The 144,179-nt window shown below is 47.4% G+C and overlaps 2 protein-coding genes and 1 long non-coding RNA gene across 3 annotated transcripts in view; 2 read left to right on the plus strand and 1 right to left on the minus strand.

Moving 5' to 3' along the window:
• Positions 1 to 27,612: 27,612 nt before the first annotated feature.
• On the minus strand, positions 27,613 to 71,991 carry LOC134944169 (uncharacterized). Its single transcript, XR_010181855.1, has 4 exons — positions 71,866 to 71,991; positions 51,618 to 51,781; positions 50,357 to 50,653; positions 27,613 to 27,745 (listed from the first exon to the last, which is right to left on the minus strand). It is a non-coding gene; the product is annotated as an uncharacterized LOC134944169 (long non-coding RNA).
• MSTN (myostatin) lies at positions 71,432 to 93,598 on the plus strand. Its single transcript, XM_063932744.1, has 3 exons — positions 71,432 to 72,196; positions 86,812 to 87,179; positions 92,853 to 93,598. The coding sequence occupies exons 1-3, from the start codon at positions 71,833 to 71,835 to the stop codon at positions 93,231 to 93,233; spliced, it is 1,113 nt and encodes a 370-aa protein (XP_063788814.1). The 5' UTR covers positions 71,432 to 71,832; the 3' UTR covers positions 93,234 to 93,598.
• A 21,971-nt stretch (positions 93,599 to 115,569) lies between these two features.
• LOC134944170 (growth/differentiation factor 8-like) overlaps positions 115,570 to 144,179 on the plus strand; it is a 36,153-nt gene continuing 7,543 nt past the window's right edge. The window contains exons 1-2 of the mRNA XM_063932745.1: positions 115,570 to 116,069; positions 129,081 to 129,445. Coding sequence (XP_063788815.1) covers positions 115,706 to 116,069; positions 129,081 to 129,445 — 729 coding nt within the window. The 5' untranslated portion in view covers positions 115,570 to 115,705. The remainder of the gene's footprint in view (positions 116,070 to 129,080; positions 129,446 to 144,179) is intronic.

The raw sequence follows: 144,179 nt of genomic DNA on the forward strand, positions 1-144,179 counted from the left end.
CGGGCACTGTGGTAAGGTGAGACTGGGAGTGACTGGTTAGCCCCCAGGAGATGCTGCGGCTGGAGGGAGGAGGGGGTCATAGCATGCACGTGGCGCGGACCTCACGGCTGCTGGGCACTATGGTAAGGGGAGACTGGGAGTGACTGGTTAGCTCCCAGGAGATGCTGATGCTGGAGGGAGGAGGGGGTCAGAGCCTGCAAGCAGCGCGGACTTCTGCAGCGCTACCCGCCGGCTAAAGTGTGTGAAGGAGCTGGGCGCAACTCACTGCGGGTGGCAGCGCTGCAGCTAGCGGTGGGGTCGCAGGGGCTGGAGATAACAGAGGCAGTACGGAAAGTGCACAGCGGCTGGTGACCCACAAAACTACAGCTAAGAAGCGTGGAGTGTGCCAGAATGTGACGCTCCTCCCCGCCAGAGAGACCCTGCTGAGTGTGCTGATGTGGGGTCAAGTATGACATACCCCCTCACACACCCCCATACCTCCCAAATGTCCCAATTTTCGCGGGACAGTCCCATTTTTTGGGGTCTGTCCCGCTGTCCCACCCGCGGGTCGCAGTGTCCTGCTGTGGGGGGGGGGGGAGCAGTTGGAAAGCTCCTGTACTCGCTGTTCTGCTTAGCAGAGCAGCGGTGAATAGTGGAGACAGAGGGAGAGGGGGCATCAGGGGGTACGGATTAAGGGGGGGTTCCAGCAGCAGAGCCGGATTAAGGGGGGGGGGCAGGCGGTACGTACCATTGGCCCCACAGTTTTAGGAGCCCCCCCGGCTGGAGTAGCTCTGTCCCAGCTCAGAAGCTCCCCCTTCCTGCCAGCAACAGCGGCAGCATTGTGCTACAGTCAGCACACGCTGCTGCATATTGGCAGGTCTGTGGTGTTACAGGGAGGCAGCAGTCTCCATGCTTTCTTCTGCCTGTGCGGGTGTGTAGGAGGGAGCGACCACCTCCTCTGGATTTACCTCTAGCTGAGGGGCCAAAATTCCATTAAAAAAAAACCAAAAACAAAAAAACGGAATTTGCATAATGGGGCGTGGCCTCGCGGGCCACGATTAGGCCACGCCCCCAACACACAGCATGCACAGCAATGAGATAGGGCTCCCCTGTCTCAAGTACCCTGTGCCCCCCGGACTCATAATCAGCCCCTGGGGGCATGCCAGCAACTCACAGAGCGCTGGGCATGCCCCCTCACTGACGAAAACGGGGGCCCTCCCGTGAAGCCACGCCCCCTTTTCGCCGTGTGTGTGTGTGTGTGTGTGTGTGTGTGTGTGTGTGTGTGTGTGTGTGTGTGAAAGCTGGGAGGTATGCACCCTGCCTGTGCCATGTCCATACTATCTGCTTCTGCAGCTGCTCCTAGTGTCCTATAGATTTGGCCAGATCTGTGACTCATTTGACTAACTCCGCCCACTGTTGTGACTCCGCCCAGCGTTAGCAAATGAATCACAAGATCACAGATCTGGGCTATTATATAGGAGATTCTTATTAAATACTTTGTTCTTTACATAGTTGAATGTGCTGACAACAAAATCACACAAAAAATTATCAATGGAAATCAAATTTATTAACCCATGGAGGTCTGGATTTGGAGTCACCCTCAAAATTAAAGTGGAAAAACACACTACAGGCTGATCCAACTTTGATGTAATGTCCTTAAAACAAGTCAAAATGAGGCTCAGTAGTGTGTGTGGCCTCCTCGTGCCTGTATGACCTCCCTACAACGCCTGGGCATGCTCCTGATGAGGTGGCGGATGGTCTCCTGAGGGATCTCCTCCCAGATCTGATTTCTCATTCCTCTTCTTCCGTCTCTGTCCAAACTCCCTCTTAGAATCATTACGGTAATATATCAGTCCTTATATGGCAAGCTAGTAGCCATACCTAGATTTAATCTATACTCTGTATTTAGGAATAATAATCAAAACTCATGAGCCAATTAGTCATTCTAAATTACACTACTGTCACGGTTACCGGAATTACTATGGGCTGCTGGATTTTTATCCTGGCATAATACCAACAATCCACGGAATACTAGTAAGCCCTTTATCTGACTAATTAGAGATAATGCTATGCATAATTGCTAAACTAACACTTAAATTGGCTTTTTAAATTATCATTGAAGTGCGATGTTTGGCTCTTTAATTAAACTCAATCCACGGAATACCAATAATGCACTTTATCTGATTATATAGAGACAATGTTATGCACAATTGCTAAACTAACACTTAAATTGGCTCCTCAATATTACCATTGAAATGCGATGCTTGGCTCTTTAATTTATCATACAGATATTCTAGCCCTCAATGGAGGGTATATCCGATATGAGACATCAGTTACATTCAGACCTATACCTCACATACAGGATAATCGATTGGATTTTTGGACCAATTACTTTAATTGGCCATTAGGTCTAGTTATCATGATATACAGTAGGAGTGTTATTCAGTTTACTGTTTACTGTCATGTACCAGAATTTACTACTTGCAGATAGCACCTATCCATTATTATAACATCAAAATTCAAAATGCATTAATCTCTGCTCACTGATTAATGTCTAAGAATTTACGAAGTCTGCATAATTGAAAGCCTCGCCCACATTAAGATTGCTACTTAAACAGCTCTGGCAGACCTGTCAGATACCGATGTGAACAAGCCTGTAGTGAAACGTACGTCATCGGCATACCAGACGTACACAGTCTCCGGGAGCGTGGAATTGTCAAACCCGACCCGGCGTCTGGTCACGTGAGCGGTTCTCGGCACCCAGCGTGCACACATTCATGCAAACACACCCGCTCTGTATACTATTCAGAGCGGCTCTCTCATCCACAAAAGGTCTCCTGCTGCCTCTGCACTGTGGCGACACAACAGAGGAGGGGGAGTCCAACTTGGGGACAGCAGAAGCAACTCGCACTTCTTCCTTCTGTCCCAGCAACAGGTATTACCCAAACTCTCATCGTTCCCATTCACTGCAAAACTGCACATGGGACGACAGCAGAAAGGGTAACTGACCTTTAATTGCTGGGACGTCTTTACCCTCTCAAAGTGACATTTTTATATTTTCCTTCCATATCTATGGTAAATATGATTTGCATACACTTACGGATATATGACAAATGTCCAGATTTTAGTTCATGCCACCAGGATACATGCCTTTTGGATTATTGATCTGTATGTCTATCGGTCTCCTGTATTTTACTCATTTAGCCTGATTAATTAGGTATTGGGTACTTATCGGCTGAGACATTGAGAGGAAAGGGCACAGTGCTTATGTTGACAAAAGTTTGAATATCCTCAGGGTGATGATTATGGTGTATTCACATCTATGACTCGCAATTAGGGTGCTACATTTTGGCCAGTAATTTGACTGGCATTCACCACCATTTTTTGTCAGCCCTATACCTCTATGATCAACCATATGTTTACATATTATTGCTTAATAGTACATGAAGGTTAAGTTAATTTGAGAAGGACACAGTATCCATACTGACAAATGTTTACACATCTTGGGGATGTCATTATGGTGTTTCTACATCCGCGACTTGTATCCGAGATGTTACAATGTAATCTAATGATCTAATCAATACTCTAAGGCTCTACGGTGTGTTGGTAATTAAACACGTACTGTGATTTAATTAATACCCACGACTCCTGCCTTCTTAGAGGACATTTTTGCTACATTTGTTTAAATAAGGGAGAAGTGCTTCAGCTGAGGCAAACGAGTACCGCAATCGGGTATTTAGGTAGAGACCCAATTATTAATTTTGAAGGGTTTCTTTAAATATATAACAACCCGATAAAAAGTGTTCGATATCTCATTTTCACTTTTTGTTCTACATTTTTTTCTTTATATAGTATAAGTGGGGTCATATACCGAAGGAACTTTAATTTGACACCAAAGTGTTTATATTTGTTAACCCTTAACCGCTTATACATACTATATTATATTATATATACACTTTCTGTATATAAAAAATTCCCCCCCCCCCCCCCCCCATTTTTTTGGGATCACTATAGGTCAATATTGACCGATTTATGTTTTCTACGTTTGACTTTGATCACAATATTATAAAAAGATTTATTAAATGTTAAGTTTTAATTAATTAACCATTACATATTCAATTAATGAAAAAAGAGTGCACCACAAAGTAAGCTTTCTTTGGCAGATGACCGTCTTGTGGTCATCTTCCTCCCTCTTTCCTCTGGATCTCCTCCCAGACCTGGACTAAAGCATCTGCCAACTCCTGGACAGTCTGTGGTGCAACGTGGCGTTGGTGGATGGAGCGAGACATGATGTCCCAGATGTGCTCAAATGGATTCAGGTCTGGGGAACGGGCGGGCCAGTCCATAGCATCAATGCCTTCGTCTTGCAGGAATTGCTGACACACTCCAGCCACATGAGGTCTAGCATTGGCTTGCATTAGGAGGAACCCAGGGCCAACCACACCAGCATATGGTCTCACAAGGGGTCTGAGGATCTCATCTCGGTACCTAATGGCAGTCAGGCTACCTCTGGCGAGCACATGGAGGGCTGTGCGGCCCCTCAAAGAAATGCCACCCCACCCCATTACTGACCCACTGCCAAACCGGTCATGCTGGAGGATGTTGCAGGCAGAACGTTCTCCTTAGCGTCTCCAGACTCTGTTACGGCTGTCACATGTGCTCAGTGAGAACCTGCTTTCATCTGTGAAGAACACAGGGCGCCAGTGGCGAATTTGTCTATCTTGGTGTTCTCTGGCAAATGCCATACGTCCTGCACGGTGTTGGGCTGTAAGCAAAACCCCCACCTGTGGACGTCGGGCCCTCATACCACCCTCTTGGAGTCTGTTTCTGATAGTTTGAGTAGACACATGCACATTTGTGGCTTGTTGGAGGTCATTTTGCAGGGCTCTGGCAGTGCTCCTCCTGTTCTTCCTTGCACAAAGGCGGAGGTAGCGGTCCTGCTGCTGGGTTGTTGCCCTCCTACGGCCTCCTCCACGTCTCCTGATGTACTGGCCTGTCTCCTGGTAGCGCCTCTATGCTCTGGACACTACGCTGACAGACACAGCAAACCTTCTTGCCACAGCTCGCATTGATGTGCCATCCTGGATGAGCTGCACTATCTGAGACACTTGTGTGGGTTGTAGACTCCGTCTCATGCTACCACTAGAGTGAACGCACCGCCAGCTTTCAAAAGTGACCAAAGCATCAGCCAGAAAGCATAGGATCTGAGAAGGGTTCTGTGGTCATCACCTGCAGAACAACTCCTTTATTGGGGGTGTCTTGCTAATTGCCTATAATTTCCACCTGTTGTCTATTCCATTTGCACAACAGCATGTGAAATTGATTGTCAATCAGTGTTGCTTCCTAAGTGGACAGTTTGATTTCACAGAAGTGTGATTGACTTGGAGTTACATTGTGTTGTTTAAGTGTTCCCTTTATTTTTTTGAGCAGTGTATAATATATATATATATATATATATATATATATATATATATATATATATAACTAAAACTGGTGGCACTGGGCGCTACACCCTATAACAAGACAAACTGATTCGTCAGCAATTCCCCGTCAATACTTTTAGATCAGGACCAGCCTAGGTGGTGATGTCCATATATAGTCAATTCACGCTGTCCCGTATAAGGCGGCCTCTTCTCTCCAAAGTGATCGTTGTTCAATAAGGCCTGTAAATAAATCTGAGAACAGCGCCTCCTAGTGAGTACATAGTAGCTCTAGTGAATTCACATCATAACATCAATGCACCCTCTAGATAAAGGAGCACCGAAGATAGCTTATCTGAGTGTCCTCAATACCCCATCTGGAGATAAGTGGAGGGTCAGTCAGCTTTTCCCCAATGCATTTCATCCATTTTGTTGATAGGCTGGTCTTCATCAGGATTACTGACCTGTTACCCTTGGATTATATTTATACCCTAGGTAATTAATTACTCATGTGGGCGTGTGTACAGTCCGATTCGACATTAATCACGGTCACTTCCTGTTCCTCTTTAGAGAATCGAAGTGTGTGGCTTGTTTTAGGTGTAGTGGGGGAGACGGGCTTCCTACGGCCCTGAGGAAGAGTCATCAGACTCGAAACGCGTTAAAGACACTGTTTGGCACTTACCTGTTACTGGGGATAAAGGAAACCTGCCTGTTTTAGGCGCTGGCGATTTGCTTGGAGGAAGGAGGGGAAGGTGTCTTGGACCTCCTAATTCTACTCACGTCATTCTTCCTTGCTAGGAGCCAAACATGGCATGGTTCCATTTTCACTGCTTATTATTCGTTTTTAAGTTCTAGGGAAAGATTCCATCTTATATGAAGATTTGTGTTGTTAAATACACTGTTATTTTATACCATCTGCCCTATATATATTTTTTGTTATTTTCTTTCGTATCGATAACTGCAAGGGATAATCACATGGATTACATATGGATATTTGGAAAAATCAAGATATCCATTTAGAGTTACAGAACAAGCTTTCACTGGAGGCAAATAGATGGATTCTAAGCCATCACTGTCCTGATTGGACACATTACGTACATTGACTTGAGTTGTCATAAAAGGGATGTTTATCTTTAATATTAATATTATTCTGTTTTTGTTTCCTCCTTATTTGGTAGCACCCAAGGTGTTTTTATCATGTTCTTCACATCATTTATATACAGTGGTTGGGTTCCACCAGAATACATTTTCTATATTTTATATATATGTTAATACTGGGTGTGGTTCATTAGATCGAGAGTGAAAAGGTCGAGAATAACTAGGTCAACAGTAAGTAGGTCGACATGATCAAAAGGTCGATACACAAAATGTAGACAGGTACAAAAGATCGACATTGGAATGGTTTACACCAAAAAATGGTTGGCACTTTTTTTTCCGAACCCTAATCCTCTCCTTGGTGCCTAACACTAACTGTACCTCCTAGTGCCTAACTGTAACCATCGGGGTAAGTGCCTAACCCTAACTGTCCCTGCTAGTGCCTAACTGTAACCATCGGGGTAAGTGCCTAACCCTAACTGTCCCTGCTAGTGCCTAATTGTAACCATCGGGGTAAGTGCCCAACCCTAACTACCTCCTAGTGCCTAACTGTAACCATTGGGGTAAGTGCCTAACCCTAACTGTACCTCCTAGTGCCTAACTGTAACCATCGGGTAAGTGCCTAACCCTAACTGTCCCTGCTAGTGCCAAACTGTAACCATCGGGGTAAGTGCCTAACCCTAACTGTCCCTCCTAGTGCCTAACTGTAACCATCGGGGTAAGTGCCTAACCCTAACTGTACCTCCTAGTGCCTAACTGTAACCATCGGGGTAAGTGCCTAACCCTAACTGTACCTCCTAGTGCCTAACTGTAACCATCAGGGTAAGTGCCTAACCCTAACTGTCCCTCCTAGTGTAAACTGTAACCATTGGGGTAAGTGCCTAACCCTAACTGTCCCTCCTAGTGCCTAACCCTAACTGTCTGGGTAAGTGCTTAACCCTAACTGTCCCTCCTAGTGTAAACTGTAACCATCGGGGTAAGTGCCCAACCCTAACTGTCCCTCCTAGTGCCAAACTGTAACCGTCGGGGTAAGTACCTAACCCTAACTGTCCCTCCTAGTGCCTAACTGTAACTGTCCTTCCTAGTGCCTAACTGTAACCGTCAGGGTAAGTACCTAACCCTAACTGTCCCTCCTAGTGCCTAACTGTTACCATCGGGGTAAGTGCCCAACCCTTACTGTCCCTCCTAGTGCCAAACTGTAACCGTCGGGGTAAGTACCTAACCCTAACTGTCCCTCCTAGTGCCTAACTGTAACTGTCCTTCCTAGTGCCTAACTATAACCGTCGGGGTAAGTACCTAACCCTAACTGTCCCTCCTAGTGCCTAACTGTTACCATCGGGGTAAGTGCCCAACCCTTACTGTCCCTCCTAGTGTAAACTGTAACCATTGGGGTAAGTGCCTAACCCTTACTGTCTCTCCTAGTGCCAAACTGTAACCGTTGGTGTAAGTGCCTAACCCTAACTGTCCCTCCTAGTGCCAAACTGTGACTGTTGGGGTAAGTGCCTAACCCTATTTGTCCCTCCTAGCGCCTAACTGTAACCGTCAGGGTAAGTTCCTAACCCTTACTTTCCTACCTTGTCAATATACAAAAGAGTGGTCTATAAGCGCTGTTAGACTCAGACAAGGAGGTATTCTATCATTCTAGTTGTATCCACAGAGGTGTTCTATAATTCTCAGAGAGTTATGCTGGCCATACATTAGTACGACTCACATTAGATGCGAGAGGTACTAATGATCAGCCCCCGCCCCTCCCCGCCAGCCGCGGGGCATGCGATAGATTGTACGATGCTTTTGCGCCATACAATCTATCGTACCTCTGCAATTGCCGGGGGCCGGGATCGGCTGATCATATGTGCAGCACATATGATCAGCTGATGCGACGTGCGACCCGCGGGGCTGTGTATGGCATCACATTCACACCCATTAACATGCACTATGTGCATTTAATGGGTGGAATGATAGGTTGATATCGTATATTCGTACACGATATCGACCTAGTGTATGGCCAGCATTAAAGAGATGACCTGAAAAGCTCTGTTATTCATTCATATCCAATACTTCCTCGTAACAGTTAAGGGAAACTCCGGACTCACCAGAACTTACTGAGGTGTGTTTCCATAAAGGAATCTTTTACACTTCCCCAATTCCTCCTTATGGGAGCAGCACTCACCTAGTATTTGGCAGCTATGTTCCCCAAAAGGTGTCTTTATCTTGAGTCACCCAGATGGATGATTACCAGGGCAGTCTGCATAGTTCCGGTATGAATGGTCGACCATGTTATGGTCGACAGTCATTAGGTCGACCACTATTGGTCGACATTGACATGGTCGACATGGACACATGGTCGACACATGAAAGGTCGACACTTGAAAAGGTCAACATGAGGGTTTTTTTTTTGGTGTCGTTTTTTGCGTAAAGTGACCGGGAACCCCAATTAGTGCACCGCGTCCCCTCGCATGGCTCGCTTCAATCGCCATTCTTCGGGCATGGTGCCTTCGCTCCGCTACCGGCGCTCGGCACAGATTACCGTTCCAATCGTAGTGCCCATGGATCGTTAAGTATAGAAAAGTTCCCCAAAAGAAAAAAAAGTAAAAAAACTCACGTCGACCTTTCATGTGTCGACCATTTTCATGTGTCGACCATGTCAATGTCGACCATGTCAATGTCGTCCAATAGTGGTCGACCTAATGACTGGCGACCATAACATGGTCGACCATCTGAACGGATACCAGTCTGCATGTGTGGTACACCGTTTTATCAGCAGTGGATGAAGGTAGATTCTGAGGTCTCCATAAAGTATCTCAAAAAGGTACCATAAAAATGGATTCCATATAAAACAAGCATCATCATAAAACATAAAAATGTTCCGTACATTCTGTTAGCAGCTGCCTGATTACCTATGGAAAATTAGTGGGCAGTCATAACGCCTCATTTACAGAAGCACCTCACTATTGGTCCAAAAGTCAAAGTAATTGAAAGGGTTAAAGCTCGTCTCTGCTTCAATGTCATAGAATTGCTTGTGTTATAGAACTTAATGTTCCAGCACATTCCTTGCTACTGTCCTTGTCTCTTATCTTTTTCTTATACCGTGTGAACAACCTCCCTATTTGAAATACAAACTTGCCCATATATGCATATCCTTCCACTGCGGCAGTTCCTAGCCAATCATGTTATGTTAGCCCCTTTTTGTGTTCTGTCCAATTAGTTATTGACTTGGGATATACACGCCCTAAATCCTTTCTTTTATATACTTTTGTTAAACGAACAATAAACAGTGTGAATCTTTACTGCTTGTGTTGTGCATGTAACTCATAGCATGAAGGTTTACACTCACAGACGTCTAAGAGGCCATCACATCGAGGGTTAAAGAATATAGGGGCAATCCTTTCAAGTGGGGGCTACGTCCGCGATTCAGTGATCGTCCCTGGATGGTAAAGATAGAGAATTTATTGTCTGTCTTTGCCATACGGGATTGCGGTCATACACTGAAGCTGAATCCGTGTCAGTGTTCTGGGAACACGTGACCAAACATCTTTAATGTCTGGGACTTAAAGATACGTCTGAGAAGGGACCAGGGGTCCAAGCGCAATTCTCCAAAGACGTTAGTATCTGGGATACTTAAAATAGACCTGGGAGTCTATACATAACGTGACGTTAGTATCTGGGATACTTAAAAATAGACCTGGGGTCTATACGTAACGTAGAGAATACCTCGATTTGATCGTCTATATATTCTTGTATGTTTGTAGTGAGATAAGTTCTTATATTTGGTCCAGACGGCTGGTAAGTTTTCGTCTGCCAGATATCTTTACTCAAACACTTTTCCTGCTTCCTGTTTAAAACGCTGTATTTTTCTGACATCTTGTACGAATGGTAAGTATCGTACACGTCAAAAGATTTCATGTTCTCACTATACAGATAATATTGTGATATTGTCAATGACTAATTAACTGGTTAGCTGATGCATATAGTAAGTAGAGTGTTGTAAATTTTAGATATTTTCTTTTAAAGTTGTACTGTTGATTTATATTACTGTCTGACAATGGGCTCTAGTCAGAGTAAAAAAAAAAAACTACATATCCCCCGCCCCTCCCTGGTGAGACATGCAAGATGTATGTCGCCCGCAACTCTACCTCAGAGTATTACTTAGTTAACCCCTGGGTGGATAATTTAGCGGGATGGACAGAGAAAGCAGGACAGGACCCATTCCTACGGGAAGGCAGTAATTACCCTTTCTATATGGAGGATTAAAAAAAATGTCAGTTCCCAACAGCACAGAAGCGAAGCAGTGAGAAACTGTAAGTCTTTGAAATCCCTCTCGCCTCCCCCTTGCATTCCAATGTATCCTGCGCTCGGAGACACAGATCTCTTGGCAGCAGTAACCCTTTCACACCAGATGGGATCGCCTCCAACTCCACTGCTGGAGGGTGCGTCCACTAGCTCTATCCCTAACGCACCAGTAGCCCAGAGTTTAGATAATAGTAAAACACTGTCCCAAGCCCACTATTACCCTCGATGGCTGTATATCTTATTTGCGCAAAGCTTGCAAAGGACGCAGCTATACACGTATGAAGGAAGTCTTTAAAACCCGTGCTCCTTTGACTGTGCTTTTTTGCCTGTCGCTGTAGCTTGTAAACAGAAACCTTCGGAGTCTGTTACTGAGTTTTGGAAAAGGTTTAAGGACTGCTGGACAGATGACGCTGGCTTACCTTTGCTTAACTCAGAAAGCTTACTCATTTCCACCTTCATTAACAACCTACCCACCAATGCCTGACTTAGCTCAAGTAAACCCCGCTCTTTGGTCAGAAGGTCCATATGACACTGGCCTAATCTCATGCACACCACATAAGGCCAATCTCAAACCCGACTCACAACCTGTTTATAGAAGGTCTCATACAGCAATTCTTACAACAGGGTATTCTCAGACATATTGTATCACCATACTGTACTCCTGTGAACCCTGTTGCCAAAGCTGATGGCAGTATAAGATTTGTACAGGATCTCAGAGCGATCAATCAGTTAATTGTCCCAATTGCACCAATTGTTCCAGATGTAAACTCACTCATTTCTGCAATCCCTGCAGATGCTGCGTTCTTCTCTGTAATTGATTTGAAGAATGCCTTTTTTCAGCATACCTGTAGATTCACAGACACAATTACTTTTTGCCTTTTCTTTTAAGGGTAAACAACTTACCTGGTGCAGATTATTGACGCACCTGTTGTCTCCAGGCCACATTGGGGCCCTGGCAACCTCACCATGGTTCAGTCCTGCTACAGTATGCAGATGATCTGCTGCTCTGTAGTCAAACTGAGGAGGCCTGCCGAGAGGATGGTGTTTCATTACTAAACTGGCTTTGTGAATGTGGACACAAGGTGTCCAAAACAAAAATGCAATGATGTAAAAAGCATGTTGATTACTTAGGTTTTGTGCTCACTCAGGGAGAGAGGAAAATCAGTCCACAACGCATACAGTCTGTATTGGGCCTGGTCACCCCAACTACCCAGAAGGAACTACTGTCCTTCCTGGGTATGGTAAATTACTGCAGACAGTGGATATCTGATTGCTCTTATTATGATAACATTTTGAGACAAGCCACACTGAAGGACAAACCTAAAACTGTACAATGGTCACAAGAAATGTTAACTGCATATGAAAGTTTAAAATGTATGTTGATGAAAAGTCCGGCACTTGGCCTCCCCAATTATGTACTACCTTTCCATCTATATGCAAGGGACAATTGTAAAACCATGGCGGGGGTGCTCACACAGTTTCATGGAGGGAAGTTGCGCCCCGTGGCATTTTTTTTCCAAAGTCATGCCAGTGTCTGTGCAAGGTATGCCTGCCTGCCTCAGGGCTTTGGCAGCCTGTGCAATGGTTGCAGAAATGGCCACTACCCTCACTTTAGGCCACATCACAGTACTCCACACCACACATGATGTCCTGGCAATACTTAAAGGCTTGCACACACAGCACATGTCAGCACAACGCCTTAGTGGATATGAAGTACTCCTTTTGAGTAACCCTACCCTTACCATCAAGTACACTGCTAGTTCTTCTGGCCCTGCACCCATTCTCAATGCCCTTTTAGGCTTGAAAGGTCCCGAGGATGAACCACCCGACCTACATGGCTGTGCTGCTTCCATTGAAGCTGAAACTTCTCCCAGACTTGACATGTCTCCCGTTCCCATACCAGGCGCAGACATAGTTTTTGTTGACGGCTCCTGTAGTAGGCCCAATGACAATACATACCAGGCTGGCTATGCCATTGTCACCCTCCCTGACACTGTGTTGGAAACCCTACCAATACCTTATCAGTCCGCGCAAGCTGCAGAACTCATTGCACTCACTAGAGCATGTCCCTCCCTTGACAACGTCCATCTGCTCACTCAACTTCAAGCTGCTGCGACTAATACTGATCTCTCCGACTGAACTTACCCAATTCTGCAGAAAAAATCCTAAATCAGGATTAATCTGCAAAGAGGGGAAACCCTGTATACCCCAGTCCAGTGCCCCTTTGCTCGTTGCCCATTGCCGTGGTGTTGGTCACCGTGGTGAAGCCACAACACTCCTCCTACTAACCAATGATTTTTATGTTACTAATGCCAAATCACTTGTGGACCAGTATGTTAGCAGATGCATCACTTGCCTCAGGAACAACCCTAATAAAGCTAAACACCAGCATCTTGAATACCCCACAGAAAACTCTAGGATACTCACCCTTTGAAATACTAATGGGTAGACCCTTTTCCTACACCCTGGGCTAAGAAACCACTAGTAATACAGGAAGGAGATCTAGAACTCATCAGAGAAGAGTATGTCAGGTCCCTGATAACAAAACTGAATGAAATTGAACAGGAGGTTGTTTGTAAAAACCCTTTGAATCCACAGGAACCTACACACCCCTTTAAAGTCGGAGACAGAGTCGTGGTGAAGGTGCTCCCCAGGAACAAGAGCCCAGGAGACTTCACCTATGGTCCAGAGACAGAGGTCGTAGCAGTTACCCGAACAGCAGTCCTGACAGAGGAAAGTCCTACCTGGATCCATGCATCCCGAGTAAAAAAGGTTCCTAGACCAGACCTAGAGAGGGAAGCAAGTGATTCCAGTGAGGTACGAACCTGGGCAGACAGCCCTGACCTCCCACCTAGCGAAGACAGAAGAACAGAAAACGATGAAGAACCTGCCCCCTATCTTTACCCTGGGGACTATCTTGATAGCCCTACTGGCCCATTTTCCCCTCTCAATGACTGAGGTTGATATAACTCAGAATAAGGGAAACTGACACTATGGTATAACTCTTCCACCACATACACCGCAACCTACATACTAGATTATTTCCAATTCCCCCAACTAGCTGCTGTCCAAAAGTCTGTTGACTACCAGATCCGCGCTGACACCACAGACAACCTAAGCCCCGAGGTACCCTATATTTGCGTTACAGGCCATAACTGGGGAAATGATTGCAGCTCATGGTCCGCGGCTGCCTGGAACACAGGTACCCCATGGGGCTATAAGCCCGCTGAAGCCTTAGATGAAAAGGATAAACACGGAACATCATTAACCCAACGATTAACCCTTCTTAAAATGCCCAACAATTACTGCAACTCCCGCTCAGGCTAAAAATTGCGCCATTGGTGTGCAGAAAGACGTAAGCTTTGCAAGAATCATATAGTATAACAATAATGATTCTAAGAGGGGATTGAAAGGGTTAAAGCTCGTCTCTGCTTCAATGTCATAGAATTGCTTGTGTTATAGAACTTAATGTTCCAGCACATTCCTTGCTACTGTCCTTGTCTCTTATCTTTTTCTTATACCGTGTGAACAACCTCCCTATTTGAAATACAAACTTGCCCATATATGCATATCCTTCCACTGCGGCAGTTCCTAGCCAATCATGTTATGTTAGCCCCTTTTTGTGTTCTGTCCAATTAGTTATTGACTTGGGATATACACGCCCTAAATCCTTTCTTTTATATACTTTTGTTAAACGAACAATAAACAGTGTGAATCTTTACTGCTTGTGTTGTGCATGTAACTCATAGCATGAAGGTTTACACTCACAGACGTCTAAGAGGCCATCACATCGAGGGTTAAAGAATATAGGGGCAATCCTTTCAGTAATTATACCCAGTCCCACAACACAAAGCCTTATTCTCTGTATGTGCACATGATCAGACATATCATTGGGGTGTACCGCTTAATCAAACGCTCATACATGGCTTGCACAGTCAGCACATCACCACCTAGAAGGCCACTCATTTTCCAAGGTCTGCAGATACTTGCGTTCCAGACACTGGATAGACAGTGTCCATCTAGACAGTCAGTTGGTCAAACCTGTACGGTTGACACGTTCAAAAGGTTGACTGTGTCTAAGGTTGCCAAGTTCAAAAGGTCGACATGAGTTTTTTGGTTTTTTTTTCCATCTTTTGCTTCATTGACCATTCACGTGGACTACGATTGGGAATAGTAACCTGTGCCGAGCGCAGCGGTATTGGAGCTAGGCACCTTGCCCGAGATGTGGTGGGCAGACACGGTACACTAATTGGGGTTACATATGATGAAACATACAAAATGACACCCCAAAAATGTAAATAACCTTGTGTCGACCATTTGTACACGTTGACCTTAGAAACAGTCGACCTTTTGACCTGACAGCCTTTTGCATGTCAACCATGTGGTGTCAACCTATTGACTGTCTAGCCATTTACTGACTATCCAAAAATCTATACCCCAGATACTTGGCGAGTGACACCTGACTGCAGAAAAGTACGGAGGTAACCATCATATTCTGCAAAAAGCATCTATGTGAAAATTTTGGATTACCCATAAAACGAAAAGCAACAGTAGCCTAAACTACTACCTTAAACCTGGGTAAAAGGCAAAAGGGATTTGGGGGGAGGGTGTGGCAGGTGGTAGACAATAAAGGAGTGGTCATAGGTGGGGGGACGTTGGCAGTGTTAGTTGAAGGGGGTGCCATCTCAGAATGGTGTTAGCTGATCCAGCAGTGATTAAAGAATAACAAACTTGTGCCTCATATTTCATCACGACCTTGTAGTTGTATTGCATGAAGGGAGTGAGTATTTTTCTTTGTGGACTTTCACAAAACAGACACAACAGACCTACACAATAGTCTACTTTGTACATACCACGCCCATTCCTTGCTGTTGGTTAGATGAACTTTCTAGCAGAGGGTATCTAACAATACCTGTATCTGAAAGTGACTAGTACCTCAGAGGGTATCTAACAATACCTGTATCTGAAAGTGACTAGTACCTCAGAGGGTATCTAACAATACCTGTATCTGAAAGTGACTAGTACCTCAGAGGGTATCTAACAATACCTGTATCTGAAAGTGACTAGTACCTTAGAGGGTAACTAACAATACCTGTATCTGAAAGTGACTAGTACCTCAGAGAGTATCTAACAATACCTGTATCTGAAAGTGACTAGTACCTCAGAGAGTATCTAACAATACTTGTATCTGAAAGTGACTAGTACCTCAGAGAGTATCTAACAATACCTGTATCTGAAAGTGACTAGTACCTCAGAGTGTATCTAACAATACCTGTATCTGAAAGTGACTAGTACCTCAGAGGGTATATAACAATACCTGTATCTGAAAGTGACTAGTAGCTCAGAGAGTATCTAACAATACCTGTATCTGAAAGGGACTAGTACCTCAGAGGGTTTATAACAATACCTATATAACAATACCTGTGTCACAACTGAGGGTTTAGGCTGACGGGAGGAAGCCTCGGTTGTAGGGGCTGGAATGAAGTTAAACTTAGATGGTTTAATCAGACCCCTGGACATGTAAGTGTGGAAGGAAACCCGAAGGTGTGACCATGACAACCAGGTTAAAAGTCAAATGAAAGTTTATTAAACAGACTCCGTATAATCACAACAGCGTTCACAGTCAGTATTAGCAGTGGCAGATAATACAGTTCCTGGATCACTAAACCATAAAAGGTATAACAGGGCACTGGTAGGTTGCAGAACGGATGTTATAGTCCTTGGGTAGAATAACCTTACCAGGCCAGACTGTAGTAGTGGAGACACGGAGTTAAAACTGAAAGATGCTAGGGTGCGTGGAAACAGATGAAATGAAGAGTGGTTACCGGTGGTAGTGGATACTGCTGGTAAGTAGAAATCCGCTGGGAGAACACCGGCTCTTTAAGGAGGCTGAATTCTGTTGGAAGCAGGTTGCTGGAAACAGATGGGTTAATAGCTGAAAGCTTGGAAGCTGGAAGCAAACGAAGTAATAGCTGAAAGCTGGATCAGTCACAGAGGATTGCAGAGTCAGGCTGCACCGCAGGATGGAAAGCAGGTGCGGGTCTCTTTGTGGATGCTGGAGACAGGAGCTGGAACCTGGAGAAACAAACCACAGGAGAGAGAGACTGGAACAAGGTATGACATTCAAAGCACTGACATCTATCTGGCCTAGACACAGGATACTTATACCTGCTGCTATGCAGGCATTGGCTGGGCAATTATGCAGATTCCAGAGATGGTGGATTGGAGGAATTGGAGCATGTGATCAAATCCAACATGGCTGCGCCCATGCTGGAACCTGGAGGGAAAACCTGGTTTGGAATGAAATGTGCAAACATAGTGATAATGGCGGCGCCGGCCGCGGAGGACAGGAGACGCCAGATGACAGCCATATGCTGAGACACTTGGAGGGCAGCAGAGGCCGCGGCAGGCATGACACATGACTCTGAGAACCCGCAGCAACAACACAGCAACGGCGGCGGAGGACGGGAGACGCCACGCTGGATTCAAACATGGCGCTGCTGTGGTAGTGTCTCAGAATGACAGGAGGGATGTGCAGAGTGTTGACACAGATGAGATCCGGATTTGGAACGCTGGGCCAGTCTCAGAAGACACCTAAACGGCAGGTAATGGCATCCAGATACCCGGATCGTGACAGCACCCCCCCCTTTAGGAGTGGCCCCAGGACACTTCTTAGGCTTTAAAGGAAACTTTGAGTGGAAATTTCGGACCAAGGCAGGAGCATGGACGTCTGAGGCATTGGTCCAAGCGCGTTCTTCAGGACCATAGCCCTTCCAGTCAATGAGATACTGTAGCTGACCGTAACGGAAACGTGAGTCCAAAATCTTGGCCACCTCGTACTCGACTCCCCGTTGAGTCTGAACTTTGGGAGCTGGAGGAAGTGCGGAATGAAACCGATTTAGGATCAGCGGTTTCAACAAGGAAACATGAAATGTCCTGGGTATTTTCAAGAAGGGTGGTAACTGTAATCTGTAGGCAACAGGATTGATGACTTGTTCAATCTTGAAGGGACCGATGTAGCGAGGTGCAAATTTCATGCTGGGAACTCTCAACCTCAAATTCTTCGTGGACAACCACACACGATCACCCACCTTGAGAGCAGGAACCGCTCTACGCTTCCTATCGGCAAACTTCTTATACCTGGATGAGGCTTTAAGCAGGGCTGCGCGGACGTTCCTCCAGTTATTTGAAAACTGACGCAAGGTGACATCCACTGCTGGAACAGAAGTTGCGGGAAGCGGTTGGAATTCTGGGACTTTAGGGTGGAATCCATAATTAATGAAGAATGGTGTAGAAGAAGATGAGGAATGGTATTGATTGTTGTGGCTGAACTCGGCCCAAGGAAGGAGTTGAACCCAGTCATCTTGAGAGGAAGACACATATATACGGAGGAAGGCCTCCAAGTCCTGATTCACCCTCTCGGTTTGAGCATTGGTCTGAGGATGGTAAGCCGTGGAAAACTTTAACTTGACTTGGAGGGCTTGACACAAACTTCGCCAAAATTTGGCTACAAATTGTACTCCACGATCCGAGATGATCTCTTCAGGAAGACCGTGAAGTCGGAAGATCTCTTGTATAAATACTTGAGCCAACTTGGAAGCTGACGGAAGACCGGTGAGAGGGATGAAATGTGCCATCTTGGTGAACCGGTCAACTACCACCCAGATGGTATTAAATTTGTTGCAGATAGGTAGATCGGAAACAAAGTCCATCGACAAATGGGTCCATGGTCGACGGGGAACAGATAATGGAACCAGTTGCCCCGCAGGCGACTGGCGGGAGACTTTGTGTTGGGCACACTTTGGGCAGGAGGCAATAAATTCCATAACGTCCTTCTTCAGAGTTGGCCACCAGTAGGACCTAGAAATAAATTCAAGGGTTTTCTGAATGCCTGTATGTCCAGCAAAACGGGAAGCATGGGCCCAATGCATGAGCTTCTTCCTTAGAACTGGCTTAACAAAACTTTTCCCTGGTGGAGGCGTAGAGTCCATCCCTACCGTGGAAAATGCCAACGGATTAATAATAGGATGCTTGTCTGCAGACTCGGACTCATTTTCTTGCTCCCATGAGCGGGAAAGGGCATCGGCCTTACGATTCTGAGAACCCGGACAGAACTGGAGTTTAAAGTCAAACCTAGAGAAGAAAAGTGCCCATCTGGCCTGACGAGGATTCAGACATTGTGCGCCTTTGAGATATAAAAGATTTTTGTGGTCGGTAAGTATGGTGATTGAGTGGGAAGCTCCCTCCAACAGGTATCTCCACTCCTCCAGAGTGAGCTTGATGGCCAGCAACTCCTGATCGCCAATGGCATAGTTGCGCTCAGCTGGGGAGAACTTCCGGGAGAAGAAACTGCAAGGATGTAGATGTCCATCTTTGGCCCTCTGGGATAATACTGCTCCTACTCCAACGGAGGAGGCATCTACCTCTAAGATAAAAGGAGAGTCGGTGTCGGGCTGTTTTAGAACTGGTGCAGAGATGAACCTTTGCTTCAGAAGGTGAAAGGCCTGCGTAGCTTCCTCGGACCACTTGGACGGATTAGCACCTTTCTTGGTTAATGCAGTGATAGGCGCCACAATGGTGGAAAAGTCTTGTATAAATTTTCTATAATAATTGGCGAACCCTAAGAACCTCTGGACCCCTTTGAGGGTTAAGGGTATAGGCCAATTCTGGATTGCTTGGAGTTTCTCAGGATCCATCTCTAGTCCAGAACCGGACACAATGTAACCTAGAAACGGAATGGTTTTAACTTCAAACACACACTTCTCCAATTTACAATAGAGGTGATTGACACGGAGACGGGAAAGAACCTCTTTTACCCAGAAACGATGATCTTCGAGATTATTAGCAAAGATGAGGATGTCATCTAGATAAACCACGACATGGCGGTACAAGATGTCCCTGAAGATCTCATTCACGAAGTGCTGGAAGACTGCTGGAGCGTTGCTCAATCCGAAGGGCATGACGAGGTACTCATAATGTCCGTCACGGGTGTTAAAGGCGGTCTTCCACTCGTCACCCTCACGGATTCGGATGAGATTGTAGGCACCCCTCAAGTCCAGCTTTGTGAAAATGGTTGCACCACTAACTCTATCAAAGAGCTCTGTAATCAGGGGTAAAGGGTATCGGTTCTTGACAGTAATGTCGTTCAGACCTCTGTAGTCGATGCACGGACGCAGACCACCATCTTTCTTCTTAACGAAGAAGAAGCTTGCGCCGGCTGGAGAAGAAGATGGTCGGATGAAACCCTTCGCCAGGTTCTCTTTGATGTACTCTTCCATGGAGTGTGTCTCAGGCAGAGACAACGGATAAGTTCGGCCTCGCGGTGGAACCTTCCCTGGAATGAGGTCGATTGGGCAGTCCCATTCTCTATGAGGAGGAAGGATATCAGCAGAGGCTTTACTGAACACGTCCGTGAAGTCTTGATATGGAGGAGGCGGAACATCAGATGACCTGGGGAAGGAAGAACAAACAGGAAGAACTTTGGCTAAACAAGTCTCAGCACAGGAGGGACCCCATGCCAGTATTTGCGTAGTCGTCCAGTCAATCGATGGGTTGTGGAGACGGAGCCATGGAAGGCCTAAAACCATTGGATGTGTGGCTCTTGGAATCACTAGAAAAGAAATATACTCAGAATGAAGAACTCCCACTCTTAGACGAACTGGAAGAGTCCTTAAGGAAATGACTGCGTCAAAAATCTTGCTGCCATCCACGGCAGTCAAAGAGATGGACGAGGACAGTCTCTCGGTGGGTAGGGACCACCGTTTAACATAAGCTTCGGTTATGAAATTCCCAGCTGCTCCGGAATCAAGGAGGGCAATGACGTTCCTGTAACGTTGAGCAATTTGGAGCGACACTGGGAGGTTACAATCATGAGGAGATGGAGAGGAGATCATTACTCCTAGCCGGCCCTCTCCTTGGCGAGCTAGGATCTGGAGTTTCCCGAACGTTTGGGACAGGCGTTGATAGTGTGCGACGGAGCTGCACAGTAGAGACATAGAGACTCGGAGAGACGTCTTCGGCGCTCAGCGGGAGATAGACGGGAACGACCAATTTGCATAGGCTCATCCTTGGATGGAGATGGTTGACGAGGAGGAGAAGCAGAAGATTTAGGAACGGATGATCTTTCTCGCTCGGTTGCTCTCTCTCTGAACCGTAGATCAACCTTTGTGCATAGTGAAATTAGCTCATCCAACTTAGAAGGCAAGTCTCTGGTAGCTAACTCATCTTTAATGCGTTCTGACAAGCCATGCCAGAATGCAGCATACAGGGCCTCGTCGTTCCAGGCCAGTTCAGATGCCAGGATTTTGAACTGTATAAGATACTGTCCCACAGTACGTGTTCCCTGGCGTAGACGGAGAATCTCAGATGAAGCAGAGGAAACCCGGCCCGGCTCGTCGAAGATGCGCCTGAATGATGCTACAAAGTCAGTATAGGAGGACAGCAGGGGATCAGACTTCTCCCATAACGGTGATGCCCAATCAAGGGCTGAGCCACTGAGGAGAGAAATAATATAAGCAACTTTGGTACGGTCACTGGGGAAGTTGCCAGATTGAAGCTCAAAATGGATTTCGCATTGGTTAAGAAATCCCCTGCAGAACCTTGGAGATCCGTCAAATTTTGCTGGCGTTGGAAGATGAAGACGTGGTATGGAAATGGGCAAGGTGGGTGGGGTTACAGCTGGAGTCACTGTGGTGGACGCACCAGACGTGCCAGGTCCACGGAGGGTCGTCTGAATCCCATCCAGCCGAGTAGAGAGATCCTGGAGACAGCGGATGATGTGACCTTGTGCAGCCTCCTGATGTTCGAGTCTGGCTGCCAGTTCTTGCATAGGTCTAGCCGCTTGATCCTGGTCTCCGGCTGGATTCATATGGTCAGTGCTTACTGTCACAACTGAGGGTTTAGGCTGACGGGAGGAAGCCTCAGTTGTAGGGGCTGGAATGAAGTTAAACTTAGATGGTTTAATCAGACCCCTGGACATGTAAGTGTGGAAGGAAACCCGAAGGTGTGACCATGACAAGCAGGTTAAAAGTCAAATGAAAGTTTATTAAACAGACTCCGTATAATCACAACAGCGTTCACAGTCAGTATTAGCAGTGGCAGATAATACAGTTCCTGGATCACTAAACCATAAAAGGTATAACAGGGCACTGGTAGGTTGCAGAACGGATGTTATAGTCCTTGGGTAGAATAACCTTACCAGGCCAGACTGTAGTAGTGGAGACACGGAGTTAAAACTGAAAGATGCTAGGGTGCGTGGAAACAGATGAAATGAAGAGTGGTTACCGGTGGTAGTGGATACTGCTGGTAAGTAGAAATCCGCTGGGAGAACACAGGCTCTTTAAGGAGGCTGAATTCTGTTGGAAGCAGGTTGCTGGAAACAGATGGGTTAATAGCTGAAAGCTTGGAAGCTGGAAGCAAACGAAGTAATAGCTGAAAGCTGGATCAGTCACAGAGGATTGCAAAGTCAGGCTGCACCGCAGGATGGAAAGCAGGTGCGGGTCTCTTTGTGGATGCTGGAGACAGGAGCTGGAACCTGGAGAAACAAGCCACAGGAGAGAGAGACTGGAACAAGGTATGACATTCAAAGCACTGACATCTATCTGACCCAGACACAGGATACTTATACCTGCTGCTATGCAGGCATTGGCTGGGCAATTATGCAGATTCCAGAGATGGTGGATTGGAGGAATTGGAGCATGTGATCAAATCCAACATGGCTGCGCCCATGCTGGAACCTGGAGGGAAAACCTGGTTTGGAATGAAATGTGCAAACATAGTGATAATGGCGGCGCCGGCCGCGGAGGACAGGAGACGCCAGATGACAGCCATATGCTGAGACACTTGGAGGGCAGCAGAGGCCGCGGCAGGCATGACACATGACTCTGAGAACCCGCAGCAACAACACAGCAACGGCGGCGGAGGACGGGAGACGCCACGCTGGATTCAAACATGGCGCTGCTGTGGTAGTGTCTCAGAATGACAGGAGGGATGTGCAGAGTGTTGACACAGATGAGATCCGGATTTGGAACGCTGGGCCAGTCTCAGAAGACACCTAAACGGCAGGTAATGGCGTCCAGATACCCGGATCGTGACAACCTGTATGTGAAAGTGACTAGTACCTCAGAGGGTATATAGCAATACCTGTATGTGAAAGTGACTAGTACCTCAGAGGGTATATAACAATACCTGTATGTGAAAGTGACTAGTACCTCAGAGGGTAACTAACAATACCTGTATCTGAAAGTGACTAGTACCTCAGAGGGTATCTAACAATACTTGTATCTGAAAGTCAGGGCCGGTTCTTGCCCTTGTGGCACCCCGGGCAAAAATATAGGGGTGTGGCTTCATATGGGGGCGTGGTCAGTTACGCCCCCATTTTTCCCCCTTGAAGCGCCGCTGAAAGAAAAAAAAAAAGAAAAATTTATACTTACGATCCCCGCTCCTGATTCCAGACCGATGCAGACCTCCGCCGGCGCCGTTCTTCTCTCCTCGGATCTATGGGAGAGACGTCAGTCATGACGTCTCTCCAATAGCACAGCATAGACACTAGAGGTCAATTATGACCCCTAGCGTCTGTGCCACAATGCTGTGCGGTGCGCAATGACGTCATCTCGCACCGCACAGCAAAGGTCCTCCCCACGAAGGGAAACGACGCGTAGCGTCTGGTTCCCTTCACAGTGGGGGGCACTGCAGGGGGCACAGTGGCGGATCTTGCCGTGGTGCGGCGCCCTCCGGAAGGCGGCGCCCCAGGCAAAAGTCCTGCTTGCCCGTGGCAAGATCCGCTACTGCTGAAAGTGACTAGTACCTCAGAGGGTATCTAACAATACCTGAATCTGAAAGTGACTAGTACCTCAGAGGGTAACTAACAATACCTGTATCTGAAAGTGACTAGTACCTCAGAGGGTAACTAACAATACCTGTATCTGAAAGTGACTAGTACCTCAGAGGGTAACTAACAATGCCTGTATCTGAAAGTGACGAGTACCTCAGAGGGTATCTAACAATACCTGTATCTGAAAGTGACGAGTACCTCAGAGAGTATCTAACAATACCTGTATCTGAAAGTGACTAGTACCTCAGAGAGTATCTAACAATACCTGTACCTGAAAGTGACTAGTACCTCAGAGGGTAACTAACAATACCTGTATCTGAAAGTGACGAGTACCTCAGAGAGTATCTAACAATACCTGTATCTGAAAGTGACTAGTACCTCAGAGAGTATCTAACAATACCTGTATCTGAAAGTGACTAGTACCTCAGAGAGTATCTAACAATACCTGTATCTGAAAGTGACGAGTACCTCAGAGGGTAACTAACAATACCTGTATCTGAAAGTGACGAGTACCTCAGAGAGTATCTAACAATACCTGTATCTGAAAGTGACTAGTACCTCAGAGAGTATCTAACAATACCTGTATCTGAAAGTGACGAGTACCTCAGAGGGTAACTAACAATACCTGTATCTGAAAGTGACAAGTACCTCAGAGAGTATCTAACAATACCTGTATCTGAAAGTGACTAGTACCTCAGAGAGTATCTAACAATACCTGTATCTGAAAGTGACTAGTACCTCATTCAGCATGGATCGCTACTGAGGCAGAAATTGTGATTTTCTCACTTCTGCTAATAATCACATGTGACAGCCGCTCAGAAAGCTAAAAGACGCCCACTGCAGAAATCGAGTACCATCGGCAATTGTGGTTGACTCGGGGCTACTCTGATTAACGAGAATGCAGTTGCACCGGCTCCATGTTTTTAGTCCAATCCATTGCAAATGACGTCAAACAGCCATGATTCGCTCTCACCAAGCGCCATAGTAACACCCACGAACAGTCTCTTCCTGTCCATCAAATTGCGATCGAATTTCGCCAAATTGCAATCACAATGTAGCCGCCACACACGCAATGCGTTTGCAGCACATGCGCAGTCTGCTGATAATCGGCCAATTTGCGATTTTGCAACTGAATCTGCAACTACTTCTATAGCATGCTGGGAGCTGCCCAGCGCAGGTGAACGCCGACCATCATGCTATAATTGGTGGCCAGCGATGCGATCGTGTAACAATTGTGATCGCATCGCTGAGTCCAGAATGAGTGATGAGCCCCGGTAAACGCAGCTCGGCTCCACATGCAGGCGGTCCACCACCATTACCTTCATCGGAGTGGCTGCGCGTGATGTCACTAAGTCCCCCAGAAAATGGTTTGGCCATGCCCCCATCGACGCCCCAATGCCCGCCGCTGTCACTCAAAGTGTGATCGCATCCCTCTGCGGTGCAATCGCACTTTGCTAGTCGCACATGCACTGTGTGAACGCCGGGCCTGCACAGAAGGACAAACATCACTCGGTTTGTAGTTTTGCAATCCAGCCTGAAAAGGTCACTGTGACGGGTGAGGTAAGCAGGCCTCTCCTCGGTTTAAAACATAGATCAAACAATTGCTTGTTCTTCTTTCAGACTTTGTTGTCACTGGTAACAAGACGGAGGGGGTTAGACATGAGTAGAGGGCCGCATGAAATCCTACCCCTGGAAGGGGGTAATTTGAACCAACAGCAAAACATAGGAAGGGACATGGACTTACAAAATTGCATATTCTTGTTGTTTTTATGTGTTTTACCCCAATTTTTTTTTATTTGCTGATTTTGTGAAACACTGAGCACCTCCTGTGGTAAATGGGGACACTGGTTGGAACACAAAAGATGAGATTCTCTTTCAGCAGAATTAAACTGCGCATTCAGCCACATTACCCAAATAAGGCCTCATTGGTTATTCAGTGGCGTGGTCCTGGCGGGAGGGTAGAGTTCATTATCTGTAGGTAGAAGTGTACCTACAGTAGGTACAGACAGGTGTAGTATGTTATGCCGGCGGTCGGGATCCCGACCGCCGGCAGCTGGACGAGCGCAAATGAGCCCCTTGCGGGCTCGCTGCACTCCACACACGCTGCGGGCACGGTGGCGCGCTACGGGCGCCATGCTATTTATTCTCCCTCCAGGGGGGTCGTGGACCCACAAGAGGGAGAATAGTTGTCGGTATGCCGGGATTCCGGCGCCGGTATACTGAGCGGCAGGATACCAACAACCGGCATACTGAATACCATCCAGTACAGACACATACAGATGCTAGCAATGTCATTTTGTCGCTCCCACTTCTTTTATTGATGCGAATAAGACGCACACTTTGAGTGAGAAAGATGCTCAGCTGGGTCCCCCGGAACCCGGCGGGCTGAAAGGGGCTAATTGGCGCAACTGAAGCCAAAGTGTAAAACACATCTACACACTACAGAAGATTTTGTGATTGCGACAGAAAGTATTTCCAGCTAAGTTTTACGTTAGGGGGACAAACCGACACCCTAATCTCCATGTTTCTGAGCGGCAAAGTTGATGTGGTCAGTATTTAATGTAAGTAATGAGGTGAGGGTCTCTTGTTTTATTTTAAAAGCAGGCAGAAGCATTTTGTATTAATTGTTGTAGCGACTATAAGAATGTTCCAGTAGACATCAGGCCACCCCGTCACACGGAGCACTTACTGCGCTCGTTACAAGCTGTGCCGCGTAAAACGTCTGCTCTTCCCAGATGCTATAGAAATGCTTTAAAAATTGGGCACAAAGGCTTCTGCAGCAGGAAAATGATCGCCATGTAACGCGGCCTGTGGCGCTGTGCGCGTTTTCTGCAGATCTTCTATGGTTTATATAAAATCATGTTTATTACTTGTCAACTATAGATTTCCTGCAGGAAAAGAGGTATGGTACTTACCATCATAGTAATACCCCCAATTTTCCATAGTGTCAACATCGTGGTTTTTAAAAATAAATTTTCACCCCTATGAACCCATTGAATATTGCAACAAAGTAAAAGCAATCTTTTAATATTGTAAAATTGCCTCTAAGAAAACCAATGATAGGTAATGCCGTTACTGATAGACCTCCCATGTTGTGGTCTTTCAGTTTCAAACGCTCCCTAGGATTACAAATAAAGTGTGTCCTTATTCCTAAATGTATCTCACAGTCCTGTTTTCTGTCCCTGTCTCCTTTCTCTGTCGCGTCAAACATAAACAAAAGGTTTAATGTCATCATTTGAAATGGTGAAACGCGTCAGAAAGTTCCAAACTTTCAGTGTTGTATTTTGACTTAACTGTAGATTGAAGATAAAGAGAAGATGTTATTTTTGGGCATTTAATGTCCGGCACATGTAATCAAAGAAACAGATGTTTATTTTACATTTCTTATTTTTTTACTTCTAAATAATTATTTTCTGGCACATTCCTTACTTGGTAGTTTTCCCTGTTATGTCGGCTGGAGTAGGAACAGCGCCACCTATTGGCAGTGATAAAACTGGGAACATCCCGGCTCATACAAACAGAAGTGAAGGAAACCTCTTTGGACGCTGTTTCTGAAAGCTAATATCCATTGGCGCAGATCACATTCCCATACATATCCCTAGCTGTTACGTATTATAGCACCTTTCCTAACAGGGGACAACAAGCAACACTATGTGAGATTGCTGCAGCGGCTGTGGGTGACAAAGCACCAGACTGGGAGGTGTCTCTTGGGCGATGTCAGGGAACGTCACTCTCAATATAGGGGATATCACTGTACTTGCTGTCCACCTCTGCCCACTGTTTTACCGCTTTGGTTACAATTTCCTCTGACAGTCGGTGAGCATAGTCCAAGAGGACAGGGTTAGCGGGTATATAACCCGAGTCTTTACCGTTCCATTGGTTGGCCTGAATCAAAGCCGTATTTTCCTCTGCCCGGTTATCACCGTTGCCATGATTGCTCTTCAGGTGAACGGTGTTGTTTAGGGTGTAAGCGGACTTTGACTTTATGCATCCCATAATAGTGTCACACAAAAAGCGCCAAGTTCAACGGCGGCCGTAGGAAATGGAGCTATGCGGCGTCACGGCTTGCCGTAAGCGTTGTGGTCATCATAGAATCTCACGCTCGTTCTTCCGTCCATCTGGATCAGCCCTAGAAGACAACAGAAGACCACCTTATAAAGTGGAGTGTGCACAATTACATCTCTACGTCTCTACGTACTATGGGGGTCATTCCGAGTTGATTGCTCGCTAGCAGTTTTTAACAGCCGTGCAAACGCTATGCCGCCGCACACTGGGAGTGTATTTTAGCTTAGCAGAAGTGCGAACGAAAGGAGCGCAGAGCGGCTACAAAAGTATTTTGTGCAGTTTCAGAGTAGCTCAAAACCTACTCAGCGCTTGCGATCACTTCAGACTGTTCAGTTCCTGTTTTGACGTCACGAACACGCCCTGCGTTCGCCCAGCCACGCCTGCGTTTTTCCGAACACTCCCTGAAAACGGTCAGTTGACACCCAGAAATGCCCACTTCCTGTCAATCACTCTGCGGCCAGCAGTGCGACTGAAATGCTTCGCTAGACCTTGTGTAAAACTACATCGTTCGTTGTAATAGTACGACGCGCGTGCGCATTGCTCCGCATATGCATGCACAGAAGTGCCGTTTTTTGGCCTGATCGCTGCGCAGCGAACGAAAGCAGCCAGCGATCAACTCAGAATGACCCCCTATAAGTTCTTCACAGCAAAAACACAATATCCCAGCCAAAACTACAGGTAAGACCTTCCTACGCTATGGTGGGCATTTAGGGACTGCAATCTGAATCTAGCTCGGTATCGGGTCAGAATGCCAACATGTTTTGAAAACCGAATGTCGACACATGCGTTATGTCGACGTGTGACATGTTGGCATACCGTAATATTGACATGATCATAATGCCAACATTTTAATGCTAAATGTAGGATAGGCTAAGATAGTGAAAAATACACCGTCAACATGCACGTCGTTGACATTTGCATGTGTTCCCGTGTTACATAGCGGCACTCTGTCGGCATTCAGAACATGTTGACATTCTAAGAGTTGACATTTCACACCACACAGATCTAACCCTTTTGTGCGGATCAAAGCTCTCTTTCATGACATAAACTTGTGACATCACTTAAGAGATAGTGGGGGACATTTACTAAGCAGTGATAAGAGCGGAGAAGTGAGCCAGTGGAGAAGTTGCCCATGGCAACCAATCAGCACTGAAGTAACATCTATAATTTGCATACTATAAAATTACACAGAGCTGCTGATTGGTTGATGGGACAACTTCTCCACTGGCTCACTTCTCCGCTCTTATCACTGCTTAGTAAATGTCCCCCATAGGGATCTATTTACTAAGCCTTGAAAGGAGATAAAGTGGATCGAGATAAAGTACCAGCCAATCAGCTCCTTACTGCCATTTTTCAAACACAGCCTGTAACATGACACTTGGTAGCTGATTGGCTGTGACTTTACCTCCATCCACTTTATCTCTGTCTAAGGCTTAGTAAATAGAACCCACAGGGGTCTAAGCTTTGAATGGAGATAAAGAGGACGAAGATAAATCAGCTCCCAACTGCCATGTCACAGGCTGGGTTTGAAAAATGACAGTTAGGAGCTGGTTGGCTGCTACTAATGTCCGTACAAGGCTTTTAGTAAATAGACCCCACATTTACTAATAGGGGGAAGTGACCAAATTTAACCCTTTGTGATACAGAGATTACATTTGTTAATGTTTCCTTTCGGAGATTTATTTATTTTTTTACAGTTCCCAGTCACCTGGACAGTTTTGCAAGCCGTGTGAGTGTGTTTCCGTGGGGGTTTGCAGACCCCACATACTGCACAGGTTGCAGAACCCCCCTGCATTATAAGTACTGTGGCAGAATAGCCAGAAGCGGCTACTACTGGAATAATCCCATGCCCAGTGAGTATTGGGGGTAATTCAGAGTTGATGGCAGCAGCAAATTTGTTAGCAGTTGGGCAAAACCATGTGCACTGCAGGTGGGGCAGATGTAACATGTGCAGAGAGAGTTAGATTTGGGTGGGTTATATTGTTTCTGTGCAGGGTAAATACTGGCTGCTTTATTTTTACACTGCAATTTAGATTTCAGTTTGAACACACCCCACCCAAATCTAACTCTCTCTGCACATGTTACATCTGCCCCACCTGCAGTGCACATGGTTTTGCCCAACTGCTAACAAATTTGCTGCTGGGATCAATAATAACGAGCATATTACAGCGTGGTCAGAGGGCGTGAAGCAGATTTATTTCCTTGATGTAGACGCTGAGCCGGCTCTGATGCGGAGTGGACCGTACAACTGATTGCGGAGCGTATCTGTTTTTTTGCTCTGCGCATGCTTTAAAATCAAGCGTACAAAACTACGGGCGTTATAGAACCGTACACGTTACATACGCAACCTGTATTCCAGACCAGAATCATCAGCACAGACCCGAGACACTGATACAATTATTGTCAGCAGAACAAGCAGATGTGCTGCAGAAAGGAACCCGCTCACCTACAGTCCAGCTGCCAAGTCTGGAAACCTATAATGAATTATCTGGAGATGCAGAATAATCAGCAGACGTGCTCTAAACAGAGGATGACACTTCCTTTCACTCAGCCTGATGCGTCACCGGAATGTGACTGGGATATTTACTCTGGAGTCATGCGTCATTTAGCTAATGCTGAAGCTTATTCTCCCGCCCTCCTGGAAGTGTTGCTGTAACTCTCCTCAGTAGGAACAAGGAAAGTGACAAATGCACTGCACGTGTGGGCTACATGCACAAGCAGCCAGTATTTACCCTGCACAGAAAATATACAAATTCAGTGTATTCGGAAAGTATTCACAGAGCTTTACTTTTTCCACATTTTGTTATGTTACTGCCCAGTGTCAGACTGGGGCATCATGGGCCCACCAGGGAAATGCAATCACAGGGGCCCACTAAGGGGCGTTGCCATATGCTGGAGTGGCCAGCCATTATAGGTGCCACCTAGCATAGTATATAATGAAAAAAAAATGTCCAGGCGTTTGGAGGGCGGATGTCTGACGTCAATTTCGGGACCTGCAACGCTGGATTCATCGCACAGGGTAAGTAGGTCTGACCCTGGTCTTGTTTTGCAGGAAACTTTTTTAGCATAGCAGGGCTGCACAAGCAATCGCAACCCTGCTATGCTAAATTACACTCCCCCATAGGCGGCGTCTAGTTGATCGCACAGGCTGAAAAAAGTTGCTACGTGCGATCAACTCGGAATGACCCCATTGCTTGTTATACCTGCACTTGTGTGTTATCTGTACCTGTGTTTAATACTTTTTATTGCTAATTAAATCGTATTGTGCCGTGCGATGGACCATAATACCAGAACATATATATTATCGTACTCTGTTTATTAAGGTATTACCATGCGCATACCCGCACCGAAGGTGTGCTACGCAAATGAACGCCGTAAACTAACATGTTCTGTTCAGAAAAATTTCAACCTTGACAGGATGATGGAGGCCACTGTGCTCATTGGGAACTTCAAAGCAGCAGATATTTTTCTGTACCCTTCCCCAGATTTGTGCCTTGAGACAATCCTGTCTCGGAGGTCTACAGACAATTCCTTTGACTTCATGCTTGGTTTGTGCTCAGACATGCACTGTCAAGTGTGGGACCTTATATAGACAGGTGTGTGCCTTTCCAAATCATGTCCAATCAGCTGAATTTACCACAGGTGGACTCCAAATAAGCTGAAGGAACATCTCAAGGATGATCAGTGGAAACAGGATGCACCTGAGCTCAATTTTGAGCTTCATGGCAAAGGCTGTGAATACTTATGTACATGTGAGTTCTTAGTTTTTTATTATTAATAAATTTGCAAAAATCTCAAAAAGAAATCCTTTTTATGTTGTCATTATGGGGTGTTGTGTGTAGAATTTTGAGGGGAAAAAATATTTATACCATTTTGGAATAAGGCTGTAACATAACAAAATGTGGAAAAAGTGAAGAGCTGTGAATACTTTCCGGATGCACCGTATTTGCTCCCCTTACATATCAGCATGGTTTGTTGCAGACAGTTACTTGCTTTTTTGTTTGCTTTACTTACACACATGAATCAGGTCTATAGTTATGAAAGCAGCCTCTTGTCAGTGAAGAAACTTACAAAGCAAGGCAGTGTTGTAACATTCACGTATGACGGCTTCATCACCGCAGGTCACATCAGCGCGGTTTCTAGCGACGGGCTAGCCGTGCGATTGTACAGGGTGCCTGCTGTGGCACTTGAAAGCAGCTATTACCAGCTCCCCCTCCTCCCAGCCATAGTACCCCGCTCGCTGGGTGGAGTTTTGAGAAATGACGTGGTTGCGTAGTGATGTCATGGCACAACTGCGTCATTTCACGAAACTCCGCCCCGCAAGTGGTTTACTATGGCTGGGAGGAGAGGGAAAATAGGATTTTAATACCTACCGGTAAATTCTTTTCTCTTAGTCCGTAGAGGATGCTGGGGATGCTTCAAGAACCATGGGGTATAGACGGGATCCACAGGATACATGGGCACTTTAAGACTTTAAATGGGTGTGAACTGGCTCCTCCCTCTATGCCCCTCCTCCAGACTCCAGTTATAGGAACTGAGCCTAGGGAGACGGACATTTCGAGGAAAAGGATTTATTGTTAAACTAAGGTGAGATACATACCAGCTCACACCACAAACAGGCCGTTACACATGGCATTAAACAGAATTCCAGTCAACGGCATGAACAAAATCAGCAACAGGCTGACCATAACTGAAACACAACCTTTGTGTAACACAAGCAATAACTATGAAACAAGTACTGCAGATAGTGTTCGCACAGGGACGGGCGCCCAGCATCCTCTACGGACTAAGAGAAAAGGATTTACCGGTAGGTATTAAAATCCTATTTTCTCATACGTCCTAGAGGATGCTGGGGATGCTTCAAAAACCATGGGGTTTATACCAAAGCTCTAGAACGGGCGGGAGAGTGCGGATGACTCTGCAGCACCGACTGAGCAAACAAGAGGTCCTCCTCAGCCAGGGTATCAAACTTGTAAAACTTCGCAAAAGTGTTTGATCCCGACCAAGTAGCAGCTCAGCAAAGCTGTAATGCCGAGACCCCTCGGGCAGCCGCCCAGGATGAGCCCACCTTTCTGGTAGAATGGACCTTCACCGATTTTGGTAACGGCAATCCTGCCGTAGAATGAGCCTGCTGAATTGTATTACAGATCCAGCGTGCCATAGTCTGCTTGGAAGCAGGAGCCCCAATCTTGTTGGGAGCCCATAGGACAAACAGAGCCTCTGTTTTCCTAATCTGAGCCGTTCTGGCGACATAGATTTTCAAAGCTCTGACCACATCGAGAGACTTCGATTCCGCCAAGGCGTCAGTAGCCACTGGTACCACAATAGGCTGGTTTACGTGAAACGATGAAACCACTTTTGGCAGAAATTGCTGACGAGTCCTCAACTCCGCTCTATCAGCATAGAAGATTAAATAGGGGCTTTTGTGAGACAAAGTCGCCAATTCAGATACCCGCCTTGCGGATGTCAAGGCCAACAACATGACTACTTTCCAAGTAAGGAATTTTAACTTAACCTTACGTAAAGGTTCAAACCAATGAGATTGCAGGAACTGCAACACCACATTAAGATCCCATGGTGCCACTGGGGACACAAAGGGAGGTTGGATGTGCAGCACGCCTTTCACGAAGGTCTGAACTTCTGGAAGGGAGGCCAATTTTTTCTGAAAGAATATTGATAAGGCCGAAATTTGTACTTTAATGGAGCCTAACTTTAGGCCCGCATCCACACCTGCTTGCAAAAAATGGAGCAAACGCCCCAGCTGAAAATCCTCCGTAGGAGCCTTCTTGGATTCACACCAAGATACATATTTTCTCCAAATATGGTGGTAATGCTTTGCCTTTACTTCTTTTCGTGTGGGAATGACTTCACTGGGAATACCCTTTTGGGCTAGGATTTGGCGTTCAACCGCCATGCCGTCAAACGCAGCCGCGGTAAGTCTTGATACACGCACGGTCCTTGTTGTAACAGGTCCTCTCGTAGAGGAAGAGGCCAGGGATCTTCTATGAGCAACTCCTGAAGATCTGGATACCAGGCCCTCCTTGGTCAGTCTGGAACAATGAGTATCGCCTGAACCCTTGTTCTTCTTACGATCCTTATCACCTTTGGAATGAATGGAAGTGGAGGGAACACATAGACCGACGGAGGGTCCCTCGACCTGGAACAATATCTCTGAAGTTTCTTGCCATCATGTGTATTTGAGGAATTCCCCAACGACTTGTCACTTCTGCAAAGACCTCTTGATGAAGACCCCACTCTCCTGGATGGAGATCGTGTCTGCTGAGGAAGTCTGCTTCCCAGTTGTCCACTCCTGGAATGAAGACTGCTGACCGGGTGCTTGCATGTCTCTCCGTCCAGCAAAGAACTTTCGTGGCCTCCGCCATCGCCGCTCTGCTCTTTGTTCCGCCCTGGCGGTTTATGTACGCCACTGCTGTTATGTTGTCTGACTGAATCAAGACGGGCAGCCCGCGAAGAAGATGTTCCGCTAGCAGAAGGCCGTTGTAAATGGCCCTTAATTCCAGAATGTTTATGTGCAGACAAGCTTCCTGGCTTGACCATTTTCCCTGGAAATTTCTCCCCTGTGTGACAGCTCCCCAGCCTCGGAGACTTGCATCCGTGGTCACCAGGATACAATCCTGAATCCCGAACCTGCGTCCCTTCAGAAGGTGAGAACTGTGCAGCCACCAGAGAAGGGAGATCCTGGTCCTGGAAGATAGGATTATTTTCCGGTGCATGTCCAGATGAGACCCGGACCACTTGTCCAACAGGTCCCACTGAAACACCCTGGCATGGAACCTGCCAAACTGAATGGCCTCGTAGGCCGCCACCATCTTCCCCAGCAACCGAGTGCATTGAAGAATCGACACTCTTGCCGGTTTCAGAATCTGTTTTACCATGTTCTGTATTTCCAGAGCCTTTTCCACTGGAAGAAAAACTCTCTGTAATTCTGTATCCAGAATCATACCCAGGAACGACAGCCGTGTCGTCGGAACCAACTGTGATTTTGGCAAGTTTAGGAGCCAACCATGTTGTTGCAGAATTGTCAGTGAGAGCGTAACGTTTTTCAGCAGTTGCTCCTTGGATCTCGCCTTTATGAGGAGATCGTCCAAGTACGGGATATTTGTGATTCCCTGCTTGCACAGGAGAACCATCATTTCTGCCATAACCTTGGTGAAAATTCTCGGAGCCGTGGACAGACCAAACGGCAACGTCTGAAATTGGTAATGACAATCCTGAACCGCAAACCTCAGGTTAGCCTGATGTGGAGGATATATGGGAACGTGTAAGTAGGCATCCTTTATGTCGACCGACACCATAAAATCCCCCTCCTCCAGACTGGAGATCACTGCTCGGAGAGATTCCATCTTGAATTTGAACTTTTTAAATAGAAATTGAGGGATTTTAGGTTCAGAATCGGTCTGACTGAGCCATCCGGCTTTGGTACCACAAACAGACTCTAATAAAAACCCTCCCCCCGTTGCGACGGGGGTACCGTGACAATGACTTGATTTTGACACAACTTTAGTATCGCAGCGCATACTACCTCCCTTTCTGGAAGAGAAGCTGGCAAGGCCGATTTGAAAAATCGGTGAGGGGGCACGTCTTGAAACTCTAATTTGTACCCTTGGGTCACTATTTCTAATATCCAAGGATCCAGGGCCGAGTGAGCCCAGACCTGACTGAAGAGTTGGAGACGTGCCCCCACTGGTCTGGACTCCTGCAGAGGAGCCCCAGCGTCATGCGGTGGATTTGGTAGAAGCCGGAGAGGACTTCTGTTCTTGGGAACTTGCCACAGACTGTGACCTTTTTCCCTTTCCTCTTCCTCTCGCAGCAAGGAAGGAGGAGCCTCGTCCTTTTTTGTATTTATTGGGCCGAAAGGACTGCATCTGATAGAGGGGCGTTTTCTTTTGTTGCGCAGGAACATAAGGTAAAAATGACGACTTACCCGCAGTAGCCATAGATACCAGGTCAGCGAGGCCGTCACCAAACAAGACACTACCATTACAGAACAAAAGAGTATACTGGCGCCGGCTGGATTTCAAATAATGAACGGATGCAAGTTTAACAATAAAAAATTATTCATACATTTATTAAAGATTAAGCTAAAAATGATTACAACAAATCTAGTTGTCAAAAGGGTAATAAAATTAATAAAAGAATTGAGAGTCTCTCAAATTATCATGTGACCACTTCTATCTCCACTTAGGCAGTATGCACTTATTATCTGGCTAGGACTCAGTCCTCCAAAGTGTCCTCAATAAGTTTTAGATATGGATATTACCATGGTCTCAGGAAGAAGTCCCCTTGGTTCTCAATTGCAGGTCGAGGTCCAATGGCAACAGGGGAATGTCCAGAGATTCCAAATGGACAGTACTAATGAGGATCCTATGGGAGTTTGTAAGTTTAGTAATTGCAATGAGACCATGGTAATATCCATATCTAAAACTTATTGAGGACACTTTGGAGAACTGAGTCCTAGCCAGAAAATAAGTGCATACTGCCTAAGTGGAGATAGAAGTGGTCACATGATACAGTAGAGCTCCCCTTGTTTGTGACCAGTCTCCCTGGGCACAGAATCTAACTGGAGTCTGGAGGAGGGGCATAGAGGGAGGAGCCAGTTCACACCCATTTAAAGTCTTAAAGTGCCCATGTCTCCTGTGGATCCCGTCTATACCCCATGGTTTTTGAAGCATCCCCAGCATCCTCTAGGACGTATGAGAAATGGTAATAGCAGGGAGTCGCTGGTGCTGGTCTTTGGCACCAGAGAGCATCACCCCTGGCAACGAGCATTACACACCCTTGGCAACGACCATGACAGCCAGAACATGAAACCGCTGGCAACGAGCATTACAGACCCCTGGCAACGAGCATGAAAGCCCTGGCAACAAGCAGGTAATTTAAAAGTAATTAGAAGCCTTACTGTGGGGCATAATGTATCACGGGCATTGTGGTATATGGCATAATATAGTGCAAGAGACATTACTGTGTGGGACTTAATATGGTGGAAATGTTTTCTTTCCTGTGGTGGCTGAGCTCTGTTGGTGCAGGGTCAAAAACTGGGGTGGAAGGTAATCTTTTCCTGCAAGGCTACGACCATTTTATCAAGACCACGCCCATTTTATTGAGGCCATGTCCCACGCGCACAAAATATATATTTTTTATGTCTGTGTGTGTGTTGCATTTTTTTTTACAGTTTGCACTGGGAGCCAAATTGGCTAGAAACAGCCCTGGGTCACCTATATGTATAGGGAAAGGCAGGAAGAATTCTACCAGCTGAAATGCAAAGATGCGGTCAGCACCGCAACGCCGGACCAACAGATGAAGTTCTGCCAAATGTGGCACAAATGTCTAGAACATGGGAACAGTGCAATATGGAAGCCGGCTAATCATCAGCTCACTAGCGGTATCAAGATCGCCCAGTGCAGCCAAATGGTGAAATGCGTTAGAATTTATGAAGTGACAGGGAAACCAACAGCTCCTTCTAACACGTCGGATACAATGTAACCAAAATGATCCAAAAATACTCTATGGTTTCTGCTTTGACCTTAATCCACCTTTTTGAAAGCTGCATAAAGGTTTCTCCGCAGAGGGTTTCATAACCAAATCTTTAATTTGTGAGGCTATGTCAATGTAACAACCCCCCTGGTCACTGCTTCCAGTGTAGCCCAGGGACATACAGTAACTAGGGAGGGGGGGCCTAGGGGGCAGTACTTGTATTTGGGTGCCTGCAGCCTGGGGCATTCTGGACACTTAGCTTTTTCCTGGTCCCATGGCTCTGCCCCCTCATTGTGACATCATAACGTCACATGTGCGGGGACAGGGCCAGCCCTTGGGGAAACATCTGGTTTCTCTGCCGGATTTGTTCACGGATGCTGAAAGCGTTCTCTAAGTTTAAGAAACGTTTTCTTTTGCTGCCCCTGCAAAATATATAGGTATTTATGTCGGCATTCGGAATGTTGACAATACATGTCAGTGTTTGGTTTAGGAATATAACAGTGTTGATATACCGTCGACATTCTGATCATGGTGACATTACGTCCATTTCAAAATAGCGTCCGTGTCAACATTCTATTGACAACATTCTGAATGTTGGCATTTTGGATGTCGACATCATATACCACATCCAAATATATGAAGAAAAAGGCAGCATATGATACTTGGCCATATTTATTTATTTATTATTTATTAACAGTTTCTTATATAGCGCAGCAAATTCCGTTGCGCTTTACAATTTGAAATAACAATAACAAACTGGGTGATAACAGTCATAGAGGTAGGAAGGCCCTGCTCGCAAGCTTACAATCTATAGGGAAATAGGCATATGTACACAAGGAAAGGTGCTATCTATTGCATAGAATGAGAAGACATGTGCGGATATGTGTGGACTGTAAAGAGTGGATGTAATTTGATAGGAAGGTTTATGAAAGTTATGTGGGCGGTTCAGGAATTTGATACGCTTGCCTAAAGAGGTGAGTTTTGAGGGAACGCTTGAAGGTTTGGAGACTAGAGGAGAGTCTTATTGTGCGTGGTAGGGCATTCCACAGGGTGGGTGCAGCCCGATGAAAGTCCTGCAGTCGTGAGTGGGAGCGAGTAATGAGTGTGGATGAGAGACGCAGATCTTGTGAAGAGCGAAGAGGTCGGGTTGGGAGATATTTTGTGATAAGCGAAGTGATGTACGTTGGTGTAGTTTGGTTAATGGCCTTGTGTGTGAGTAAAAGTATTTTATATTGAATGCGGTAGAGTACAGGTAACCAATGGAGGGACTGACAGAGTGGATCTGCAGACGATGAACGTCTAGCAAGGAAGATAAGCCTCGCCGCTGCATTCAGAATGGATTGTAGTGGTGAGAGTCTTGTTTTGGGAAGACCAGTTAGGAGACTATTGCAATAATCAATGCGGGAGATAATGAGAGCGTGGATTAGAGTTTTAGCAGTGTCTTGTGTAAGGTATGGCCGTATATTGGATATGTTTTTTAGATGCATGTAACATGATCTTGAGACAGATTGAATGTGGGGAACAAAGGACAGATCAGAGTCAAGGATGACACCTAGGCAGCGAGCTTGTGGGGTACGGTAGATAGTCAGAGTTTTCAACAGTGATAGAGATATCAGGTTGGTACTTACTATTGGCCGGTGGAAATATAATTAACTCTGTCTTTGAAATATTAAGTTTGAGGTGGCGAGATGTCATCCAGGATGAGATGGCAGAAAGGCATTCAGTGACACGGTCCAGTACAGATAGGGACAAGTCAGGGGAGGATAGGTAGATTTGAGTATCATCTGCGTACAGATGATACTGAAAACCGAAAGAGCTGATTAGTTTACCAAGAGATGAGGTATAGATAGAGAAAAGCAGAGGACCCAAGACTGAGCCTTGCGGTACTCCAACTGAAAGAGGTAGCGAAGAGGAGGTAGATTCAGAGAAGCGAACACTGAAGGAGTGATTAGATAGGTAGGATAGGAACCAAGAAAGGGCTGTGTCTTTAAGACCTAGGGATTGTAGTGTCTGTATGAGAAGAGAGTGGTCTACAGTGTCAAATGCAGCAGATAGATCTAGAAGAATAAGTAGTGAGTAGTGGCCTTTAGACTTCGTAGTGACCAAATCATTAACCACTTTAGTCAGTGCCGTCTCTGTGGAATGTTGGGAACGGAAGCCTGACTGAAGTGGGTCCAACAAAGTGTATGAGTTAAGAAAGTGTGTGAGTCGAGTGTAGGCAAGTCTCTCAAGTAGCTTAGAGAGACAAGGGAGCTGAGAGATAGGGCGGTAGTTTGAGAGAGCATTAGGGTCAGAATTTTGTTTTTTTAAAATGGGAGTAATAACTGCATGCTTGAAAAGTGAAGGAAAAATACCAGTAGAGAGAGAGAGATTACAGATGTTAGTTAAGGTAGGGATGAGCACCAGAGACAGAGCTTTACTTATTTGTGAGGGTAAAGGATCAAGAGGAGAGGTAGTAGTGAAGCAGGATGAGAAGAGTGATGATACTTCATCTTCATTTGTGGGATCAAATGAAGAAAGAGTGCCAGAGGGTTCAGGTACAGAACGGAGCAGGTCACTGGCTGCCGAAGAGCATACCATTTCATCTCGGATCTTATCAATCTTCTCCTTGAAGTAGGAAGCAAGATCCTGTGCCTTGATATAGTGGCTGGTGGGGTAGGTGCGGGAGGATTCAGAAGTGATTTAAATGTATTAAAGAGTCGTTTGGGGTTAGAGGCTTGAGCAGAGATAAGAGTTTGGAAATATGTTTGTTTGGCAGTGTCCAGGGCATTTTTATAAGAATGGTAGACTGTCTTATATGTGAGGAAGTCACTTGAAATACGAGATTTACGCCACTGACGTTCAAGTTTTCGTGTGAGTTTTTGTAGTTGTCTTGTTGATTTGGAGTGCCATGGTTGACACCTAGGCCTACGTGGAGTGTGATGGGTAGCTGGAGCCACTTCATCAAGGGCTAGTTCTAGAGTCTTATTAAGGTGTGATACAGCCATCTCAGGAGAGGTGAATGCAGAAATAGGTGAAAGCAGTTGTTGGAGTGAAGTGGAAAGTTCTTGAAGATTAATTGTGTTAATATTTCTGCGAGTTTGAGGAAGATTGGAGAACTTCCGCAACACAGGGTTTGAATTAACAGAGGAAAGCATGCAGGTGATAAGGTTGTGATCTGATAGGGGGAAAGGAGTGTTAGTGAGTTCAGAGATGGAGCATAGTTTGGTGAATACTAGATCAAGGCAGTGGCCCGCCTGATGAGTAGAGGAGTCAGTCCATTGGGAGAGGCCAAGAGAGGAGGTTAGAGAGAGTAGTTTGGAGGCATGCGCAGCAGATTTTGGACAATCAATAGCAATATTGAAATCACCCATGATAATGGTGGAGATGTCAGAGGATAGAAAGTGAGGGAGCCAGGCAGAAAAATCTTCCAAAAATTGTTTTGGATGCCCAGGTGGGCGGTAGATAGCTGCAACACGCAGAGAGAAAGGAGAGTAAACCCTAATGGAATGTACTTCAAATGATGTAAATGTGAGTGATGGAACCTGTGGTAGAACAGTATATGCAAAAGATTGTGAAAGTAAAAGTCCAACTCCTCCTCCTTTATGGTTATCGGGTCTGGAGGTGTGTGTAAAGTGGAGACCACCATGTGCCAGTGCTGCACGGGAGGCTGTGTCAGATTGTGTGAGCCAGGTTTCTGTTATAGCCAGCAGATTGATGTTGTTAGATATGAAGAGGTCATGGATAGATGTTAATTTGTTACAAACAGAGCGTGCATTCCATAAGGCACATTTTAGTGATCTGGAGGGTGATGGAAGACATGTGATGTTTATGAGGTTAGCTGGATTTCTATGTTGCTGTGAATCAGGTGAATGCGAGTGATGCAAGTGGCTGGGTCCTGGATTTGGTGAAATGTCACCAGCTATCAGAAGCAGAAGAGAGAGATAAATGTGCAGAGAAAAAGAGCAGGTATTATTCGGGGATGACGTAATGCTGCGCTGCTGATGCGAGGCTGGAGTCAGAGGTCACTCAGAGTGGCGGGCGTCTGCTGAGCTCTCATTGGTGGGGCTCAGCGCGCGGACCGATTCGCTGATCTGGCGCAGCCGCGCTGTAAATGGGTACACTTAATACTGATAACTTAAAGTTTAGCTCCTGCTCCGGAACATTGCTGGCCCCACTGTGAGAAGGTTCCGATGCGCATTACCGGCGCCTATGCTTTCCCAAACTCCGTCATGACAGTCCAAGTTTTAGGGATACTTATGACTGAGCACAGGTGACTTAATTAGTACCTCAGTCAATTTAATTTAACCACCTGGACTCTAGTGTGGGTATCCTTAAAACCTGGACTGTCACAGTGGAGTTTGTGAGACTCTGACCTAAGGGGTGTGCGAGTGGTAATAGGCTTTAATAGGCAAAAGCATGAGGGGGGTTCCAGTTGCCCAGAAACCCCCTTCCCCACAGCCTAGCCAGAGGCCGCTACATGCAGTATAAATGGGCAGGAAGGAGCGGCAGCAGATTTCCCGGCCAAGTCTGCTGTGTGTGTGTCTGTAGGTCTGAGTGCCCACTCATCACACCAGAGAGAGAATCTGGTAAGTGGCTTACCATGATCATTGGGCCTGCGCATTTGGAATCCTCCCTCCAGAAATCCTGACTTTTCCCCTGACTGTGTACTAACAGCCTATTTAGACAATTAAATGTACTTGTTACCAGGGCCGTTGGGATATCCACGGGCCCGAGTGCCAAGTGGGCGTGGCCTAATCAGGCCTGTTAGGCCACGCCCCCTAAAACCGTTAAACCCTCTGTGCTGCGCCGTGAAGCTCTGCAAAGGGGACCATTTGCACCCCCCTCAGCGCCTAATGTTTGCTGGTTGTAAACTGGCTCAGTATTCTCTTGTTGTAAAAAGTCTTTGATAGCATTATGGTGGTCATTCCAAGTTGATCGCTAGCTGCTTTCGTTCGCTGTGCAGCGATGAGGCAAAAAAAACGGCACTTCTGCGCACGCGTGTCGTACTATTACAACGAACGATGTAGTTTCACACAGGGTCTAGCGAAGCTTTTCAGTGGCACTGCTGGCCGCAGAGTGATAGACAGGAAGAGGGCGTTTCTGGGTGTCAATTGACCGTTTTCAGGGAGTGTTCGTAAAAACGCAGGCGTGGCTGGGCAAACGCAGGGCGTGTTCGTGACGTCAAAACAGGAACTGAATAGTCTGAAGTGATCGCAAGCGCTGAGTAGGTCTGGAGCTACTCTGAAACTGCACAAAAATATTTTGTAGCCGCTCTGTGATCCTTTCGTTCGCACTTCTGCTAAGCTAAGATACACTCCCAGTGGGCGGCGGCATAGCGTTTGCACGGCTGCTAAAAACTGCTAGCAAACGATCAACTGCACTGTTATTACTTAACCCCGTGTACGATACTCTCAGTGGATGTCTAATTCATGGCACTCCTCTGAGAGCGCACCGACCACTTGTATCGCACATGGGACACTTCAGTGATTCTTCCTCATTGTGATGCAGCTAATCATTAATTCATAATCACTTCCTAAGCAGGAGCCAGATCTGCTCTGACATTCCCATTCTGATCTCTGAGATTTACTGTACTTGGCGACACCACAAAGGAATCAGTCATTAAACGGACATCAAAGACGTTTTCTGTTTCCTCTATAATCACCTCGCTATTCACCGCTTCTATTATTTCTTTATTTTTTTGTATTAGAATATTATAAATTTGCTGCTTTAAGTTCATTTGGAGAATATGAAAGTACAGTATAATATATTTCCAGGCGCTTCCCTCTGTTACAGTATCACCATGATAGTGTCGCGTTATGGCGCTGGTAACCAGTAACGCAGAATACTACTGTACGGACTCACATCCCAACTAGTGACAGTGAGCTCTTACTCAGTGCTCTAGGGGCCCATTTCACACTTGATCGTAGCAGCAACTTTGTTAGCAGTTGGGCAAAACCATATGAACTGCAGGTGGGGCAGATGTAACATGTGCAGAGAGAGTTAGATTTGGGTGGGTTATATTGTTTCTGTGCAGGGTAAATACTGCCTGCTTTATTTTTACACTGCAATTTAGATTTCAGTTTGAACACGCCCCACCCAACTCTAACTCTCTCTGCACATGTTATATCTGTCCCACCTGCAGTGCACATGGTTTTGCCCATCTGCTAACAAATTTGCTGCTAAGATTGAGTCTGAATTAGGCCCTTTGCCTATGTAACATGGTAGCGGGACTCCCCAAAACTGGTGAGGGTCCTGAGCCAGGTCAGTGCCTCCCTGCAGGGCTAATTAGATATTAATGGGGAACTGGTGTGGGCGTGAACAAATTTGGGGGGCGTAGTCTCACACATCCTTAAAAAGTACCAACCAGGACTATCAGATAAAAAGCACTTGTTCTACAACTACTGCATAGATTACCCAGAAGAAAGAAGTGGCAACACAATAGACTAGGGGGACATGTACTAAGCAGTGATAAAAGTGGTGTGTGGCATAATATGTAAGAGGCATTACAGTGTATGGCATAATGTGTAACAAGCATTATGGTGTGTGGCATAATGTGTAATAAGCATTATGGTGTGTGGCATAATGTGTAATGGGCATTACAGTGTTTGGCATAATGTGTAAGGGGCATAACGTGTGGCATAATGTGGCCATGCCCCTATTGTCATGTAGCCACTCCCCTAATTTTGTGTGACCACGCCCCCTCACGACACACGTGGCCATGGCCATTTTTACTATCAGTACCATTAAGAAAAAATTTCTACTTGCACCATTGCATACCGGCCAAGATTTCCAAATGGAAAATATTAATGTAACCACTGTCGAGTGTCTCCCATACATCATACATATTTCAGGGAACTGCACTTAGCAGAGAAATGAATCAAATGTTTGTTTAAAATTGTAATTTTTAAAGCAAAAACAATTTTCATATTTTAAAGAAAAGCGTGTTTATCTAGATGGATACAGGCAGCCAGGAAAAGCATAAATAGAGACTCAGGTTTGAGGGCAATGGTGTTGGTGAAACGTTCTTTATAACAGACCTCCTGTGATCATGGGTCATTACCAAGAGTTGAATTAATGTAGCTCCAGGAGTCTTGATAAGAGTCAGATAAAAGTGAGGATGTACAGATTACTGCGCACTTACTGTATATTAGAGATCTGACTAAAACAAAAATATAATACATTCTTAAACAAGCAATAAATCCCCATTGTATTGAATATTACTGGACATTACGCATAATTAATGTCATCTTTTATGACTACAGTGTTGAATAGATTTTTCTCACACTGATCTGTCCAGATTGTGTGGGATTTGACTCTTCCAAAGAGGGTATGGATAATGTTTATGACATCTTACCATACAATACAGATAACGTTCCAGTGGGCAATATACAATACAGTGAGCTTTCTAGTGTAAAATACAGACTGCATCCTAGAACATTCCAAAGAATACAGAGCGCATTCTAGTGAGTGCCATACAATACAGAGGGTACTTTAGGGACTGCAACGCAGGACAGTGAGCATATTAGTGAACACTATACAATACAGAAAGCATCGCTGTGACCACAGTGCAATACAGAGAGCATCCCAGTAGTTGCCTGAGGCATTTTTTAGAATTAATTTCCCCTCTATCCCTCCCATCTTAATTTTTTTTCTTATTTTGAGGGAGTGATGTATTCAGGTCTGGGTGACCTTTTCTTACAGTGGCTAGCCATGACCTAAATATAAATACTGGAATTGGTGCTCTGCTAGTTTGGCTTATCAATAAGGGGCAGCCTGGAAGCAAATTAGTATGAGGCAAGTCTAGATTGGAATATGGAGGCCTACCATTTCTAATTAAAAGGTTTTTTAATTAGAGTCAAAATGAAAGCTTCAGCTAAGTCTCCTTATTGAAGGTCTTTCTGTGTCAGCTTCCCATCGTTCCTCAAACTTATGAGTCAAGTTTTGTTCTGAAGCCTAAAGTAGATTGTGAAGTGACTTCTGTGGCAACACAACGGAGAGGTAAGTATAGTGTGGGCCTCCCTGGACCCCAGAGTTGATATACCCCGCACCTTGCACCCATTACTAATACACCCACTACGTTCAGTCTGCTAGATTAATCCTGTATTTGGGAATAGTTTAGCAGATGTCTTCCTGACCCCCACGTCTTCCAGGATGTGCAGATGAAGGAGATGATCTGATATCCTTGGTGTTCCTAGAGGCAATGAGTTGGAGGACACCAGGGAGGAGGGAACATACCTGTCCAGTTTGCCATTTAGTATGGTGTTTGATAACCTGCCAAAGGGGGAAGAGTTATGAGTTTGACTCTGTCATTGTCCTTACTCTATTGTCCACTGACTGCCAATGTCCTTACTCTAGGAGGACAGTTCCAGTTTTGGTTAACAGCAAGGTCAATTGACCTCAATAGGGATGCCTACTAGAAGGAAGATGACCGATCTACAATGGAAAAGGTGATTTATTTATTTTTCTTGGTGACTTGGATTTCTACGTGAGAAGAGGACTTGAAGGGCAACAGGGGGGATGTACTGTGTTTATTGTAATATTTCTTTTCCAGGTAGCACTACAGGAACCAGCTGGCCCCTTAACGCACCGCATGCTGGTACTTGTGGTTCTCCAAGTACCAGTATGCAAGGGAAGCTTGCTGGGAGCTGAAGTTCTACTGTAAAAGACAATATTAGTTTAATTTTACACTCTAAAGCCATCGACTCGGCATCCACCACTAGGGTATGCCGGGGATAGATAGCCCCGGGCTTCAGCCCTGGTCTAGGGTGCCCTGATGGAGGGGGGTATCCCTTTATTGGGGAGGTCCCCACTTCCCCATGGTGTCCCAGCCAGGGCTGACTAGTTGGGGGGTAATGCTACAGCTGCTGGAACCAATTAAAACGTGTGCCCTGGCTGTGGCATTGCCTCCCTGGCCAGTGTAGCCCGGTCCTGGTTTAAAAAATACAGAGAACCTCTACATGTCCCCCCCCCCTTCCCCCCTCCATATTTTTAGAACCAGGACCAGTCCAAAATCCTGGTGCCGGTTCTTTAAATACAGGGGACCCCTCTGCAGTTTTTTTCTCTGTATTTTTAGAACCGGGACCAAACATGACTATATATACCATCGAATCCTGTCAAACAAGGGATGATAGTGAAGCCGGGTACACACTGGGTGATGCTGAAATGCCAGCGGTGAACGACTATATTGTTTAACAATATAGAACATACACACTGAACGTTATCGTTCAATGATAACGAACAGTGACGTCACTGCCGGCACTCCCGAACATGCAGCTCAGCCCGACGTTGGCAGGTTGAGCTGCATGTCAGCTCAATATTGGTGATCACTGAACGGTGCGTGGATCATTCATCGGTCACCAATATTACCCCCATACACACTGGACGATATAAGCTTAAAAATAAATGTCGTTATCGTTAATGTTTTAGGCGGAAATCACCCAGTGTGTACCCGGCTTAAATTTCTGTATTAAAAAAATAAATAAAATTCACCCGTGTCTGATTGATATCATATCAGACATGGGTATAGGCGCTAATTCAGGTTGGATCGCAAATTGCGATCTTCAGCGCCTAACAATGTTCTGTAGCGCCTAACAAAGTACATAAACAATAAACAGATCAAGAAACCAACTTACAGTACAAGATAATACAGAACAAGGTCATGGTTTATAAACACTGCTGCATCACATGACACTGAAATAAGCATCAGAGTGGCTGAAACCAAGGGTCAGGTGCCATTGTAGGCAGTTAGGAGTAGATGATAGTGTATGTACGGAAAGCCAAAGCACATGAGGGAGGAGTGCACTGCTTGTGAGAGCTTACATTCTAAAGGGGAGGGGCAGATAGACAGGGGTGGCACAGATAGACAGCGAGCATGAGAGATGGCTGGGTTTGATGAAGTGGTTCTTGAAAGTCTGTCTAATGTTTAATGTTTTGTAGAGAGGTGGAGAGTCTGATAAGGAGATTGAGAGAATTCCAGTGATAGGGAGCAGCAAAATCTTGGAGGTGGGAGTGGAAGTAATCAGTAGGCAGGAGAGACGGAGTGCATTTGTGGAGCGAAGAGGGTGGGCGTGTGAAGGGAGATAAGGTCAGAGATGTAAATGGGAGAGGAATAAGTGAGGGCTTTGTGAATGTGAGAAGCTTGAATTGGGTTCTGAAGGGGAAGGGAAGCCAGTATAGGGCTTGTAGGAGAGGGGAGGCAGATGTAGTACGTTTGGAGAGGAAGATGAGCCAGGCAGCAGCATTGAGTATAGAGTGAAGAGAGGCATGAATCAGGGAGGCCAGATACAAGGAGGTTACAGTAGTCCTATCTGGAGATGACCAGTGAGTGGATAAGGGTCTTGGTAGCATCCAGGGTCAGAAAAGGTCTGATCCTGGAAATGTTATTGAGATTGAAACGGCTAACTGCGAAAGGTGCTGAATGTGTGGTTTGAAGGAGAGGAAGGAGCCAAGGATAACTCCAAGACAACACACTTTGGGGCTAGAGGTGATAGTTGTGCTGTCAATAGATAATTAAACTGTGAGAAACGGGGTTATGTAGGAGTCTGGGAAGATGATTAGCTCCGTCTAAGAAAGTGCTCGGACATCCAGGAACAAATAACAGAGAGACAGTTGGAGATACTAATAAGGAGAGAGGGTCAAAGGTTGTGAGGAAAGGTAGATCTGGATATTCTCAGCATAGAGATGATATTGCAGATCAAAAGAGCTGATGGCCTCACCTTAAGGGGACGTATAGAGAGAGAAAGAGAGGTCCAAGATAAAAAGCACCTACTGTTAGTGGAAGTGTAGGGGAGATGGGGTCATGAGAGGAGACAGGAGGACTAGTCAAAGAGGTAGGAGGACATACAGAAGAGGGCAGTATCTCACCACAGTGCCAAAAGCAGCAGAGTGATCAAGGAGAACGAGCATAGTGTAGTGGCCCTTGGATTTATCAGCAAGAAGGTCATTGCTGACTTTCATGAGGGCAGTTTCAGAGAAGTGGAAATTACAGAAGCCAGACTGGGTCAAGGAGGGACTAAGAGGAAAGAAAGACGGTTTTAGACAATACACTCAACAAGTTTGGAGGCAAAGGGGAGGAGAGAAATGGGTCGTGGTTGGAGAGAGTGTTAGGATCAAGGGTAGGTTTTTAAGAATGGGAGAGACAAGGGGACAATGCCTGATGAGAGGGAGAGATTGAGGAGGTGGGCAAAATGGGAACAGGCAGAAAGAAGTGAGAGGAGATAGGGTCAAGGGGGAGGTGGAAGGGGGAGGGGGGTTCAGACCATGACTTCATCTCCAGTAACAGGGAAAAAGAAGTCAAGAGTTGGTAAGATGGGTGGGGAGGGGTAGGCTGGGGTAGGAGGGGGCGGGCTGCTCAGGGTTTAGTGGGATGTGATATCCTGACATATGGAGTCAATTTTAGATGTAAAGTAGGTGACAAATTCAAGGGCAGGGAAGAGTTTGAGCAGAGGAGGGAGTTGAAAGTGGCTAAGAGATGCGGGTGGTCAGAGTACTGTGAGGGTTTTGAAATATTACTCTAGAATGAGTGTCCACTCACATGGGAGGGTGAGGAGGTCCATTGGAAGAGACCAAATGATGATGTGAGGGTAAGGAGTTTAGAGGCAGAGGATTCTGTCGGGATATTGATGTCGCCCTGGGAAGATCTGAAGCAGGCCTGGCCAACCTGACGCTCTCCAGCTGTTGTGAAACTACACATCCCAGCATGTCCTGCCACAGTTTTAGCATTTTCTAATGGCAAAACTGTGGTGGGCATGATGGGACTTGTAGTTTCACAAAAGCTGGAAAGCCACAGGTTGGCCAGGCCTGATCTAAAGACAGGAAGTAAGGAAGCCAGGAAGCAGAGTTGTCAGTGAAATTGAAGGGAAATGACAGCAACTCGAATGTGTACAGGCTGGAGGAGGGGTACAGCATGAACTTCAAATTTAGAGAATGTAAGAGATGACTCAGAGGGTATGAGTTTGTAAATGGAGTATAGAGAGACCACAATGCCACCACCATGGTGACCCCCTTGCCCAGGGTTGGACTGGCCCACAGGGGCACAGGGGAAACCACCGGTGGGCCCCACTGCCTGGGGGAACCTTCTCCTCCTCCTCTAGGGATCAGGTTCCAGACTGTGCACTAGTTATATATTATGCATATGTTAAATTATACTGCACAGGACTATGGTGTATTTTCTATAGTGCATTGTTATTACTCAGGTGTATTATGGGCATGCACTCGCAGTATTTACTGTATATATTTATCAAGGCGCCCAGACCATGGACTCGCTAATAGCTAGCCAAGCCTCTGTGGTGACTGGCCACACACCCTCTGGAGACTGACCACACCCATATGCATGGGTCACTACCACTGCATTCCCCCGGTGGACCCTTCATGCCCCAGTACGACACTGCCCCCAGATGAGACAGCTGCAGGAGACGTGGTATATAGTTTCACTGTATAAGACTTCCTGTCTCTGGAAGTGAACTCCTGCTGGTTCCAGGGCTGCTGAGACATCAGATGGGCCCTGGTCAAATATGGTGGCATAGCTATAGCCCACTCTGTACACAGATCCCAAATAGGTCCAGTGCTCCACCTCCAGACTCACCTGGAGCCCCTGACAGGCTCAGGCCTGGGTAATCTGAACCTGCCCCACCCCCCTCTCAGAATCCATGGCTGGTTCAACCCTGACAGGACCATCTCAGCCAAATGCTGGTGGCAACTATCTGTGTTACTTCTGATGGACATTGAGGACCTGATTCCAAGTCCAGAGTAAACTAGAAAAAGCAACAAAATAAGAAGCACTTTGCACCGGGGTAAATCCATGTTGTGCTGCAGGTGGGGCAGATGTTAAATGAGCGTGGAGATTTTAGAGTTGAAAAGTCGCGTGCCCTAGCTTAATTCTAAATTGCACTATTAAAATATCGCTGCCAGCATTTAAGGGCTACATTCAAAAGCAGCCGGTATGAGCCCTCCCTGCAAAAATCAATGCATTTGCACCTCTCGCATTGCAACATGGTTTGTTCCAGGTGCAAATTGCTCTTTCTTTGCTCCTTTTCACTCTTTTTAAATTGCTCCTAACTCTGAATCAGGCTATAAATCTCTCCGGCTCACTGTGTCGGCAGGAGATAAAGTCAACCAAAACAAAGCCGGGCGCTCCAGTTAGGAGAAATACAGGAAAGCTGAGCCCAGAGAGTGGATACAAGTCATATCAGTTACTCACTTCAATGCCGCGCAGGTCCAGTTATAGCTTACATCCTGGAAGAGCCGGAGAGCGAGGGGTGAATCTGAGGAGGAAGGTGTCCTGGGTTCTGTAGCACTTCTTCCTGTTCCCGCACCTGTGCTCTGCTTCTTGCTGTCACACAGATCCTGCTTGGCATGGCTTGTAAACAATAAATATTGTCACTGGATTACCTGTAGAGGAGGAACCCAACGTGACTGCTCTGCCCTTTTGTCCAAGCTGATGTAGCTGGCTGCTTTCCTTTTCCAGAGAAACCACATCTTGCAAGCAATAAACATTCTAAAAAAAAAAAAAAAAGGTTGGTTTATGGCTGGGATGTATTAGGATAATGTATGACTAGATGCTGCCACCTTCTGGACATATTTGATAGTGCAGATTACAAATCCGTGCCTTGATTGCTGGTTTGTAACCGCCATCTGGTGCAATGCAAAAAACTTTTTGGAAACAACAATTTGTTTACTTTACTTGTTTCAATGCATCACAGAGAACCTACTGTACCTCTCATACTGTATAAAGTGTAAATAACATAGTTCCGTAATGGTTTGAAAAGTATTAAGTCATCATATACTGTATCATTTTTCCACAAAATAAAATTGTAACTTTGTTATCTGTTAATTTGTCTATTCTTAAATATTTTGATGTCAGAATTTAGTATCATTTGACAAATCTGCAAAGTTGGAGGATAAAACACAGGATCGAAAGTTTGACTTGAAAAAGTCCTCCTACCTCTCTTCACATAAAATTAGGATTTATGAAAGTTTGTAAAAACTTTGGAGAAAGAAAAAGAGTTCACTGTCCTATACTAAATTGAAAGAAGACATTTTTGTTGTACCAGACATTCAAAAATACCTAACAGACAGACAGTGAGTTTGATAATAAAAAAAAAAAAAGGAAACCGATGAAAGAGAGGCTTAGAATGTCTTTTAAAAAGTTGTAAAGACGTTCTAGGGGAACTTAAAATATCTCAACTGCAAGCAAATAGTAAATAGGCTAGTAAATACAAAACATTAAGGGGTACATTTACTAAGCAGTGATAAGAGCGGAGAAGTGAGCCAGTGGAGAAGTTGCCCATGGCAACCAATCAGCACTGAAGTAACATCTATAATTTGCATACTATAAAATGATACAGAGCTGTTGATGGGGACATTTCTCCACTGGTTCACTTCTCCGCTCTTATCGCTGCTTAGTAAATGTTCCCTTAAGTTAGTTAATCAGCTTGTAATTGCACTTTCTGCACACTCACTTTCCAGAGAGCCTTAGAGCCATTAGTTAGGAGCAAGGAACCACAAAGGAGATTGAATGATGTTACCAGGGAAGATGGAGCGTCAGCTTGTTAGGAGACTACTGTTAGACGCTGCACAGTGAAGACCCACAGGATGTGTATAGAAAAGAAAGTACCGAACTAAGCTGTGAAGAGAAAATGAAAAAGGACAGTACGAGGACTTGTAAATGTAAGATACACTGTAAAATAGTTTATTATTATTATTATTATTATTTATTTTACTTTTGAATATATTATATATTCACTAGAAAATACAAATAGGTTATTTTTCCATATCTGTACATCCATTTTGTGAAAAAACCATCCATTTTACAGAAAATATTAATTTCTTTTTAGAATCCACCAGAGAATTGCAGACTTTAGATTTGAAACTGATGTTTAGAATAAACATGAGATTCTTAGGGGTTGGGTACGGGATACCGGCAGTGAGGATGTCGGCGGTCAGAATGCCGACACTGGCATCCCAACTGCCAAAATCCCAACAGGTATCCCCTTCCTCAGCCTAACCTTATCCCACCCACCCCGAAACCTAACCCTAGATTCCCCCCACAGCCTCCCTGGCATACTTATGTTCGGGATTCCAGGTGTCAGGATTCTGGTGTCGGCATTCTGACAGGATGCCGACTACATCCCATCTTTAGTGCACATTTTGCTCAAATAGTGAATTGCGGAGGCGAATCTACCGAACCATGGCCCCGAGACAATTGGGGGATCATGGAATATACAGTAAACTAGCCCCCCTCGCATTGCAGCATGATTTGTCCAGGAACAGAGTATCTCACTTGTTATATTTACTTTGCTCCCAATTCAGAAATCAAAATCAGCCCTTTAGTGCTCGCTGTGTTTAAGCACTTCCAGCTACAAGTCTCAAGTCTCCAGGGTTTAAGGGCTGCAATTCTCAAGTTTTCATCCTTCTGTTGCTTTTCCCGAGTCTCCAGTATTCACAGTGTGGCCTCCTGGGTTACCTTAACCAGAGGAACTCAGGTACCATATAATAGGAGGCCCATCCAAAATGATGGTGCCAAGCATGGGCTTCTCCAAGATGGCAGCTGCACTAACCACAGAGGATCCGCTGCGCTGATGGGACGCCACAGCAGGAGATACCATGTAGAGCAATCTGTGTTTGGTGGAAAGCTGCGTCCAGGAGGACATTAAAGGAGGCAGCCTAGCACCAAACAGGGCTCAGCATGCAGAGAAGTGGACACTGGGGAGCTGGATTACTGCAGTGGCTGGGCAGCAGGCTATAGTGGAAAGCAGCACCATCCCTCGTACTGTAAGAAGCAGAGCGGACTTCGATCCCTTAGGAGAAACAGGCCACCAGCTGTGGTATTGGGCCTTCACAGGCTAGTCAAGAGGCCAAGAGGGAGACTCCAGTCCTGGGGGAGTGTTGCAGAGGGGATCATCAATCAAGCCAAGGGTGACTATTATAGTTTTACGCTACTTATCGTATCCATTAACTTTATTGTGCTGAAAGAACTCTGTATAAGCTAGAGTCATTACCAATTTACTAATCTCCGCTGCAGGCTGACTATTCACGCTGCATTCAGAGTACATCCGTGCATTTAGTTGATTCAAGTTGCATTCAGAAAACACTTACTGTAATTTGTCCATGAGACAATTCCATTTGTAAGGCATTGGCTACTAAGAGTCTCCAGCTATACTGTATATTGTATGCGTGCCAACACCTATGGGATCACAATATAGTAATGTATATCTTTATGCGGGAACCGGTCTGAAGATCGACACTGTCTAGGTCGACAATGTTTAGGTCGACCACTATAGGTCGACAGTCACTAGGTCGACATGGATGGAAGGTCGACAGGGTTTCTAGGTCGACATGTGCTAGGTCGACAGGTCTAAAGGTCGACATGAGTTTTTCACATTTTTTTTCTTTTTTTAAATTTTTTCATACTTAACGATCCACGTGGACTACGATTGGAACGGTAAAGTGTGCCGAGCGAAGCGGTAGCGGAGCGAAGGCACCATGCCCGAAGCATGGTGAGCGAAGAGGTGCACTAATTTGGGATCCCGGTCACTCTACGAAGAAAACGACACAAAAAATGAATAAATCCTCATGTCGACCTTTAGACCTGTCGACCTAGCACATGTCGACCTAGAAACCCTGTCGACCTTCCATCCATGTCTACCTAGTGACTGTCGACCTATAGTGGTCGACCTAAACATTGTCGACCTAGATACTGTCGATTTGATTAACCACACCCCTTTATGCTGCAATAATAAGTGTGACGGTGATGTGTGTGTGGCTATTGTCTAGAATAGGGATCATTACATTTACTGGGATTGCGTTGTGGCTTCCGGAGTCTAGAGAGTTAGTAGTTCGATTTATTGTTTTTATTTCTATCTGACTATGGGGGGATATTCAGGGATGAACGCATATTGCAGCATACGTAGCCAGATCTGCGTTCATCTCCGCACGTGGTGGGGCAAGGCTGCAAGACAGGCAGAGGCGGTCGCTGGGCGGGAGGGGTTTGAGCCACCGTTTTGGGGGCGCGGGCCGCGGCGGCTGCGTGACATCACACGCAGCCGCTGCGACCCGGAGAGCGATGAGTAGCTCCCTGCCAGTGCGCAGGAGCTGCGCCGGTGGGGAGCTACTCTTCGAGTACATAAGCATTGCAATGGTTATCCCGGTTATTGCCAAATATTGATCTTTGCCGATGTTTTCGATGTTTGCCGATGTTTGCATGTCTTGTCATTTGTCTATTTTCTATCTGCTGCTTAAATTTATTTATTTCAACCTCTATTACTGTTTCTTTGCAGTCTCCGGTGATTGTGCATTAATTAGAGTCTATGCGCGGTATATTTACTAAAGGCCAATTTGGATCGATTTACAAATTGATCCAAATTGATGTTGCGCTTCCAGGGCTAAAACACACAAGTATCCATATTTAAAAATGAATATTAAAAAAAAATCAGCTGTTAGCAAATGTGTGCTTCAGTCCCTGGAACCCGACATCGATTGAGATCAATTTTCATCGATGTCAAATCGACTAAAATGGACCTTTAGTAAATATACCCCTATGGGTCTAAATCAGAACTGGGTGAGTCCAAATCTGGGGCTATAATGACACTTGCAGCGCCCCAAACGTCGCGGTCTTACTGACAGGCGGGTGGCATTTGCGGGTGACAACGGGACGGTGTTAAAGAAAATGGGGGTGTGAATTTCCCAGCCAACCTGAGTAAGCTGAGTGTTACTCAGATAAGTGATGGTCACCAACTTTTATATATTTAATATTTATGGGCAGCACGGATAGTGTAGTGGTTAGCATTACTGCCTCACAGCACTGAGGTCATGGGTTCAATTCCCACCACGGCCCTAGCTGTGTGGAGTTTGTATATTCTCCCCGTAGTTGCGTGGGTTTCCTCCGGGTACTCCGGTTTTCTCCCACAATCCAAAAATATACTGGTAGGTTTCCACCAAAATTATCCCTAGTGTGAATGTGTGTACATGTGATAGGGAATATAGGCCCTCATTCCGAGTCGTTCGCTCGTTCTTTTTTTTCGCATCGCAGTGAAAATCAGCTTAGAGCGCATGCGCAATGTTCGCACTGCGACTGCGCTAAGTAATTCTGCTATGAAGAAAGGATTTTTACTCACGGCTTTTTGTTCGCACCGGCGAACGTAGTGTGATTGACAGGAAATGGGTGTTACTGGGCGGAAACACGGCGTTTTATGGGCGTGTGGCTGAAAACGCTACCGTTTCCGGAAAAAACGCAGGAGTGGCCGGAGAAACGGGGGAGTGTCTGGGCGAACGCTGGGAGTCTTTGTGACGTCAAACCAGGAACGACAAACACTGAACTGATCGCACAGGCAGAGTAAGTCTGGAGCTACTCTAAAACTGCTAAGTTTTTTTTGTACGCAATATTGCGTAAACTTCGTTCGCACTTTTAAGATGCTAAGATACACTCCCAGTAGGCGTAGACTAAGCATGTGTAACTCTGCTAAATTCGCCTTGCGACCGATCAACTCGGAATGAGGGCCATAGAGTGTAAGCTCCACTGGGGCAGGGACTGATGTGAATGGCTGAATATTCAGTACATATTTACTAAGCAGGACAGCTTACAGGGGCAGTATATGTATGTCTTACCCGTTTACACTCAATTCAAGATGGCGTATGGTCAGGGGCGTCAGAATGTTTTTAGGTTGGGGGGGGGGGGAAGATATAATCTTAATTTGGCGCCCCTAAATTGCTGAATCGCTAAATTCCCACAACCAGAAAAGCATACTATTGTTTTGGCTTCCTCATGTACAGATGTAGCAACACTCATCATCACGACATGGATGGCGTGGCTAGTGTGCCCACATCTATGGCGTGCACTCCATAGGCTTCAATGGTGCAATCGCCGGCTGCGACTAGTTGCAGCACGGCGTATACTGCAGCTTGCGGCGATGCGTATATCCATGCATATCCGGCAACGATGAGTATGGCTATAACCGTAATTAGTGACTAGAATGTCTGATTGTATGATGTCACTTCAGCTCTCCCATGTCACTCTAGTTTCCCACCACGTGCCCAATGTAGCAGGGAGAGTATATCAAGCACTAGCAGTGACCAGTGCAGTGCTGGCGCCGAGGTGACTGACTGTAGTGGCCGTGGGAGTTACAGGGAGGGCGAGGGCATGGGTGCTGAGGGAGAGTTACAGGGAGGGCGAGGGCAGGGGTGCTGAGGGAGAGTTACAGGGAGGGCGAGGGCAGGGGTGCTGAGGGAGAGTTTCAGGGAGGGCGAGGGCAGGGGTGCTGAGGGAGAGTTACAGGGAGGGCGAGGGCAGGGGTACTGAGGGAGAGTTTCAGGGAGGGCGAGGGCAGGGGTGCTGAGGGAGAGTTACAGGGAGGGCGAGGGCAGGGGTGCTGAGGAAGAGTTACAGGGAGGGCGAGGGCAGGGGTGCTGAGGGAGAGTTACAGGGAGGGCGAGGGCAGGGGTGCTGAGGGAGAGTTACAGGGAGGGCGAGGGCAGGGGTACTGAGGGAGAGTTTCAGGGAGGGCGAGGGCAGGGGTGCTGAGGGAGAGTTACAGGGAGGGCGGGGGTGCTTAGGGAGAGTTACAGGGAGGGCGAGGGCAGGGGTGCTGAGGGAGAGTTACAGGGAGGGCGAGGGCAGGGGTGCTGAGGGAGAGTTACAGGGAGGGCGAGGGCAGGGGTGCTGAGGGAGAGTTACAGGGAGGGCGAGGGCAGGGGTGCTGAGGGAGAGTTTCAGGGAGGGCGAGGGCAGGGGTGCTGAGGGAGAGTTACAGGGAGGGCGAGGGCAGGGGTACTGAGGGAGAGTTTCAGGGAGGGCGAGGGCAGGGGTACTGAGGGAGAGTTACAGGGAGGGCGAGGGCAGGGGTGCTGAGGGAGAGTTACAGGGAGGGCGAGGGCAGGGGTGCTGAGGGAGAGTTACAGGGAGGGCGAGGGCAGGGGTACTGAGGGAGAGTTACAGGGAGGGCGAGGGCAGGGGTGCTGAGGGAGAGTTACAGGGAGGGCGAGGGCAGGGGTGCTGAGGGAGAGTTACAGGGAGGGCGAGGGCAGGGGTACTGAGGGAGAGTTTCAGGGAGGGCGAGGGCAGGGGTGCTGAGGGAGAGTTACAGGGAGGGCGGGGGTGCTTAGGGAGAGTTACAGGGAGGGCGAGGGCAGGGGTGCTGAGGGAGAGTTACAGGGAGGGCGAGGGCAGGGGTGCTGAGGGAGAGTTACAGGGAGGGCGAGGGCAGGGGTGCTGAGGGAGAGTTACAGGGAGGGCGAGGGCAGGGGTGCTGAGGGAGAGTTTCAGGGAGGGCGAGGGCAGGGGTGCTGAGGGAGAGTTACAGGGAGGGCGAGGGCAGGGGTACTGAGGGAGAGTTTCAGGGAGGGCGAGGGCAGGGGTACTGAGGGAGAGTTACAGGGAGGGCGAGGGCAGGGGTGCTGAGGGAGAGTTACAGGGAGGGCGAGGGCAGGGGTGCTGAGGGAGAGTTACAGGGAGGGCGAGGGCAGGGGTGCTGAGGGAGAGTTACAGGGAGGGCGAGGGCAGGGGTGCTGAGGGAGCGTTTCAGGGAGGGCGAGGGCAGGGGTGCTGAGGGAGAGTTACAGGGAGGGCGAGGGCAGGGGTACTGAGGGAGAGTTTCAGGGAGGGCGAGGGCAGGGGTGCTGAGGGAGAGTTACAGGGAGGGCGAGGGCAGGGGTGCTGAGGGAGAGTTACAGGGAGGGCGAGGGCAGGGGTGCTGAGGGAGAGTTACAGGGAGGGCGAGGGCAGGGGTGCTGAGGGAGAGTTACAGGGAGGGCGAGGGCAGGGGTACTGAGGGAGAGTTTCAGGGAGGGCGAGGGCAGGGGTGCTGAGGGAGAGTTACAGGGAGGGCGGGGGTGCTTAGGGAGAGTTACAGGGAGGGCGAGGGCAGGGGTGCTGAGGGAGAGTTACAGGGAGGGCGAGGGCAGGGGTGCTGAGGGAGAGTTACAGGGAGGGCGAGGGCAGGGGTGCTGAGGGAGAGTTACAGGGAGGGCGAGGGCAGGGGTGCTGAGGGAGAGTTTCAGGGAGGGCGAGGGCAGGGGTGCTGAGGGAGAGTTACAGGGAGGGCGAGGGCAGGGGTACTGAGGGAGAGTTTCAGGGAGGGCGAGGGCAGGGGTACTGAGGGAGAGTTACAGGGAGGGCGAGGGCAGGGGTGCTGAGGGAGAGTTACAGGGAGGGCGAGGGCAGGGGTGCTGAGGGAGAGTTACAGGGAGGGCGAGGGCAGGGGTGCTGAGGGAGAGTTACAGGGAGGGCGAGGGCAGGGGTGCTGAGGGAGAGTTTCAGGGAGGGCGAGGGCAGGGGTGCTGAGGGAGAGTTACAGGGAGGGCGAGGGCAGGGGTACTGAGGGAGAGTTTCAGGGAGGGCGAGGGCAGGGGTGCTGAGGGAGAGTTACAGGGAGGGCGAGGGCAGGGGTGCTGAGGGAGAGTTACAGGGAGGGCGAGGGCAGGGGTGCTGAGGGAGAGTTACAGGGAGGGCGAGGGCAGGGGTGCTGAGGGAGAGTTACAGGGAGGGCGAGGGCAGGGGTGCTGAGGGAGAGTTTCAGGGAGGGCGAGGGCAGGGGTGCTGAGGGAGAGTTACAGGGAGGGCGGGGGTGCTTAGGGAGAGTTACAGGGAGGGCGAGGGCAGGGGTGCTAAGGGAGAGTTACAGGGAGGGCGAGGGCAGGGGTGCTGAGGGAGAGTTACAGGGAGGGCGAGGGCAGGGGTGCTGAGGGAGAGTTACAGGGAGGGCGAGGGCAGGGGTGCTGAGGGAGAGTTTCAGGGAGGGCGAGGGCAGGGGTGCTGAGGGAGAGTTACAGGGAGGGCGAGGGCAGGGGTACTGAGGGAGAGTTTCAGGGAGGGCGAGGGCAGGGGTGCTGAGGGAGAGTTACAGGGAGGGCGAGGGCAGGGGTGCTGAGGGAGAGTTACAGGGAGGGCGAGGGCAGGGGTGCTGAGGGAGAGTTACAGGGAGGGCGAGGGCAGGGGTGCTGAGGGAGAGTTACAGGGAGGGCGAGGGCAGGGAAGCTGAGGGAGAGTTACAGGGAGGGCGAGGGCAGGGGTGCTGAGGGAGAGTTACAGGGAGGGCGAGGGCAGGGAAGCTGAGGGAGAGTTACAGGGAGGGCGAGGGCAGGGGTGCTGAGGGAGAGTTACAGGGAGGGCGAGGGCAGGGGTGCTGAGGGAGAGTTACTGGGAGGGCGAGGGCATGGGTGCTGAGGGAGAGTTACAGGGAGGGCGAGGGCAGGGGTGCTGAGGGAGAGTTACAGGGAGGGCGAGGGCAGGGGTGCTGTGGGAAAGTTACAGGGAGGGCGAGGGCAGGGGTGCTGAGGGAGAGTTACAGGGAGGGCGAGGGCAGGGGTGCTGAGGGAAAGTTACAGGGAGGGCGAGGGCAGGGGTGCTGAGGGAAAGTTACAGGGAGGGCGAGGGCAGGGGTGCTGAGGGAGAGTTACAGGGAGGGCGAGGGCAGGGGTGCTGAGGGAGAGTTACAGGGAGGGCGAGGGCAGGGGTGCTGAGGGAGAGTTACAGGGAGGGCGAGGGCAGGGGTGGTGAGGGAGAGTTACAGGGAGGGCGAGGGCAGGGGTGCTGAGGGAGAGTTACAGGGAGGGCGAGGGCAGGGGTGCTGAGGGAGAGTTACAGGGAGGGCGAGGGCAGGGGTGCTGAGGGAGAGTTACAGGGAGGGCGAGGGCAGGGGTGCTGAGGGAGAGTTACAGGGAGGGCGAGGGCAGGGGTGCTGAGGGAGAGTTACAGGGAGGGCGAGGGCAGGGGTGCTGAGGGAGAGTTACAGGGAGGGCGAGGGCAGGGGTGCTGAGGGAGAGTTTCAGGGAGGGCGAGGGCAGGGGTGCTGAGGGAGAGTTACAGGGAGGGCGGGGGTGCTTAGGGAGAGTTACAGGGAGGGCGAGGGCAGGGGTGCTGAGGGAGAGTTACAGGGAGGGCGAGGGCAGGGGTGCTGAGGGAGAGTTACAGGGAGGGCGAGGGCAGGGGTGCTGAGGGAGAGTTACAGGGAGGGCGAGGGCAGGGGTGCTGAGGGAGAGTTTCAGGGAGGGCGAGGGCAGGGGTGCTGAGGGAGAGTTACAGGGAGGGCGAGGGCAGGGGTGCTGAGGGAGAGTTACAGGGAGGGCGAGGGCAGGGGTGCTGAGGGAGAGTTACAGGGAGGGCGAGGGCAGGGGTGCTGAGGGAGAGTTACAGGGAGGGCGAGGGCAGGGGTGCTGAGGGAGAGTTACAGGGAGGGCGAGGGCAGGGGTGCTGAGGGAGAGTTACAGGGAGGGCGAGGGCAGGGGTGCTGAGGGAGAGTTACAGGGAGGGCGAGGGCAGGGGTGCTGAGGGAGAGTTACAGGGAGGGCGAGGGCAGGGGTGCTGAGGGAGCGTTACAGGGAGGGCGAGGGCAGGGGTGCTGAGGGAGAGTTACAGGGAGGGCGAGGGCAGGGGTGCTGAGGGAGAGTTACAGGGAGGGCGAGGGCAGGGGTGCTGAGGGAGAGTTACAGGGAGGGCGAGGGCAGGGGTGCTGAGGGAGAGTTACAGGGAGGGCGAGGGCAGGGGTGCTGAGGGAGAGTTACAGGGAAGGCGAGGGCAGGGGTGCTGAGGGAGAGTTACAGGGAGGGCGAGGGCAGGGGTGCTGAGGGAGAGTTACAGGGAGGGCGAGGGCAGGGGTGCTGAGGGAGAGTTACAGGGAGGGCGAGGGCAGGGGTGCTGAGGGAGAGTTACAGGGAGGGCGAGGGCAGGGGTGCTGAGGGAGAGTTACAGGGAGGGCGAGGGCAGGGGTGCTGAGGGAGAGTTACAGGGAGGGCGAGGGCAGGGGTGCTGAGGGAGAGTTACAGGGAAGGCGAGGGCAGGGGTGCTGAGGGAGAGTTACAGGGAGGGCGAGGGCAGGGGTGCTGAGGGAGAGTTACAGGGAGGGCGAGGGCAGGGGTGCTGAGGTAGAGTTACAGGGAGGGCGAGGGCAGGGGTGCTGAGGGAGAGTTACAGGGAGGGCGAGGGCAGGGGTGCTGAGGGAGAGTTACAGGGAGGGCGAGGGCAGGGGTGCTGAGGGAGAGTTACAGGGAGGGCGAGGGCAGGGGTGCTGAGGGAGAGTTACAGGGAAGGCGAGGGCAGGGGTGCTGAGGGAGAGTTACAGGGAGGGCGAGGGCAGGGGTGCTGAGGGAGAGTTACAGGGAGGGCGAGGGCAGGGGTGCTGAGGTAGAGTTACAGGGAGGGCGAGGGCAGGGGTGCTGAGGGAGAGTTACAGGGAGAGCGAGGGCAGGGGTGCTGAGGGAGAGTTACAGGGAGGGCGAGGGCAGGGGTGCTGAGGGAGAGTTACAGGGAGGGCGAGGGCAGGGGTGCTGAGGGAGAGTTACAGGGAGGGCGAGGGCAGGGGTGCTGAGGGAGAGTTACAGGGAGGGCGAGGGCAGGGGTGCTGAGGGAGAGTTTCAGGGAGGGCGAGGGCAGGGGTGCTGAGGGAGAGTTACAGGGAGGGCGAGGGCAGGGGTGCTGAGGGAGAGTTACAGGGAGGGCGAGGGCAGGGGTGCTGAGGGAGAGTATCAGGGAGGGCGAGGGCAGGGGTGCTGAGGGAGAGTTACAGGGAGGGCGAGGGCAGGGGTGCTGAGGGAGAGTTACAGGGAGGGCGAGGGCAGGGGTGCTGAGGGAGAGTATCAGGGAGGGCGAGGGCAGGGGTGCTGAGGGAGAGTTACAGGGAGGGCGAGGACATGGGATGCTTAACTGCTGTGGCAACCCCCCCAATGACTAATTAAGAAATTGGAATTTTTCCAATTACCTTAATTAGTCTTTAATTACTCACCTTCCGCAGCACTGCCTCTCCTGCAGATCTCCTCTTCTTCTCACAAAGCGATCTTCCAGGGACCTGCCAGGCACAGGACAGGTACGTACTACCCCTGCACCCCCTCCACGCACACTACACTGCAGACACTACCCTGAACCTCCCTCCCCCCCCCATACCCCCCATAATTGGCACTAGCAAAGGGACAAATATGTGCGCGCTGCCAAAAAGGGTGTGTGGCTTCATTTGAAATGGGCGTGGCTTCGCATAAAGGGGCGTGGCATTGCAGGAAAAGACTACCTTATACCCCAGTTTTGCAACCTGCACGCCCAGACGTTAGCCACCACAGGAAAGAAAAATAATCCTGATTCATGCCCATTACATTATTTGTCATTTTTCCTCCTTATAGTAATGCCCAGTATACATTATGCCACATACTGCAATGGCCCTTAGACATTATGCCGCACACAATAATGCACATGACACAATATGCACACACTGTAATGCCCCGGACACATTATGCCACACACCGTAATGCCTGTGACACATTATGACAGGAATAGCAATGCCCGTTATACATTATGCTACACACTGCAATGCCCCTGATACATTATAGCACATACAATGTCTGTGACACAGTATGACACACACCACAATGATCCTGAGACATTATACCACATACCACAATGCCCGTGATATAGTATACAACACACCGTAATGCCTGACATATTATGACACACACCGCAATGTCCGTGATACATTATGCCACACACCGTAATGCCCATTACACATTAAGTTCTACAGTAAGGCTTCTAATTACTTTGAAATTACCTGCTCGTTGCCAGGGGTTTCATGCTCTTGGTTCCATGCACGGTGCCAGGGGTTTTCATGCTCAGGGTGTCATGCTCGTTGCCAGGTGTTTCATGCACTGGGTGTCATGCTCGTTGCTAGGGGGTAGTGCTTGTTGCTAGGGCCGTGCTCCCAGTGCCACATATGCCCCCAGTGCCAGATATTCCCCCACAGTGCCAGGTATATGCCCCCAGTGCCAAATAAACCCCCCACCCAGTGCCACATATGCCCCCAGTGCCAGATATTCCCCCACAGTGCCAGGTATATGCCCACAGTGCCAGATATTCCCCCACAGTGCCAGGTATATGCCCCCAGTGCCACATATACCCCCCCCCCAGTGCCACATATGCCCCCAGTGCCAGATATTCCCCCACAGTGCCAGGTACATGCCCCCAGTGCCAAATATACCCCCCCCCCCCCAGTGCCACATATGCCCCCAGTGCCAGATATTCCCCCACAGTGCCAGGTACATGCCCCCAGTGCCAAATATACCCCCCCAGTGCCACATATGCCCCCAGTGCCAGATATTCCCCCACAGTGCCAGGTACATGCCCCCCGTGCCAAATATACACCCCCCCCCCCCCAGTGCCACATATGCCCCCCGTGCCAGATATTCCCTCACAGTGCCAGGTATATGCCCCTAGTGCCAGATATTCCCCCACAGTGCCACATATGCCCCCTCAGTGCCTGCTCCCCCCAGTGCCAGATATTCCCCCACAGTGCCAGGTATATGCCCCCAGTGCCAGATATAACCCCACAGTGCCTGCTCCCCCCCCCCCAACCCCCCCGCTCCTTTGTGTTGGAGGGACACTGAGGGCGCAGCGCGCGCCTCTCCCATGTCCCTCCTGGCTCTCCGGCCGGTCTAATAAAGGAAGTGCCGGTTCGTGAGCCAATCAGAGCTCACGAACGGCACTTCCTTTATTAGACCGGCCGGAGAGCCAGGAGGGACACGGGAGAGGAGCGCGCTGTGCCCTCAGTGTCCCTCCAACACAGCAGCGGAGGGAAGGAGACCGCACATCACTCCTCCGCTCCTCCTGGACATGATCGGCGCCTCTCTATGTTTGGGGGGGGGGGGGGGGGCGAGCTGCCCCCTTGCCCCCCCAGTTCCGACGCCTCTGCGTATGGTACAGTACAGTGGAAATATTTTGTCGTTACTGGTAGTTTTTGTGCTGACGTTACCGACAAAAGCATCTGCAAAATGCCGTCCACAGGCACATGTCTTATGGGAAATTCATCATTGTACATAGGGGGTAATTCAGATCTGATCGTAGCAGTAAACTTGTTAGCAGTTGGGCACTGCAGGTGGGGCAGATGTAACATGTGCAGAGAGAGTTAGATTTGGGTGGGTTATTTTGTTTCTGTGCAAGGTAAATACTGGCTGCTTTATTTTTACACTGCAATTTAGGTTTCAGTTTGAACACACCCCACCCAAATCTAACTCTCTCTGCACATGTTACATCTGCCCCACCTGCACTGCACATGGTTTTGCCCAACCGCTAACAAATTTGCTACTACGATCAGGTCTGCGTCACCCCCATAGTCCTCGCCCACAGCTCCTCTGATGATCGATTGTGATGATACTTACCTGGGAAAATTACCTACACAATGGTGAAAACCAAATCGCTTCAGTGGTTTCGGAATTTATCTCATTCTCAATCAATCAGACAGACAAACAGACGTTCTCATTTATAAGATGTATAGATAGAAGTTTTTTTTCCTATATATAGGAATGACCCCAATGACCCCAGGTGCAATAACCGAAAACTGGCTGTAGGGATGGCCCATGTACCTGTTTGCCGACTGCATCCCTTGATGAAGTCGGACTGACGAAACGCGTTGGGTGATCTCTCTTATGACTCTCCATACTAAGATAAGCTAAAACCTTTTTTTAAAACACTTGTTCCTCTTAAAATTTATTTTATATTTGTGTTTTTATATTTTTTATGTAAAAATCCTTTTTTTTGTGATTTTTTACTGTCCTCTACCAATAAATGTTATTTTAAATAGTTACCACCCAGCCTGTTTTTATACCAGAGTATATGGTTTTCTAAAAACTATTTATAAAAAAACACAGTTGGTCGCTTGGACCCTTATACCCCACATAGTATTCTTAATTTGCACAGCATTTTACCTATGCTGATTACTTAAGGGTTATCCGACACCCTATAATTAAGGGAGTGTTTTTTGTTAACAGTTAGGAATTGTCCATTTGTATTGGTTTTTCACATACACATGTGGCGCTCTACCTCTATTGTGTATATATATATATATATATATATACTGTAGATAGATAAATATATATATTTTTTTATTATTAATATATTTTTATTTTATTTTTGCCTTGTTCTGGGATTGAAAACGCCATTTAAATTACAGGTGCGGCCAGCAGAGGGCATGTAACACTCATTAACAGCTTACATTACAGATTGGCTTTATTTGTTAGTATATAGTTACGCAACTCTGGGGGACAGAGTAATTCTGCACTTACATGTAGAAAGACTTGGTGGTGCAGCGTACCTAACAATGGGGGGAAACTCAATAAAACGCGCTATTAAATAGCGCCAGTATTAAGTGCCCAGAGCTATTCAATTACCTGCGCCGAAAACTCACGGCTAGACGGTTTCTGGCAGCACCCTCCTGAGACAAGAGCAGAATCTGACAAAACTGCTGCCGCGATGTTAGTTGCGTTCTTACCGTGTGCGCTAACGGCATCGTGCCCAGCGCTTAATTTGGAGAATTACTGCCACTAAATGGGATTCTTTAGGCGCGGCAACCTGCACCTCCCGACTTAAGTGCCGGGCGTAATGCGGCTAATTGAATAGCTCAGTGCGCTCATTCCTGGCGCTATACGATATTGCATTTAATTGAATTCCCACACCAATGCCTGATACATCTTTAGCTAAGGGAAGTGCAATCAACAATTCTGCTTACATTTATAAAGAATAAGAGAGATTCCGCACAGGCCTGATCCCATGCGATCTGTGTGTACAGTATGTGCAGTATTATAATAGACCGGTATTTATAAGGAATATACAGCTTCATTTTCTTATTCTGCATAAAGCGCATTAGTCAGATCGCTGGGATGCGTCATGCACGCCGCGGGATCCCTGGATTGTCAAGTTTTCCTTGCAGCCAGAGAGATGTGCAGGAAAACCGTCCACTGTGACTGGCAGATATGTGTGCAGCCCAGGAGCGTCTTACCAGCAACTGTAAGCCCCCCCTGCGGTCCCACGCTGTCTGTCCACATGCTTCCATACAGTGACTGTCTATCTGCACTCGCTTCAGCCATCCACCAATCATTGTGCTCACAGCCATTCACAGCCCGGCTGCAGGGTGGGAGGCAGAGACGGCTGCATGGCCGCTGTGATTGGGTGTAATTCACAATCAGAGAGGACCGGCGGTATTCTATACCTACCTCCCTAGAAGCTGCGGAGGCACCGGACGGTGGGCAGATGCCCCGTTCCCCTCCCCGAGGCCCCTAGATTCATGGAACACTGTTCAGCAGCCCGATGTGCCTATACATTACGTTGGCTCTGAGCGGGCGGTGATGCTGACTCCTATATGTGAATAATAAATCATCAGGAATGTTGCATTAATGTATACTTAGGCACAGATCTGGAGGTGAGTGCATGGTACGGCTGTGAGTGCATGGTACGGCTGTGAGTGCATGTCATGGTACGGCTGTGAGTGCATGGTACGGCTGTGAGTGCATGTCATGGTACTGCTGTGAGTGCAGAGTGCATGGTACGGCTGTGAGTGCATGGTATGGCTGTGAGTGCAGAGTGCATGGTACGGCTGTGAGTGCATGTCATGGTACTGCTGTGAGTGCAGAGTGCATGGTATGGCTGTGAGTGCATGTCATGGTACGGCTGTAAGTGCATGGTACGGCTGTGAGTGCAGAGTGCATGGTGCTTCTGTGAGTGCATGTCATGGTACGGCTGTGAGTGCATGTCATGGTACGGCTGTGAGTGCATGGTATGGCTGTGAGTGCATGTCATGGTACTGCTGTGAGTGCAGAGTGCATGGTACGGCTGTGAGTGCATGTCATGGTACTGCTGTGAGTGCAGAGTGCATGGTACAGCTGTGAGTGCATGGTACGGCTGTGAGTGCATGGTACGGCTGTGAGTGCAAAGTGCATGGTACGGCTGTGAGTGCATGTCATGGTACGGCTGTGAGTGCATGGTACGGCTGTGAGTGCAGAGTGCATGGTGCTTCTGTGAGTGCATGTCATGGTACGGCTGTGAGTGCATGTCATGGTACTGCTGTGAGTGCAGAGTGCATGGTACGGCTGTGAGTGCATGGTACGGCTGTGAGTGCATGGTACGGCTGTGAGTGCAAAGTGCATGGTACGGCTGTGAGTGCATGGTACGGCTGTGAGTGCAGAGTGCATGGTGCTTCTGTGAGTGCATGTCATGGTACGGCTGTGAGTGCATGTCATGGTACGGCTGTGAGTGCATGTCATGGTACGGCTGTGAGTGCATGGTACGGCTGTGAGTGCAGAGTGCATGGTGCTTCTGTGAGTGCATGTCATGGTACGGCTGTGAGTGCATGTCATGGTACGGCTGTGAGTGCATGTCATGGTACGGCTGTGAGTGCATGTCATGGTACGGCTGTGAGTGCATGGTACGGCTGTGAGTGCAGAGTGCATGGTACGGCTGTGAGTGCAGAGTGCATGGTACGGCTGTGAGTGCATGGTACGGCTGTGAGTGTAGAGTGCATGGTACGGCTGTGAGTGCATGGTACGGCTGTGAGTGCATGGTACGGCTGTGAGTGCAGAGTGCATGGTGCTTCTGTGAGTGCATGTCATGGTACGGCTGTGAGTGCATGGTACGGCTGTGAGTGCAGAGTGCATGGTACGGCTGTGAGTGCATGGTACGGCTGTGAGTGCATGGTACGGCTGTGAGTGCATGGTATGGCTGTGAGTGCATGGCATGGTACGGCTGTGAGTGCAGAGTGCATGGTGCGGCTGTGAGTGCAGAGTGCATTGTATGGCTGTGAGTGCAGAGTGCATGGTACGGCTGTGAGTGCATGGCATGGTATGGCTGTGAGTGCATGGTATGGCTGTGAGTGCAGAGTGCATGGTACGGCTGTGAGTGCATGGCATGGTACGGCTGTGAGTGCATGGTATGGCTGTGAGTGCATGGCATGGCTGTGAGTGCAGAGTGCATGGTACGGCTGTGAGTGCATGGCATGGTACGGCTGTGAGTGCATGGTATGGCTGTGAGTGCATGGTATGGCTGTGAGTGCAGAGTGCATGGTACGGCTGTGAGTGCATGGCATGGTACGGCTGTGAGTGCATGGTATGGCTGTGAGTGCAGAGTGCATGGTACGGCTGTGAGTGCATGGCATGGTACGGCTGTGAGTGCATGGTATGGCTGTGAGTGCATGGTATGGCTGTGAGTGCAGAGTGCATGGTACGGCTGTGAGTGCAGAGTGCATGGTACGGCTGTGAGTGCATGGCATGGTACGGCTGTGAGTGCATGGTATGGCTGTGAGTGCAGAGTGCATGGTGCGGCTGTGAGTGCAGAGTGCATGGTGCGGCTGTGAGTGCATGGTGCGGCTGTGAGTGCATGGTGCGGCTGTGAGTGCACGGTACGGCTGTGAGTGCACGGTACGGCTGTGAGTGCACGGTACGGCTGTGAGTGCATGGTACGGCAGGGTATGGCTGCGAGTGCACGGTACGGCTGTGAGTGCACGGTACGGCTGTGAGTGCAGGGTACGGCTGTGAGTGCACGGTATGGCTGTGAGTGCATGGTACGGCTGTGAGTGCATGGTACGGCTGTGAGTGCATGGTACGGCTGTGAGTGCAGGGTACGGCTGTGAGTGCATGGTACGGCTGCGAGTGCAGGGTACGGCTGTGAGTGCATTGCGCTGGCTGTGATGGGTGAGAAATAGTTCCCATCACTGTATTATAACGTGGCATACACCTTTTAGGATTCAAAATTATCGGCCTTTTTTTGTAGGGGGGAGGGTCAATTTTTAGGTATCTGGTTCACACTGACCATAATAAGCAGAGTGAATGGATTAGATAAAGTTTTTTTATTTGTTTGCTTTAACTGTGAGGCATAAATCACTTAACTGTAGTTTAGCAAACTATTCCGTGGCGCGTCTTCCAATACCTGTACGTGCGTGTCACTCTGTGAGCCTAATTCCGACCTGATTGCTCGCTAGGGTTTTTTTTTTTGCAGCGCTGCGATCAGATAGTCGCCGCCTGCAGGGGGGTGTATTTTAGCTGTGCAAGTGTGCAGCCGAGCGGTACAAAAACAGTTTGTGTAGTTTCTGAGTAGCTCTGGACTTACTCAGCCGCTGCGATCACATCAGCCTGTCCGGGGCCGGATTTGACCTCAGACACCCGCCCTGCAAACGTCTGGACACGCCTGCGTTTTTCCAGCCACTCCCAGAAAACGGTCAGTTGACACCCACAAACGCCTTCTTCCTGTCAATCTCCTTGCGATCGGCTGTGCGAATGGATTCTTCGTAAAACCCATCGCATAGCAACGATCCGCTTTGTACCTGTGAGAAGCGCCTGCGCATTACGGTGCATACTCATGCGCAGTTCTGACCTGATCGCAGCGCTGCAAGAAACGCTAGCGAGCGGTCAGGTCTGAATGACCCCTGTGTCCTCTATGACAGTCTGTACTGTATGCGGGTAGATAAGCCCTTCCCCTGAGGTACAGGTGTGCGTCTGCATGTGCTAGGTCCTTAGAACCAGCGATCCCTCTTGGGGCTTATTTAGACTGAAAGAAATTGGTGTGTGTGAGTGGCACTGTCACCCAGGACGCAGGGCCACCATCCCTGCCCCACGGTCCCTGCATCTGGCTTACACCCTGCGGTGAGAATCACTGCTACAGAGCTGGAAGCACCCTGCAGTCTGTACATCTGCCCAAAGCATCCTCAGGCTGTACTTCCCGCTGCTAGAGGCCCCACCCCTGTGGCGTGACATCAAGTGTTCAGGGGGTGGGGCGGCACAGTGCCTCCCTGCTCCGGCACTGAGTACTATGGGGTAAGTGGCTATAATACCTACCCCATAGTACAACTACTCTAGCGGATGGGGGGCTAGGGGTGGGTCAGTTGCAGAAAGTTGCACGACTCAGAATCTTACTCGCATCTAACTCCCAAATACAGACAGTGTACGGAACTTCAGCCGAGTTGCGTGCAAATCAGAATACTGCCCGCAGCAATTTAAAAAAATATTTTTTAACTAGTCATATTTTATTTATTTTTCCCCCTAAATGAACGCAGGACAAGTTAATAAATAAGATTTATTTCGGAAACCCTGATTTGGTTTTTGTCTTTGACCTGTTAGTTTCCAATATTAACCACGCAAAACATGGCTGATGTGATCATTCTGCAATTACTGTGCGCTCAAGCTTCACCATAATGAGTTGACAGTCAGCAAGTCGACTTCAGGGTCAGTAGGTCGACCTGGAAAGGGCAACTGGTACAAAGGTCAACACAGTCAAAATGTTGACATTGAAATGGTCGACACAGAAATGTTTTTTGTTTGTTATTTTGTATGTTAACTACTGCACTCGGCACAGGTTAGTATTCCCGGGTGTAGTACGGTATGCCGGCGCTCGGGCTCCCAGCATACCGGCGCCGGGAGCCCGACCGCCGGCATACCGACAGAGGGGCGAGCGCAAAGGAGCCCGTTGCGGGCACGCTGCGCTCGCCACGCTGCGGGCACGGTGGCGCGCTACGCGCGCCACACTATTTTATTCTCCCTCCAGGGGGGTCGTGGACCCCCACGAGGGAGAATAGCTGTCGGTATGCCGGGTGTCGGGATTCCGGCGCCGGTATACTGTGCGCTGGGATCCGGACATTCGGCATACTGAATACCACCCAGTATTCCCAACCGTGGTCCACGTGGATGGTAAATGCTGAAAAAGTTTTTGTTTTTTTAATCTCGTGTCAACCATGTGTTTTAACCATTGTGATGTTGACTATTTGAACCTGTCGACCCTGAGCACTGTCGACCTCTTTCACGTCGACCTTTGCACCTGTCTACCTAATGTAAGTTGACCATAGGGTGTCAACGTATTGACGTTGACCTATCGACTGTTGACTTATCACCCGGAACCCCTATGCTCAATGTTCACTATTTGTATTCTTCGTCTATGTTGTGTCATTCCTGACAGTGCAGAGGATCTGCAGAACGTCGCACTCTCTCTGCAGTCACACCCTACATGTAGTACTGCCATATACAATGACATTAGATCTCCCGGCGGTATCCGGTCTCTAGGTCGACAGTGTCTAGGTCGACCACTATTGGTCGACAGTAACTAGGTTGACTGGATCGCTAGGTCAACATGTTCTAGGTTGACAGTTCAAAAGGTCGACATGAGTTTTTCACATTTTATTCTTTTTTAAAAAACTTTTTTATACTTTACGATCCACATGGACTACAATTGGGAATGGTAACCTGTCCGAAGTTCGCTCGCCATGCAAGGGGACATGGTGCACTAATTGGGGTTCCCGGTCACTGTTTGGCGAAAACAACACCAAAAAACATTAAAAAACTCATGTCGACCTTTTGACCTGTCGACCTAGAGAACCTGTTGAGCTAGAATCCTTGTCGACTTAGTTACTGTCAACCAATAGTGGTCGACCTAGACTCTGTCGACTTAAGTGTGGTCCACCCCCCCCTCCCGGCATCTGTTGGGTCCTCCTTTTTGCATATAACATTATCAGAGAGGGGCTGCTCTTCATGTATAAATACTGTATCTCCAGCCTTGCTTTCACCCGTCACTCATTCCTCTCAGAGCGAGGACACAATTGTTTCCCAGATTGTTTGTGTCTGCTGAGAATGATGAAATCCCTGTACAGCGTAGTACATAGCTAGGAGCTTTCTGCTGCCAGTGGGATTCATTGTGTGTGGTGGCAGCCAATCGCTGGCTCCGGTGACACCCGCGTAACCCAAGTTGGAGTATAAAAGTTCCCCTAAGTAATACATGATTTATCATTGCACTTGGGATTTTTTTTTTTTTTTTTTTAGCTGAGTCTCTCACATTTTGCCAGCACTCTTCCCTCTCCATAACGTATCAGCTGCAAAGGGGTATACAGGGGGGTGGAAGAAGAAAACAACAAGCAGAGGAAAGGAAGAAAACAAAACGAGCACGTCTGCTTTAATGAGAACATGGTAAAGGTACGTGCTTGCACTTATATCTACCTGTACATCCTGGCAGCACTTTCACCGGCGGATTCTGACAGCAGCAACCAAGCGACGGACAAGGGCGCCCTGTGCAGCTCGTGCACCTGGAGGCAGAACAGCAAGACTTCCAGGTTAGAAGCCATAAAAGCGCAGATACTGAGCAAGCTGCGGCTGGAGCACGCACCCAACATCAGCAAGGACGCCATCAGACACCTGTTGCCCAAGGCTCCGCCGCTGGACGACCTGATTGATCAGTATGATGTGCAGGGTGACGACAGCAGCGAGGGCTCGCTGGAGGAAGATGACTACCACGCTACCACCGAGACCATTATCACCATGCCGACAGAACGTAAGTAAGAGATATACACACACACTTACATACACTTCCAGTTCTTGTATTCATTGTATAAGCCAAGTGGGGAGTTTTCCATCTCTCCTTGAGTCCTTCTGGGCAGACGGACTTAATCCTCTGCTGTATTGTTCTCTCTGTATTGTATTATCTCTGTATTGTATTGTATTGCAGCTGAGAACGATAGATTTAAGGCTTATGCTAATAAGCCTTGGTGCGCCTAGGTGCAGCAGAGAAGGCTAGATGAGCGTGGCTCCAGCTGTATTATCCCGGTCTTCCTAGCATAATAGCACGGTGGGCCATATTACATGAAGTGGCTGCAGCTGCAAGGGGGCACAGGAATCGGGCACGACTTGAGGAAACGATTAGATGCGGCACAGTAGGGCGTCACGTAGATAAGCTCCACGCTTCAGTATGTAAAGCGCTGCGGAATATGTGTGCGCTATATAAATAACTGGTAAGAAATAAATAATTATAAAGAGGAGTCGCAGTCGGTAAATAACCGTAGGCCGGTCAGGTGCGGCTCTTACCTATACGTTCCCCATGTATTGATTAATGTATGCTAAGACTAAGGGGGAGATTCAATTGTTTGAAAAGTCAGTTGGGAGTCTATCTAATAGACAGGAAAAAACAGACACCCAACCAACTTTTAAAACATTTGAATTCCCCCCATAGTGTATTATATGCGTAGTATAACTGTGTATAATAAAAAAACAAACATTTTGGAGCCCAAATATGCTGCCTCGGACAGAACTGAAACATATGTACCTGTATACTCAGAATACTAATATATAGTAGAATATCCCTTGGTGACATATCCAGGTATAAAGGGAATAATCTTAGCCTGCCTCTTTTTCCACATAATAAATACAGGTTGAGTATCCCATATCCAAATATTCCGAAATACGGAATATTCCGAAATACGGACTTTTTTGAGTGAGAGTGAGATAGTGAAACCTTTGTTTTCTGATGGCTCAATGTACACAAACTTTGTTTAAAACACAAAATAATTAATAATATTGTATTAAATGACCTTCAGGCTGTGTGTATAAGGTGTATATGAAACATAATTGAATTGTGTGAATGTAGACACACTTTGTTTAATGCACAAAGTTATAAAAAATATTGGCTAAAATTACCTTCAGGCTGTGTGTATAAGGTGTATATGAAACATAATTGAATTGTGTGAATGTAGACACACTTTGTTTAATGCACAAAGTTATAAAAAATATTGGCTAAAATGACCTTCAGGCTGTGTGTATAAGGTGTATATGTAACATAAATGCATCCTGTGCTTAGATTTAGGTCCCATCACCATGATATCTCATGGTATCCCATATCAAAAATACCTCTGGTCCCAAGCGTTTTGGATAAGGGATACTCAACCTGTATATAGTTATCTATGGGCAGAGCGTAGTGTTACAGGGATCAGTATATTGCTCTGATGATGACGATGCACATCTGTAAATATTCATTGTGTGCCGTCATATGAATCTACGCAGTGAAAACGATTTATACACTGTATAAAATCTATTACACCATAATATGCCTCCTACACCTTTACTCTTTCCTGACTTCTATCCCTGCTCCCCGTATACTGCAATACCGCACCGAGGGACAGTCTATACTATTCATCTATATACTCCTATATCATATTTATAAATAGAGAAATGAACATGCAGAATTACTTATTATCTGCCAAAGAGGAACAGATAATGTTGTGTCTGGGAGAATACTGTAGGAGGATTGTTCAATATAAAATAAGGGTGATTGCAGGCGTAATTACAGCAAGGGGCTTATTATCTATGCCTGGGGTGTAGTCGCTCAGCGTCATTTCCTAAAGTGCAACCTATAGCTTCATTCTATTGCTCGATCACATTGCCAACCTGGTACGGCAAATGCCGACACATTTACCAAAATCTCATGACTTGCAACTAGTGTAATATTTTACACTTATTGTTCCAGACATATCTCTACTGCGCCATTCAATATATGTGTATATGGCAGTATTGTACAATGGCGGTGCTGACACAGGTGCTGTTCTCTGTGCACAGATGTCTGTGTTATCTAAATGTACATTATATTAATAATGTGGTGAGAACAATTATATAATCGCATAACAAGCAACAGATGTACCTGACATCCTGCTATTATTATACATTGTAGCGATATAGGGGGTCTATTCAATTCAAGTCGCCATTCCTGACTTGTCGGAAAAACGGCAGTTTCCGACATTTTAAGGTCGAATCCAGATTCAACCTATTCAATCAAATTGCCATTTTTTCCGACAAGTCAGAAATTCCGACTTGTCGGAAAACACGTGGATCGGTGGATTAGCTGCAGATCCACGTGTTCTTTGGTTTTAGCCCTGTTTTCGACAATGTCAATCTGACTTTGAAAAAAGTCGGATTGGCGTTGTCGGAAACGGCCAAAACCTGTCGGATTTGGCTGCAGATTGAATACTGAAATGTCGGATCCTTTCCGTCGGAAAGGATCCGACGTCAATTGAATAGACCTGATAACAGGGTTTTGCGCAAGGTGCAGAGTGTGGATAAGCAGCTGGACTTAGAGGTATATTTACTAAAGTGCGGGTTTATAGAAGTGGATGTTGCCATAGCAACCAGATTCTAGCTATTATCTTCTTATAGGTGCTAGATAAATGATAAGTAGAATCTGGTTGCTATGGGCAAGATTTACACTTCTATAAACCCTCACTTTAGTAAATATACCCCTTAGAGCAGTGGTTTCCAAACTTTTTTGAATCGCGGCGCACTAGAATATCAGAATTTTTTTTCACGGCACCCCTAGGCCAAAAATTTCTTATTGAGAAATTTAGAAAGAAATATTACATTAAGTAGATCGCGTTTATATGTCATCCTTAGGGTCAGTTGTGTGGTGAGGGACAAGATTTGCTTCTGTTGGCCACATATTTTATGACTGGCAGCCACCAGCACTGGTTTTGCCTATTATAATGACCATGAATAATTTGAATTGGTCCTGGACCACCAACCCAGGGCACCCCTGCAAGTGTCCCGAGGCACCCCAGGGAGCCACGGCACACAGTTTGGGAACCTCTGCCTTATAGGCCCTACACACTGGCCGATTTTTAGAAAGATATTTAGAAAGATATGAACGATCTCGTTCATAAATGAACGAAAACTCGTTCATATCTTTCAGTGTGGAGACTCCAGCGATGAACGATGCGCGTCCCCGCGCTCGTTCATCGCTGGTCCCCCGTCGGCTGTGCATGCAGGCCAATATGGACGATCTCGTTCATATTTGCCTGCACTTCAATGCAGCCGCGTGACGGACAGCTCGGCGGCGGGTCGGCCAGTGAGTAGGGCCCCTTAGAGTATTGGACTATACAATAGTGTATATGCAGGCAGCTCATATACCGCACAGTATATAGGTACAATGTCCTAATTTAGTAACAGGAATATAGTAGCTTCCAGTTCAGATGTGCATAATAATAATAATAATAATAATAATAACAATAATATAACATATTTATTTATTTTAAATATGGTTAATAATGGGTTAAACAGGAAAATCGCCAGTGACGCAGAGGATGGAGGCATCTTATGCAATCTGCAGATACTCCGAGGCTGTGACATTAGAGAAATGCTAGATTATTTATTACCAGTTATTTATATAGCGCACACATATGCCGCAGCGCTTTCCAGAGAGTATTCACCCATTCCCATCAGAGCTTATACTCTACATTCCCATACAAACACACTCACACTAGGGTTAATTTTGTCAGGAGCCAATGAACCTACCAGTATATTTTTGGAGTGTGGGAGGTAACCGGGGCACCCTGTAGGAAACTGACGCAAGCACGGGGAGAATATACAAACTCCACACAGGGCCATGGTGGGAATTGAACAAATTAACTCAGTGCTGTGAGGCAGCAATGCTAACCACTACACCATCAGTGCTGCCCACATATATTTATTACTCCTGTGACGTGTGATCAACCACCCTGCATGCTAATATCTAAGGGAATATGGTCCAGGATACTTCACAAATGCAGAGACCGTATAAATTTGCAGGTCACTCATCTTACACTACAGCTACAGATAAGACGTGTACTGTAACAAAAGTCACAGTTCTGCACAGATAAGGTGTCGGTATAATACCTCAGTAATTATTGCTGTAGCTGTTTCCTGTAAATGATACGTGGTGTAAAGCCAACATGTTTCCATGTCAGAATGGGGCGAGCAGGCACAGCATCCATCCCGAATCTGGATTTAGTCAGAGGAGTGCTGCTATAGTCCTGGGAACCAGTGTGGTGCACGATACGGTCTGAGGAAGGCGTCCGTCTGGCTGCACGGGTCCAGGGCTACAGTTATACTGTCGTTAGCTGCTGGGCGACCATAGTAATCTGTGTATAAAGGAAACAGAAACGGCAAAGCAGCCGTGTGGTGGTTTTGCCGCTCTGAATGCACTAACGCTCGGGTGCAGAACGCTGCTTTGCATTAATATTAATAAAATAAAAATGAACTCCGACCCCTCTTTTCAGTGACACCCTCCTTCCAGAGCGTAAGTTCGGGACAGGGAGAAATATTATAAAAATAAAAAAATACCAGACCCATTGTCTTATTTATCCCTAGGCAAGATGAAGACACCCATGTGTGATAAGGGTACTTAGACAGATAACGCACCTGGCTGAGGAGACCACCATCCATGTGTGATAAGGGTACTTAGATAATGCACCTGGCTGAGGTGACCACCACCCATGTGTGATAAGGGTACTTAGATAATGCACCTGGCTGAGGAGGCCACCACCCATGTGTAATAAGGGTACTTAGACAGATAACGCACCTGGCTGAGGAGACCACCACCCATGTGTGATAGGGGTACTTAGACAGATAATGCACCTGGCTGAGGTGACCACCACCTATGTGTGATAAGGGTACGTAGATAATGCACCTGGCTGAGGAGGCCACCACCCATGTGTGATAAGGGTACTTAGACAGATAATGCACCTGGCTGAGGAGACCTCCACCCATGTGTGATAAGGGTACTTAGACAGATAATGCACCTGGCTGAGGAGACCTCCACCCATGTGTGATAAGGGTACTTAGACAGATAATGCACCTGGCTGAGGAGACCACCACCCATGTGTGATAGGGGTACGTAGATAATGCACCTGGCTGAGGAGGCCACCACCCATGTGTGATAAGGGTACTTAGACAGATAATGCACCTGGCTGAGGTGACCTCCACCCATGAGTAATAAGGGTACTTAGACAGATAACGCACCTGACTGAGGTGACCTCCACCCATGTGTGATAAGGGTACTTAGACAGATAATGCACCTGGCTGAGGTGACCACCACCCATGTGTGATAAGGGTACGTAGATAATGCACCTGGCTGAGGAGGCCACCACCCATGTGTGATAAGGGTACTTAGACAGATAATGCACCTGGCTGAGGTGACCTCCACCCATGAGTAATAAGGGTACTTAGACAGATAACGCACCTGACTGAGGTGACCTCCACCCATGTGTGATAAGGGTACTTAGACAGATAATGCACCTGGCTGAGGTAACCTCCACCCACGTGTGATAAGGGTACTTAGACAGATAACGCACCTGGCTGAGGAGACCACCACCCATGTGTGACAAGGGTACTTAGACAGATAACGCACCTGGCTGAGGAGGCCACCACCCATGTGTAATAAGGGTACTTAGACAGATAATGCACCTGGCTGAGGAGACCAACATCCATGTGTGATAAGGGTACTTAGACAGATAATGCACCTGGCTGAGGAGACCTCCACCCATGTGTGATAAGGGTACTTAGACAGATAACGCACCTGGCTGGGGAGACCACCACCCATGTGTGATAAGGGTACTTAGACAGATAATGCACCTGGCTGAGGTGACCTCCACCCATGAGTAATAAGGGTACTTAGACAGATAACGCACCTGGCTGAGGAGACCACCACCCATGTGTGATAGGGGTACTTAGACAGATAATGCACCTGGCTGAGGAGACCACCACCAATGTGTGATAAGGGTACGTAGATAATGCACCTGGCTGAGGAGGCCACCACCCATGTGTGATAAGGGTACTTAGACAGATAATGCACCTGGCTGAGGTGACCTCCACCCATGAGTAATAAGGGTACTTAGACAGATAACGCACCTGACTGAGGTGACCTCCACCCATGTGTGATAAGGGTACTTAGACAGATAATGCACCTGGCTGAGGTGACCACCACCCATGTGTGATAAGGGTACGTAGATAATGCACCTGGCTGAGGAGGCCACCACCCATGTGTGATAAGGGTACTTAGACAGATAATGCACCTGGCTGAGGAGACCACCACCCATGTGTAAGAAGGGTACTTAGACAGATAATGCACCTGGCTGAGGAGGCCACCACCAATGTGTGATAAGGGTACTTAGACAGACAACGCACCTGGCTGAGGAGACCACCACCCATGTGTGATAAGGGTACCTAGACAGATAATGCACCTGGCTGAGGAGGCCACCACCAATGTGTGATAAGGGTACTTAGACAGAAAGTGTACCTGGCTGAGGTGACCTGCAGCCATGTGTGATAAGGGTACCTAGACAGATAATACACCTGGCTGAAGTGACCTCCACCCATGTGTGATAAGGGTATTAGACGGGAAACGCACCTGACTGAGGTGACCTCCACCCATGTGTGATAAGGGTACTTAGACAGATAACTCACCTGGGTGAGGTGACCTCCATCCATGTGTGATAATGGTACTTAGACAGATAATGCACCTGGCTGACGTGACCTCCACCCATGTGTGATAAGGGTACTTAGACAGATAACGCACCTGACTGAGGTGACCTCCACCCATGTGTGATAAGGGTACTTAGACAGATAATGCACCTGGCTGAGGTAACCTCCACCCACGTGTGATAAGGGTACTTAGACAGATAACGCACCTGGCTGAGGAGACCACCACCCATGTGTGATAAGGGTACTTAGACAGATAACGCACCTGGCTGAGGAGGCCACCACCCATGTGTAATAAGGGTACTTAGACAGATAACGCACCTGGCTGAGGAGACCACCACCCATGTGTGATAGGGGTACTTAGACAGATAATGCACCTGGCTGAGGTGACCACCACCTATGTGTGATAAGGGTACGTAGATAATGCACCTGGCTGAGGAGGCCACCACCCATGTGTGATAAGGGTACTTAGACAGATAATGCACCTGGCTGAGGAGACCTCCACCCATGTGTGATAAGGGTACTTAGACAGATAATGCACCTGGCTGAGGAGACCTCCACCCATGTGTGATAAGGGTACTTAGACAGATAACGCCCCTGGCTGAGGAGACCACCACCCATGTGTGATAGGGGTACTTAGACAGATAATGCACCTGGCTGAGGAGACCACCACCAATGTGTGATAAGGGTACGTAGATAATGCACCAGGCTGAGGAGGCCACCACCCATGTGTGATAAGGGTACTTAGACAGATAATGCACCTGGCTGAGGTGACCTCCACCCATGAGTAATAAGGGTACTTAGACAGATAACGCACCTGACTGAGGTGACCTCCACCCATGTGTGATAAGGGTACTTAGACAGATAATGCACCTGGCTGAGGTGACCACCACCCATGTGTGATAAGGGTACGTAGATAATGCACCTGGCTGAGGAGGCCACCACCCATGTGTGATAAGGGTACTTAGACAGATAATGCACCTGGCTGAGGAGACCACCACCTATGTGTAAGAAGGGTACTTAGACAGATAATGCACCTGGCTGAGGAGGCCACCACCAATGTGTGATAAGGGTACTTAGACAACGCACCTGGCTGAGGAGACCACCACCCATGTGTGATAAGGGTACCTAGACAGATAATGCACCTGGCTGAGGAGGCCACCACCAATGTGTGATAAGGGTACTTAGACAGAAAGTGTACCTGGCTGAGGTGACCTGCAGCCATGTGTGATAAGGGTACCTAGACAGATAATACACCTGGCTGAAGTGACCTCCACCCATGTGTGATAAGGGTATTAGACGGGAAACGCACCTGACTGAGGTGACCTCCACCCATGTGTGATAAGGGTACTTAGACAGATAACTCACCTGGGTGAGGTGACCTCCATCCATGTGTGATAAGGGTACTTAGAAAGATAATGCACCTGGCTGAGGTGACCTCCACCCATGTGTGATAAGGGTACTTAGACAAACAACGCTCCTGGCTGAGGTGACCTCCACAAATGTGTGATAAGGGTACTTAGATAACGCACCTGGCTGAGGTGACCTCCACCCATGTGTGATAAGGGTACTTAGACAGATAATGCACTTGGCTGAGGTGACCACCAACCATGTGTGATAAGGGTACTTAGACGGATAACGCACCTGGCTGAGGTGACCTCCACCCATGTGTGATAAGGGTATTTAGACAGATAACTCACCTGGCTGAGGTGACCTCCACCCATGTGTGATAAGGGTATTTAGACAGACAACGCACCTGGCTGAGGTAACCTCCACCCACGTGTGATAAGGGTACTTAGACAGATAACGCACCTGGCTGAGGAGACCACCACCCATGTGTGATAAGGGTACTTAGACAGATAACGCACCTGGCTGAGGTGACCACCACCCATGTGTGATAAGGGTACTTAGACAGATAATGCACCTGGCTGAGGAGACCACCACCCATGTGTGATAAGGGTACTTAGACAGATAATGCACCTGGCTGAGGTGACCACCACCCATGTGTGATAAGGGTACTTAGACAGATAATGCACCTGGCTGAGGTGACCACCACCCATGTGTGATAAGGGTACTTAGATAATGCACCTGACTGAGGTGACCACCACCCATGTGTGACAAGGGTACTTAGATAATGCACCTGGCTGAGGAGGCCACCACCCATGTGTAATAAGGGTACTTAGACAGATAACGCACCTGGCTGAGGAGACCACCACCCATGTGTGATAAGGGTACGTAGATAATGCACCTGGCTGAGGTGACCTCCACCCATGTGTGATAAGGGTACTTAGACAGATAATGCACCTGGCTGAGGTGACCTCCACCCATGAGTAATAAGGGTACTTAGACAGATAACGCACCTGACTGAGGTGACCTCCGCCCATGTGTGATAAGGGTACTTAGACAGATAATACACCTGGCTGAGGTGACCACCACCCATGTGTGATAAGGGTACGTAGATAATGCACCTGGCTGAGGAGGCCACCACCCATGTGTGATAAGGGTACTTAGACAGATAATGCACCTGGCTGAGGAGACCACCACCCATGTGTAAGAAGGGTACTTAGACAGATAATGCACCTGGCTGAGGAGGCCACCACCAATGTGTGATAAGGGTACCTAGACAGATAATGCACCTGGCTGAGGAGGCCACCACCAATGTGTGATAAGGGTACTTAGACAGACAGTGTACCTGGCTGAGGTGACCTGCAGCCATGTGTGATAAGGGTACCTAGACAGATAATACACCTGGCTGAAGTGACCTCCACCCATGTGTGATAAGGGTATTAGACGGGAAACGCACCTGACTGAGGTGACCTCCACCCATGTGTGATAAGGGTACTTAGACAGATAACTCACCTGGGTGAGGTGACCTTCATCCATGTGTGATAAGGGTACTTAGACAGATAATGCACCTGGCTGAGGTGACCTCCACCCATGTGTGATAAGGGTACTTAGACAAATAACGCTCCTGGCTGAGGTGACCTCCACAAATGTGTGATAAGGGTAATTAGATAACGCACCTGGCTGAGGTGACCTCCACCCATGTGTGATAAGGGTACTTAGACAGATAATGCACTTGGCTGAGGTGACCACCACCCATGTGTGATAAGGGTACTTAGACGGATAACGCACCTGGCTGAGGTGACCTCCACCTATGTGGGATAAGGGTATTTAGACAGATAACTCACCTGGCTGAGGTGACCTCCACCCATGTGTGATAAGGGTATTTAGACAGACAACGCACCTGGCTGAGGTAACCTCCACCCACGTGTGATAAGGGTACTTAGACAGATAACGCACCTGGCTGAGGAAACCACCACCCATGTGTGATAAGGGTACTTAGACAGATAACGCACCTGGCTGAGGTGACCACCACCCATGTGTGATAAGGGTACTTAGACAGATAATGCACCTGGCTGAGGAGACCACCACCCATGTGTGATAAGGGTACTTAGACAGATAATGCACCTGGCTGAGGTGACCACCACCCATGTGTGATAAGGGTACTTAGACAGATAATGCACCTGGCTGAGGTGACCACCACCCATGTGTGATAAGGGTACTTAGATAATGCACCTGACTGAGGTGACCACCACCCATGTGTGACAAGGGTACTTAGATAATGCACCTGGCTGAGGAGGCCACCACCCATGTGTAATAAGGGTACTATGACAGATAACGCACCTGGCTGAGGAGACCACCACCCATGTGTGATAGGGGTACTTAGACAGATAATGCACCTGGCTGAGGTGACCACCACCCATGTGTGATAAGGGTACGTAGATAATGCACCTGGCTGAGGTGACCACCACCCATGTGTGATAAAGGTACTTAGACAGATAATGCACCTGGCTGAGGAGGCCACCACCCATGTGTGATAAGGGTACTTAGACAGATAACGCACCTGACTGAGGTGACCTCCACCCATGTGTGATAGGGGTACTTAGACAGATAACGCACCTGGCTGAGGTGACCTCCACCCATGTGTGATAGGGGTACTTAGACAGATAATGCACCTGGCTGAGGTGACCTCCACCCATGTGTGATAGGGGTACTTAGACAGATAACGCACCTGACTGAGGTGACCTCCACCCATGTGTGATAGGGGTACTTAGACAGATAACGCACCTGGCTGAGGTGACCTCCACCAATGTGTGATAAGGGTAATAGACAGACAACGCACCTGGCTGAGGTGACCACCACCCACGTGTGATAAGGGTACTTGGACAGATAATGCACCTGGCTGAGGAGACCACCACCCATGTGTAAGAAGGGTACTTAGACAGATAATGCACCTGGCTGAGGAGGCCACCACCAATGTGTGATAAGGGTACTTAGACAGACAACGCACCTGGCTGAGGAGACCACCACCCATGTGTGATAAGGGTACCTAGACAGATAATGCACCTGGCTGAGGAGGCCACCACCAATGTGTGATAAGGGTACTTAGACAGACAGTGTACCTGGCTGAGGTGACCTGCAGCCATGTGTGATAAGGGTACCTAGACAGATAATACACCTGGCTGAAGTGACCTCCACCCATGTGTGATAAGGGTATTAGACGGGAAACGCACCTGACTGAGGTGACCTCCACCCATGTGTGATAAGGGTACTTAGACAGATAACTCACCTGGGTGAGGTGACCTTCATCCATGTGTGATAAGGGTACTTAGACAGATAATGCACCTGGCTGAGGTGACCTCCACCCATGTGTGATAAGGGTACTTAGACAAATAACGCTCCTGGCTGAGGTGACCTCCACAAATGTGTGATAAGGGTAATTAGATAACGCACCTGGCTGAGGTGACCTCCACCCATGTGTGATAAGGGTACTTAGACAGATAATGCACTTGGCTGAGGTGACCACCACCCATGTGTGATAAGGGTACTTAGACGGATAACGCACCTGGCTGAGGTGACCTCCACCTATGTGGGATAAGGGTATTTAGACAGATAACTCACCTGGCTGAGGTGACCTCCACCCATGTGTGATAAGGGTATTTAGACAGACAACGCACCTGGCTGAGGTAACCTCCACCCACGTGTGATAAGGGTACTTAGACAGATAACGCACCTGGCTGAGGAGACCACCACCCATGTGTGATAAGGGTACTTAGACAGATAACGCACCTGGCTGAGGTGACCACCACCCATGTGTGATAAGGGTACTTAGACAGATAATGCACCTGGCTGAGGAGACCACCACCCATGTGTGATAAGGGTACTTAGACAGATAATGCACCTGGCTGAGGTGACCACCACCCATGTGTGATAAGGGTACTTAGACAGATAATGCACCTGGCTGAGGTGACCACCACCCATGTGTGATAAGGGTACTTAGATAATGCACCTGACTGAGGTGACCACCACCCATGTGTGACAAGGGTACTTAGATAATGCACCTGGCTGAGGAGGCCACCACCCATGTGTAATAAGGGTACTATGACAGATAACGCACCTGGCTGAGGAGACCACCACCCATGTGTGATAGGGGTACTTAGACAGATAATGCACCTGGCTGAGGTGACCACCACCCATGTGTGATAAGGGTACGTAGATAATGCACCTGGCTGAGGTGACCACCACCCATGTGTGATAAAGGTACTTAGACAGATAATGCACCTGGCTGAGGAGGCCACCACCCATGTGTGATAAGGGTACTTAGACAGATAACGCACCTGACTGAGGTGACCTCCACCCATGTGTGATAGGGGTACTTAGACAGATAACGCACCTGGCTGAGGAGACCACCACCCATGTGTGATAAGGGTACTTAGACAGATAACGCACCTGACTGAGGTGACCTCCACCCATGTGTGATAGGGGTACTTAGACAGATAACGCACCTGGCTGAGGTGACCTCCACCCATGTGTGATAGGGGTACTTAGACAGATAATGCACCTGGCTGAGGTGACCTCCACCCATGTGTGATAGGGGTACTTAGACAGATAACGCACCTGACTGAGGTGACCACCACCCATGTGTGACAAGGGTACTTAGATAATGCACCTGGCTGAGGAGGCCACCACCCATGTGTAATAAGGGTACTATGACAGATAACGCACCTGGCTGAGGAGACCACCACCCATGTGTGATAGGGGTACTTAGACAGATAATGCACCTGGCTGAGGTGACCACCACCCATGTGTGATAAGGGTACGTAGATAATGCACCTGGCTGAGGTGACCACCACCCATGTGTGATAAAGGTACTTAGACAGATAATGCACCTGGCTGAGGAGGCCACCACCCATGTGTGATAAGGGTACTTAGACAGATAACGCACCTGACTGAGGTGACCTCCACCCATGTGTGATAGGGGTACTTAGACAGATAACGCACCTGGCTGAGGAGACCACCACCCATGTGTGATAAGGGTACTTAGACAGATAACGCACCTGACTGAGGTGACCTCCACCCATGTGTGATAGGGGTACTTAGACAGATAACGCACCTGGCTGAGGTGACCTCCACCCATGTGTGATAGGGGTACTTAGACAGATAATGCACCTGGCTGAGGTGACCTCCACCCATGTGTGATAGGGGTACTTAGACAGATAATGCACCTGGCTGAGGTGACCACCACCCATGTGTGATAAGGGTACGTAGATAATGCACCTGGCTGAGGTGACCACCACCCATGTGTGATAAAGGTACTTAGACAGATAATGCACCTGGCTGAGGAGGCCACCACCCATGTGTGATAAGGGTACTTAGACAGATAACGCACCTGACTGAGGTGACCTCCACCCATGTGTGATAGGGGTTCTTAGACAGATAACGCACCTGGCTGAGGAGACCACCACCCATGTGTGATAAGGGTACTTAGACAGATAACGCACCTGACTGAGGTGACCTCCACCCATGTGTGATAGGGGTACTTAGACAGATAACGCACCTGGCTGAGGTGACCTCCACCCATGTGTGATAGGGGTACTTAGACAGATAATGCACCTGGCTGAGGTGACCTCCACCCATGTGTGATAGGGGTACTTAGACAGATAACGCACCTGACTGAGGTGACCTCCACCCATGTGTGATAAGGGTAATAGACAGACAACGCACCTGGCTGAGGTGACCACCACCCACGTGTGATAAGGGTACTTAGTTCAGTTATTAAAAGACCATTATTTTATAGAGTTTGAAGCTCACTCATAACCTGGTCAGATTATATAGACCTTTGACCCAGGTATCAGTCACGTTGAGTTATATGAGGGGATTCAGGGGGAGACGATGCTGAAATGATAGAAAATATGTTAAGTTATTGCACAAGATGAGATCAAGTTTCTGATAGGGGGCAGATGTACTAAGCCTTCGAGAGACAAAAAGTGGAGTTAGATAAAGTGCCAACCAATCAGCTCCTAACTGTCATTTTTCAAACCCAGCCTGTGACATGACAGTTGGGAGCTGATTGGCTGGGACTTTATCTCTGTCGGATTTATCTCCATCCAAGGCTTAGTAAATAGACCCCACAGTCTGTAACATGGCAGCTAGGAGCAGATCGATTGGTACTTTGGAATCGGTAAGTCCCCATTCAGTTGCCAGCAACTTGTTGGCCCGGCCGAATTTCCACGACACCCGCTTGGACCTTATTCAAAAGTGTTCGCTATCCTATGGGGCAGCCAGCCCTTTTAGGAGAAAGGGGTGCAAATTGGCCCAGGTTATTTTATTTCTGTGCAGGGTAAATACTGGCTGCTTTATTTTTACACTGCAAATTAGATTTCAGATTGAACACACCCCACCCAAATCTAACTCTCTCTGCACATGTTACATCTGCCTCCCCTGCAGTGCACATGGTTTTGCCCAACTGCTAACAAAGATCCTGCTGCGATCAACTCAGAATTACCTCCAATGTCTTACAATAAGCTTCCTTACGGTTTGTCTTTCCAGCTGATTTTCCCACCGGTGACAAGCAGAAATGCTGCTACTTTAAGTTCAGCTCCGCCATGCAGTACAATAAAATAGCGAAGGCCCAGCTATGGATCTACCTGAAACCCGTCCAGAAACGTACCACCGTCTTCGTCCAGACCTTCCGGCTTCCCAGGTCTTCGAGTGACGGCACCAGGTCCACTGGAATCCGAGCCCTAAAACTGGAGATGAACCCTGGATCCGGAGTCTGGAAAAGCCTGGATGTGAAAACCGCGCTGCAGAATTGGCTGAAGCAACCCGAATCCAACATAGGCATCGATATTAAAGCATCGGATGAAAACGGGCGAGATATTCCAGTAGGGAACCGCGGCTCCAACGAGGATGGACTGGTAGGTCCTGTAATATGGGAATTATGGGGGTTATTCAGAAGGACAAATAGAATAGACAACATATGGCTTAAATAGAGACAAGTAAATTCAAATATTCCTATTTTAGTAAATAAGTTCATTATCACATCATCTTATTGCATGCCAGCAGTATATACAAGATATTACTTAAAGACAATCATACTTTACTTTTGTAAGCTAGGACGGTCGTTGCCAATGAAATCTTCATTATGTATTGCTATGTATTGAGTAATTAACCAGGTGCACATTAAGCTAATTAAAGCAACACGTTTGCCAGGGCTTAATTTATAATAAGTTCTGATTGGCTGGTACTTTTTCTCTCGCCACTTTATCACTCTCCAAGGCTTAGTAAATCTGCCCCTTTGGTAGACTTTCAACTGATAATGATGGAATAAAAATAAATACATTTGTACGGGGATTAATATATAAATAATACAGTGAAATCCATAACTATAGAAAGTTCTCTTGGGGGCATATTTACTAAAGATCTTTTTTTTTTCTTCCAAAGTCACACTCTGCAGCGCTTGGATTTAAAAGGGTAATGGTAATACATGCAGAATCAGGCTGGTTTTGCGTGCACTACTGTTGCCCTTTTAAATCCGGCTCCGAAAACCGCTGACAGTCGGTGATATTTAGTACATGTGCCCCCTTTTGGCTTTATACTCTACAATGCAAAAACCGTCTATGTTTAATTAAAACATGCCTAAGTGTTGGGTCTTCTGTATGTTTCTTTATTAAGAAAACTTGAAAACCGAGATGAGAAAACTGCCCAAAAACAAAAAGAAGTGCATATAACTGTTGGGGGAAGTGTGGGTTATTCAGGATTGTTAGCAAACCAAAAAAGTTAGCCATTGGGCAAAACCATGTGCAGTGCGGGGGGGGGGGGGGGGGGGGGGGGTGTAACATGTGCAGAGAGAGTTAGATTTGGGTGGGGTGTGTTCAAACGGAAATCTAAATTGCAGTCTAAGAATAAAGCTGCCAGTATTTACCATGCACAGAAACAATATAACCCACCCGAATCTAGCTCTCTCTGCACATGTTACATCTGCCCCACCTGCAGTACAGCATGGTTTTGCCCAATTGCTAACTTTTTTGTTTTTCTAACACCTGTGAATAAGCCCCATAGTGTCATGCACATAGAGATTTTCATTCTGCAGTCACCGGGAGGAGCACCGCTAAGCAGAAACAGGAGGGGGATTTGTAATATGCAGTTTAGTATATTTCATACTCGGAGCACAATGTAATAGCCTGTGAGATGCCGGCTGCTCGGGAATTCCTGTGAGTCTGTCTGTATATTTAAAGCGGCACTCACTTATAAGGCAAAGTGTCTATTTTGCATTGTAAGTGATTGCCGTTTTAAAAATACAGGTAGAGTCGCCGGAATTCTAAAACAGCCAACACCTCACAGGCTATCACATTTTACCCCAAGTGTTCCAGATAATAGATCCCATACCTATAAAGTAACATAAAGACAAACTTACCTCGGGTGCTCACAAGTAGGGGAAACGTGAAGACCACAGTTACAGCTGCACTTTTGGAACCAGCAATATATATATGCATATATATATATATATATATATATATATATATATAGTCTCTAAATGTCCGGGTGTGGTATGGGTATGTTAGATAGAATAGACTTAGGTCCACCACTATTGGTCGACAGGGACTCTGTCGACATGTACTAGGTCGACACGAGTTTTTTTTTATTTTTTTGGGTGTAGTCGTCTTTGAAGAGTGTCCCCTCCCCAACTCTAACTGTCTGCACATTGTACATCTGCCCCATCTGCAGTGCAGCATAGTGTTATAAACGTGCTAAGCTACTTACTACCAACACATTGTACATCTGCCCCATCTGCAGTGCAGCATAGTGTTATCAACTTGCAAAGCTACTTACTACCAACACATTGTATATCTGCCCCATCTGCAGTGCAGCATGGTGTTACCAAGGTACAAAGTTACTCCCAACACTAACTCTCTGCACATTGTACATCTGCCCCATCTGCTGTGCAGCATAGTATTACCAAGGTACAAAGTTACTCCCAACACTAACTCTCTGCACATTGTACATCTGCCCCATCTGCAGTGCAGCATGGTGTTACCAAGGTACAAAGTTACTCCCAACACTAACTCTCTGCACATTGTATATCTGCCCCATCTGCTGTGCAGCATAGTGTTACCAAGGTACAAAATTACTCCCAACACTAACTCTCTGCACATTGTACATCAGCCCCATCTGCTGTGCAGCATACTGTTACCAAGGTGCAAAGTTACTCTCAACTCTAACTCTCTGCACATTGTACATCTGCCCCATCTGCTGTGCAGCATAGTGTTATCCCGGAGCAAAGTTACTTACTCCCAACACTAACTGCACATTTTACATCTGCCCCATCTGCAGTGCAGCATGGTGTTACCAAGGTACAAAGTTACTTACTCCCAACTCTAACTGTCTGCACAATGTACATCTGCCCCATCTGCAGTGCAGCATGGTGTTATCAAGGTACAAAGTTACTCCCAACTCTAACTCTCTACACATTGGGGGTAATTCCAAGTTGATCGCAGCAGGAATTCTGTTAGCAATTGGGCAAAACCATGTGCACTGCAGGGGAGGCAGATATAACATGTGCAGAGAGAGTTAGATTTGGGTGTGGTGTGTTCCATCTGCAATCTAATTTGCAGTGTAAAAATAAAGCAGCCAGTATTTACCCTGCACAGAAATAAAATAACCCACCCAAATCTAACTCTCTCTGCAAATGTTATATCTGCCACACCTGCAGTGCACATGGTTTTGCCCAACTGCTAAAAAATTTCTTGGTGCGATCAACTTGGAATTACCCCCATTGTACATACGCCCCATCTGCGGTGCAGCATAGTGTTATCAAGGAGCAAAGTTACTCCCAACGCTAACTCTCTGCACATTGTACATCTGCCCCATCTGCAGTGCAGCATAGTGTTATCCCGGAGCAAAGTTACTTACTCCCAACACTAACTGCACATTTTACATCGGCCCCATCTGCAGGGTAGCATAGTGTTATCAAGGTGCAAAGTTACTCCCAAATCTGTCTGCACATTGTACATCTGCCCCATCTGCAGTGCAGCATGGTGTTACCAAGGTGCAACAAAGTTACTCTCAACTCTAACTCTCTACACACTGTACATCTGCCCCATCTGCTGTGCAGCATAGTGTTACCAAGGTGCAAAGTTGCTCTCAACTCTAACTCGCTGCACATTGTACACCTGCCCCATCTGCTGTGCAGCATAGTGTTACCAAGGTATAAAGTTACTCCCAACACTAACTCTCTGCACATTGTGCATCTGCCCCATCTGCTGTGCAGCATAGTGTTACCAAGGTGCAAAGTTACTCCCAACACTAACTCTCTGCACATTGTGCATCTGCCCCATCTGCAGTGCAGCATGGTGTTATCAAGGTGCAAAGTTACTCCCAACTCAAACTCTCTGCACATTGTACATCTACCCCATCTGCAGTTCAGCATAGTGTTATCAAGGAGCAAAGTTACTCCCAATTCTAACTCTCTGCACATTGTACATCTGCCCCATCTGCAGTGCAGCATAGTGTTATCAAGGAGCAAAGTTACTCCCAACTCTAAATCTCTGCACACTGTACATCTGCCCCATCTGCTGTGCAGCATAGTGTTACCAAGGTGCAAAGTTACTCTCAACTCTAACTCTCTGCACATTGTACATCTGCCCCATCTGCTGTGCAGCATAGTGTTACCAAGGTGCAAAGTTACTCCCAACACTAACTCTCTGCACATTGTACATCTGCCCCATCTGCAGTGCAGCATGGTGTTACCAAGGTACAAAGTTACTCCCAACACTAACTCTCTGCACATTGTGCATCTGCCCCATCTGCAGTGCAGCATAGAGTTATCAAGGTGCAAAGTTACTCCCAACTCTAACTCTCTGCACATTGTACATCTGCCCCATCTGCAGTGCAGCATGGTGTTACCAAGGTGCAAAGTTACTCCCAACTCTAACTCTCTGCACATTGTACATCTGCCCCATCTGCTGTGCAGCATAGTGTTACCAAGGTGCAAAGTTACTCTCAACTCTAACTCTCTGCACATTGTACATCTGCCCCATCTGCAGTGCAGCATGGTGTTACCAAGGTGCAAAGTTACTCCCAACTCTAACTCTCTGCACATTGTACATCTGCCCCATCTGCTGTGCAGCATAGTGATACCAAGGTGCAAAGTTACTCTCAACTCTAACTCTCTGCACATTGTACATCTGCCCCATCTGCTGTGCAGCATAGTGTTACCAAGGTGCAAAGTTACTCCCAACACTAACTCTCTGCACATTGTACATCTGCCCAATCTGCAGTGCAGCATGGTGTTACCAAGGTACAAAGTTACTCCCAACACTAACTCTCTGCACATTGTGCATCTGCCCCATCTGCAGTGCAGCATAGAGTTATCAAGGTGCAAAGTTACTCCCAACTCTAACTCTCTGCACATTGTACATCTGCCCCATCTGCAGTGCAGCATGGTGTTACCAAGGTGCAAAGTTACTCCCAACTCTAACTCTCTGCACATTGTACATCTGCCCCATCTGCTGTGCAGCATAGTGTTACCAAGGTGCAAAGTTACTCTCAACTCTAACTCTCTGCACATTGTACATCTGCCCCATCTGCAGTGCAGCATGGTGTTACCAAGGTGCAAAGTTACTCCCAACTCTAACTCTCTGCACATTGTACATCTGCCCCATCTGCTGTGCAGCATAGTGTTACCAAGGTGCAAAGTTACTCTCAACTCTAACTCTCTGCACACTGTACATCTGCCCCATCTGCTGTGCAGCATAGTGTTACCAAGGAGCAAAGTTACTCCCAACGCTAACCCTCTGCACATTGTACATCTGCCCCATCTGCAGTGCCGCATAGTGTTACCAAGGTACAAAGTTACTTACTCCCAACTCTAACCCTCTGCACGTTGTACATCTGCCCCATCTGCAGTGCAGCATAGTGTTATCAAGGAGCAAAGTTACTCCCAACACTAACTCTCTGCACATTGTGCATCTGCCCCATCTGCAGTGCAGCATAGTGTTATCAAGGAGCAAAGTTACTCCCAACACTAACTCTCTGCACATTGTGCATCTGCCCCATCTGCAGTGCAGCATAGTGTTATCAAGGAGCAAAGTTACTCCCAACACTAACTCTCTGCACATTGTGCATCTGCCCCATCTGCAGTGCAGCATAGTGTTATCAAGGAGCAAAGTTACTCCCAACACTAACTCTCTGCACATTGTGCATCTGCCCCATCTGCAGTGCAGCATAGTGTTATCAAGGTGCAAAGTTACTTCCAACACTAACTCTCTGCACATTGTACATCTGCCCCATCTGCTGTGCAGCGTGGTGTTACCATGTTGCGAAGTCTTTCGTTGCTTTTCTCCGTTATCTGTAAGTCAGAATTGACCTTTCACAGCCTATTATAGACAAATTATCAGGATAGCTATTTATATCCTATTGGAGAGGGGTTGGGTGTATTTACCCAATCAATAATTGTCAATATCCACAAACATCAATCACGTTATTACAGGCAGGGAGCATTTATAAGATATACAGTACTATAGGTTTTTACACTGTACAGAATATATCACTTGCTTACTATACTCTAATGATGCAACTTCTACCATCAGAATCCATTTATAGAGGTAAAGGTTATGGACACGCCAAAGAGATCCCGCAGAGATTTCGGCCTGGACTGTGACGAGCATTCCACGGAATCCCGCTGTTGTCGGTACCCCCTGACGGTGGACTTTGAAGCCTTTGGATGGGACTGGATTATTGCACCAAAAAGATATAAAGCCAATTACTGCTCTGGGGAATGTGGAGTCGTATTTCTACAAAAGTACCCGCACACCCACCTCGTGCAGCAAGCCAACCCGCGGGGCACCGCCGGGCCCTGCTGTACCCCAACGAGAATGACCCCAATCAACATGTTATATTTCAATGAAAATGAACAAATTATCTACGGTAAAATCCCGTCCATGGTGGTAGATCGCTGCGGCTGCTCATGAGCTTTCTATTGCGTTAATGTCTTAAAATGTGGAGCCTTTTTTTTTTTTCTCCCTCCCTTTATAATTTCAGAAACTGTGATAATCTGGACATTGAGGACAAAGCCGCCGGTGCGTCCCGATAACTCGCACGACTAAGCGGGAAGTCGGGTTTGGGACGATGTCCGTGTATTTTCAGCCTATACTTCCAAAACTCGGAGGATCGTTAAATCCGCTCTATATACCTAGAATAGACAATAATGAAATATTTTTTAAGGAAACGTGACTGCTTAAAGCGAATTGTAACTGATTTTACACCGCAAAACATATTTTCCATTCTTTGCTTACTTTTGTAATTAAAATAAAGGAAAAAAAATGTCTGACACACGGTATTTCTGTACGCTAAATGTTTTGCAGGCCGTCTTTATAGGGTTACTGTCTAAATGCTTTCCCTTTCGTATTTCAGATAGCTACAAATACACATTTAGGCTTATCTGCTGCACCTAGGTGCACCAAGACTTATTAGCATAAGACTTTTCATCTGTTGTTCTCAGCTGCAATACAATACATATAGAACAATACAGCAAGGGATTAAATCTGATTGCCCTGGCTCACTTAAGCCTGTAAAATGGATAGATGAGCAGGGCTCCATCTGTATAGTACATAAATTTTCTTCACTGGAACACATTTGATTTTTCTCTATTTGGTTGGCCAAGGGGCCTAGTCTTATTTCTGATGGCCCAGTGGAAATGATGAACCTCAGTCGACGCGATTTGCAGTGACAGATCATAGGCTACAGTGGTGTTCGCTACCGGGGGGGGGGGGGGGGGGGAGCTCCACAACGCTTTGCAATCTATCCCTATATAGGGGAAACGGTCGTTAGGTCGACCACTATTGGTCGACATACAGTCGGTCGACATGGTCACTAGGTCGAAAGAAGAAAACGACACTAAAAAAAGTAAAAAAACTCATGTCGACCTAGTGACCATGTCGACCAACAGTGGTGACCTAAGTGTGGTCGTCCTAATGACCCATACCCCTATATAGCAGCCCCCACAGAAACGCAGGTCCATCTCAACGTATAGGCCCACCAGGGCCACACAATTTTAGGGGCTTTTGGGCATGAGCAGGTGGTGGTCACACAATCTTTACCTGTTTCCCATCCTGCAGCCAGTCAGCGAATGGCTGTCAGCACCCTGATTGGTAGATTATTATTATTATTATCCTTTATTTATATGGCGCCACAAGGGTTCCGCTGCGCCCAATTACAGAGTTCATGAACAGTCAAACAGGAAAACAGCAACTTACAGTTGATGACAGTATAGGACAAGCACAGGGTAAATACACATAGCTACATCAGCAGATGACACTGGAATAAGTATCAGGTGGCAGAAGACTGCTGGAGTTGATGCAGTTGAAGATTATTAAAGTAAGAAAAGGGTAAGCACATGAGGGAAGAGGGCCCTGCTCGTGAGAGCTTACATTCTAAAGAGGAGGGGTAGACAGACAGGGGTGACACAGATGGGGTACATAGAGAGCGTGGAACAGAGGGTTAGGATGAGATTTGGCTGGGTTTGGTGAAGAAGTGGGTCTTGAGAGCCCGTTTGAAGTTTTGTAGAGAGGTGGAGAGTCTGAGGGGGAGAGGTAGGGAATTCCAGAGAAGTGGTGCAGCACGTGAGAAATCTTGGAGGTAGGAGTGAGAGGAGGTGGCAGGAGCTATCCACCAATCACAGTGCTGGCAGCTAGTCACTGTATGGGAGCATGTGGAGAGATGTTGTGGGACCGCAGGAGAGGTAAGTTATGGTTTAGTTTTTTATTGGTTCCCGTGAATGGGTGGGTAGGGGCTTTGCTCAGTGCCTACAATGCTGATGAGAAGATAGAAGATGACGCAGAGCCACCTCTGTTTGCATGACTTGCGCAGAAATGCAGCTCGCTCTGGGTACTGTTGAATGCTAACGGTAAGTTGTCACTTTGGGCCTGATTTAGAGGCGGGGACAAATGTCTCTGGAGAGCGATCTCGTACGCAGCAACTGTGCAAAAATATGCAAATCTGCTGGCGTCGGAATTTTCATTAACATATCTGGAGGCGACTGAGATCTGTCGTCTGTGTACAAAGACGCAACCGGACGATCATCGAAACTACTGACTAACCCTATGGAAGAAAGATGTTACTGCATACGGGATCACAGTCTCAAGCCGTGGTATGCACCTGAAATAGTCGCAACATGCCGGCGAGTGAGTCGGCACCTTTCTGTTACCACCCACAAAGGCACCCTGACTGTCACTTACTTTGTAAATAAATCCTCACTGCATACCGCCATTGCGGGAAAATCGGCCTAATTCAGACTTGATCGCAGCCGTGCAAAATACACTCCCTGGTGGGCGGCGACTATCTGATTGCAGCGCTGCAAACAAAAGATAGCGAGTGATCAGGTCTGAATAACCCCAGAGTTTGATCGCAGCAGCAAATGTGTTAGCAGTTGGTCAAAACCATGGGGGTCATTCCAAACCTCTCACACAACCCTGTTTCTGAGTGTGCCGAAGCCAATGGCAGCCTCACTATCCCTGGCAGCGTGATATTCCCGACATCCTGTGTAACCTGAGAGTCACTCAGTTGCTCTACTGCTGCGTCATAGCCATAGGCGTGCGCAGCACATTTTATTAGGGGGTGCACCGTCGGAGGGGTGTGTCTAGCACCATCTATTGACGGTCAACGCAATATAAAATATTCACCCTTGTACCAACCCTAATAATGCAGATGCATTGTCAGATGTTGTGGTGTGCACGGAGGAGTATCTAGAGAGGAGGGGACCCATGTGCGGACTCCGTGCGTGGGCCCCCTCCTCTCCCGTAGCTGTCACCGCTGCTGCTAGCGCTCTCAACGCTGAGACTCTGGCACAGTGCCAGAGTCTACAGCGCATGCGCAGGACACAGAAAAATGGCTGCCGCACCATGTTTCCGGAGTCCTGCACATGCGCTGTAGACATTGGAACTGTGCCAGAGTCTCAGCGTTGAGAGCGCTAGCAGCAGCGGTGACAGCTATGGGAGAGGGGGGGGGTCCACACACAGTCAGCAATGGACGCCGGAAAGGTGAGTATAAAAGAAATGGGTACAGGGTGTGTGGTGTGGGCCCCCTCTGGACTCAGGGGCCCCTGTGCACCACACACACTGCACCCATTATAGAAACGCCAGTAGGTGTGCACCAAACAAACACCCCTGATGGCACTCACTGCAATTACACTGCTCCTCCTCAGCCTGGTCTGGCTCCCCCTCTCTTTCCCCTGCAAGCTGCAGTCACTCACTGACACTGACAGTCGCAGACTAGTACTGCTGCTGCTGGAAAAACGAGTGACGTGTCAATGCTGCAGCCGACCGCCTGCCTGCCAGTATTGAATGCTGGCTGCATGCTGCTCCTCATCAGTGGCTGGCGTTGGCATTAGTGATGTGCACCGGAAATTTTTCGGGTTTTTTGTTTTTGTTTTGGGTTCGGTTCCGCGGCCGTGTTTTGGGTTCGGACGTGTTTTGGCAAAACCTCACCGAAATTTTTTTGTCGGATTCGGGTGTGTTTTGGATTCGGGTTTTTTTTTCCAAAAAACCCTAAAAACTGCTTAAATCATAGAATTTGGGAGTCATTTTGATCCCATAGTATTATTAACCTCAATAACCATAATTTCCACTCATTTTCAGTCTATTCTGAACACCTCACACCTCACAATATTATTTTTAGTCCTAAAATTTGCACGAGGTCACTGGATGGCTAAGCTAAGCGACACAAGTGGCCGACACAAACACCTGGCCCATCTAGGAGTGGCACTGCAGTGTCAGACAGGATGGCACTTCAAAAAAATTGTCCCCAAACAGCACATGATGCAAAGAAAAAAAGAGGTGCAATGAGGTCGCTGTGTGACTAAGCTCAGCGACCCAAGTGGCCGACACAAACACCTGGCCCATCTAGGAGTGGCACTGCAGTGTCAGACAGGATGGCACTTCAAAAAAATTGTCCGCAAACAGCACATGATGCAAAGAAAAAAAGAGGCGCAATGAGGTAGCTGTGTGACTAAGATAAGCGACCCAAGTGGCCGACACAAACACCTGGCCCATCTAGGAGTGGCACTGCAGTGTCAGACAGGATGGCACTTCAAAAAAATTGTCCCCAAACAGCACATGATGCAAAGAAAAATGAAAGAAAAAAGAGGTGCAAGATGGAATTGTCCTTGGGCCCCCCCACCCACCCTTATGTTGTATAAACAGGACATGCACACTTTAACGAACCCATCATTTCAGTGACAGGGTCTGCCACACGACTGTGACTGAAATGACTGGTTGGTTTGGGCCCCCACCAAAAAAGAAGCAATCAATCTCTCCTTGAAAAAACTGGCTCTACGGAGGCAAGATGTCCACATCATCATCATCGTCCGATTCATCACCCCTTTCACTATGTACATCCCCCTCCTCACAGATTATTAATTCGTCCCCACTGGAATCCACCATCTCAGGTCCCTGTGTACTTTCTGGAGGCAATTGCTGGTGATTGTCTCCACGGAGGAATTGATTATAATTAATTTTGATGAACATCATCTTCTCCACATTTTCTGGAAGTAACCTCGTACGCCGATTGCTGACAAGGTGAGCGGCTGCACTAAACACTCTTTCGGAGTACACACTGGAGGGAGGGCAATTTAGGTAGAATAAAGCCAGTTTGTGCAAGGGCCTCCAAATTGCCTCTTTTTCCTGCCAGTATACGTACGGACTGTCTGACGTGCCTACTTGGATGCGGTCACTCATATAATCCTCCACCATTCTTTCAATGGTGAGAGAATCATATGCAGTGACAGTAGTCGACATGTCAGTAATCGTTGGCAGGTCCTTCAGTCCGGACCAGATGTCAGCACTCGCTCCAGACTGCCCTGCATCACCGCCAGCGGGTGGGCTCGGAATTCTTAGCCTTTTCCTCGCACCCCCAGTTGCGGGAGAATGTGAAGGTGGATCTGTTGACGGGTCACGTTCCGCTTGACTTGACAATTTTCTCACCAGCAGGTCTTTGAACCTCTGCAGACTTGTGTCTGCCGGAAAGAGAGATACAACATAGGTTTTAAATCTAGGATCGAGCACGGTGGCCAAAATGTAGTGCTCTGATTTCAACAGATTGACCACCCGTGAATCCTGGTTAAGCGAATTAAGGGCTCCATCCACAAGTCCCACATGCCTAGCGGAATCGCTCTGTTTTAGCTCCTCCTTCAATGTCTCCAGCTTCTTCTGCAAAAGCCTGATGAGGGGAATGACCTGACTCAGGCTGGCAGTGTCTGAACTGACTTCACGTGTGGCAAGTTCAAAGGGTTGCAGAACCTTGCACAACGTTGAAATCATTCTCCACTGCGCTTGAGACAGGTGCACTGCATTCCACCTCCTTTGCCTATATCGTGGCCAGATGTATAGGCTTGAATGGCCTTTTGCTGCTCCTCCATCCTCTGAAGCATATAGAGGGTTGAATTCCACCTCGTTACCACCTCTTGCTTCAGATGATGGCAGGGCAGGTTCAGGTATTTTTGGTGGTGCTCCAGTCTTCTGTACGCGGTGCCTGAACGCCGAAAGTGGGCCGCAATTCTTCGGGCCACCGACAGCATCTCTTGCACGCCCCTGTCGTTTTTTAAATAATTCTGCACCACCAAATTCAAGGTATGTGCAAAACATGGGACGTGCTGGAATTTGCCCTGATGTGATGCACGCACAATATTACTGGCGTTGTCCGATGCCACAAATCCTCAGGAGAGTCCAATTGGGGTAAGCCATTCTGCGATGATCTTCCTCAGTTGCCGTAAGAGGTTTTCAGCTGTGTGCGTATTCTGGAAAGCGGTGATACAAAGCGTAGCCTGCCTGCTACTGGTGCCGCCGCTGCTGTTCTTGCAGCGGGAGGCAATACATCTACCCAGTGGGCTGTCACAGTCATATAGTCCCGAGTCTGCCCTGCTCCACTTGTCCACATGTCCGTGGTTAAGAGGACATTGGGTACAACTGCATTTTTTAGGACTCTGGTGACTCTTTTTCTGAGGTCTGTGTACATTTTCGGTATCGTCTGCCTAGAGAAATAGAACCTAGATGGTATTTGGTACCGGGGACACAGTACCTCAATCAAGTCCATAGTTGGCTCTGAAGTAACGATGGATACCGGAACCAAGTTTCTCACCGCCCAGGCTGCCAAGGCCTCAGTTATCCGCTTTGCAGCAGGATGACTGCTGTGATATTTCATCTTCATCGCAAAGGACAGTTGGACAGTCAATTGCTTACTGGAAGTAGTACAAGTGGTCTTCCGACTTCCCCTCTGGGATGACGATCGACTCCCAGCAGCAACAACAGCAGCGCCAGCAGCAGTAGGAGTTACACTCAAGGATGCATCGGAGGAATCCCAGGCAGGAGAGGACTCGTCAGACTTGCCAGTGACATGGCCTGCAGGACTATTGGCTTTTCTGGGTAAGGAGGAAATTGACACTGAGGGAGTTGGTGGTGTGGTTTGCGGGAGCTTGGTTACAAGAGGAAGGGATTTACTGGTCAGTGGACTGCTTCCGCTGTCGCCCAAAGTTTTTGAACTTGTCACTGACTTATGATGAATGCGCTGCAGGTGACGTATAAGGGAGGATGTTCCGAGGTGGTTAACGTCCTTACCCCTACTTATTACAGCTTGACAAAGGCAACACACGGCTTGACACCTGTTGTCCGCATTTGTGATGAAATAATTCCACACCGAAGAGCTAATTTTTTTTGTATTTTGACCAGGCATGTCAATGGCCATATTCCTCCCACGGACAACAGGTGTCTCCCCGGGTGCCTGACTTAAACAAACCACCTCACCATCAGAATCCTCCTTGTCAATTTCCTCCCCAGCGCCAGCAACACCCATATCCTCATCCTGGTGTACTTCAACACTGACATCTTCAATTTGACTATCAGGAACTGGACTGCGGGTGCTCCTTCCAGCACTTGCAGGGGGCGTGCAAATGGTGGAAGGCGCATGCTCTTCACGTCCAGTGTTGGGAAGGTCAGGCATCGCAACCGACACAATTGGACTCTCCTTGAGGATTTGTGATTTCGTAGAACGCACAGTTCTTTGCTGTGCTTTTGCCAGCTTAAGTCTCTTCTTTTTTCTAGCGAGAGGATGAGTGCTTCCATCCTCATGTGAAGCTGAACCACTAGCCATGAACATAGGCCAGGGCCTCAGCCGTTCCTTGCCACTCCGTGTCGTAAATGGCATATTGGCAAGTTTACGCTTCTCCTCAGACGCTTTTAATTTTGATTTTTCGGTCATTTTACTGATCTTTTGTGTTTTGGATTTTACATGCTCTGTACTATGACATTGGGCATCGGCCTTGGCAGACGACGTTGATGGAATTTCATCGTCTCGGCCATGACTAGTGGCAGCAGCTTCAGCACGAGGTGGAAGTGGATCTTGATCTTTCCCTATTTTTTTAACCTCCACATTTTTGTTCTCCATATTTTAATGCGCACAACTAAAAGCCACCACAGGTATACAATGTAGATGGATGGATAGTATACTTATGGACGACGAGTGACGACACAGAGGTAGGTACAGCAGTGGCCTACCGTACTGCTATTTACAGTATAATGGACCTGGTGGACACTGTCAGCAGACTGCGTTTATAGTATAAAAAAAAGACACCACAGGTATACAATGTAGATGGATGGATAGTATACTTATGGACGACGAGTGACGACACAGAGGTAGGTACAGCAGTGGCCTACCGTACTGCTATATAAAGTATAATGGACCTGGTGGACACTGTCAGCAGACTGCGTTTATAGTATAAAAAAAAGCCACCACAGGTATACAATGTAGATGGATGGATAGTATACTTATGGACGACGAGTGATGACACAGAGGTAGGTACAGCAGTGGCCTACCATACTGCTATATACAGTATAATGGACCTGGTGGACACTGTCAGCAGACTGCGTTTATAGTATAAAAAACAGCCACCACAGGTATACAATGTAGATGGATGGATAGTATACTTATGGACGACGAGTGACGACACAGAGGTAGGTACAGCAGTGGCCTACCATACTGCTATATACAGTACAATGGACCTGGTGGACACTGTCAGCAGACTGCGTTTATAGTATTAAAAAAAAGCCACCACAGGTATACAATGTAGATGGATGGATAGTATACTTATGGACGACGAGTGACGACACAGAGGTAGGTACAGCAGTGGCCTACCGTACTGCTATATACAGTATAATGGACCTGGTGGACACTGTCAGCAGACTGCGTTTATAGTATAAAAGAAAAAGACACCACAGGTATACAATGTAGATGGATGGATAGTATACTTATGGACGATGAGTGACGACACAGACGTAGGTACAGCAGTGGCCTACCGTACTGCTATATACAGTATAATGGACCTGGTGGACACTGTCAGAAGACTGCGTTTATAGTATTAAAAAAAAGACACCACAGGTATACAATGTAGATGGATGGATAGTATACTTATGGATGACGAGTGACGACACAGAGGTAGGTACAGCAGTGGCCTACCGTACTGCTATATACAGTATAATGGACCTGGTGGACACTGTCAGCAGACTGCGTTTATAGTACAAAAAAAAAGACACCACAGGTATACAATGTAGATGGATGGATAGTATACTTATGGACGACGAGTGACGACACAGAGGTAGGTACAGTAGTGGCCTACCGTACTGCTATATACAGTATAATGGACCTGGTGGACACTGTCAGCAGACTGCGTTTATAGTATAAAAAAAAGCCACCACAGGTATACAATGTAGATGGATGGATAGTATACTTAAGGACGACGAGTGACGACACAGAGGTAGGTACAGCAGTGGCCTACCATACTGCTACATACAGTATAATGGACCTGGTGGACACTGTCAGCAGACTGCGTTTATAGTATAAAAAAAAGCCACCACAGGAGTGTTTTTCAGGCAGACAAACGTATGCTGGTGGTCACTGTCAGCAAAACTGTGCACTGTACTCCTGCTATAGCTGCTCCCCAGTCCCCACAATTAAGCAGTGTGAGCACTCAGCACAGATATATCATGCAGCACAGCACACTGAGCACAGCCACAGATATGGTATGGAGCATTTTTTTCAGGCAGAGAACGGATAAAAAAGTAAAAACCAGCAAAACTCTGCACTGTACTCCTCCTAACAGCTGCTCCCCAATCCTCCCCACAATAAGCTAAGCATAAGCAATCAGATCAACTGTAAGTGTATATAATTAACAACTATATAAACGGAGAGGACGCCAGCCACGTCCTCTCCCTATCAATCTCAATGCACGTGTGAAAATGGCGGCGACCCGCGGCTGCTTATATAGAATCCGAATCTCGCGAGACTCCGACAGCTGGATGATGACGTTCGGGCGCGCTCGGGTTAACCGAGCCATACGGGAGAATCAGAGTATGGCTCGGACCCGTGTAAAAAGGCTGAAGTTCGGGGGGGTTCGGTTTCTCGGAAACCGAACCCGCTCATCACTAGTAAATAGTGGTAGTAAAATGAGAATAGGAGGAAGAGTGGTGGCTGAATGAGAGAGCAGTGAATGAGAGAGCAGTGAAATTTGCAGAAACAAGTACGATTTGCAAGTATGTAAAATATGGTTATTGCATACAGGCACAGCCGGCCCTAACCAATATGATGCCCTAGGCAAGATTTTGACAGGTGCTCCCTAGCACCGCCGCTAGTTCCACCTCTGACCTTGCACCCCTTTCCCACCACCATCAACCCTCACCCATAGCTGTCCTCATTTTGGTGCTCCTACCCTCTATATTTTAAATAGGAACAGTGCACACATTCGGTGCACAGCTCAAAAAGGGGTGTGTTCTTGCTGAGAAGGGGCATGGCCACTCAATAGTACCCCCAATTCAAATTATGCCACACAGTAGCGCAACTTTATTCACATTACATCATGCGATAGTGTCCCTTATTCACGTTACATCACACAGTAGTACCACTTTACCTTATATACATTACTAATCCTAGTGATGTGCACCGGAAATTTTTCGGGTTTTGGTTTTGGATTCGGACGTGTTTTGGCAAAACCTCACCGAAATTTTTTTGTCGGATTCGGGTGTGTTTTGGATTCGGGTGTTTTTTTCAAAAAACCCTAAAAAACAGCTTAAATCATAGAATTTGGGGGTTATTTTCATCCCATAGTATTATTAACCTCAATAACCATAATTTCCACTCATTTCCAGTCTATTCTGAACACCTCACACCTCACAATATTATTTTTAGTCCTAAAATTTGCACCGAGGTCGCTGTGTGACTAAGCTAAGCGACACAAGTGGCCGACACAAACACCTGGCCCATCTAGGAGTGGCACTGCAGTGTCAGACAGGATGGCACTTCAAAAAAATTGTCCCCAAACAGCACATGATGCAAAGAAAAAAAGAGGCGCATCAAGGTCGCTGTGTGACTAAGCTAAGCGACACAAGTGGCCGACACAAACACCTGGCCCATCTAGGAGTGGCACTGCAGTGTCAGACAGGATGGCACTTCAAAAAAATTGTCCCCAAAAAGCACATGATGCAAAGAAAAAAAGAGGCGCACCAAGGTCGCTGTGTGACTAAGCTAAGCGACACAAGTGGCCGACACAAACACCTGGCCCATCTAGGAGTGTCACTGCAGTGTCAGACAGGATGGCACTTCAAAAAAATTGTCCCCAAACAGCACACGATGCAAAGAAAAATGAAAGAAAAAAGAGGTGCAAGATGCAATTGTCCTTGGGCCCTCCCACTCACCCTTATGTTGTATAAACAGGACATGCACACTTTAACGAACCCATCATTTCAGTGACAGGGTCTGTCACACGACTGTGACTGAAATGACTGGTTGGTTTGGGCCCCCACCAAAAAAGAAGCAATCAATCTCTCCTTGCACAAACTGGCTCTACAGAGGCAAGATGTCCTCCTCCTCATCATCCTCCGATTCCTCACCCCTTTCACTGTGTACATCCCCCTCCTCACAGATTATTAATTCGTCCCCACTGGAATCCACCATCTCAGGTCCCTGTGTACTTTCAGGAGGCAATTGCTGGTGGTGAATGTCTCCACGGAGGAATTGATTATAATTCATTTTGATGAACATCATCTTCTCCACATTTTCTGGAAGTAACCTCGTACGCCGATTGCTGACAAGGTGAGCGGCTGCACTAAACACTCTTTCGGAGTACACACTGGAGGGCGGGCAACTTAGGTAGAATAAAGCCAGTTTGTGCAAGGGCCTCCAAATTGCCTCTTTTTCCTGCCAGTATACGTACGGACTATCTGACGTGCCTACTTGGATGCGGTCACTCATATAATCCTCCACCATTCTTTCAATGGTGAGAGAATCATATGCAGTGACAGTAGACGACATGTCAGTAATCGTTGGCAGGTCCTTCAGTCCGGACCAGATGTCAGCACTCGCTCCAGACTGCCCTGCATCACCGCCAGCGGGTGGGATCGGAATTCTTAGCCTTTTCCTCGCACCCCCAGTTGCGGGAGAATGTGAAGGTGGATCTGTTGACGGGTCACGTTCCGCTTGACTTGACAATTTTCTCACCAGCAGGTCTTTGAACCTCTGCAGACTTGTGTCTGCCGGAAAGAGAGATACAACGTAGGTTTTAAATCTAGGATCGAGCACGGTGGCCAAAATGTAGTGCTCTGATTTCAACAGATTGACCACCCGTGAATCCTGGTTAAGCGAATTAAGGGCTCCATCCACAAGTCCCACATGCCTAGCGGAATTGCTCTGTTTTAATTTAGCTCCTCATTCAATGTCTCCAGCTTCTTCTGCAAAAGCCTGATGACGGGAATGACCTGACTCAGGCTGGCAGTGTCTGAACTGACTTCACGTGTGGCAAGTTCAAAGGGTTGCAGAACCTTGCACAACGTTGAAATCATTCTCCACTGCGCTTGAGTCAGGTGCATTCCCCCTCCTTTGCCTATATCGTGGCCAGATGTATAGGCTTGAATGGCCTTTTGCTGCTCCTCCATCCTCTGAAGCATATAGAGGGTTGAATTCCACCTCGTTACCACCTCTTGCTTCAGATGATGGCAGGGCAGGTTCAGGATTGTTTGGTGGTGCTCCAGTCTTCTGTACGCGGTGGCTGAATGCCGAAAGTGGCCCGCAATTCATCGGGCCACCGACAGCATCTCTTGCACACCCCTGTCGTTTTTTAAATAATTCTGCACCACCAAATTCAATGTATGTGCAAAACATGGGACGTGCTGGAATTTGCCCAGATGTAATGCACGCACAATATTGCTGGCGTTGTCCGATGTCACAAATCCCCAGGAGAGTCCAATTGGGGTAAGCCATTCTGCGATGATGTTCCTCAGTTTTCGTAAAAGGTTGTCAGCTGTGTTCCTCTTATGGAAAGCGGTGATACAAAGCGTAGCCTGCCTAGGAACGAGTTGGCGTTTACGAGATGCTGCTACTGGTGCCACCGCTGCTGTTCTTGCTGCAGGAGGCAATACATCTACCCAGTGGGCTGTCACAGTCATATAGTCCTGAGTCTGCCCTGCTCCACTTGTCCACATGTCTGTGGTTAAGTGGACATTGGGTACAACTGTATTTTTTAGGACACTGGTGACTCTTTTTCTGAGGTCTGTGTACATTTTCGGTATCGGTATCGCCTGCCTAGAGAAATGGAACCTAGATGGTATTTGGTACCGGGGACACAATACCTTAATCAAGTCTCTAGTTGCCTCTGAATTAACGGTGGATACCGGAACCACGTTTCTCACCGCCCAGGCTGCCAAGGTCTGAGTTATCTGCTTTGCAGCAGGATGACTGCTGTGATATTTCATCTTCCTCGCAAAGGACTGTTGTACAGTCAATTGCTTACTGGAAGTAGTACAAGTGGTCTTCCGACTTGCCCTCTGGGATGACGATCGATTCCCAGCAGCAACAACAGCAGCGCCAGCAGCAGTAGGCATTACACTCAAGGATGCATCGGAGGAATCCCAGGCAGGAGAGGACTCGTCAGACTTGCCAGTGACATGGCCTGCAGGACTATTGGCTTTCCTGGGTAAGGAGGAAATTGACACTGAGGGAGTTGGTGGTGTGGTTTGCAGTAGCTTGGTTACAAGAGGAAGGGATTTAGTGGTCAGTGGACTGCTTCCGCTGTCATCCAAAGTTTTTGAACTTGTCACTGACATGATGAATGCGCTGCAGGTGACGTATAAGGGAGGATGTTCCGAGGTGGTTAACGTCCTTACCCCTACTTATTACAGCTTGACAAAGGCAACACACGGCTTGACACCTGTTGTCCGCATTTGTGTTGAAATAATTCCACACCGAAGAGCTGATTTTTTTTGTATTTTGACCAGGCATGTCAATGGCGATATTCGTCCCACGGACAACAGGTGTCTCCCCGGGTGCCTGACTTAAACAAACCACCTCACCATCAGAATCCTCCTTGTCAATTTCCTCCCCAGCGCCAGCAACACCCATATCCTCATCCTGGTGTACTTCAACCAGTGCCAGATTAATGTCCTGATGGGCCTGGAGCTGAAATTTATAAAGGGCCTATTGTGGGCTGCCGCAGGGTGTGTGACTACTGATATGGGGGTGTGGTCTGTGCCGTGAGGAGGGCATAGCTACCCACCTTCCTTTACCCACTACAATCTCCTTCTCCTCTTTTCTTAAATGAAGCATATACCTGTCTAAAGAAAAACAACACAAAAGACACAAACTATGGTTTATTAATAAAATTAAATGAATGTTATTGAGGTTAGTAATACTCTGGGAACACAAAAAAGGCCCAAATTATGTGATTCTAGTTTTTTGTCAATTTTTGGAAAAATTACAAAACCAGTCACAGCCCAGCACACCTCAGTATTTTACCAACATGCTCTGGTGCCCGTCCAATGACTCAAACAGCATGTGGAAGTGGTGGTGTCACTCAGTCTTTCAATCAGGCAGAAGTAACAGCAGACACAGGGCCTGATTCAGAGTTGCAAGCAATGGGAAAAAGAACACAACTGGGCAAAACCACGTGGGGCTGATACAACATGTGCAGAGAGATTTACATTTGGTTGTATCCCACTAATACTGGACAGCTTCATTTCTACACTGCAGTTTAGATTATAGTGGTAAATGTATTACCCTCCGTTATGGAGGAGAAGCGGTATCAGTGCACGTTATAGCTCAGATAGAGCCCTGTCCATATCGACACTGCTATCTAACAGTTTCCACAGCTGCAGGTGGCGATGCCCATACACCGCAGCAGGGATAGAGCTGTCCCTGGCTGTGGTGGGTGCCAGCTTGGGACTGCGTAGGGGATCTCGCGTGAGTATGAGATACCGCACATGCACAGTGGAGCCGGCCGGACAGGGAGACACAGCGCGTCAGCACTGAGCTGATGCGCTGTGTGCTCAGGGGAACATCGCCAGAGGAGGGAGCACTAGGCAGACAAGATGTTAATACATCTTGTTGATGTCAGTTCCTACTTCGCCTCGTTGATGATGAAGTGTTAGAGTGGCATGTATAATACATTTAGCCATCAGTTTGGACACACCTCACACTTCCCTACTAAAAAACAGTCGGGATCGGCAAATCAGGTATTTTTTTAACGTGTCATTTCCCCGATTTCTCAATGGATCGCTGATCGGCAAATCGGCGATGCCGACGGATTGGAGAATCGCGGCCGTTGATGTATGGGGGGTAGTAACTTGCAGGAACAGTGTGAAGCATGACCGCTTGACCGAGGTCTGCTAGGAAGGATCAGTCTGTGTGGTCACATTCAGATTAGGCAGCCCCTTGTAACCAATAGCTCCAGTTTACCTGGCGCTGATTGCGGGAGGTCTCAGTCTGTTTGTGGTATAGTAACCTCAGCAGCTCTGAGTCAGGACTGAGTGGTTTTAAATAAAAGAAATGAGTGTGGTGTTCTGCACTCCTTTACTGGATAATTATTTGGGACAGATGTACTAAGCCTTGAAAAGTGATAAATTTCACGGTGATAAAGTACCAACCAACCAGCTCCTGTCATTTCTCAATCCCAGCCTGTAACATGGCAGTTAGGAGCTGATTGGCTGGTACATTATCACCGTGAAATGTATCACTTTTCAAGGCTTAGTACATCTCCCCCATCCCTGTGTGTAGATATTTATTTATGACAGCGCCCAGCGACGTTCGTTACTTACCTGAAATCGCACAGCGGCATGCGTTGTTCACATTACACCGCACAGCGGTGTCACATTATTCACATTACACCGCACAGCACTGTTTCATTAAAGCACACTGCGGCATCCTTTATGCACAGTACGTCACCCAGCAGCATTCGTTACTCACATTACACCGCCCAGCGACGCCCGTTACTCACATTACACCGCCCAGCGACTCCCGTTACTCACATTACACTGCCCAGCGACGCCCGTTACTCACATTACACCGCCCAGCGACTCCCGTTACTCACATTACACCGCCCAGTGATGTCCGTTACTCACATTACACCGCACAGTGGTGTCACATTAAAGCGCACAGTGGCATCTGTTATTCACATTACACAGCCCAGCAGCATCCGTTACTCACAATACAACGCCCAGCAGCGTCCGTTACTCACAATACAACGCCCAGCGGTGTCCCTAGCTCACATTACATCGCACAGAGGCATCCGTTATTCACATTAGAGCGCCCAGTGATGTCTGCTACTCACATTACACCGCACAGAGGCATTCATTATTCACATTACAGTGCCCACGGATGTCTGTTACTCACATTACAGTGCCCAGTGATGTCTGTTACTCACATTACACCGCCCAGTGATCTCTGTTACTCACATTACAGTGCCCAGTGATGTCTGTTACTCACATTACACCGCCCAGTGGCATCCGTTACTCACGTTACACCATACAGCGGCATCACATTATTCACATTACAGCGCAGTCACATTATACTGCACACAGGCGTCCATTACTCACATTACACCGCACAGAGGCGTCCATTACTCACACCGCACAGAGGCATACATTACTCACATTGTACCGCACAGCGGCGTCCTTTACTCACATTACACCGCACAGAGGCGTCCATTGCTCACATTATACCGCACAGAGGCGTCCATTACTCACATTACACCGCACAGAGGCATCCATTACTCACATTACACCGTACAGCAGCGTCTGTTACTCACAGAACACCGCGGACAGGGGTGACGTGGGTGGGGCGGGGCGGTAGGGAGTGATAGAACTGTTTTATCACAAGAGCACTTCGTTTGCAGGCAGAGGTCAGAGAGTTTAGAAAAGACTCATACTCACCAATCCTGCTGAATCCACTGCGGCTGCACCGTCTCTTCCTCCGAGGTCCGCGCGATGACGTCAGCAGAGTTTGGCGTGCAGACCTGTTCCTGACAGCCGGGTGGTGTGGGGGCAAGACCTCTTCTCCTGTTAGCGGCCGCTGCACACAAGGCAAAGTACATTGAGTTAGTGACGCGTGGGTGGGGTAGGTGAGGCCACAGATGACAGGCAGCCCCACACACCAATCAGCCCACCGGTCCTCTCCTTGGGAGAAGGAGGATGAAACTACAGAGCCACAATTCATTTGCAGTACTGCTCCATAGAGCTCCTGTCCTGGCACCAGGTCTTTTGCTGGGAAGCCTGGTGAAGAAGCTCCTTCAGTTATGGCTAAAATTAAATGTTGTCTCCATCTCCCTTCCTGCCATTGGGGTACCTGCCAGCAGCGGGACTCACCTACCCACAGGGTAGCACAGGCTAGCAGATCGCGGGCATAATGCCGCGAGGGGGCGTGGCCTAATGCCGCGGAGCTACAGTCGTGGGCTAAGAACATGAAAAAGACTTGGTTTTTCTGGGTCCCCGCATGTGACACTGATCGGCGCTGCGGCTGGGGGGTGAGGGGGTTCCGGCTGGTCTTGGTGATGCCAGAGGGGGTGGGCCCTAGGGTGCGCTGCAGGCTGCAGTAGCAGGAAAAAAAAATCCTGTTTACAGCAGCATAGACATTTTCAGATTCCGTGGGCCTATTTTTGAGGGTGGGCTTGGAGCTGCAGCTCCATCAGCCCCATTGTTAATCCGGCCCTGACTTCAACAGTGACATCTTCAATTTGACTATCAGGAACTGGACTGCGGGTGCTCCTTTCAGCACTTGCAGGGGGCGTGCAAATGGAGGAAGGCGCATGCTTTTCCCGTCCAGTGTTGGGAAGGTCAGGCATCGCAACCGACACAATTGGACTCTCCTTGGGGATTTGTGATTTAGAAGAACGCACAGTTCTTTGCGGTGCTTTTGCCAGCTTAAGTCTTTTCATTTTTCTAGCGAGAGGCTGAGTGCTTCCATCCTCATGTGAAGCTGAACCACTAGCCATGAACATAGGCCAGGGTCTCAGACGTTCCTTGCCACTCCGTGTCGTAAATGGCATATTGGCAAGTTTACGCTTCTCATCAGACGCTTTCAATTTTGATTTTTGGGTCATTTTACTGAACTTTTGTTTTTTGGATTTTACATGCTCTCTACTATGACATTGGGCATCGGCCTTGGCAGACGACGTTGATGGAATTTCATCGTCTCGGCCATGACTAGTGGCAGCAACTTCAGCACGAGGTGGAACTGGATCTTGATCTTTCCCTATTTTAACCTCCACATTTTTGTTCTCCATTTTTTAATGTGTGGAATTATATGCCAGTATCAATAGCAATGGCCTACTACTATATATACTGCGCACAACATAAATGCACCACAGGTATAGAATGTAGATGGATAGTATACTTAATGACAACACAGAGGTAGGTACAGCAGTGGCCTTCCGTACCGTACTGCTATATATAGTATACTGGTGGTCACTGTGTCAGCAAACTGCAAAACTAAAATGCACCACAGGTATAGAATGTAGATGGATAGTATACTTAATGACGACACAGAGGTAGGTACAGCAGTGGCCTTCTGTACCGTACTGCTATATATAGTATACTGGTGGTCACTGTGTCAGCAAACTGCAAAACTAAAATGCACCACAGGTATAGAATGTAGATGGATAGTATACTTAATGACGACACAGAGGTAGGTACAGCAGTGGCCTTCCGTACCGTACTGCTATATATAGTATACTGGTGGTCACTGTGTCAGCAAACTGTAAAACTAAAATGCACCACAGGTATAGAATGTAGATGGATAGTATACTTAATGACGACACAGAGGTAGGTGCAGCAGTGGCCTTCCGTACCGTACTGCTATATATACTGGTGGTCACTGTGTCAGCAAACTGCAAAACTAAAATGCACCTTCAGGTATAGAATGTAGATGGATAGTATACTTAATGACGACACAGAGGTAGGTACAGCAGTGGCCTTCCGTACCGTACTGCTATATATAGTATACTGGTGGTCACTGTGTCAGCAAACTGCTTAACTGAAATGCACCACAGGTGTAGAATTAGAATGTAGATGGATAGTATACTTAATGATGACACAGAGGTAGGTACAGCAATGGCCTTCCGTACCGTACTGCTATATATAGTATACTGGTGGTCACTGTGTCAGCAAACTGCAAAACTAAAATGCACCACAGGTGTAGAATGTAGATGGATAGTATACTTAATGACGACACAGAGGTAGGTACTGCAGTGGCCTTCCGTACCGTACTGCTATATATAGTATACTGGTGGTCACTGTGTCAGCAAACTGCATAACTGAAATGCACCACAGGTATAGAATGTAGATGGATAGTATACTTAATGACGACACAGAGGTAGGTACTGCAGTGGCCTTCCGTACCATGTTGCTATATAATCTGGTGGTCACTGTGTCAGCAAAACTCTGCACTGTACTCCTCCTATATAATATTATACTGGTGGTCCCGACTCCCCAGTCCCCACAATAAAGCAGCACACTGTGGTCACTGTCAGCAAAACTCTGCACTGTACTCCTGTACAGCTGCTCCCCAGTCCCAATTAAGCAGTGTGAGCACAGATATATGCAGCACACTGAGCACAGATATGGAGCGTTTTTTTCAGGCAGGGAACGGATAACTGGTGGTCACTGATCAGAAAAACTCTGTACTGTACTCCTCCTATATTATACAGCTGCTCCCCAGTCCTCCCCACAATGAATTAAGCAATAATGCACAATCAAATTCTCCCTCTCCCTAACATTTCCAATGCACGAGTGAAAATGGCGACGACGCGCGGCTGCTTATATAGAATCCGAATCTCGCTAGAATCCGACAGCGGGATGATGACGTTCGGGCGCGCTCGGGTTAACAGAGCCATACGGGAGAATCCGAGTATGGCTCGGACCCGTGTAAAAAGGGTGAAGTTCGGGGGGGTTCGGTTTCCGAGAAACCGAACCCGCTCATCACTATTAATCACACTGAATTGCTCCTTATTCACATTACACCACACCATATTCCTTTTTATTCACATTAGACCACCCAGTAGTGCCCTTTCTATACGTTATGCCACACAGTAGAGCACCTTATACACATAATGCCACACATTATTAATGCCTTTATACACATAATACCACACAGTAATGCCCCTTACATATATGCTGCACAATATTAATGCCATTATACACATAATAACACACATAATGTCCCTTACACATATGCCACACATTATTAATGCCCTTATACACATAATGACACATAAAGTGACCCTTACACATTTGCTGCACATTAATGCATTTATACACTTGTCACACATAATGCCCCTTACACATATGTCGAACACTATTGCACAACCAACCCACCCGCACACAGCACTCACATGGCCGCTAACAATGTGACCTTTGCCTGCATACAGATGTGTCCTCATACATCTTGCCTCAATACGCCATGCGGCAGGAAATGCCTGGCGTGAGTCAGCTGGCAGCTCTGCTAACGTCAGGTGCGTTTTTTTTTCTTCTGAAAATGCATCTTATTTGCATTGCTATGCAACTAGGATTCACAAGCAGCAGCTTCTGATTAAAATGATATGTGGCATTCTGTGTGCGACTGTGGATGTATCTGCATACGATATGATACGATACAGTGATTTCCAGGAATACACTGTAATATAGCATTTCATATGCAGATACAACCGCAGTCACACACAGAATATAGGCATGCCTCATATCATTTTAATCAGCAGAACCTGCTTGTGACCCTAGGCATTCCAAATGCCCTAGGCATTCGCCTAGTTTGCCTATGCCTATGGCCGGCTATGCATACAGGTTAACAGTAAATCAAATATTTTGCTGCTGTTAGATGGAAAATTACACAGTGTTAGCAAACCGTAAGTCAGTGTTACATCATTACAATGCTTCTCAGTGAAACATTTGTTTTCCAGGTATTTGCAGGGTCCGAGTCAAAGTTGCATTGCAGGTGTTTTTGCAGAAAGTGAATGTATAGTTTCCTGAGTAAGTGAGGAGTGGAGAATATTAGGAGTGGACAAACATTTGTAGCTGCAGTCCAAGTATTGTTGGTTTGTGAAGGTTTTTTTTTTTTTGTTGCTTGCCTTTATTTGGTGTTTCCTTTCAGTTTTCGTCCAGTTAAAGTCCATTATAAGCCATAAATGGCACCAGGGCCGGTTCCGGGGCTTCTGGCGCCACGGGCGGCATTAGGGGGCGTGGCTTCGTACAGGGGGTGTGGTCATTTACGCCCCCTGTACAGACTGAAATGATGTGCGGTGCACGATGACGTCATCGCGCACCGCACAGCAAAGGTCCTCTCCACGAAGGGAAACTTGACGCGTAACGTCTAGTTCCCTTCGTGGAGAGGACCTTTGCTGTTCGGTGCGCGATGACGTCATCGCGCACCGCACAGTAAAGGACCTCTCCACGAAGGGAAACTAGACGCGTACGCGTCTAGTTTCCCTTCCCAGCGGCAGCGGGGGGGCAGCGGCCAGCGGCAGGCACACAGCAGCAGCGGATCTTGCCCTGGTGCGGCGCCCTCCGGATGGCGCCCTGCACCCTCCGGAAGGCGGCGCCCCGGGCAAAAGTCCTGCTTGCCTGTGGCAAGATCCGCTACTGAATGGCACCCTTATAAATTTTCACCCTTTGAAATCTTTCATCCCACACCAATTCAGCTAGACTACACACTAATATCAAGACCAACAAACATGTGTATGTAAGCACGTTGATTGATTGGACCTCCCCTAGCCCCTCACCCATTTGAAGCAATAAAACTTACACAAACAAATGGTGTGTGGAGATGAAACCATCACTTATATGTTTATTTCATAACCCCATGGCTTTGGTCACAAGAGGACACTGGGCCTAATTCAGACCTGATCGCTAGGGTGCGTTTTTTGCATCCCTGCGATCAGGTAGTCGCAGCCTACAGGGGGAGGGGGAATTTGCTGTGCAGGGGTGTGATCGCATGTGCAGGACGCAGGAGAGCTGCACAAACAGAAGTTTGTGCTGTCTCTGCATAGACCAGGACTTACTCTTCCAGCGCGATGATCGGAGCCGTAGCTGACGTCAGACACCCTCCCTTCAAACGCCTGGTCCCTCCTGCGTTTTTCCGGACACTCCTCTAATACGGTCAGTTGCCAACCACAAACGCCCTCTTCCTGTCAGTCACCTTGCAATCGCCTGTGCAATCACTTTTCTCGCACCATCCCGGCACTGCCTGGAATTCCACGGTGCTGCGGACCAACGCGTCTGCGCATTGCGGTGCATACTTATGCGCAGTACAGACCTGATCGCAGGCTGTACGAAAACGCAGCCTAGTGATCAGGTCTGAATTAGGCCCTGTACTACTAAGGTACTTAAGCAAAGTGTAAGACATTTATGTGACGGGAAACAGTCCTGAGTGAGGGGGATGTCAGAGGGGAATGTGCTCCCTTGCTGTCTCCTCTCTCTGTATGCAGTAACCCCGGTGGGATGACATCACTGCACTTGCACAACCCGGTGCAACACACTGTATTGAGTGTCATGGTTTTGTACAACCGTACAGCGCTTAGCGCCTCAGGTGAGGCCCAATATTACCTGCATTACCGCTCTTGTGGCTACCGCCAGAGACCGCTGTTATCACTGTGTGTCCACCGCTGTTACCAATAAACCTGCAAGCCTGGTCCTGATCATCTGTGTGTACCAACCTCCATTTCACATTCCACTAGTACTGTACGCACCCTGGTTCCACCAATAGGTCAGACGAACAGATTTTCCTTTATACAGGAGTCATACTTTCTGCTCTAATCCGTACATTTAAATATCCTGTGCACAAATGTTTCCTGTGTGTTATGCAAAAGAAACTCATGTTCTCCCAACCAGCAAACTGCCGTGGCAGCAGCACTACCTACAGGGTTCTGCAGAAGGCTCTGCAGGCTGAATGAATTGTTTATGTAGAAGCCAATCATTGATTCTGATGATGCAAGCGTAACCTAAGTTGCAGTATAAAAGTACAGATGGGCTAAGTTGATTTATTAGTGTGACAGGTTCCACTTCTACCCTTCACTGTAGCAAGGAGTCCTGTGACTCCCATGCCACAACGTGCGGAGAAGGAAACACAAAATATTTCACTTTGACCAGATGAGAAAATGCTAAAGGCAGGTGCTTGTGGTTCTGTTTACCTGTGCCTCCTACTACTGCTTCCTGCAGTGCTACCGGACAGCAGCAACCAGGCGGCTGACAAGGGCGTCCTGTGCAGCTCGTGCACCTGGAGGCAGAACAGCAAGACTTCCAGGTTAGAAGCCATAAAAGCCCAGATACTGAGCAAGCTGCGGCTGGAGAATGCACCCAACATCAGCAAGGAGGGTCTAAGAAATATCTTGCCCAAAGCACCGCCGCTGCAAGACCTAATAGACCAGCATGACGTCCAAAGAGACTCAGCAGGTGAGGGGTCCGTAGAAGAGGACGATTACCATGCCACCACCGAAACAGTTATTATAATGCCAACCGAACGTAAGTAAAGATTAATTGCATTATATATTTATTTAAATGTGCAGTAAGTCATAGCATACAGGGTAAAAATGTACAAATAAATGTATTAATGTTCTTCACTAAATAAAATAGATACGGAAAATATACAGATGGAGCCAACTTTATCTTGGCCTTTAATAGGATTAACTGAGAAAGGGCAGTCGGGCTTAATCCCCTGCTGTAATGATTTAGGGGGACATTTACTAAACAGTGATAAAAGTGGAGAAGTGAGCCAGTGGAGAAGTTGCCCATGTCAACCAATCAGATACTCTGTACATTTTTCTAGTATGCAAATTATAAATGTTACGTCGATGCTGATTGGTTGCCATGGGCAACTTCTCCACTGGCTCACTTCTCCACATTTATCACTGCTTAGTACATGTCCCCCTTAAGCCCCTGCTGTATTGTTCTCTGTATTGTATTGCAGCTGAAAACAATAGATGAAGGGTTTATGCTAATAAACTATGGTGTGCCTAGGCGCAGCAGAGAAGCCAAGATAAACCTGGCTCCATCTGTATGAGCAAATCAAAGTAATTAGTAGTTTGTCGGATTGGAATCTACATGGAATCTATTATGGGTAATTCTGGGGGCTTTGGGTTTTTTAAGCTAAAGGTGTTTGGTAATTTGGCTAGAATCTGATAAAACACGTTTATAGCATGACCCCTGCTTTCTACACGCTACCACTGTCATGTTCAACATGCTTAATGCATCTTCTCAGAATAACTGCGGAATGGAACACACAAGGGGTTGTGTGTGTGTGTCTATAGCAAAACCACAGAACATGAGCGTTATATTATAATTGGTTTCCCCTTTCTAGTGTTCAAACCCTTCTGAGCGGTCTGTATAAGACATTTTGGGGCAGATGTATTAAGCCTGGAGAAGAGATAAAGAAGAAATAAAGCAGTGATAAGCGCAAGGTGATAACGCACCAGCCAATCATTGCGGATTTGAAAATGACAGTTAGGAGCTGGTTGGCTGGTGCGTTATCACCTTGCACTTATCACTTCTTTATCACTTCTCCAGGCTTAATACATCTGCCCCTTTATCCTGCGCTTTCATTTAATTTCCCTCTTTTGCAATGACGGATGCCTTACCCCAGGGAGCCGACCCTTCTCCAATCCCAAAATGCAGCATTCGGCAGGATTAAGGGGCACTGTACTAAGCAGTGATAACAGTGGAGAAGTGAGCCAGTGGAGAAGTTGCCCATGGCAACCAATCAGCATTGACGTAACATTTATAATTTGCATACTATAAAAGTATACAGAGCAGCTGATTGATTGCCGTAGGCAGCTTCTTCACTGGCTCACTTCTCCACTTTTAACACTGCTTAGTAAATGTGCCCCTGATTCTCTAGGGATAGTTACATGCTGAATTAAAAGAAAATTCACTGAATGTGTGCCATTAAATATATCCACCCAAATGTACGTGTGACGTCAGCCACAACCTGTCATTGGTCAGGCTGCTGCATTCATCCAGCTGTGGGAATCGATGAAAAAGATTAGAATAAAAACAAATTGCGTAAATCGGCGCCTGAAGATCCGCGGCGGTATCAGTCTCAGCAATAACATCATATGATAAAGGATTTGAGCGGTCTGTAAGCTATGCTGGAGTGGGAAAGCGATCATTTATAACAACGCCGGATAATAGCTGCGCATGTTTGCCTGCGTTAGTCGCAAATCAGCGTGCGTTTGCACCAGCCCTATCCTTGTCTGAATGTGCGCAGAATTCCAGAGCGCGACTCTGATCTGTCCAGATGCATATCTCCGCCTTGGGCACATGATTAGTGTATAATATTACAGATGTGGCTGCTGTCCCGCGGCTCTGAAACAGGCGCACATGTCGGTCTTGTATCTGATACACACTGGTGTAAATGTTCCAATTACATAGCCCAAACATGTTGAATGGAAGTAGATTTATTTACTGTATGTGTAATGAAAATTATTCCTTTGGGGGTATCCAATTACCCGCGATAGTGCAGCGGGCGCAAAAAAACGGGTGGGTTTCTTTGCATTTTTTTAATCTCCTATCCAATTAAGTCCTGTGAAAAACACCAGTTTTTCGTGTAAAAATACACAGTATGTAATATTGCAGGTCTAGGGGGCACTTATCGCAGATTATTCTTTGCGTGCATAATTCCTGATACATGGGGGAGGAGTGTGCTGCATTGGGGCTAATTGGATAGCGCCCCCGGCGAACCAATTAGCTGCGGTAAATTATTGCGGTTAATTGGATACCCCACCACCACCACCTTTATCTCCTAGAATGACTGTGGAGTCTTGTTTATGGTTGTAAATATAGTTGATTGCATTGTGCCATCATGCTGTACTGTGATAAGCAATGGGTCTGTTTAACAAGCCTTGGGGAGAGATAAAGTAGACAGAGATAAAGTACCAGTCTATCAGCTCCTGTCATGTTACAGGCTGTGTTTGAAAAATGACAGGAGCCGGCTGGTTAGCACTTTATCGCTCTCTACTTTATCTATTTGGACAGCACGGATGGTGTAATGGTTAGTATTACTTCCTCACAGCACTGAGGTCATGGGTTCGATTCCCACCATGGCTCTAACTGTGTGGAGTTTGTATATTCTCTCCGTACCTGCGTGGGTTTCCTCCGGGTACTCCGGTTTCCTCCCACAATCCAAATATATACTGGTAGGTTAATTGGATCCCAACAAAAAATGACTGATGTGAATGGGCAAATACTCTCTGTAAAGTGCTGCGGAATATGTGTGCGCTATATAAATAACTGGTAATAAATAATAAATACATCTCTCTCCACTTTATCTCTCTAAAAGGCTTAGTAAATAGACCCTTATACTTACGGTATCTATCTCTGATTACCGCTATTGGATTACGGAGACATCTATCAATGCTACTGCAGTATCGCTTTAAGGAAAGCTAAAAGGGGAACAGTTTTAAATCATATCTTGTTGAGTAACATTGGAAGTCTTAGAAATGGAATGTATCCGTTATCTTGGCAGGAGAGTCAGCTGCTTATATATAATACAAGTCTAAGTGATAATGCCTTTCTATTCAAAGCATCTATAACGCACTTATCATGCAGCAGGAAATATATGCCGCAGCAATTTGGACTTTACATAACTTTATGGCCATAACTCATTTTATGATTTTATAGAGGTGACGGGCAGCAGCTGTGGCAGCCTGTAGTGCCACACTGTGTACGCAGACTTTGTTACCTTACATACAGAACTATCTGTGATTCTTAGAAACAGGTAACTCGATGTGTAAGCCTGCGCTGGCCGCCATCCAAGGCCTCAGCCCTTCTCCGTTTCACTACCAATTATAGGCACGACAAACGTATTTTATTGGAAGTTGTAATGGAAAGGCAAGTGTGCAAGGGTGCAAGTGTGGGAATGTGCACGTGTGTATAGACAGCTAGATTCTGCTTTATTTCTGCACATATTCTGCTGTCTGACATAAATAATATTACTAAGTCAGGTGAAGACAAATATACAGAATTGAATTACTTTACCGTCTGTTGCCTTAAACAATGGGGGTCATTCCGAGTTGTTCGCTCGCAAGCTGCTTTTAGCAGCTTTGCACACGCTAAGCCGCCGCCTACTGGGAGTGAATCTTAGCTTCTTAAAACTGCGAACGAAAGATTCGCAATATAGCGAAAAGACATCTCTGTGCAGTTTCTGAGTAGCTCGAGACTTACTCGGCATCTGCGATCAGTTCAGTGCTTGTCGTTCCTGGTTTGACGTCATAAACACACCCAGCGTTCGCCCAGACACTCCTCCGTTTCTCCAGCCACTCCCGCGTTTTTCCCAGAAACGGTAGCGTTTTTTCGCACACACCCATAAAACGGCCAGTTTCCGCCCAGAAACACCCACTTCCTGTCAATCACATTACGATCACCAGAACGAAGAAAAAACAGTGAGTAAAAAACCTAACTGCATAGCAAATTTACTTTGCGCAGTCGCACTGCGGACATTGCGCATGCGCACTAAGCGGAAAATCGCTGCGATGCGAAAAAATTTACCGAGCGAACAACTCGGAATGACCCCCAATATCTGCTTAAGATCGATTTCTCAAAGTACAATGGGCCTAATTCAGACCGCTGCTGTGCGGCCCATTATCGATTAACTGCACATGCGTATGGATTGTAATGCTCAGGCGTGACGCCAAACAGCAAAACAATCCGGCTGTTTTTTTTATCGCTAGACGAACGCAGGCTGATTGACAGGAAGCGGACATTTGTGGGTGGTAACTGCCCGTTTTCTGGGAGTGTCAGGAAAAACGCAGCCGTTCCCAAACGTTTTCAGGGCGGGTGTGTGACGTCAGCTCCGGCCCCCATCAGCCTGTTTGTATCGCACTGTAGGAGCAAGTCCCGGGCTACACACAGACGGCACAGACTGGTAAAAATCATTCGATGGTGAGTGAGTTGCGAACGGATTTGCAGATGTCCGCTGTCTGGTGAAGTTTTAGCACGGCGTATGCATGCACTCGCACACTTGCACAGGGCGGGTTTTCACTCTCTATGGGCGGCCACAGGCAAACGCAAGGGGGGTTTCCAGTTGCTTTAAAACCCCCCTCCTCTTGGCAAGTGGCTCAAATTATGGCAACAATAGCAATGGTATATAATATGATTATTAGAGCTGCTGCCACATCATGCAGTTTAAGGGACATGCCCAGTGGTAGCAGCTTTTTCTACCAAGTTTGCTGTATGTGTGGATCTGAGTCTTCAGTCAGTGCACTGGACCAGAGAGTAACTACCAAGAAGAAGAGACAGGAGCCTTACAATGACGTGGGAGAATGTGTGCTTAGACAGTGCAGCATTATTATGGATCTATTATGTTTGTGTATCTATTTATTATAATATGTTTGAACTTTTCCTGACCACTTATTTATATTTTTTAAATTTGTTTGATACAGCCTACACTACACACCATTTATAGTGTTAAATATTGATACTGTATTCCATACAGTATCCAGTGTAGAAATAGACCGATGTTTACATTAATGTCTATGGTCGTTACTGGGTTCTCCTACCACTCCCCCAGACTCCCGCACTTGCTCCAATGTTTAGCATTTGGAAACCCCCTTCTAGAAATCTTGCGTTTGCCACTGGCGGCGGCTATCTGATCGCAGACCTCTGCAAAAACGCACAGCAGAGATCAGGTCTGAATTAGGCCCAGTGTCCTCTGATCTCAGCCAAAATGGAAAATGAAACTTGATTTGAAACAGGCATTGAAATCATTTGGCACCGGGTTCTTCACATCTATCTTCAGGCCCATTGGCAGAAGAAACCAGAGCATAAATTATGGACAGTTTCTAGCTGGCAAATTTTGTTTATTTTTGGACAAATCCAAATTGAATCTTCAAAGCAGGGGCGTAACGAAAACTTTTTGGCCCCATAGCAGCATTTGAAGGGGACCACAATTCTTCTAGTTAGACATCCCTTTCCACAGTTACTTTATGTTTCATAGTAGTATCTTACAGTAGTTCATTTTATGTCCTATTATACCTATATTTCTACTCTATTGTGCTGTCCTAGTTCACTTTATGCCCAATCGTAGTGCCCAGTTCATTTTATGTCCCATAGTAGTGAAATAGGTCACATTATGCCACACAATGCCCCAAGTTGATATTGTGCCACATTCTAGTGCCCCAGTTCACATTATGCCACAGTGTCTCATTTCACATTATGCCTTAGTGCCACCTGCTCATACTTTGCCCCATTCTAGTGCAAATTCACATTATGCCATGTTGCATTGACCCCTGCTCATATTATGCCACACAGTGCCCCCTGCCCATATTATGCCACACAGTGCCCCCTGCTCATATTATGCCACACAGTGCGCCCTGCTCATATTATGCCACACAGTGCCCCCTGCTCATATTATGCCACACAGTGCCCCCTGCTCATATTATGCCACACAGTGCCCCCTGCTCATATTATGCCACACAGTGCCCCTGCTCATATTATGCCACACAGTGCGCCCTGCTCATATTATGCCACACAGTGCCCCCTGCTCATATTATGCCACACAGTGCCCCCTGCTCATATTATGCCACACTAAATCAGTCATATTATGCCATATGTCACAATTATAGCCCTTACCCCAATATCAGAAAGCTTACCAGATGCTGATAGCCGTAGTGGGTGAGGAGGAAGGGTCACCAAAGACAAAAATGGTGGCCATGCACTGTGTTTGGAGGAGGGGCCATGCACTGTGTTAGTGGGAGGGGCCATGCACTGTGTTAAGAGGAAGGGCCATGCACTGTATTAGGAGGAGGGGCCATGCACTGTTAGTGGGAGGGGTCATGCACTGTTAGTGGGAGGGGCGTGCACTGTATTAGTTGTAGGGTTTATGCACTGTGTTAGGAGAAAGGGCCATGCACTGTATTAGGAGGAGGGGCCATGCACTGTATTAGGAGGAGGGGCCATGCACTGTTAGTGGGAGGGGCATGCACTGTATTAGTGGGAGGGGTTATGCACTGTGTTAGGAGGAGGGGCCATGCACTGTGTTAGGAGGAGGGGCCATGCACTGTGTTAGTGGAAGGGGCCATGCATTGTTTTAGGAGGAGGGGCCATTCACTGTGTTAGGAGGGGTCATGCACTTTGTCATTGATCTGTATGGTTCCTACAAGGGGACAGGGATTGATTGAATTACTTTTTCAGCTGTAGTAAATGCATTGCTGCGCTAATAATACAATTCTTTTCTCCCAGTAGGACTCTGAGGGGGAGATTTACTAATATTTATTAACAGTTTCTTATATACTGCAGCATATTCTGTTGCGCTTTACAATTTATGTATCAAACCTCTATCAAATCAGCTTCTGTCATTTTCTAAATAAATTATAGCTAGACGCTGATTGGTTGCTGTGGGCAACTTCTCCACTATCTCTCTCAAAGGTTTGATACATCTGTGCCAAAGTGCATTACATTTGCAGACGGGCATAGCTGTAGTGATTGCAGGTGGGTGCTGCTTGATATGAAGCTGGAGCCTTTGGAGGCTGCACCCAGCTCACACCCAGCACCTGATTGGCCAACCAGAGGTAGATTAGTAATAGTCTCACCGAAATGCTCAATTTTATTTTTGTACAAAGGGGCTTTAATGTGGAAGTGGCACAGTCCGTGGCTCACTGCCACCTAGAGTATTTAATTCCTCTCCTTGCAGTGCATGAGGGCCCCCAACACAATTCTTCCCATCACTTCCTGTCTGGAAGCCCCTTCTCCTCACGCCCTGGAGTTCCAAGCAACAATTAGCATCTGTTAATTTGACTGATATCAGGTTTGTTTCTATTTATGTATGGCATAAGGTGAACCTGCATCTTACTATGGGGCATTAACTGGACTAAGGCACTACTAAGGGGCATAAAATGAACAATGACACTACTGTGGGGCACAAACTGAACTAGGGCACTACTATGGGGCATAACATGAACTAGGGCACTACTATGGGGCATACAGTGAACTAGGGCACTACTATGGGACATAAAATGAACTAGGGCACTACTATGGGGCATACAATGAATTAGGGCACTACTATGGGGCATAACATGAACTAGGGCACTACTATGGGGCATACAGTGAACTAGGGCACTACTATGGTGCATACAATGAACTAGAGCACTACTATGGGGCATACAATGCACTATGGCACTAATATGGGGCATAAAATGAACCAGGGCACTACTATGGAGGATAAAATGAACTAGGGCACTACTATGGGGCATAAAATGAACTAGGGCACTACTATGTGGCATAACATGAACTAGGGCACTACTATGGGGCATACAATGAACTAGGGCACTAATATATGGCATAAAATGAACTAGGGCACTACTATGGGGCATTAACTGAACTAGGGCACTACTATGGGACATTAATTGAACTAGGGTACTACTGTGGGGCACAAAATGAACTAGGGCACTACTATGGGGGATAAAATGAACTAGGGCACTACTATGGTACATACAATTAACTAGGGTACTACTATGGGGCATTAACTGAACTAGGGCACTACTATGGGGCATAACATGTACTAGGGCACTACTATGGGGCATACAATGAACTATGGCACTACTGTGGAGCATAATATGAACTAGGGCACTATGGGGCATAAAATGAAGCAGTGAACTACTATGGGGCATAAAATGAACTAGGGCACTACTATGGGACATTAACTAAACTAGGGCACTACTATGGGGCATTAACTGAACCAGGGCACTACTATGGGGCTTAAAATGAACTAGGGCACTACTATGGGACATACAATGAACTAGAGCACTACTGTGGGGCATAAAATGAACTAGGGCACTACTATGGCGGATAAAATGAACTAGGGCACTACTATGGGGCATAAAAGGAACTAAGGCACTACTATGGGGCATACAATGAACTAGGTCACTACTATGGGGCATAAAATGATCTAAAGCACTACTATGGGGCATTAACTGAACCAGGGCACTACCATGTAGGAATAAAATGAACTAGAGTGCTACTATGGGGCATACAAGGAACTAGGGCATAGCTATGGGACATAAAATGATCTAGGGCACTACTATGGGACATAAAATGAATTAGGGCACTACTATGGGGCATAATGTCAACTAGGGTGCTACTATGGAATATAAAATGAACTAGGGCGCTACTATTGGGCATAAAAGGAACTATGGCACTACTATGGGGCATAAAATGAACTAGGACACTACTATGGGGCATTAACTGAATTAGGGCACTACTATGAGGCATAAAATGATCTAGGGCACTACTATGGGGCATAAAATTATCTAGGGCAGGCATTCCCAACCACGGTCCTCAAGGCACACCAACAGTGCAGGTTTTAGTGATATCCAGGCTGCAGCACAGGTGGTTAAATCAAAATAACTGAGGTACTAATTAAGTCACCTGTGCTGAAGCTTGGACATCACTAAAACCTGCACTGTTAGTGTGCCTCGAGGACCGTGGTTGGGAATGCCTGATCTAGGGTATTACTATGGGGCATAAAATGAACTAGGGCACTACAATGGGGCATTAACTGAACTAGGGCACTACTATGGGCCATGCAATGAACTATGGCACTAATATGGGGCATACAATGAACCAGGGCACTACTATGGGGGATAAAATGAACTAGGGCACTACTATGGGGCATAAAATGAACTAGGGCATTACTATGGGGCATAAGAGTAACTAGGGTACTACTATGGGGCATTAACTGAACTAGGGCACTAATATGGGGCATAACATATACTAGGGCACTACTATGGAGCATACAATGAACTATGGCCCTACTATAGGGCTTATAATGAACTAGGGCACTTTTATCGGACATTAACTGAAATAGGGCACTACTATGGGGGATTAACTGAACTAGGGCACTACTATGGGGCATACAATGAACTATGGCACTAATATGGAGCATAAAATGAACTAGGGCACTACTATGGGGATAAAATTAACTAGGGCACTACTATGGGGCATAAAACAAACTAGAGCACTACTATAGGGCATAAAACGAACTAGGGCACTACTATGGGGCATTAACTGAACTAGGGCACTACTATGGGGCATACAGTAAACTATAACACTACTATGGAGCATAAAATTAACTAGGGCACTACTATGGGGATAAAATGAACTAGGGCACTACTATGGGGCATAAAATGAACTAGGGCACTACTATGGGGGATAAAAAGAACTAGGGCACTACTATGGGGCATAAAATGAACTAGAGCACTACTATGGGGCATAAAATGAACTTGGGCACTACTATGGGGCATAAAATGATCTAGGGCACTACTATAGGACATAAAATGAACTAGAGCACTACTATGATGCATTAAATGAACTAGGGCACTACCATGTGTGAATAAAATGAACTTGGGTGCCTCTATGGGGCATACAAGGAACTAGGGCGCAACTATGGGGCATAAAATTATCTAGGGTGCTACTATGGAGCATAGAATGAACTAGGGCACTACTATGGGGCATAAAATGATCTAGGGCACTACTATGGAGCATAAAATGAACTATGGCACTACTATGGGGCATAAAATGAACTAGGACACTACTATGGGGCATTAACTGAATTAGGGCACTACTATGGGGCATAAAATGAACTAGGACACTACTATGGGGCATTAACTGAATTAGGGCACTTCTATGGGGCATAAAATAAACTAGGGCACTACTATAGGGCATAAAATGATCTAGGGCACTACTATGGGGCGTAAAATTATCTAGGGTATTACTATGGGGCATAAAATGAACTAGGGCACTACAATTGGGCATTAACTGAACTAGGGCACTACTATGGGCCATACAATGAACTATGGCACTAATATGGGGCATAAAATTAACCAGGGCACTTCTATGGAGGATAAAATGAACTAGGGCACTAATATGGGGCATAAAATGAACTAGGGCATTACTATGGGGCATAAGAGTAACTAGGGTACTACTATGGGGCATTAACTGAACTAGGGCACTAATATGGGGCATAACATGTACTAGGGCACTACTATGGAGCATACAATGAACTATGGCCCTACTATGGGGCTTATAATGAACTAAGGCACCACTGTCGGACATTAACTGAAATAGGGCACTACTATGGGGGATTAACTGAACTAGGGCACTACAATGGGGCATACAATGAACTATGGCACTACTATGGAGCATAAAATGAACTAGGGAACTACTATGGGGATAAAATGAACTAGGGCACTACTATGGGGCATAAAATGAACTAGGGCACTACTATGGGGGATAAAAAGAACTAGGGCACTTCTATGGGGCATAAAATGAACTAGAGCACTACTATGGGGCATAAAATGAACCAGGGCACTACTATGGGGCATACAATGAACTAGGGCACTACTATGGGGCATAAAATGAACTAGGGCACTACTATGGGACATAAAATGAACTAGAGCACTACTATGATGCATTAAATTAACTAGAGTGCTACTATGGGGATAAAATGAACTAGGGCACTACTATGAGGCATAAAATGAACTAGAGCACTACTATGGGGCATAAAATGAACCAGGGCACTACTATGGGGCATAAAATGAACTAGGGCACTACTAAGGGGCTTATAATGAACTAGGGCACCACTGTCGGACATTAACTGAAATAGGGCACTACTATGGGGGATTAACTGAACTAGGGCACTACAATGGGGCATACAATGAACTATGGCACTACTATGGAGCATAAAATGAACTAGGGAACTACTATGGGGATAAAATGAACTAGGGCACTACTATGGGGCATAAAATGAACTAGGGCACTACTATGGGGGATAAAAAGAACTAGGGCACTTCTATGGGGCATAAAATGACCTAGCGCACTACTATGGGGCATAAAATGAACTAGGGCACTACTATGGGACATAAAACGAACTAGGGCACTACTATGGGGCATAAAATGAACTAGGGCACTACTATGATGCATTAAATGAACTAGGGCACTACCATGTGGGAATAAAATGAACTAGGGTGCTACTATGGGGCATACAAGGAACTAGGGCACAACTATGGGGCATACAATTATCTAGGGTGCTACTATGGAGCATAGAATGAACTAGGGCACTACTATGGGGCATAAAATGATCTAGGGCACTACTATGGAGCATAAAATGAACTATGGCACTACTATGGGGCATAAAATGAACTAGGACACTACTATGGGGCATTAACTGAATTAGGGCACTACTATGGGGCATAAAATGAACTAGGGCACTACTATGATGCATTAAATGAACTAGGGCACTACCATGTGGGAATAAAATGAACTAGGGTGCTACTATGGGGCATACAAGGAACTAGGGCACAACTATGGGGCATACAATTATCTAGGGTGCTACTATGGAGCATAGAATGAACTAGGGCACTACTATGGGGCATAAAATGATCTAGGGCACTACTATGGAGCATAAAATGAACTATGGCACTACTATGGGGCATAAAATGAACTAGGACACTACTATGGGGCATTAACTGAATTAGGGCACTACTATGGGGCATAAAATGAACTAGGGCACTACTATGATGCATTAAATGAACTAGGGCACTACCATGTGGGAATAAAATGAACTAGGGTACTACTATGGGGCATACAAGGAACTAGGGCACAACTATGGGGCATACAATTATCTAGGGTGCTACTATGGAGCATAGAATGAACTAGGGCACTACTATGGGGCATAAAATGATCTAGGGCACTACTATGGAGCATAAAATGAACTATGGCACTGTCTACTATGGGGCATAAAATGAACTAGGACACTACTATGGGGCATTAACTGAATTAGGGCACTACTATGGGGCATAAAATGAACTAGGACACTATTATGGGGCATTAACTGAATTAGGTCACTACTATGGGGCATAATGTCAACTAGGGAACTTTCATGGTTCATAAAATAAAGAACCTCTGTGTAAGCATTGAAGGCCTCTTCAAAATGTTGCCATAGGGCCCACAAAGTTCTAGTTACAACAACTCCGACTGGAGATAAGGAACAAACTCACGGTGTCTCAGGGCCCACTTTAATTTTAATTGCTAACAAGACAAGTTTACCGACTCAGTGTCTGTGAGCCTGATTCAGAGATGACCGCTATGGAAATGTATTGAGACGCCCACTGGCGGCTTTGCAGATCCAAGTAACTGCGTAGATGCTCTGATAATTGATCATCTGAGCAAACTTACGGTCAAGCAGAATGGGCGCCAGAACTGAAACGCTAGCGCCATATTTTCTGCATACGGTATTGCAGTTGTAGACATGCCCCAAAAACAGTCGCAACACGTCTGCATTTTTGACGCCACTCCCCATAACCATCCCCAAACGGTCTGAGTTCGGCAGGCATCCCGCACAGCAAACGAACGCGGATGTCATTACATCCAGCCCAATGAGCTGGATAAAATGTGAGTTGTAGTACTTACGTAGCAAATTGTTGCTGTTTATGGACGTTACGGCGTGCTCTGTAACTTACGGTGTTTGTGTTCCTTACATTACAGCTGAGATTACGACTGCAGCCGCCGAGAAGACAAAATGTTGCTTTTTCAAATTGAGCTCTAAGATCCAGCTGAGTAAAATATCGAAGGCGCAGCTCTGGATATATTTAAAGTCTGTCCAAAAGCCTACAACAGTTGTTGTACAAATCTTGAGACTCATTAAGCCCTTGAATGATGGTACAAGACACACTGGAATCCGAGCATTAAAACTTGAGATGAATCCAGGCCCTGGAACTTGGCAGAGCATCGATGTGAAAACTGTGCTGCAGAACTGGCTGAGGCAACCTGAATCCAATCTCGGCATTGAAATTAAAGCGTTTGATGGGAATGAAGACAATCTAGCGGTGACCAACAGCGACAGTGGGCTGGTAGGTTTTTGTGTGACCATTAGCACTATTTCAACGTCTTTTATTTTCCTTCTCTTCCTACAGAAACCCATCCCCCTCACTCCCCGAACATCCAGCTCAAAGATATTGGCCCTTTTTCCGAGTTGATCGCTCGCTGACGTTTTCCGCAGCGCAGCGATCAGGTTAGTACTGCGCATGTGTATGCACCGCAATGCGCACGCACATCGTATGGGTACAAACAGCATCGTTGCTGCGCAATGCTTCTAGTGACGAATCCATTCGCACAACCGATCGCAAGGAGATTGACAGGAAGAAGGCGTTTGTGGGTGTCAACTGACCGTTTTCTGGGAGTGGTAGGGAAAACACAGGCGTGTCCAGGCGTTTGCAGGGCGGGTGTCTGACGTCAATTCCGGGACCGGACAGGCTGAAGTGATCGCAGCGGCTGAGTAAGTTCAGACGTACTCAGAAACTGCAAAAAAACTTTTTCGTACCGCTCGGCTGCACATGCGATTGTACACTTGCAAAGCGAAAATACACTCTCCAATGGGCGGCGACTATACGTTTGCACGGCTGCAAAAAGTAGCTAGCGAGCAATCAACTCGGAATGAGGGCCAGTGTTAACATTGAGCTACATGTTCGGTAGATGATGGATGAACAAGAACGACTTGCGGGTGTGCGCATCATTCAGCCATACACACTGGACTATATGAACGATATATTGATTATATCGTATCGTTATCATTCATATCATTAATTCATATCTGCCATTGTGCCTGACACAGAGAACAGATGATAGTAAATACCCTAAAGACACAATACATATTCTGCACTAACCTTTATAAAGACTTTGAAGAAGCTGCAGAAACTTTCATTTGTATTGGGAGTATTAGATCCAAGCATCGGCCTAACTAAGGGATTTCATGTCACGTAATCCCGTGCACCCAAAAATTAGCATTTTAGATTTCTACACTTTGGGACATAGGGGGTCATTCCGAGTTGATCGCTAGCTGCATTAGTTCGCTGTGCAGCGATGAGGCTAAAAAACGGCACTTCTGCACGTGCGGCGCAATGCGCACGCGCAATGTACTATTACAACGAACTATGTAGTTTCACACAAGGACTAGCGAAGCTTTTCAGTCGCACTGCTGGCCGCAGAGTGACTGACATGAAGGGGGCGTTTCTGGGTGTCAGCTGACCGTTTTCAGGGAGTGTTCGGAAAAACGCAGGCGTGCCAGGAAAAACGCAGGCGTGGCTAGGCACAAAAAAAAAAATTGCCACCGCTCTGTGATCCTATCGTTCGCACTTCTGCTAAGCTATAATACACTCCCAGTGGGCGGCGGCATAGCATTTGCATGGCTGTTAAAACTGCTTGCGAGCGATCAACTCGGAATGCCCACCATATTCAATGAACCATGTGGCTTCCCCCAGGAGGATAGCCTCCAGCTTTTTAATGATAAGCTCATTTCCTCCAACGTTAAACACGTAGCTAGCATGTGTAGGCTCTGGGTTAAGTGCCGGAGCTACAGGTTAATGCACTTCATGGCGGCTGCGGTAAGGGCAATTAAACTCTTACCGCGGACTTCTGTTAGCACCTCAAGAGGGTGCGAGCAGAAAACTGGGGCGTCAGCAAGGACACGGTAAGCCATGTGGCTAATTAAATAGGGTGTGGTATGGAGGGTCAACAGTAACTAGATCGACAGTGTCTAGGTCGACCATTATTAGCAGTAACTAGGTCGACAGGGTTTCTAGGTCGACAGGGTCTCTAGGTCGACATGTTCTAGGTCGACAGGTCAAAAGGTCGACATGAGTTTTTTATGTTGTTTTTTTTATGCCGTTTTCTCCGTACAGTGACTGGGAACCCCAATTAGTGCACTATGGGGGTAATTCCAAGTTGATCGCAGCAGAATTCTGTTAGCAATTGGGCAAAACCATGTGCACTGCATGGGGGGCAGATGTAACATGTGCAGAGAGAGATAGATTTGGGTGGGGTGTGTTCAATCTGCAATCTAATTTGCAGTATAAAAATAAAGCAGCCAGTATTTACCTTGCACAGAAATAAAATAACCCACCCAAATCTAACTCTCTCTGCAAATGTAATATCTGCCCCCCCCCCTTCCCTGCAGTGCACATGGTTTTGCCCAACTGCTAAATAATTTCCTGCTGAGATCAACTTGGAATTACCCCCTATGTCCGCTCGCCATGCTTCGGGCAAGGTGCTTCGCACCGCTACCGCTGCGCTAGGCCCATGTTACTATTCCCAATCGTAGCGTGGATTGTTAAGTATGACAAAGTTCCAAAAAATTTTTTTTTACAAAAAAATGTTGACCTTTTGACCTGTCGACATAGAGACCCTGTCGACCAATAGTGGTCAACCTAGTTACTGTCGACCTAGAGACCAGATACCAATTAAATCCACTCCCTAATGCCTTATGGGATCCGGATTGAAAGTCGACAGTAACTAGGTCGACAATGTCTAGGTCGACCTCTATTGGTCGACAGTAACTAGGTCGACAGGGTGTCTAGGTCGACGGGGTCTTTAGGTCGACATGTTCTAGGTCGACAGGTCAAAAGGTCGACATGAGTTTTTCACAATTTTTTTTCTTTTTTTTTTACCTTTTCATACTTAACGATCCACGTGGACTACGATTGGAACGGTAATATGTGCCGAGCGAAGCGGTAGCGGAGCGAAGGCACCATGCCCGAAGCATGGCGAGCGAAGCGAGCCATGCGAGGGGACGCGGTGCACTAATTGGGGTTCCCGGTCACTCTACGAAGAAAACAACACCAAAATAACATTAAAAACTCGATAGTGGTCGACCTAGACATTGTCGACCTAGTTACTGTCGACTTTCAATACCACACCCATGCCTTATAAGGGAGGGGAGTTTGGGAGTTCTCCTCTCTGAGTAGGAAGTGCCGGGTGGCCTGCAGCAGATGGGGCTGAAGACTAAAAGGCCCTACACACTGGCCGATAATCCTCAAAGATATGAACGATCTCGTTCATTATTGAACAAGATAACGTTCATATCTTTGAGTGTGGGGGCACCAGCGATGAACGATGCGCGGCCCCGCGCTCGTTCACGCTGGTGTCCCGTCGGCTGTGCATGCAGGCCAATATGGACGATCTCGTCCATATTTGCCTGCACTTGTATGGAGCCGTGGAACGGGGGGGGGGGGGAGTGAAGAAACTTCACTCCCCCCGTCACTGCCTCCCCGCCCGTCTGCCGTATCGGAGGTCGGGCAGCTCGACGGCGTATCACCATGTCTGTAGAGCCCTTAAGTTGAGGACGCAGCATCTAGAGGAGCAGGGACAGGGATGTCTCTTAATAAGAACCCTGGGGACACCTTTTATCATTTTACTATGGGTCCCCAAGTTCTAATTCTGCACGGGTAGAATTTTTGGTACAAGCAGTGTTTTTTATGATGGTACTCAGAGGTACCCCTTTTTTTTGCGGGGGGAGAGGGATTCATTTTTTATTCTTCATCAGGAAATTATCCCAGACATGTATAAAATAAACATCTGCAGGCTTACTTGGAGTGTGGAAGCCGCTATACATCTTGTACCAACTTGTAGCTGTAGGTGAGGTCAAAGGCCACGTTGCCAGATCATGGATTTGTGCTAATGCAGTCATGATCCAACCGTTCCCCAGACGTATATCCATACTGTGGGGGGGCGAGTTTCACGGAATGACGCGGTTGCGCCGTTACGTCACGACGCAACCCCGTCACTCCGCGAAACTCCCCCCCCGAGTGGAGTACAGAGGGGGATCCAAGTTAGGAAGAGGGAAAAGCCGGCGCGAGGAGCGACTGGTAAGGTGAGCCGAAGAGCGGTAATCGCCTCTGTAAGTATTCTCTCTCTCTCTCTCTCTCAATGTGTAAAATGGGGACACCTGCCATAATGTGTGAAATGGGGACTCTTGCCTGCTGTAGTGTGGGGATTTAATGTATCAAGGGCATTGCGGTGTGTGGCATAATATGGTGCAGGGGGCATTACTGTGTGGGGCTTAATATGGTAGAATTTTTTTTTCCTGTGGTGGTCGTGATCTGTTGGAGCAGGGTCAAAAACTGGATTGTGAGGTAGTCTTTTCAGACGAGGCCATGCACATTTAGATGAGGCCGCGCCACCTTGCCGGGTGCGCGCGCAAGTTGTTGTTTTTTATCTAGGTGTGGGGGGGGGCATTTTTTTATGTCATGGGGGGGCGCATTTTTAAATCTCGCACTGGGAGCCAAATTGGCAAGAAACAGCTCTGAATGACCACATGCTGCGTGTCAGGATAATGTCTGCGCCATACGGGCGCGTGGGCATAGCGCTCTCTTCTGGCGTAGCCATTCTAACATAGGACACGTCAGGTTTCTAGTCTAGAGATGAGCGGGTTCGGTTTCTCTGAATCCGAACCCGCCAGAACTTCATGGTTTTTTTCACGGGTCCGAGCAGACTCGGATCTTCCCGCCTTGCTCGGTTAACCCGAGCGCGCCCGAACGTTATCATGACGCTGTCGGATTCTCGCGAGACTCGGATTCTATATAAGGAGCCGCGCGTCGCCGCCATTTTCACACGTGCATTGAGATTGATAGGGAGAGGACGTGGCTGGCGTCCTCTCCATTTAGATTATAAGAGACTGAGAGAGATTTACTGGAGCTGACTAGGAGGAGTACTGTTACTGTAGAAGTGTAGAGACTGAGTGGAGAGAGTTTACTAGTGAGGACAGTGCAGTTTATTTAATATATCCGTTCTCTGCCTGAAAAAAGCGATACACACAGTGACTCAGTCAGTCACATACCATATCTGTGTGCACTGCTCAGGCTCAGGCCAGTGTGCTGCATCATCTATTATCTATATATAATATTATATATATCTGTCTGACTGCTCAGCTCACACAGCTTATAATTGTGGGGGAGACTGGGGAGCACTACTGCAGTGCCAGTTATAGGTTATAGCAGGAGCCAGGAGTACATAATATATTATATAGTGAGTGACCACCAGACACACAGTGCAGTTTATTTAATATATCCGTTCTCTGCCTGAAAAAAGCGATACACACAGTGACTCAGTCAGTCACATACCATATCTGTGTGCACTGCTCAGGCTCAGGCCAGTGTGCTGCATCATCTATATATATTATATATCTGTCTGACTGCTCAGCTCACACAGCTTATAATTGTGGGGGAGACTGGGGAGCACTACTGCAGTGCCAGTTATAGGTTATAGCAGGAGCCAGGAGTACATAATATATTATATAGTGAGTGACCACCAGACACACAGTGCAGTTTATTTAATATATCCGTTCTCTGCCTGAAAAAAGCGATACACACAGTGACTCAGTCAGTCACATACCATATCTGTGTGCACTGCTCAGGCTCAGGCCAGTGTGCTGCATCATCTATTATCTATATATAATATTATATATATCTGTCTGACTGCTCAGCTCACACAGCTTATAATTGTGGGGGAGACTGGGGAGCACTACTGCAGTGCCAGTTATAGGTTATAGCAGGAGCCAGGAGTACATAATATATTATATAGTGAGTGACCACCAGACACACAGTGCAGTTTATTTAATATATCCGTTCTCTGCCTGAAAAAAGCGATACACACAGTGACTCAGTCAGTCACATACCATATCTGTGTGCACTGCTCAGGCTCAGGCCAGTGTGCTGCATCATCTATATATATTATATATCTGTCTGACTGCTCAGCTCACACAGCTTATAATTGTGGGGGAGACTGGGGAGCACTACTGCAGTGCCAGTTATAGGTTATATCAGGAGCCAGGAGTACATATTATATTAAAATTAAACAGTGCACACTTTTGCTGCAGGAGTGCCACTGCCAGTGTGACTGACCAGTGACCTGACCACACTGACCACCAGTATAGTTAGTAGTATACTTATATTGTGATTGCCTGAAAAAGTTAAACACTCGTCGTGTGACTTCACTTGTGTGTTTTTTTTTTTTTTATTCTATAAAAATAAAACTCATTCTGCTGACAGACAGTGTCCAGCAGGTCCGTCATTATATAATATATAATATATACCTGTCCGGCTGCAGTAGTGATATATATATATTTTTTATATCATTTATCATCCAGTCGCAGCAGACACAGTACGGTAGTTCACGGCTGTGGCTACCTCTGTGTCTCTGCACTCGGCAGGCAGTCCGTCCATAATTGTAATACCACCTAACCGTGGATTTTTTTCATTCTTCTTTATACATACATAGTTACATAGACATCTTCTCTTTATCAACCAGTCTATATTAGCTGCAGACACAGTACAGTACGGTAGTTCACGGCTGTGGCTACCTCTGTGTCTGCACTCGGCAGGCAGTCCGTCCATAATTGTATACCACCTAACCGTGGTTTTTTTTCATTCTTCTTTATACATACATAGTTACGTAGACATCTTCTCTTTATCAACCAGTCTATATTAGCTGCAGACACAGTACAGTACGGTAGTTCACGGCTGTGGCTACCTCTGTGTCGGCACTCGGCAGCCCGTCCATAATTGTATATACCACCTAACCGTGGTTTTTTTTTCTTTCTTTATAGTCATACTAGTTACGAGTATACTATCTCTTTATCAACCAGTCTATATTAGCAGCAGACACAGTACAGTGCGGTAGTTCACGGCTGTGGCTACCTCTGTGTCGGCACTCGGCAGCCCGTCCATAATTGTATATACCACCTAACCGTGGTTTTTTTTTCTTTCTTTATACATACATACTAGTTACGAGTATACTATCTCTTTATCAACCAGTCTATATATTAGCAGCAGACACAGTACAGTGCGGTAGTTCACGGCTGTGGCTACCTCTGTGTCGGCACTCGGCAGCCCGTCCATAATTGTATATACCACCTAACCGTGGTTTTTTTTTCTTTCTTTATACATACATACTAGGTACGAGTATACTATCTCTTTATCAACCAGTCTATATATTAGCAGCAGACACAGTACGGTGCGGTAGTTCACGGCTGTGGCTACCTCTGTGTCGGCACTCGGCAGCCCGTCCATAATTGTATATACCACCTAACCGTGGTTTTTTTTTCTTTCTTTATATATACATACTAGTTACGAGTATACTATCTCTTTATCAACCAGTCTATATTAGCAGCAGACACAGTACAGTGCGGTAGTTCACGGCTGTGGCTACCTCTGTGTCGGCACTCGGCAGTCCGTCCATAATTGTATACTAGTATCCAATCCATCCATCTCCATTGTTTACCTGAGGTGCCTTTTAGTTGTGCCTATTAAAATATGGAGAACAAAAATGTTGAGGTTCCAAAATTAGGGAAAGATCAAGATCCACTTCCACCTCGTGCTGAAGCTGCTGCCACTAGTCATGGCCGAGACGATGAAATGCCAGCAACGTCGTCTGCCAAGGCCGATGCCCAATGTCATAGTACAGAGCATGTCAAATCCAAAACACCAAATATCAGTAAAAAAAGGACTCCAAAACCTAAAATAAAATTGTCGGAGGAGAAGCGTAAACTTGCCAATATGCCATTTACCACACGGAGTGGCAAGGAACGGCTGAGGCCCTGGCCTATGTTCATGGCTAGTGGTTCAGCTTCACATGAGGATGGAAGCACTCAGCCTCTCGCTAGAAAAATGAAAAGACTAAAGCTGGCAAAAGCAGTAGCACCGCAAAGAACTGTGCGTTCTTCGAAATCCCAAATCCACAAGGAGAGTCCGACTCCAATTGTGTCGGTTGCGATGCCTGACCTTCCCAACACTGGACGTGAAGAGCATGCGCCTTCCACCATTTGCACGCCCCCTGCAAGTGATGGAAGGAGCACCCGCAGTCCAGTTCCTGATAGTCAGATTGAAGATGTCAGTGTTGAAGTACACCAGGATGAGGAGGATATGGGTGTTGCTGGCGCTGGGGAGGAAATTGACCAGGAGGATTCTGATGGTGAGGTGGTTTGTTTAAGTCAGGCACCCGGGGAGACACCTGTTGTCCGTGGTAGGAATATGGCCGTTGACATGCCTGGTGAAAATACCAAAAAAATCAGCTCTTCGGTGTGGAAGTATTTCACCAGAAATGCGGACAACAGGTGTCAAGCCGTGTGTTCCCTTTGTCAAGCTGTAATAAGTAGGGGTAAGGACGTTAACCACCTCGGAACATCCTCCCTTATACGTCACCTGCAGCGCATTCATAATAAGTCAGTGACAAGTTCAAAAACTTGGGCCGACAGCGGAAGCAGTCCACTGACCAGTAAATCCCTTCCTCTTGTAACCAAGCTCACGCAAACCACCCCACCAACTCCCTCAGTGTCAATTTCCTCCTTCCCCAGGAATGCCAATAGTCCTGCAGGCCATGTCACTGGCAATTCTGACGAGTCCTCTCCTGCCTGGGATTCCTCCGATGCATCCTTGCGTGTAACGCCTACTGCTGCTGGCGCTGCTGTTGTTGCTGCTGGGAGTCGATGGTCATCCCAGAGGGGAAGTCGTAAGACCACTTTTACTACTTCCACCAAGCAATTGACTGTCCAACAGTCCTTTGCGAGGAAGATGAAATATCACAGCAGTCATCCTACTGCAAAGCGGATAACTGAGGCCTTGACATCCTGGGTGGTGAGAAACGTGGTTCCGGTATCCATCATTACTGCAGAGCCAACTAGAGACTTGTTGGAGGTACTGTGTCCCCGGTACCAAATACCATCTAGGTTCCATTTCTCTAGGCAGGCGATACCGAAAATGTACACAGACCTCAGAAAAAGAGTCACCAGTGTCCTAAAAAATGCAGCTGTACCCAATGTCCACTTAACCACGGACATGTGGACAAGTGGAGCAGGGCAGGGTCAGGACTATATGACTGTGACAGCCCACTGGGTAGATGTATGGACTCCCGCCGCAAGAACAGCAGCGGCGGCACCAGTAGCAGCATCTCGCAAATGCCAACTCTTTCCTAGGCAGGCTACGCTTTGTATCACCGGTTTCCAGAATACGCACACAGCTGAAAACCTCTTACGGCAACTGAGGAAGATCATCGCGGAATGGCTTACCCCAATTGGACTCTCCTGTGGATTTGTGGCATCGGACAACGCCAGCAATATTGTGTGTGCATTAAATCTGGGCCAATTCCAGCACGTCCCATGTTTTGCACATACCTTGAATTTGGTGGTGCAGAATTTTTTAAAAAACGACAGGGGCGTGCAAGAGATGCTGTCGGTGGCCAGAAGAATTGCGGGACACTTTCGGCGTACAGGCACCACGTACAGAAAACTGGAGCACCACCAAAAACTACTGAACCTGCCCTGCCATCATCTGAAGCAAGAAGTGGTAACGAGGTGGAATTCAACCCTGTATATGCTTCAGAGGTTGGAGGAGCAGCAAAAGGCCATTCAAGCCTATACAATTGAGCACGATATAGGAGGTGGGATGCACCTGTCTCAAGCGCAGTGGAGAATGATTTCAACGTTGTGCAAGGTTCTGATGCCCTTTGAACTTGCCACACGTGAAGTCAGTTCAGACACTGCCAGCCTGAGTCAGGTCATTCCCCTCATCAGGCTTTTGCAGAAGAAGCTGGAGACATTGAAGGAGGAGCTAACACGGAGCGATTCCGCTAGGCATGTGGGACTTGTGGATGGAGCCCTTAATTCGCTTAACAAGGATTCACGGGTGGTCAATCTGTTGAAATCAGAGCACTACATTTTGGCCACCGTGCTCGATCCTAGATTTAAAGCCTACCTTGGATCTCTCTTTCCGGCAGACACAAGTCTGCTGGGGTTCAAACACCTGCTGGTGAGTAAATTGTCAAGTCAAGCGGAACGCGACCTGTCAACAACATCTCCTCCTTCACATTCTCCCGCAACTGGGGGTGCGAGGAAAAGGCTCAGAATTCCGAGCCCACCCGCTGGCGGTGATGCAGGGCAGTCTGGAGCGACTGCTGATGCTGACATCTGGTCCGGACTGAAGGACCTGACAACGATTACGGACATGTCGTCTACTGTCACTGCATATGATTCTCTCCCCATTGAAAGAATGGTGGAGGATTATATGAGTGACCGCATCCAAGTAGGCACGTCACACAGTCCGTACTTATACTGGCAGGAAAAAGAGGCAATTTGGAGGCCCTTGCACAAACTGGCTTTATTCTACCTAAGTTGCCCTCCCACAAGTGTGTACTCCGAAAGAGTGTTTAGTGCCGCCGCTCACCTTGTCAGCAATCGGCGTACGAGGTTACATCCAGAAAATGTGGAAAAGATGATGTTCATTAAAATGAATTATAATCAATTCCTCCGTGGAGACATTGACCAGCAGCAATTGCCTCCACAAAGTACACAGGGAGCTGAGATGGTGGATTCCAGTGGGGACGAATTGATAATCTGTGAGGAGGGGGATGTACACGGTGATATATCGGAGGATGATGATGAGGTGGACATCTTGCCTCTGTAGAGCCAGTTTGTGCAAGGAGAGATTAATTGCTTCTTTTTTGGTGGGGGTCCAAACCAACCCGTCATATCAGTCACAGTCGTGTGGCAGACCCTGTCACTGAAATGATGGGTTGGTTAAAGTGTGCATGTCCTGTTTATACAACATAAGGGTGGGTGGGAGGGCCCAAGGACAATTCCATCTTGCACCTCTTTTTTCTTTTCTTTTTCTTTGCGTCATGTGCTGTTTGGGGAGGGTTTTTTGGAAGGGACATCCTGCGTGACACTGCAGTGCCACTCCTAGATGGGCCCGGTGTTTGTGTCGGCCACTAGGGTCGCTTATCTTACTCACACAGTCAGCTACCTCATTGCGCCTCTTTTTTTCTTTGCGTCATGTGCTGTTTGGGGAGGGTTTTTTGGAAGGGACATCCTGCGTGACACTGCAGTGCCACTCCTAGATGGGCCCGGTGTTTGTGTCGGCCACTAGGGTCGCTTATCTTACTCACACAGTCAGCTACCTCATTGCGCCTCTTTTTTTCTTTGCGTCATGTGCTGTTTGGGGAGGGTTTTTTGGAAGGGACATCCTGCGTGACACTGCAGTGCCACTCCTAGATGGGCCCGGTGTTTGTGTCGGCCACTAGGGTCGCTTATCTTACTCACACAGTCAGCTACCTCATTGCGCCTCTTTTTTTCTTTGCGTCATGTGCTGTTTGGGGAGGGTTTTTTGGAAGGGACATCCTGCGTGACACTGCAGTGCCACTCCTAGATGGGCCCGGTGTTTGTGTCGGCCACTAGGGTCGCTTATCTTACTCACACAGTCAGCTACCTCATTGCGCCTCTTTTTTTCTTTGCGTCATGTGCTGTTTGGGGAGGGTTTTTTGGAAGGGACATCCTGCGTGACACTGCAGTGCCACTCCTAGATGGGCCCGGTGTTTGTGTCGGCCACTAGGGTCGCTTATCTTACTCACACAGCTACCTCATTGCGCCTCTTTTTTTCTTTGCGTCATGTGCTGTTTGGGGAGGGTTTTTTGGAAGGGACATCCTGCGTGACACTGCAGTGCCACTCCTAGATGGGCCCGGTGTTTGTGTCGGCCACTAGGGTCGCTAATCTTACTCACACAGCTACCTCATTGCGCCTCTTTTTTTCTTTGCGTCATGTGCTGTTTGGGGAGGGTTTTTTGGAAGGGCCATCCTGCGTGACACTGCAGTGCCACTCCTAGATGGGCCCGGTGTTTGTGTCGGCCACTAGGGTCGCTTATCTTACTCACACAGCGACCTCGGTGCAAATTTTAGGACTAAAAATAATATTGTGAGGTGTGAGGTATTCAGAATAGACTGAAAATGAGTGGAAATTATGGTTTTTGAGGTTAATAATACTTTGGGATCAAAATGACCGCCAAATTCTATGATTTAAGCTGTTTTTTAGGTTTTTTGGAAAAAAACACCCGAATCCAAAACACACCCGAATCCGACAAAAAAAATTCGGTGAGGTTTTGCCAAAACGCGGTCGAACCCAAAACACGGCCGCGGAACCGAACCCAAAACCAAAACACAAAACCCGAAAAATTTCCGGCGCTCATCTCTAGTTTCTACTGCATGTGGGTAAATTAAAATAGTCAATTGTATAATTTGTGCTTGACTACCACATATTTACTTCTTAAGTGTAATATTTACATAGTCACTCACCAACATTAGGGCCCAATTCAGACCTGATTGCAGCAGCAAAATTGTTCTCTAATGGGCAAAACCATGTGCCCTGCAGGTGGGGCAGATGTAACATGTGCAGAGAGAGTTAGATTTGGGTGGGTTATTTTGTTTCTGTGCAGGGTAAATACTGGCTGCTTTATTTTTACACTGCAATTTAGATTTCAGTTTGAACACACCCCACCCAAATATAACTCTCTCTGCACATGTTACATCTGCCCCACCTGCAGTGCACATGGTTTTGCCCATTAGAAAACAATTTTGCTTCTGCGATCAGGTGTGAATTAGGCCCTTGATTTCTTAGATAGGATGGGATCAGCACACATAGGGCCTAATTCAGACCTGAATTGCTGGGCTGCTAAAATTGTTGTCCTGCGGTCAGATAGTCGCCACCCAAGGGGAGTGTATATACTCCGTGCAAGTGTGCGATCGCATGTGTACGCCGAGCTGCTTAAAAATCGCACCTCACTCACCAGTGAATGATTTTTACATGTGTGCGCTGTCTGTGCGCAGGCCAGGACTTACTCCTCCAGTGCGATGAGAACAGGCTGATCAGGGCCGGAGCTGACGTCACACACCCACCCTGAAAATGCTTCGGAAAACACCTGCGTTTTCCCTAACTCTCCCAGAAAGCGTCCAGTTACCACCCACAAACGGCCTCTTCCTGTCAATCAGCCTGCAAATGGCTGTACGATTACAGCCGGCGATGCCTGTTGTTTGCCGACGCGCGTGCACATTGCGGTGCATACACATGCGCGGTTAATCGCTGATTGCCCGCTGGGCGATAACGCAGAGCAGCGATCAGGTCTGAATGACCCCCATAGTCCAGCTGAGTAGAAGGAATATTACGTCTATTGTGAATACGGAGTACGTCATCGTTTGATTGAATCGGCTGTTGAGCCCACCATTGTAATGTGCTATAGGCCTTATGTAGCAGGCAACGCTACTGAGATGCGATCGCCTCTTCCTGGTTCCTGCTGCAGTGCACACGGGCAGGGAGATGCGATCGTGGGACGGAATGGGCTGATGATGCGGCATTGCGAGGGGGAAGGGTTGACTTGCGGACATAGGCCCTCATTCCGAGTTGTTCGCTCGGTATTTTTCATCGCATCGCAGTGAAAATCCGCCTAGTACGCATGCGCAATGTTCGCACTGCGACTGCGCCAAGTAACTTTACTATGAAGAAAGTATTTTTACTCACGGCTTTTTCTTCGCTCCGGCGAACGTAATGTGATTGACAGGAAATGGGTGTTACTGGGCGGAAACACGGCGTTTCAGGGGCGTGTGGCTGAAAACGCTACCGTTTCCGGAAAAAACGCAGGAGTGGCCGGAGAAACGGTGGGAGTGCCTGGGCGAACGCTGGGTGTGTTTGTGACGTCAACCAGGAACGACAAGCACTGAAATGATCGCACAGGCAGAGTAAGTCTGGAGCTACTCTGAAACTGCTAAGTAGTTAGTAATCGCATTATTGCGAATACATCGGTCGCAATTTTAAGAAGCTAAGATTCACTCCCAGTAGGCGGCGGCTTAGCGTGTGTAACTCTGCTAAATTCGCCTTGCGACCGATCAACTCGGAATGAGGGCCATAGTAATGAAAATGGGGTGGGGCCGTCCGCTGCAACCTGGAAGGCGGGGGGGGGGGGGGGGGGGGTGTTCCACAAATAAGCAACGTGATTGCAATTGCATCACGATCGCATCGCTGGCAGGCATTTGCACGATGATCGGCCTTGCCCTGTGCTGGGCGGCTCCCAGCATGCAATCGCAGCCAGTTGCAGTTTTGCTATTTTAGCAAAACTGCAACTGAAGCTGAATAAGGTTCTGCAGTATGGGGGTAATTCCAAGTTGATCGCAGCAGGAAATTTTTTAACAGTTGGTCAAAACCATGTGCACTGCAGGGGAGGCAGATGTAACATGTGCAGAGAGAGTTAGATTTGGGTGGGTTATATTGTTTCTGTGCAGGGTAAATACTGGCAGATTTATTTTTGCACTGCAATTTAGATTGCAGATTGAACACACCCCACCCAAATCTAACTCTCTCTGCACATGTTATATCTGCCTCCCTTGCAGTGCACATGGTTTTGCCCAACTGCTAAAAAATTTCCTGCTGCGATCAACTTGGAATTACCCCCTATGTGTGCTGATCCTATCCTAAGAAATTAACAAGCGCATTTATCAACGAGTGATAAAACTCGTTGTGAATGATAAAATTAATTGCGTATGATAAGTGGTGCTCCAGCCAATCAGCTCCCAACTGTCATGTGTCCAGCTCCTAATTGTCATGTGGTTGAAAAATGACACTTGGGGCTGGAGCGCCATTTATCATACGTAATGAGTTTTATCACTTGTTGATTGATGGGCCCCTAAGATAGGTGAGTGACTAGTGATTTATTATGAAGCTGTTTTACACATTTAAAATCAAGAGAGTGCTGCCTCCATACCTGTGAACATAGATAGATAGATAGATAGATAGATAGATAGATAGATAGATAGATAGATAGATAGATAGATAGATAGATACATAGATAGATAGAGCTTGCCCCTCTGCCGGCATTCTGGCAGACAGATCCCAGTTACAGCCTTGGTGGGAATCGAACACAAGACCTCAGTGCTATGATGCCGAAATGCTCACCATTACACTAACCGTGCAGCCATAATGAAGGAAGGAACACCTGAGGTGT

Source organism: Pseudophryne corroboree, chromosome 7 (genome assembly GCF_028390025.1).
Source record: "Pseudophryne corroboree isolate aPseCor3 chromosome 7, aPseCor3.hap2, whole genome shotgun sequence".
Classification (NCBI taxonomy): Eukaryota; Metazoa; Chordata; class Amphibia; order Anura; family Myobatrachidae; genus Pseudophryne; species Pseudophryne corroboree.

Excerpts from the sequence above, each read along its gene's own strand:
- MSTN (XM_063932744.1), top strand. The coding sequence starts at position 71,833 with ATGGTAAAGGTACGTGCTTGCACTTATATCTACCTGTACATCCTGGCA. Across the intron at positions 72,197-86,811 it reads TATCACCATGCCGACAGAAC|CTGATTTTCCCACCGGTGAC; the intron begins GTAAGTAAGAGA and ends TTGTCTTTCCAG. Across the intron at positions 87,180-92,852 it reads GCTCCAACGAGGATGGACTG|AATCCATTTATAGAGGTAAA; the intron begins GTAGGTCCTGTA and ends TTCTACCATCAG.